Genomic DNA, 142179 nt, shown 5'->3' on the forward strand with positions numbered 1-142179 from the left:
GGTTAGAAGGGAAAGGAGGAGGAGGGGAAAGAAAAGGAAAAAAGAGGAGGAGATGGAACTGGACGGAAGAGGGGAAGGAGGAATTTAGGGAGAAGATAGGGGAAATTTGGGGGAAGCAGAGGGATGAACAAGAAGAGGAGGGTGTAGAGGGAGAGTGGGAGGAGAAGAAAAAGAAGATACAGGAAGTGTTAGATAAGGGGAATGAGAGAGAAGGAAAGGAGAAGAAAGAAAAAAAGAGAGGGTGGTTTGATAGGGAGTGTAGAAGAGAGAAGGGGCGAGGTGGTAAAGGAGTTAAAAAGGTGGAGGAGGATAGGGGGGAAAGGAGAAGAATACAGAAAAAGAAAAAAGAAGTATGAGAGAGTATGTAGAAAGAAGAAGGAGGAGGAGAATGAGGAGTGGACGAAGAAAGCAATGGAAGCGAGGACGGAAGGGCAGGTTTGGGAGGTGGTTAGGAGGGAAAGGGGAAAAGGAAAAGGAGGAATGGGTGAGGGGATTGAGATGGAAGAATGGAACAGATATTTTAGAGATCTATTAGGAGGGGTAGAGTCGAGAGTGATAATGGGAGGAAGAAGAACGGAGAAGGAGAGAGGGGAAGATCAGATAGAAAAGGGAGAAATTAGGAGGGCGATAGGTAGGATAAAGGAAAGAAAGGCGGTGGGGGTGGACGGGATTCCGGGAGAAGTGTGGAAATTTGGAGGAGAGGGAATAGAGAAGTGGGTATGGGAGTTGTGCAATAGGATATGGAAGGGGGAGGGATGGATAAGGGAGTGGAGTAAGGGGCTGGTGGTGCCAATCTTGAAGAGGGGTGAGGGAAAGGAGGTTTCGGAGTACAGGGGAGTAACTCTGACACCGTCTTTATACAAAGTATATGCGACGGTGTTGGCAGAGAGATTGAGGGGAGAGATAGAGGAAAAAGGGATGTTGCCACCAAATCAAACGGGGTTCAGGAAAGGGATGGGAACAGTGGACAATATTTATGTATTAAATTATTTAATTAACAGACAAATAAGTAGGAAAGGAAAGCAAATGGTACTACTGTTTGTGGACCTGAGAGCAGCGTTTGATTCGGTGGACAGAGTGAAGTTGATGGCGGCGTTAAGAGGGAGGGGGGTGAAGGAAGAGACGGTGAGGAGGTGCGAGGAAGTGCTAGGAGAGATAGGGTTCAGGGTTAGAATAGGGGAGGAGGTGAGGGAGAAGTTTTGGACGGGGAGGGGGGTGAGACAGGGATGCCCACTGAGCCCGTTTCTGTTTAACATGTTGATGGCGGACTTGGAGGAGGAAATGGAGAAAGGGAGATGGGGGGGTGTGAGATTAGGAGAGGGCAAGGTCTATACATTAGCGTACGCGGATGACGTGGTGCTGTTGGCAGAAGATGAGGGGGGGATGAGGTGTATGATGGAGAGGTTAGGGAGATATCTGGAGGGGAAGGGACTGGAACTGAATGAGAAGAAGTCGAAGGTGATGAGATGCAGAAGGGGGGGAGGGAGGTTAAGAAAAGCTAGTTGGTTTTGGAAGGGAAAAAAATTAGAGGAGGTAAAGGAGTACAAGTATTTAGGATATGTGATTCAAAGGAATGGGGGGCAAGAGGGACAGGTAAGGGACAGAATAAAGAGAGGGGCAGCAATTATGGGACAGGTATGGAGAATAGGTAAGAGGAGATTTGGGAATAACTAGGGGGAGGAGGTTGTGGCTCTTCGATGCGTTAGTATGGACGGTTTTAGGATACGGGGTGGAGATATGGGGATGGGAAGAGAGAGAGGGATTGGAAAGGATACAAGAAAGGTATCTGAGATGGATGTTAGGAGTGGATTGGGGAACGCCTGGATATATGGTAAGGGAGGAATTGCAAAGGGAAAAGATAAGGACAAGGATGGGAAGAAGAGCATGAGGATATGAGAGAAGGTTAGAGGAGGGTAAGGGAGGGTGGTTGGCGAGAATATGTTTGGGGGAGATTAAAGAAAGGGCAAAAAAAGGAGGGGAATTGTCAGGGTGGGAGAGAGAAAGAAGGGAATTTTTTGAGGGTAAGGGGATGGGATTAAGGGAGATAGAGGAAAGAAGGGAAAAGGGAGAGTTCAGATGGGAAGAAGTTGAGGAATGGGAAGGAAAGGAACAGAGGGAGGAGAGGGTAGGAAAAATGATAAAATCGGAATATAATAAGTGGTACAAACAGATTAAAGGGGAGGGGATTCCGGGCTATTTGAAGAAAGGGTGGGCGGAAGGTAGATGGAGGAGGATGGCAAGGTATAGACTGGGGAATGAAATGAAGGGAAATAGGTATTGGGAAAAGGAGGAGGATAGGAAGTGCAGGATATGTGGGAGAGGGTTAGAGACGTGGGAGCATGTGTGGGAGGAATGTATGGATTGGGGAAGGGAAGAGAGCTGGCAGGAAATGGTAAAGGAGATATTAGGAGAGGAGAGGGAAGGGGAAATATGGTTAAAAAGGTTAGAGGAAGCAAGAGGGAAAGGAGAAGGGGAGAAGGAGAAGGAGGAAAAAGGAGGACAAGGGGATGAGAGAGGGTAGGAGATAAGGGAAGAGAGAGAGGGGGGGAGTGAGTGTGTGAGTGAGTGTGAGAGAGAGAGAGAGAGGGAGGGAGAGGAAAGGAGTGGAAGAATAACGGTAACCGGAAGCGGAGGTCCAACATAGGCTAAGTAGAATGTAAGATTGCGTAGGTTAAGATAATTTAGAATAAGAAAGGTTAGAGAAAGGCGGACGTGTGTGTGTGTGTGTAGGTAGGGCAGAAATGCGAGAAAAGATGAGAAAGGCGGCGAAGAGGAGAGGCGTGGCGAAAAATATGTAATTAGATTAAGTTATAGGTATAAGTTTAGGCTAAGGAAAAAGGGTAAAGGAAGGAATAAAGGTTTGGGAACGCTCCTTTAAAAAAAAAAAAGCGCCTTGTAATCCCCAATTGGGGCGGCAATAAATATATCTAATCTAATCTAGTGCCCTATCCCATTTTTCCGGTGTATCGCACAATTTTTCTAACGTAAGGACACGGTTAAAGCGCTCGACTTGTCCGTTAGCGTGAGGAGTACCGACAGCAATCAAAGTGTGACTGATAGATTCTTCCTTTACAAATTTTCCGAACGCCTGCGACGTAAAACACGTTCCACGATCACTTATCAGGCGCCTAGGCTTACTGTATGCGCGGAAATAGTCTTTTAAGTGTCGAATTACCTCCTCAGTCTTTATTGTCTTACACGGATATAATTTTATAAATCTCGTGAATCCATCTATCAATGAGAAAATATATCGGTAGCCTTTCCCCGTTCTCTCTAGTAGTCCGTAATGATCGGCGTGTAACGTTTGAAACGGCAATTTCCTTTTCGGGATACTATGTAAATATCCTTTTTTTCCCGGAAGCTGGGGAGAATTCAATACATTTCAAGCAATTCGATATAGTATATTCCCGCACTTTTTTTCTTAAGTTTGGAAACCAATAGACTTTCATTATGTTATCGACAACTTTATCAACCCCGAGATGGCCCAAATCGTCATGACACGTTCTAATTACAATTAATTCCATACACTTCGGGACATAAAACAACAATTTTTTATTCTTAACTTTTTGGTAAACCAAACTGTTCCTTAATTCATAAAATTTATCTTCACCGTTCTCTAGTTTATTTCGAATTTCACAAATTTCCTTGTTTTTATCTTGTTGAATCAATAATGTTTGTTCAAAAGCATTGGCCTTCAAGACTAGTATGCTGTTATGTATCGGCTCAATGCATCAACCTGTGACATCCGCTTGCCCGGGCAATGCTCAATCTTATAATTGTAACCCTGCAGGAACATCGCCCATCTCGAAATACGCGGGTTAACAGTCTGCTTGCTCAGTGCGAGGCGGAAACTATCACAGTCCGTAACAATAGTAAACGGAATTCCCGACAAATAAATATGATACCTCTTGATCACGTACACAACTGCTAAACATTCCAGATCGAAGCTGTGATATCGTGCCTCAGTCGCCGTGGTTCTGCGACTAAAATAAGATACGGGTTTCATCGTACCGTCGCCCTGTCTCTGCAATAAAATTGCACCGAATCCGACAGCACTGGCGTCGCAATGCAGCTCTGTTACCAATTTCGGCGAATAAATGGCAAGAATCGGCTGTGACAACAAATTTTTTATCAAATCAAATACACGATTTTCTTCTAGTCCAAACTTAAAAGCTACATCCTTTTTTATTAAGTCATAAAGTGGTTTTGCAATAACCAAAATATTTTTTATAAATCTATGAAAATAACTCCCAAGGTCTACAAAACGATGAAGTTCTTTTGCGTTTACGCGGTACCGGAAAATCGACAACAGATTCTACATTTATAGCGCTGGGTCGAATGTCGCTCTCGTCAATCAAATAACCAAGATAGACAATCTCGCGATATAGAAATGAACACTTGTCCAAGCGAAATTGCAACCCGTGCCGTCGAGCCAAATTAAAGATTTTACAAAGAATCTCCAAATGTTTGCTAACGTTCTCGGTCGCAATTAACATATCGTCAAGATATATCAATATTTTATTCTCTTGAATCAACTCACAGAAAATGCTGTTAATATAGCGCTGAAAGACACGCGGAGCATTCGTCAACCCAAAAGGCATTTTTAAAAATTCAAATTGACCCAAGGGGGTAACAAACGTATATTTTACCGATTCGTCGGCAATCTTAACATGGTGGAATCCGTTTCTCAAATCGAGGCTAGAAAAGTAGGATTTTCCGCGCAATCTGTCCAAATGATCATCGATCAAGGGTGTCGGAAAATTATCCTTCACTGTTATCTTGTTAAGTTTGCGATAGTCAACGCATAATCGCAATTCACCGTCCTTCTTGCATACGAGTACAATTGGAAAAGCGTATGGCGAATTGCTCGGTCTTATTATTTCTTCTTGCAACAATTTATTTATTATTTGTTCTAATTTCCCTTTATCGGCAAACGAGAGTCTTCGCGGCCTAAAACTAATAGGCCGATCATGCGTCAAATTTATGCTCATTTCAATTTCTTTTCGAGGATTCGCGACTCCTGTGTCAACAATATTTTCGTTATTATACAATTCTTCAACGCGTTCTTTTATTTTAAAACCGACCTGCAGATTAATGTTTATCGTTTTGGCAATAGACAGTAGACGGTTGACATAGAAAATGTGGAAAATTTGCCTCGAAAAATCCGAGCTATTCACCGTTCGTGAATTTGCCCTCGAAACACCAAATTTTTCCCCCAAGGTTATTTCTATTAACGGAGACGATGTAAAGTCTCGACCGAGCAAGGCAGCACATGTTATTGCTGTATCCGGCACAACAAAAAAACTTATTTTCAACTCAATATCGTTGACCTTGACAACATTCTCGAAGGTCCCCAATATTTTCAACTTAGTTCCGTTAATGCCAAAAAAAGATTGTTGTTTGACAAACGGTACGCGAACATGAGTCGGTACAAAATCGCCTTTAATTAAGCTAATGGGGGATCCTGAATCAATCATCGCCATCAACGAATATTTACATTTGCTACCGGACGCGTCCGCGACCTGATACGCGAGAGTTACCAAGTATGGAATGCTCGGTAAGATCGCCTGGACCACGCTCGTCGTATTCTCCGCTCTCGGCCGCGACTTCGGACACTCCTTCACGCGATGCTCCAGACTGCCGCATCCGAAGCACGAGCCCTTCGCCCGCTTCTGTTCCTCTTTGCAGTCTCTGGAGAAATGTCCAGTCGCTCCACAATTATAGCAACGAATAGTACCGCCCTTTGTCGTAGCTGTTCCTCTTCCTCCGGACTTCGGCGCTGATCGCTGTCCCTTCACAGCTTGCTCCCTGCCGTCCCCGGCCCCGCCATCCAGCGACAGCTCCCTGAACGCATCCAATACGTCCGCCGCCGATCAGAAGCGATGCATCCGCGCCTGATTCCGCATGTGCGTATCTTGCACCCCGTCGATTAAGCAGTCAACGAGTTCCTGCTCACCAACAGAAGCTCTGTTAGCAAGAACCATCTTCTCGTGATAGTAAAGGTTCCGCAAAGGTTTCGCTGCCCCGCCATTTTCGCTTCTTAAAATCACGCTTTAATGCCTGCGTACTGGAGCGATTATTGAACATGCGAGACATCTCCGACAGCAAGTCTGTCGCGTTTAACTGTAGATGCTCTGGTTTCGAGTGAAACCAGGTTAAAGCCTTGTTTTTCAATCTCAAATTGATCAGTATCCTGGTCGAATTCTCATCTAATCGATATTTCTCACGCAAAAGTTCAACTTGTTTCTTCCAGGTTTCGAAACTGTCGCAATCGCTACGAAACTCACTTAATAAATTGCTAATGATTTGGATGTTGACTCTGGAATCAATACCGTAGTCGCTATCATTGCCCTCAACGTTCGTCGTCATCCTTGCCTCCCGACGGACAAGACCCAATTCTCGCTCCAAAAGAGCTTTCTCGCGTCTCAACATCTCCATCTCTCTCTCTCTCTCTCTCCAATCTGACGGCAACGGTACTCCACCACCAGAACTCGACTGCTGCTCCGACACATCCGCACTCGCGCCCGCCAACGACCTTCGCGCCTCACTGCCCACGAGATGCTCATATGCGCATCGCCACTCGTCCTCACCGTCAGCCAATATTCGCGCCATCAATTTGACCTTTGTGCCACTCGTACATACTCCGATCTGCCGCGCGATATCCTTCAAATTCACGACGGTTAAATCGTTCAATTTGTTTTGAGATACCCGCTCCATCCTCACAGCAACAGTACTTCACTGCTCAAATCTCGAGTCACGCAGCAAAGTTACCGCTCACCCGATATGACAACAACGGGAAGCACACAATATCACTCGTCAACAAGTCAATGTCACAACGGCACCAGGCAAAACAACGTTCAAATTCGGCCGTTAACGATTCGCGTGTTAATTAACAATCGAGTCGCGGGATCACAAAGCCGACTGCCGTCAAACAATTCCGCGGTTCGTAAAAAATTTCCCCTTTTTCAATGCGAGTCTCGCAGTCGAAGTCAGGCACTGTAAAATCACTCCAAGAATGTGATCTCAAATTCGATTCGACACCGCGATCCGAATACTCCGTATCCCACTTCTGAATTTGTGGGAGATTATTATATTCAAATTAATAACTCCCTTGATCACGAACGGTATGTCAGAAAGGCCACGTGAAATAATATAACTCTGTGTCAGGTGCGAAAGGCTTTAATGTGAAATGGTCTATATTATACAGAACAGGTAGAGACTCGCGGTTATGTACAGGTATTATTTCGGCTGATCCAAGCGACTGACTGTATCGAGCCGTCGCGCAAGGAGATCACTCTCTGCGCAATCGATCCGCGCATCGCCAAATCACGCACGTCTCGCATGTTTATCATTCTTATTGTCTACACTATTAATGATGATGAAAAAGCTTTTGCGTCACAATTGGAGAATATAATTAAAGACTCCATTGATTCTGTTTTGACGTTTGAAAATTATACCACTTTATGTTGCAAAGATAATACTGCGCTTTCTGAAGCTCATGCAATTGCAGATTTTTATGATGATTGTCATGAAGATTTTCATGGTAACAATATTAATGATAATAAAAAAGTTAAAACCATGATAGATTTTAAATACAAAGAAAGAGCTGTTCAATATTGGCATTCTGGTCAAAAAGGAAAGTTAAAATTTGAAAATGTACAAAATAAATTTAAAAAAATTCAGAATATTGCGATGTTATATAGATGGGAAATGCAAGTAAAAGAAAGTGGCACAAGAAATACAAAATTATTGGAAATTAGCAAATATGTCATGCAACAGTTTCAAAATGCACATTTGAAGTCAATTCCAATTCATGATATTGATATTAAGAGATGGGCTTTAAATGCAAGAAATGAAGTTAAACTACCATGAGAATTTTTCACGGCTTCATCAAAGTAGATTTACAATTTTAAAATAAAACACGGAATCGTATCCAGAAAAATTAATAAATTCACTACTCAAACGCTCTTATCAAAAAAAGGTGATTTGGTACAAGAAGCAAATCAGTTTGTATCCAAAATTAGGGAGCAAATCTTATTATTAGGAGCTGACAATGTTCATAATTCAGATCAGTCTGGTTTTAATTATGAATCACATGCAGGACGAACATTATCTTTTAAAGGAACAACAAAAGTTGAATGTTTAACACAATCGAAGAATTCATTAACACATAGCTATACGATACAACCGTTTGTATCAGCTAGTGGATTACTCAAATCGCCTTTATTTATTGTTTTACAAGAAACAGGTGGGCGGTTTGGACCTGTTGTTGAAATGAACATGTATAAAGCAGAAAATATTGTTGTAGTACCTTCAAAATCGGGGAAATTATCATCCGATCTGGCAGTTCAATGGTACAAAGATATTTACTTGTCTATGGTTGATGAACAATCAGTTTTATGTTTAGATTCGTGGACAGGACAAACGAAGAAAAATTTTGACAACGTTAATCTAGAAGGTAAAAAGGTCAACATTTTTACAATTCCTGCTAGAACAACTGTTATGATACAACCCCTAGATGATTATGGGTTTAGACCATGGAAAAATTTTAAATTCAGATCTGATAATTTTATATGGCTTTAATGTCAATTTACATGCGAGAAATAATGTATTGAAACTTCAGTCGTTGATTCATAATCAGTTTTCTTCAGCCAGGTTCGTAAACATGTTTAAATATGCATGGTATAAAAGTGGGTATATTCAAGAAAAACCACCTAAATGAAAGACTCCTGTCCAATACTGTTTTGAAAATTGTGATACGTCCTGCAAGTATTGTGAAGATAATGCATTCATTAGGTGTGCTTGGTGTACACATTATGTGTCTTATTCACTTTTTTGATCCAAGCAATGAAAGCGGCCCTCATTATTGTAAAGACTATAAAGAATAGTCATTAATTAACATTATTAAAGTCGGTCATATTGTAATATTTTATTAATTAAAATTTTTTTTAAATTGTTAAAATATAAACAAAAAAACAAATATAAATAAAAAAAATTTTTTAAAACACAAAAATATTTTTAAAAAACAATAAAAAAACACCACAAAAACAAAACAAAAAATTAAAAAAATGGGATCCACGCGGCCACGTCCCCGTCGTGATCCTGAGTAATGCTAAGGACCGCGGTTCTGGTTTATTGCTCTTCTTAAAAATAGGTTTTCCCTTATAGAATTGAAGGGTTGATCAGACTAACTTGTAAATATTAATTAATTTGCCGATAAATGAAACTGTTTACCATTACTTCGGGATAATTTTAAATGTTACGTAAGAAATTTGATGAAAGGGTAGTTTATCCTTTAAAACTAATTTTCTAAAAAAAATCCTCTAACAAGTCAATTTTGTTTTGGATGTAAGTGTAACATATTTTTTTGATAAAATTTGCAATTTTCCGAACATTTTTTACATTTCTGTTTTAAATACAAGGGCGGTTTACCCTTTAAAAATAATCGAATTGAATGGAAAATTTTTATTTTTTTACATCTTTTGGTGATGCAACTATTTCATTTGGTTCGGGCCGAAAATACTAAATTTTTATATACGAAACAATTAATTCGACCCCAGATACCTCTAAATTGAAAGGGGTATTTCACACCCTAAATATGTTTCATTGCCGATAAAAAAAATACGTATGTCTTATTTTTACGTCTACAATAACATATTCAAAAATTTTCAAAATCGGCGATTTACATTTGGGTAGTGTTACTTGTAAGACTTTTGTTATTTATAATATACATATATATAAACGATATAATTAAAGTCTATCCGGAGGAATGTAATATAACAATTAATGATAAATAAATGTATTTTTCTTCGCCAAAAATATTAAAACAGAGTTATAGAATTAATTTGACAATACTGGCTTCAAAATAATAGGTGTTATTATATATTTAACGTTTTGACCATGCGGGATGTGGTCCTTTTTAAAATAAAATTAGAACAACCTAGAAAGACCGATATAAACAAAATTATAACTTTGCAATAATTATAATGAATCTTATGTAGGCCAAACGAGGAGGCAATTACAGACGAGACTAAAAAACAAAAATAATATCAGGTTGGACTCAACGAAATATTCAGTAATTTCTGAACATATAAGAAATGAACATTTGGGATACCGTAAAGATTCTGGACAACGAAACTAATTATTATAAAAGACTCATTTCTGAGATGCTATATATTAAAGAACAAAAAATGGGCTAAATTTAAACAAAGATACTGAATTACTCAGCGAGTCTTATTTTGATATTTTGGATAAATTAGCAAACAATAAATAATAATAAGACAAATAGGACATTAACAGTTTAAACATATGTATCAGATCATATATAAACACGCACTTTCTGCGATTAAGTAGAGTTTGAAATGAGGTGTCTTTTTATATTGTTGGTCTTGTCTTGTGTCATCTTCAATAACTTTTTCAAAAAAACGTGGTTAAAAATTGTTAAGAAGGACGATGTCAAGTAAGCATATTGCTAACTGTTAAGGATATATGTATTAATTTTTGACATACATTAATCGTCAATTTTTTTATTAATCGCAACGCCTACGGAATTTATTAATATCTCGCATATTAACGATGAAACTTTACGAGATTTGATTAAAATCAAAGATCATATCGAGGCGAACATTTGTTTGATATGACAGATTGGAACACACTTTAATTGCTTATAAATTCTCGACTCTTATTAAAGAACTAACATTAATTTTCGATATTATGTTGTAATTTTTGTATGAATTTGTGTTTTTTGAAATAATTACTATATTATAATACTGAGGAAGACCGCGTGTTTGTAATTTTTTTGAATGATTGTAATTTTCGCTTAAGTTTTATTATATAATGTTTGTAGTTTTCACATAATGTTTTATGTTTAGTATATATATGGAATAAATTTTATTTGACAGAAAAATTCTAAGTATTGCTCGATAAGTTGACCTTTTTATTTCTCACTAGTTATCATTTTATATTTAATTATATTAATTTGTATTGCGCTGAAGATGGCCTCAACTCTTGACCAAAACTTTGCATTATCTGAATTGTAAGATTATTTTGTGCATTAAAATCCTGCAAACGGTTCTTGAAGCTTTTGAATTAATTGTTTATATAACATTAGAACCTAATAATTGTTTTTGTAATAATTGGTTTTGTAATATTTCTTATGAAAAAGTAATTAAATTTAAATATTTATATAAATATTTATTAAAAATACCTAAAAGTAACGTTCCCATGAGAAAGTGACTTCCAAGCCTTCGAACTTTATGCAAATATTACAATAAAATGACAACGTATTTTGTACATGTATAAAACAATTCACTTAAAGTTAAAGTTTTAAAACATAATAAATAACAACGACAGCGACCCTCAAAATGACAATTATGTATTAGAAACTTGTACATGGATGTGTTTTCTATTAATTGTGTATACATGTTTTATTTATAATTTTAACTTTTTCACTTTCTGCCAAGTTTTGATAGTTATGGTCCCACTGTACGCCGATTCTCCATGACAAATTTAGAATCATCCTTGCAACATATGCGACAAAAGATTCCGATTCCCGAATTTTTTGTCGCATATGTCGCAAAGGTAATCCTTCTTGGTGTTGTAGATGTTTTATCTTTGTGTCGGCGTATATAAGCACGGTAGCTTTACTGGTTGGAAAATTACAGAGCTTACAAATCTTATCTGTATCTATAATCGATAGGTGCAACTCTTTTGGTTTTGAACCGTTTAATATTCTCTTCAAGACACGCATTAGATTCGTTCACTTTGTGCATATTTTGAAATGTCTTTTGTCCCTTTTGCGCGCGTCTGTCTAGCAAGGGTGGATATTTTGTCCTTCCTATTGTTTTTATTTGTTTGCTTGCCAGTTAATTTATCCGACGAATGCATTTTGGGAAATGTATTTATGCGAGATGATGAACGTTCTATTGATTTATCTTTAGCAATATTTTATGTAATAGAGATACACTTTGAATTTTCGTCGAGCATATTGACTTCTCAGAATCGAAATGATTTTATTACTGCGTTTTCCGTTGAACATCTTGTACCTTTATCTAGAAAATAAGATTATTGTTTAGTTTTCCAAAGGTGCGTTATCTTCTTCTTTAATCTAAAAAAATGTAAGCATATAATAATATTTTTTAATATTTATAACATTATCGGAAAAATTTATATTACGAATCCTCATTACATTAGTGTTGTATCATTGACGGTTCAATTATTCTTAAATAAAAAACGTAACAGAAGAAATTAAATTCTTTTATTCATAAAAGAATTCTTTATTTTCGAGTATTTTAGTTCACTTTTTATTTGTAAATGGGTATTAGGATATTCAATTATAAAAGCAAATAAAATAGAACTAATAAATAAATATATAATAAAAGCAATTATGAAACTTTGTGCGCGCGTATAATATTTATTACATATAAAGATTTAATAAATATAAGTCTTAATTTTATATGCACAAGAAAGTATATCTTAAAAGGAGATATTCTGATAACTAAAAGAAAGTGGACTTATGATGTAGAGAATATAAATTATTTAATTATAAATTTTTATCTGTCAAATAAAAGTAATTTATAATCAAACAAACAAAACATGAAAAGCATCCATTATATTTCTTTCTAACTATTAAATATATTCACTAAATTTCATATTAAGAGAAATTTACTTGTTGCATAGAACATTGCTAAGTATTTTTTTTTGCATGAGAGAAACCTGTGTCAGGTACCAAGTGCCCCACGAGGAAGGAACACTGGTTATATTTCAACCTAATTAATACTTCTAAGATATAAACAGAAATATCTTTGATCTATAAAATATACTACCAAATACTATATTTTTGTCTGATAATTTTAAAATATTTCCTAAAACCTACTTGGTTTTTACGTTTCCTTCAGTCAGTTCAGTCTTGTCTTTCCGATGATATTTAACAAATTTTGCAGCACATTTTGATGTTATTCAAAATTAAAATTTAATACACAGTTTTGTCATTTTACCTAGTTATTCTATATATTTTTTTTTTTAATAGCACATATTTGCTAAAAAATATTACTTCTTTTAATATAATGGTACAATTAAAATATAAATAATTTTTACATAATTTACCTTTTTCTGCAAGAAACTTTTCAATCCATATTTTATTTGTACGTTGACATTAATTTTTTCGGTTGAGTTTCTCGCTTCAGGTTTTTTTTCCACTTTTTGTGTAGGACAAGATTCTAATCGATTGAACGTTTCCCGATTTTGTTCTTTCAAATTATTACTATGTATAATTATATTTTGTGCGGACATATCCACAACAGAGTTGGCAAAATATCAATTAAATTTTTTAAAATTGAACAAATGATATAAAAAGATTTAATTAAAATATTTTGAATTGACGATTAATTTTAGAAAGATTAATTAGAGATCGTTACAATGACGATTGATATAAGCTAGATTAATTGAAGATCGCTTAATTAACGATTAATATGATCGAAATCAATTAAAGGTTATTTAATTGACAATTGATATAAACGAAATTAATCGGAGAACCATCGATTAAACGATTAATACAAGCTAATTTAATTGAAAGTTTTTCAATTAAACGATTAATATGAGTTAATTTTAATTAGAAGTACGTTAATGGACGATTGAAAAAAACAGATTCAATCGAAGACAATTCAATTGACAATTGATTTGAGCAGAAACAATTAAAAAGTATATAATTGACGATTAAATATAGTAAATTTAATGCGAATCTCTTCCATTAATGATTGACTTAAGAAAATCTATATAATTTCTCTATTTCCATTAATTAACTATGTGTAACGATTAATAAAATTTAAATAAATTTAATCGAAGATGTTTGATTGATGATATTATAATTTAAATTCAGTCATGTTATAATATCATCAATCAAACATCTTCGATTAAATTTATTTAAATTTTATTAATCGTTACACATAGTTAATTAATGGAAATAGGAAATTATATCGATTTTCTTAAGTCAATCATTAATGGAAAAGATTCGCATTAAATTTGCTATATTTAATCGTCAATTATATAGGGGAGAGTGGGGAGTTGGGAGACATGGGGAGTTCTGAGACACGTCAATCTCCGCCATACTAAGAGAGTTAGAAATGTTCCAAAAAGTATTAAATGTTTCTCTTGAAGTAACTTCACTTTTCCGTTTGCATTCGTCGCGTCGACACGTATGCTAAGCGTTTCTTGTTATTATGCGAACAACAATAGTCCGAAAAGTTTTTTCGACCATTTGTGTGTGTGTGATATTTTTACGCACGATTTGAAGCTGATTGCAAAAGTAAGTAAGTGCAAATATATCAGTGGGCGATTGTCTTGTCACACACAAAAGGAATTGTAGATGAACATTCGGTGTGTCGATGGCAATGCGGCCAGTCTGAAAATGTCCAAAGTGGGGAGTTGTGAGACACAAACAGTGGGGAGTTGTGAGAGTGTCTCACTTAGTGTCTCACAAATGGCCAGCACATCGGCTGCAGTTCTTCGCAGTGCATTGCAAGATGTTAGACCTCTCAAACACAATACACCGGCCAAAAAATCCAAGTGAGGCCGCAAGTCAATGGAAACTACCATTTTGACTTCGCCTGAAAATATGGCCAGCTTACACAAGAAAGCTGAGGACAAGCGGGCAAAGCAGGCAAAAAAAGACGAGAAACAGAAGAAGCAAACGGATGTGGCACCACCGAAAAAGCGCAGTCGTGCACTTTCCATTCCAGAAAAAGCGATGTCAACTCCATCTGAAGAGGAAGACTTCTGCATTATCTGCAAAGGTGCAATGCCAAAGAAATTGAACCGAAACAACTCAATACATTGCAATGTATGTGATCGGGCTGTGCACTTGAAGTGTGCCTGCATAACAACCGGCTATTATACCTGTGTTCACTGCGAATCGAACTAACCGATTCGCAGTGAACACAAGGATTCAGCGAACTAAGCCGACTTTGTTTGTTGTTCAATATTTTTTTCGTCACAACTGTCTCCATTTCTATTTTTCACAACTTCAATAAAACTTCATCATAAAAATATGCCATTTTCTCCCATATTTTGTCATGTCTCACAACTCCTCACTATTTTTGAAACTTCGAAAATCATTCCTTTTTTACGAGCCATTTAAATACAACCGCTGTGAATTTCAACGAACTGTTACAGCCAATAGTTGTATTGTGAAGTCTACTACATATCCTGCTTTACAGGTTTGCAAACTACCGATTTTTATGGTAGTTATGCTTCAAAAACAAAACCCGTCTCCCAACTCCCCACTCTCCCCTACTTTTTAATTGTTTCTGCTCAAATCAATTGTCAATTGAATTGTCTTTGATTGTTCTGTTTTTTCAATCGTCCATTAAAGTACTTCTAATTAAAATTAACTCATATTAATCGTTTAATTGAAAAACTTTCAATTAAATTAGCTTGTATTAATTGTTTAATCGATCGATTAATTTCGTTTATATCAATTGTCAATTAAATAACCTTCAATTGACTTCGATATTAATTGTTAATTAAGCGATCTTCGATTAATCTAGCTTCTACCAATCGTCATTGTAACGATCTCTAATTAATCTTTCTAAAATTAATCGCCAATTCAATATATTTTAATTACATTTGATTACATCTGTTTGTAATTAAATGTCATAATTAATTAATCAGCATCTCTGATCCACAAATATACATCAAATATTGTTTATATTTAAATGTACGTTTATATGATAAAGATATTTTACGACGGCTAAACAGTTAATATAAATTAATTTGTTTTTGATTTGTAAAGAGACACATTTAGATCATGAAAATATGGTATAAATAAAATGAAAGTTTTTAATAGAAATATGACAGTATTTTGAAAAAAGTTTGGGTACGTATCTTCAATAAAAATTATTTTATGTGCTGTACTTTTTTACCGTTAAAATTGAATGAAAAACAACGCAAAGAGACGAACTACAATTAAAAAAGGCGCTCAGGAATAAAATTACAGTACAATTACAATACAATTTAACAAAATAATAGTCAATGCACTTATAAATTATCTCTAGTTATATATATATATATATATATATATATATATTATATATATTATTTCGCAATAAATTATTTAAACAACGTAAAAATTTCTAATTGATTTTAGTTAAAAAATAGTTAGGTCTCCATCTCTTCGTCGATCCAGGGCCTCCACATCTTTAAAGCTGGGCCTGTACACGCTCCTATGCGTTTGTGAAGTTTGAGATCATATTCACGCTTGTAACTCTTGCCGCATTGACACTTATACGGTTTTACCTCGGAGTGCACAGTTTTCTGATGTCTGATTAACGTATTCTTGCGGATAAAATGCTTGTCGCATTGGTCGCATATGTGATTTTTCGCGCTCTTGTGCACCGATAAATGTTCCACCATACGAGATTTATTCAAACATTTCTTCCCATTATAGACGCGCTTGTGCCGGAGGTCATCTGTATGACGTTTGACGTGACGATACAAGTCATGCTTAGAAATGTGTGCTCTGTTACAAATGTCACACACGTACAGCCATTCACCGGTATGAATACGCCGATGGTCCTCCATGGCGAACTTATCTCTGAATTTTTTGTCACATATGTCGCAAGAATGATCCTTCTTGGCGTAGTGGATGTTCTTTTGATGATGAATCAAACTATCAAGCGTATTGAATTCCTTAGAGGAGGGACGACACTTATACTGTGTCTTGTCTTTGTGTTGGCGTATATGAGCACGGTAGCTTTGCTGAGAGGAAAATGTTTTATTACAGGGCTTGCAAATCCTGTCTGTATTGATGGGCAACCTTTTGTCTTTGGACTGTTTAACATTCTCTTCAAAGCACGCATTAGATTCGTTCACTTTGGCACCTTGGCATTTTGTCGCTATGTCATTAGTCTTTTTCATGCAACTACTTGCGCGCGTCTGTTTAGTAGGAATGTAATCTTTGTTGTTTCTATTTTTGTTTAAATTTTGTGGAATTAAATTCGAATTAGGCCCGACTGGAATTTCTCGCGATTTTCTAATCCCTAAGTTTGAGCATTTGTGATTTTTGAGATCACATTTACGCTTATAACTCTTGCCGTATTTACATATATACGGTCTTTCCTCGGAGTGCACTATTTTTTTGTGCTGCTTTAACACGTCCTCTCGGGCAAAGCGCGCGCCACATACATCGCACATTTGATTCCTCTCTCTCGTGTGTTTTGTCGAATGTAATAGCACATCCCGTTTACTTATAAATCCTTTGTCGCAAAAGACGCACCTGTACGGGAGATCGCCTATATGAATCTGAATGTGTATCCTCAAGTTGGTTTTGCATCTGAACAACTTGCCGCACATGTCACATAAGTAAGGGCGTTCACCAATATGGATACGCCGATGGTCTTCCATGGCGGTTTTACCAGCGAAGCTTTTGTGACATATGTCGCAAAAGTAATCTTTTAGGTCGTAGTGGATGTTCTTTCGATGACGAATTAGACTACTAAGCGTACCGAAATCCTTAAGGCAGAGATGGCAGTTGTATTCTGCCTGATTTTCGTGCCAGCGTATAAGAGCACGTTTAATGTGAAACGCTCCCTTGCGGCGATTGACGCATTCGCGTGAGGGATCGTTTGTATGAGTTTTAACGTGTAATTTTAAGTTCTGTCTAAAACGGAATGACCTGTTACATATGTTACATATGTAAGGGCGTTCACCAGTATGGATACGCCGATGGTTCTTCATGGCGGTCTTGTCCACGAATTTTTTGTCGCATATGTCGCAAAAGTAATCTTTTAGGTCGTAGTGGATGTTCTTTCGATGACGAATCAGATTATGAAACGTCCTGAATTTCTTAGAACAGGAATGACACTTGTACTGTGTCTTATCTGCGTGTTGGCGCATATGAGCATGATAGCTCTGTTGTAAAGAAAATGTTTTATTACAGAGCTTGCATATCCTGTTTATATCATTGATAGGTGCAACTCTTTTGGCTTTGGATTGTTTAACATTTTCTTCCAGACACGCATTAGATTCGTTCACCTTGGTAGTGCACCTCTTCGGGATGTTTAACGTTTTTTTCTTGCAACTTGTTGCGGGCATCTTTCTAATAGTAATACAGTTTTTGTTCTTTCTATTTTTGTTTTTCTGCTTACCACTTGATTCATCCGTGGTGATTTTGCCCGCGAAGCGGTAAAACATTTTCGTTACGACACGCATTATGTTTGTTCGCCTTGATACCTTTTGGTATATCCTTGGGATGTTATTTATCTTTTTCTTGCAACTTTTTGCGGACGTCTGTCTAACAGGAATGTAACTTTTGTCCTCTTTATTTTTTTTTTCTCTTGCCACTTGATTTATCCGATAAACTCATTTTGGGAAATGTATTTATGTGAGACGAGCGTTTCTTTGATTGATCGTTGGCAATATATACTTTTGTTTCTTCGACGAGCGTAATGACATCTCACTTTGGATCGAATTGATATTATTAATGTATTTTCCGTCGAGTATTTTGTACTATTATCAAAAGTAACGATCCGTTGTCCAATTGTTAATAATTTAATTCTGTAATCAATAAAAAGTTACTATATATATATATGTTATCAAACAATCCTTATTACAAATATTTATTAAATTAGCATTTCATTATTGGCGTTCTATTCAATTTTTATCAAATACAAAGTGTATATAAAACTGATCATAAAATTATGTTGACAAAATTTCGTATTATCTAGAGATTTAATTAATTTGTATTTGTAAATATTTGCATATAAAATTATTACTATAATGCAATTTTGTATATAATATTTATATACGGGGTGATTCAAAAATCCGGCAACGGCCAATTATCTCCAAAAGTAATGATCCTATGAAAAAATGTTAAATACAAAAGTTGTAGGGCTCAAAATAATGCACTTAATAGCAACTTTGACTTTGATTAATGGGTTAAATTTAAAAGTCATTTCAGGGTCAACTTTAATTTTTTTAATGAAACCCTCTATTTTTCGTTGCATATTCTTATAGCTTACCTCTTAGCTTATAGTGTTTTGAAAGCTTTTCAACTATATATTTCACTATAAAAACATTTTTTCATTAAGTACTTTTCCAATTATAAAGTTAGAAAATAAAAATTTTTTGTCATGAAATGTAAAATATTTTGCCAAATATTTAGTTTTCAGTAATCATTCCTTAATATTTTTATGCACGGAATAATGAGACTAATCAATTGTGAAGAAAACACGTAGTTGCTTTTAAAAAATATGTTGCAAATTACGTACATTCTTGTTAAATTCCATTTGAAAAAATTAAGTTGAGCTTGAAATGACTTCTAACTTTGACTCCCTAGGTCAATATCAAGGTCACCATCAAGTACCTTAGTTAAACTTTTTTTTAATTTCATGTATTTTGAGCCCAATAACTTTTGCATTTAACATTTTTTTATAGAACCACTATTTTTGTTGATAATTGGCCGTTGCCGGACTTTTGAACTATTTTGTATATAACACATAAATATTCTTTAATAAAAATATTTGTCATTATTATATTACAATAATTTCACTGAAAAAACATATTTTTTTGTAATTAAAAAAATATACATATGATAATGAAGAACATTATTTATCATTTTATATTTACTAATGAACAACCGCATGCATTATAATTACTAAACTCCTCATATCAATGGAAATTCACTTGTACCAAATACACACAACACTGCTAGACATGCTTAAAGATATATAAAACTGCTAAAATGTAAGCAGGAATGTTTTTGATCTACCTGTCTGATATAGTGTTTTTATCGAATATTAAAATATTTTCTAAAATTTACTTACAATTAGACTGGTTTACTTGTTATTTAACAAATTTTACAACAAAATTTGGTGTCAATTTCAAAATTATTGAATATTACCATAAAGTAATGTTATTTTATGTAATTATTCTATATATCTTTATATTTTGTAGCATTTAATCAAAGCTTATTTTTGTTTCATTATTTTTCAATTATAATTGTCTAAAAAATATTTATTTTTTTATTAATGACAAAATTATATTGAATATAAATAATTTCCACACAATTTACTTTTGTTACAGGAATCTCTTCAATCCATATTTTAATTATCCATAAACAATTTCTTTTTCATATTACTAGAACACTACAAAGCGCGCGCACTATTTATTTCCTTTTGTTATGCATATTGGATTAATTACTATATTATGCATTATACTGTACATTATATTTTTTAATACTATATTTATTATATTATTATATTATATATTTTATATACGTATAAATTCAAGTATACATATTAAGTCTCTTTTTTATTCAATAATCTCATTTATATAATCTCACAATTCTATCTACTACCCACTAAACACTAAGCAACAGTAATATAACACCGATGTGATATTAAGCGTCATCTACAATGTCTTGGCATAAGAAGTAAGAGTAGGCGTAAAAGAGCTACTTACCGGTTTAAGAGAGCTGGAGTAAGGCCGTAAGGGCACATAGAATTCCATAAAACATAACCATGTGGTCTACAACCCCGCTTTATGGCTATGTTTTATGAAATTCTATACCAACCAGATAGTCGTTTTAGATTTAATATGCTAAGGAAACGCAAAATTACTAAAAATTTAAGTATAAAAAGAATTTCAATCGATTGAAATTTTTACACACACAAAATCTGTAAATGTGTTGGAATGGTGGCTCAAAAGATTTTCCGTTTCCTTAGCATATTAAATCTAAAACGATTATCTGGTTGGTTTTTGAGCTTATGCTATGTATTATGTCTATATTTTATGGAAATCCGTGTGCTATAGCCTTAAGCGAAGTGAATTATTTTTATTTCTTACGTCTACTCTTACTCTTACGCTTACACTCGACCAATTAAAACACAGGAAGGAAACTCAGGAAGGTTAGAGTACGAAAAGATTGCTTGAAATGTCTATCGTATTGTTGATTAAGTCGGCGTAAACAGCTTATGCCAAAAACATTAATCCTACTCATACTTTTTACGCCAAGCTTACTCCATCTATTGTAGACGACACTTATTTACTATTACCTATTGTTTAGTGGATATTGAAACATTCGATGTAATTAAGATACTTTATATATATATTGAAAAAAAAACACAAGTCATATATACATATATATATATATATATATATATCGATATATCGCATGTACATTCAGGTAAGATTTTCTTTTTAAAGAAGTTACATTTATAAATTGCAACATTAATTAGAGCGGATAAGACGCTGTTTAAAAATATTAATCTAATTAATACTGTAAGTAAATCTATCATTTTTTATATCTAATATTTATTTATTTTGTTATTTATTCCTATCATCTTTCATTTCTTTGATTGTTCTTTCCTTTAGATTTAGCTTCATTAGTTTTTATATCTTTGGACATTTACTTTTCTTTTTATTAATCTTAACAGATTCCTTAACAGCACACATATCCAAAAGACGTTTATAGTATATCTTGAGGACAACATATTATTATAATTTATTATATTATTAGTTTATTATTGTTTATATTATTAATTAAACATTTGCTGTAATTAATTGTATTAATTTTTTTCGAAGTAAAATTATTATAATCATTATACAATATAATATACTAAACATTAATATAATTATTATAATCATTAATATAAAATATTAATAATTATACATATATATCATTTTCCAACAGTTTATTTGTAAACATAATATATACAAAACAAAATATATTAATTATAATATCATACAATAATTAAAATATAATAATTATATAACATAACGATAATAATAACAATAATCAAAATTACAAAATGATTATATAATATATAAATTATATAATAAATTATATAACATAACGATAATAATAACAATAATCAAAATTACAAAATAATATAATATAATAATTAATAACAATAATAAATTAAAATTGAAGTATAATAAATACAACTAAGGAAGGCCTTAAGAGCCATACGCGGATGTTTCTACGTACATTCCAACAAAAATAATTTTTTTCGTTGGAAGTAAACAATTGTGCACAAAGCACGTATTATTCTTGGTGTACTACCAATACTTGATAATAAGAAATAATCTCTTCTCGATTCAGCGACTTTCGGATCTATATTTTTTTCTCGCATTTATTTCTTTATTTATTTTTTGGGAAGGGAGGTTAGAAGGGTTTTAAAAAATTAAATCTCAAGTAAGAGATTATTTCTTATTATCAAGTCTTGGTAGTACACCAAGAATAATATGTGCCTTGTGCACAATTGTTTATTTGCAACGAAAAAATTTATTTTTGTTGGAATGTATGCAGGAACATCCGCGTATGGCTCTTAAGTCCTTCCTTAGTTGTATTTATTGTTAATATTAAAGAGTCTTGATATACATATAATCTTTGTGTTAAAATTTATTAATAATAAATAATAAATTAATAATAATTATTAGTTGAAATTTCTATCTGCAGAATACATATTTCCAAAAAAATATTGAAAAAGATGTCAATGAATAAGATGTAGATCCAATAAGTTTGTTTTCGATAAATATAGCATTAGATATTATTAAAGTTTTTGGTTCCACTGTGTCAGTCTAATACAAATTTTTAAAACTAATTTTTACTTATATATACAAATTTTTATTTTTATTTTTTAAAATTAAATATAATTTTTAATTTTATTTTAAAATTTATTATGTATAAATAAAAATCTTTCCTCAATGGTAAAAGTCGATCAAACTGGCAATCATTTATTATAAATAATTAGTTAAAATACAACGTTTCGGCTGTCATTGCAGCTCTTTTTAAGTAGATCAAACGTAAATGCATAATAAATTAATACAATAAATAAATTCACTGCATACCACCGACAATATTCACAATTGTTTTAATGAACAATGTAGAATTAACGGTAGTAAGAAAGGAATAAATAGATGTTAACAGCTAGCAAGAATCTTAGTCGTGACTAAGATTCTTGCGACTAAGATTCTTGCTAGCTGTTAACATCTATTTATTCCTTTCTTACTACCGTCAATTCTACATTGTTCATTAAAACAATTGTGAATATTGTCGGTGGTATGCAGTGAATTTGATTTATTGTATTAATTTATTATGCATTTACGTTTGATCTACTTGAAAAGGGCTGCAATGACAGCCGAAACGTTGTATTTTAACTAATTATTTATAATAAATGATTGCCAGTTTGGTCGAATTTTACTATTGAGGAAAAATTTTTATTAATTATTACTGGCGAACCTTAAGGATTATTATCTGTTTTATTATGTATGTTCGCATTTTTAATTTTCAAGTCATGATCAATTTAAAAATGTAAATATATGCTGAAATGATCAATTATGTTGATGGGATTGAGTCGTCACGACGTAGGAAATAATAATGAATATAAAATTTAAAAATTTTTTATTAATAACAACCGATCGTGTACAAGTAATTGCACGGAACGACAATATAGATTGTGTAGAATCTTTGGTACAAGCTAATTGTGTGAGTGTCATTATTTATAAAAACATTATTTATTAATTTAAGAGTTTAACAAGGCTCTGTAATATAAATATAAATTTAAAGTATAAGACAGGCAATAAAAGCCGATCGCGGATGACAGTGCGTTATCCCAACGAAACTAAATTTTTTCGTTAGAATTAAATAACTGTGCACAAGGCACCAAATTTTTTACTTGGTCACAACCAAGATTTAAAATATGAAATAATCTCACATATTTGAGATTTAATTTCAATAATCCTTTAACCCCCCTACGGAAATAAATAAATAAATGCAAGAGAAAAATATAGATCCGAAAGTCGCTGAATCGAGAAAAGGATCTAATAGCTCTGATGGAAGAGCAGTCGCCCGGCAAGCGAAAGGTCTCGGGTTCGTTTCCCGATTCAGCGACTTTCGGATCTATATTTTTCTCTTGCATGCATACAACATATGCATGGTATATATATTTGTATAACACAATAAAAAATAACAATATAACAACATGCATAATCTAACATTAAAATAATATAACAAATATAAAAATAAAGATGACATTTTCAAAATTATTATTATTTATAAAAACATTACTTATTAGTATTACTATTAAATATATTATAATTTTAAACAATGTAAATGGCAAGGAGACCTGTTTAATAAGGTGTTAGTGTTTACAAATAATATTTCAATATAAAGAATTTAAAATACAGACGTTTCGATTTAATCTCAGATCATCTTTAATGTAAAATCTTCAGGAAAAGTTCTTCTGAATACAATAAGTGACACTAACGCTCGCAAATTATATTTTGAGTTAATGGCAACTAAAAAAATTAAAACAACTCAAATCAGATAAAGATATAATAAAATACATAAAAATACATTAAAAATTCGCAAATCAACAGTACATACGTGATAGCCAGTGGAGAAAAACGTATGTATTCAACATCTTAAAACAATCGCTAGTTATATAACCTTAGATAAAAATTAAGTAAAACGATTTATAGTAAACGTTTAATTTACGAATATATGTCAGCTACAATTGACAGTCGAAGAACAAATATAAGATAGAACAACAAATAAATTTAGCATAAAGTGGTAATGACAAGGAAAATAATATAAAGAAAGAGAAAAAGGAAATTAGAGGGAATTAAATAATCTCAGAATAGGAAGATAATCTTCTGATAATCCTTCGATATTATTGTGTCGATTTAAAGCAAACTTTTGATTCATGATGTGAATCATTTCTGATATTAATCTTTTTCTGCATGAACGTTCTTTATTAAGGATTTTAACGCGTTCCCAATCAATTTCATGACTGGTGTCTAAACGATGACTGGGAATAACAGAAACTAACTCTGATTTTTTATTAATATTGTTGCGATGCTCTTTTATTCTTGTGTTCAATTGTCGTTTTGTTTGGCCGACGTACGTGGCATCACATTCTTTGCAGGGAATTCTATAAACAGCCTCACTATTAGACCAGAAATTAATGGGGTCTTTTCCAGATTGAATAAACTTATTTAAAGAATGTGAGATTGTGTATGATACGCGGAGTTCAAACTTTTTAATTAAGTTAAAAAAATTATCAGAAATACCTCGAACACATAGAATCGTAATAAATCATCATCATTTTTACGTTTCGTACCATTGCCATTCATAAATGTTTTATGCTTTAAACGATTATTAATGGTTGAAAAAATGAAATCTAAAGGATAACAATTCTCTAAAAGAATTTGAATCACAAACCGCATGTTATCTTCCTCTTCGTTTGAACGCCAACATTTGACGCGTTCACTATTGTTTTTACTAACCGCAACACGACTTGTTCTCTTTTTCCTATTAGCAATTTTAAGATCGACATTAAAAACTTTATTGTACGCTCCTTGTAAATATTCGATTTAATGTATACACTGAAGATGATCTCGAGACAGATTGAAACGTTTGTTATTTTGGAATTGAATATATTGTTTTAACACGTACATACATCCTGTCACAACTCTTTCGTTTACATTCCGTTTAATTTTAACGATTGTCTGACACTAACTATTATTTTAATTTATTTTTAATTATTGTTTTACATTATTATTATTATAATGTTAATTATATTTATATTTATAGTTTTTAGTTTTTAAATATATATTTTACAGTATCACAAGCATTAAATCAAATTTTTATGAAATGTTCAATAACAAATTAAATAAAACTATTACATACGGTTTATTAACTGATGGGACATTTAAAGTGGAAGTTCATATTATTAACACAAATGAAAAATATTTTGAATTACAAATATTTAAAAAAGTGATAAAGATTAAGTTGATACCATGTATTCGGCAGATATAAAAAGAAAAATATTTATATTAATAATAAATAAATAAATAAATAAATACATAAATAATTATATATATATATATATATATATATATATATATATATATACACACAATAGTCAATAAAAAAAATTTTTAACATTCTACTGAAAATTTACAAAGAATCCCGCAAACTTATGGAAAATAGCTCTCATTCGATTTGCCTGAAATTGAAGTATATATTGCTGTTCATGACCTACTGATGAAATGTTCTCACAGGCGCAACTCGAAATAATGAGTCAGTTTCAAGCTATAGAGCTCTGAAGTCGTCAACATACAAAATACATTAAGGATTTGTTTAAATAATATTGTAAATGCGGAGCGAAGTTTGCGATGTATATTTAGAAGTGTTTTTTGATTTACTCTTTGACACACAAAAAGGCTCGGAGATTTTTAAAGCGTATTCTTGTGGATGTTTTTATGCTGATTAAGAATCCGGCCGCGAAAATTGCGTATCACGTTAGGTTTTTAAATATCTTGATCTAAAGATGCGAAAAAGAGTATTTTATACACTTTTCCGTAAAATGTAGCCCTTAATTGGTACGTGATAAAAAGTGGTACAACGGTTCAAAATAAAACTTAAGATTTCGCACTTATGTAAAAAAAATATAAAAAAGGTCGAATCTATAAAGAGTTAATCTATAAATAATTATTTATCAGTGATTGAAGAAATTTTTACATATTAATATTTGTGAAAAAAGTGAACCATTCTAATAATAAATAATAAGAAATAATTATCTATCAGAGATTGAAGAAATTTTTACATATTAATATTTGTAAAAAAAATGAACAATTCTACCGAACCTCTAAAGACTTTGTATTAGTATAAGGAAAAGTACGAAAAATGATATTTTCAATTATTTAATTTAGTTTTTTTAATAAACTCTCTATAGGTTCAACCTTTTTTATATTTTTTACATAAACTACGAGTATTAAGTTTTATTTTGAACCGTTTTAGCATTTTTTATCACGTCCCAATTAAAAGCTATATTTTACGGAAAAGTGTCTAAAATGCACTTTTTAGCATTTTTAGATCAAGATATGTAAAAAATCTGACGTGATACGCAATTGTGGCGGTCGGACTCGTAATGAAACAATCTATAGGAATACGCTTTGGAAATCTTTGAATCTGAAAACAGTCATTTTTTGTCGACCAGTGTTATTAGTACTATTTATATTTATTTTTATTGTAATTATTCTCACTGAACAATATTATTTCTTCAGAATATATAAGTACCACCAAACTGATAGAGTTATATTAATATATATAAATTATTAAATTATTAATAAATTATATTAATATAATTGTTAACTTCAACAAAATCATATAAATAAATATAATTATTGAATATTTGACATTTCAACTATTGATATTCATCTAACATTAACGCCGAATGTGAATATATTATTTGAATAAATTACCTGAATTGTCATCGTTAATTAAGCATAATATATACTCTATACACTAATAGGTTGAGAGGCAAGGAGACTAAACTTATATAATCAAGCACCTCAAAGGTATTATATTCTCAAAACGTCCTTGTCGTTGATCTTGATTAACGCCAATATTGAAAATAAATATTGACAATTTATAACACTACGGTGAAATATAAGAAATAATAATATTCCCAAATGAACAAAGTGTGCTTGAAGCAAGAAAATGGTAAATTTTGACTTTCGGCACTTGAAAACAGGACTAATTGTAACCAATCTAATTGTGCGCGCACATAAACAAGAGGCTTGTTTTCTGTTCCTGCACTAATAAACTAGTGTACACTGGTGTAATAAGTTAGAATGTGACAAATATATTTTGTCTCACTCTAACTTATTGCACCAGTATGCACTAGTTTATTAGTGCAGAAACAAAAAACAAGCCTAAATACAGACACATACACATGCACACACGCGCTTACAATATCATTTGCACAAATCCTTAACATATTTCGTATGTTAACGACTTCAGGGTCCTGTAGCTCGAAATTGACCCATTATTTCGAGTTGCGCCTGTAAGACCATTTCATCAGTAGGTCATGAACAGCAACATACTTAAATTACAGACAAATCGACTGAGTCATTTCCCATTTTGCGAAATCCTTTGTGACTTAATATATTTTACCTTTGAGAGACGCTAATACACACACATGCACACGATATATTTATTTATATAAACTATATTATTATACACGATATCCTCGAATTCGCGGATCAACTCTCGTAGGTAAATAAACCGTGTTAAACTGAAGAGAAAAGTTTTATATCATTTTGCTAAATTCGCAATAATTATTGAGTTATTGATTAAAATATCTGAGCGAATAAGCGGGTAGAAAGCGGTGCCTGGGCCAGATTCGGTGGGCATGTCGGATGACTTATTTGTTTAAGTCGCTTAGTAACAAAAGCATTATCTGATCGAGAGGCGACGCCATGCAGCAAGCGGCAAGCAATGTAGCCACGCCGAAAAGTAAGATGATACTTTTGTTACTAAGCGATATATAACAAATAAGCCATCCGACATGCCCGAGTCCGGCCTACTGCTTTCCACCCGCTCATTCGCTTAGATATTTTAATCAATAACTCAATAATTATTGCAAATTTCGCAAAATGATATAAGACTTCTTCAGTTCTCTCTTCAGTTTTAACACGCTCTAACTACCCACGAGAGTTGATCTGCTAATTCGGGGACGCTCTGTATATATTTATTTTTTTCCAAAGAATAGTTGATCAACCATGCTTAATTGTAAATAATTTGACTGATACGAAAGAAATACAAGGGCATATGTCATTATCGAAATTGTTAAAAGGAATGTGAATGCCGAAAAAGAGAATTCTACAAGAAACTACGCAAGAGGTAAATTTATATATGTAATTATAATGATTCTTACTGACCGTTCGTAATTTCACAACTTTTGTATTCGGTAAACTTTCTCACATGTTCTTATATTTCTTCCTTTCATCAATATTTTTCGGCATTACCTCTTCCTCTTCTATTTCATATCCTCCGTAATCTTCAAAATCTTTTCTCTCGATTCTGCCACGTATTTCTTCTCGATATCAATATTCTTCTTCGTTATCTATATATTCTTCTCAGCGCCGCGATTTTTTTTATTGTTGATCGATTTGTTCTTGAAGAGAAACAATATTTCTTTCTCTGACTTGGCAGAACCTTGTTGTTGCAATCTCGGTACGTCCTTCATCTCTTTTTGTATCTGCTTCTCGAATTAGTGTGCCTTTTCCGTCATCGGATATTCTACATACATAAATATTCTTTTTATTCTTTTTATATTATAAAAATATGAAAATGATTATTTTATTATTTATTTTATATTAAATATTAAATTTTATATTAAATATTAATTTTATATTAAATATTTTATTGTCATATATTTTGACATCAAATTTAAAGTATCGGAAAATATATTTTTTTTTATTATCCTATCTTTAATATTTTTATACACGGAATAATAAAATAAACCTTAATTTATAAATATTACATATACATATAAGTAAAAGAGATATATTATTGTTGTACATGTAATTAGTGTACATATTACATGTAACACACATATAAATTAGTTACAATTAATAGACATGTTCGTATATACTGCTAGTACTGAAAATCTCTAATACATTTAATGTAAACTATGGTTTTCAATACTAGCAGTGTATAACGGAATATGTATAATATGTAGGAAATAAGTACAGTATAAACATCAAACAATTATAAATCTGTTTCTTTTATATAGATGTAATATATATAATATATGTTATACTGTAGTTATATTGTAATTATATTCTAGAATATAGCACAATGATTTATCAATATTAGGTATATTTCCACATACACTGCTAGTACCAAAGATCTATAGTTTACGTTACATATATTATAAACTGTCATTATCAGCAGTATAACATATATATTGATTGCAATTAGTAGACATATTCCGATATACTGTCCATACAGAATATCTCTAATATATCTAACGTAGTTTATAGACTTTCAATACAGGCAGTGTATAGCAGAACATATCTAATATCTGGGATATAATTACAATATAATCACAAAATAACATTATACAACAATTATATATCTGTTTATATATCTGTTTCACTAATAGATATAATATTTATAATATAATATATGCTATAATGTAAAATACACTACCAATATTAAAAATCTATAGTTTACATTAGATATATTAGATTATTTTCAATACTGGTTTCAATACTGGTTGTATATTGAAAATCTATAGTTTACATTAGATATATTAGATTATTTTCAGTACTGGTTATATATCAGAGTATGTGTAATAATTTCAATCTATATATGTTACATGTAACATGCATGTTAGTTACAAATTATAGCTAAACAATTAACCCAGCAAACACAATATATAAATGTTATATACTCAAGCATGTTACATGTAAACGTATATGTTAGTTGTAATTTCCCACTTATAGATGTAACATTTTTAATATTACATATATTACATTGTAGTTATATTGTCATTATATCCCAAGATAGCACTGACTTATCAATACATCAATGTGCTTTTTGGTATATAATTACAATATAACTACAATGTAATATATGTTATATTAAAATGTTACATCTATGAGTGGGAAATTACAACTAACATGGATGTTACATGTAACCTACACGTTATATTACCTGTTATATTCCGTTTTATTATAGCAATGTAACAATTATATATCGGTGTTTGCTGGGTTAGAGATTATCAGTACTAGCAGTATATCAGAACATATATATTAATTACACTAACATATATATGTTATATATAATATTTGCATTTTAATTACCATATATATTGTACAAAAATTATATATCTGTGAGATGATGTAAGTTGGGTGGCCAAAAATCAATATTCACGTGTATAATACCGTTTTACATGCCGATCTACTTCTTTTCTTTATACTACTTATCACCTATACCTCTATCCATACCCATGTACATACCATATAGTTTCCCTGTAAAAATAAAATGTTATATCTGAATATTGTATATTTATTCTTTTTTTTTTCTTCTTATTTGTTACATGATTCAAAACGTGTTTCATTAACTACATTTACACAACAGCTAATATTCTGATTTAGTAACTCCTGTATTTTATTTGATTCAAAATTTGTATTTTTTTAATCAAAATGATTACTTAAATATAAGCTTCTTTTAATACTATTTGGAAAAAACATGTTTTATCTCTCTTCCACATTGTTTTAGTCATTGATCAGTATGGAAATTATTGGATTACTGATGTAGTTATGCATCAGGTATTTACATTTAGTACTCAAAATATAGTAAATCATATAGAAGAATTGAAACATACACAGTTTAATTCAATGATTGGGTTATTTTGCAATAACACTAATGCATTATATCCCAGCAAACACCGATATATATTTGTTACATTGCTACAATAAAACGGAATAACAGATAATATAACGTGTACGTTACATGTAACATCTATGTTAGTTGTAATTTCCCACTCATAGACGTAACATTTTAATATAACATATATTATATTGTAGTTATATTGTAATTATATACCAAATAGCACATTGATGTATTGATAAGTCAGTGCTATCTTGGGATATAATGACAATATAACTACAATGTAATATATGTAATATTAAAAATGTTACATCTATGAGTGGAAAATTACAACTAACATATACGTTACATGTAACATGCTTAAGTATATAACATTTATATACTGTGCTGGGTTTTGTTTCAAATGTTTAGAATATCAAAATAAACTTATCATATTTAAATATTCAATTATTATAATCAAGAAAAGAAAATTTTTGATCAAATAATATATGTATAGTAATTAGTATATGGTAATTCAATCAGAGAGATTATAAACATAGTCATTAAGCTATTAATAAAAAGATAGTAATTACTTAGAATACGAGCCTCATCTAAAAAATCAATAAAATTATGTATATTCGATGCGTTTTTGAACAAAAAGAAGAATCTAGCGGAAAAAAGTGATATGCTTCGCGAAGCGAAATATATTATTAATTGTTAAAGTTGACAGGTTTCTAGGTTAAGAAACCTGTCATATCGACACGATATGCATATTGTCTATACTCGTATGCACATGCTCTGTAGTCACATGCGTTTTTGTTACTTTTCACAATTTCAATGCTTTTCACTTCCAAAAATAATGATTTGAGGATGTGTACACACATACGGTGAGATACAAGGGATCCTACGGCTTCGGCCCTTTCTTCCGTACCCAACCACGGCACAGTATAAGTATATACAGTAGCGGCACTTCGCAATTTTATGCGTCTCCAATTTGTATGCGTCAGTTTATCCTACAGAGAATATGGCTGCCCCCGTGTATTGGAGCCTAACTCTACGCGATCTCGGTGACTCGGTACTTGGATTAGTACCCCCGTACGAAAAAAAGACTACAAGAATATGAAAGAATTCGAAATTTAAATTTTGTTTTACTAATTTTATTAAAAATATTTTCGTTACAGTCTATTTTTATTTCATCTTTTCTAAATAAATATAAATAAATTTATATACATGTATTTTACACAGTATCAATTTCCTCGCAATTTTTTATTTCAGATAACAATTGGTTAGTAATAATACATTTTGTGATCAATCAATTGTGTTAAAAATGTATTATTAAATGTTATAATAAGATATTTCTAGTGCAATAAATTACAATAAAATAAATATATTTTCTCTCATTCTAACTTATTGCACTAGTTTAGAAATGCAGCGAAAACGAACGAGCCTAATTATTTTCGTAGCTTATCTAACATTTAAACTCTAGCGCGCATATACTCTTTTCAAAATAGCAACAGATCATATGTAACTTGAAACATTTACATCAAAGGTGCCGACGCTAAAAGTGCAATTTCACGTCCGCTAAAATAAGTGATTGAAGCAACAGATTTGTCGCTCATAATTCAGCAACAATTTTGTAGTTTGAATTAGTTCAACTACAAAGCATTTACTGCTCAAACGCTCAACTTTCAATTCTGTCGTGCTGCTATCTTTTTCATCTACAAAAATTATGGTTATTTAGTTCAGCGACAAAAGTTACGTGATCATTTTTGTTACTCAAACAATCGGTTTCAGCGGCTCGTGAAAAGGCACCTTAAAGCGGGGAGCACACACTCTTGCATAAGCGTATAAGCATATGTATAAGAAATTCGATTGGTTGAATTTCTTATACATACGTTTACAGACCAATCAAGATTCTCATGTTTACGCTTATGCGCCTATGCAAAAGTGTGCTCTCCGCTTAAGTGCCGCTACTGTATATACTTATACTATGATTCAAGTCTTTGGCTATCTGTCTATTAGAAGCACGGTTCTCGGTACCCCGCGAATCGCACGAGCTGGGATACTTTGTTATAGTTTACGTCACGTATACTGTACTATCTATAGCATTTCAGAACAGTTACGTGACGTAAACTATAGCAAAGTAACCCAGCTCGTGCGACTCGCGGGGTACCGAGAACTGTGCTTTACTCGTCTATGTTCTTTGGTGTGATTAATCGTGTCGAGTAAGGCAGTGAGACCTTAGCAAAGTTTAGTCAATAAAATGAACGCATTATCGTGATAAAAAGTTTTAAGTTATCGTGATAAATAGTTTAAGAGAAGAGACAAAAAGTCAGCATATACAGCACGTGAGTACTTGCCTGTGACCATTTAATCTAACTTTTCGTGTATTATTGCATATTTTTTTCATACTGTGAAAAGAAATAGATTCAGTAATTAGCAAAAAATCAAGATTATTAATAAAATAAATATATCAAAATCATATCATTTACATTGCTAATCAATGCAAATAATATCTTTGGTAATTATTATTTAGAATACCGGCCTCACCTCAAAAATCAATAAAATTTGCTTATGCGACACGTTTTTGCCGGTAGGGGTGCTTAGTGTCCCTATTTCTAGAGACTCTAGGAGTTCCCTACCGTGGGTAGGTGCGGACACAGATTAATAGACAGATCGCCAAAGGTCTGGATGAAGGAGAGACCAGCATTTCTCACTGATTTCAGCGCCATATCGTAGTAGTGGTCAATACAGTAACTATTAATACATTCCCAAGATAAGAGCGTCTCATGCTCATGAACTCGTCCGGCGGCATGTACGAGATTTATCTTTTCGTAGCGTTCGCGTATTTCGGAAAGGACAGAATTTTATGATGTTATAAATAAATAAATAAATAAAATATTAACCTGACCTATTATAATTATTTTTTAATAAATGTTTCATTATTATTATCATCTAAGTCTAAGTCGTTTAATTAATTTTTAGTTTTTTAATAATTAATTTAATTTATTCTAATCATTTTAATATGTGAAAAATACTAATACGTATACGTTTTATAATGAATTAATATATTTCGAGAGTCGAATTATATATTTTTAATAATATAAAAGTGTTCAAAAATTATATTTGACTTTTAATTTTAATTATTTTAGCAAAGAGTTCCGAAATCTCTTACACACATAATAGGGATTTTGTTCATCCATATAATTCGCAATTAAGTATATATGTTAATTATTAATTTTAATAAAATACAAAATTAAAATTAAAGGTCAAATATAATTTTTGAACATAAATATATTTAATTCGTTATAAAACGTATACCCGTGATAGTATTTTTCTCGTACAAAAATAACTAGAATAAATTAAATTACTCATAAAAAAATAAAAAAATAATTAAATAATTTATATTATATATGATAATAATAAAACATTTTATAAAAAAAACAGATTCAATAAATATAAGTATATATATAACATGTACTTATATTTATTGAATCTGTTTTTTAATAAAATGTTTTATAAGCTTAGAAAACTTGACTTTGACGTAACTAGCAAATTTTATTTAATTATTTCACGACGGTTTGACGTAATAAAATGTTTTATTATTATTATATAAAATATAAGTTTAAATTCTTTAATTAATTTTTAATCTTTTATGATTAATTTAATTTACTCTAATTATTTTTGTACGAGAAAAATACTATCATGGGTATACGTTTTATAATTAATTTAATATATTTGTGTTTAAAAATTATATTTGACCTTTAATTTTAATTTTTATTTTATTAAAATTAATAATTAACATATATACTTAATTGCGAATTATATGGATGAAAAAAATCCCCATTATGTGTGTAAGAGATTTCGGAACTCTTTGCTAAAAAATAATTAAAATTAAAAGTCAAATATAATTTTTGAACACTTTTATATTATTAAGAATATATAATTCGGTTCCCGAAATATATTAATTCATTATAAAACGTATACGTGATATTATTTTTCTCATATAAAAATGACTAGAATAAATTAAATTAATTATTAAAAAACTAAAAAGTAATTAAACGACTTAGACTTAGATGATAATAATAATGAAACATTTTATTAAAAAAAGATTCAATAACTAGTAGGTCAGGTTATAATTTTTTATTTATTTATTTATAACATTATGAGCTATTAAGCTCATCATCTCGTTCGCTCTCTGTCTTGCTTTCATTCGGCAAGTCACAAACGATATATGATACTCGTATGTTCCTACTTCAACTCTCGAGAATTTGAAACAAACGAAACTCTTGTCCAATATACAGGGTGTCCGGTAACTAACAGACCAATGATTACAAATGGATTCTTTGGTCAATTTGGGAACGATTTTTCCTCAGCGAAAATGTCGAAAAAGGTCATCATTTTTTACAACTTTCCAATCTTTGTCATTATGTATCTTTATAACTAAGCCTTAAATTAAAATTTTATTATAGTAAATTCTACCTGAAATTAACTGAAGAATGTAATTATGTTAGACTTTTAACTCCAAAACGTTTAGTTTTCAAAAAACCTATTTTTTTCAATCGCTTATAACTCGAAAATTATTGACTTCTCAACATTTTTGCTAAGGAAAAATCGTCTCCAAATTGGCCAGAGAATCCGCCCTTAATCATTGGTCCGTTAGTTACCGGACACCCTGTATATATTATATAAAAGTGTATAGCACGTCAGAAGCTTGTGAGCTTACAGCGATAAGTAAAAACAATTGCGTATCTATTTCATTGCGTTTATCTGTTTAAACGCGCGCTTTAATTTTTCCAACGTTTTTGCCTGTTTATATTTTAAAGGTCCTCTCTTCTAAAAATCTTGTTTTAAAGATTCTCTCCGCGAGCAAAATTCGAAAACATAAATTATTTAATATTTTTACTTTATTATTTGTAAATCCTTGGTAATTTCAACATTTTTCTATTTGAAAATTATTAATTTTCTATTGCCAATTAATTTTATCACAGACTTTACTCTTACTCCCATTGCACTTTCGTTTGCGGTTTTCAGTATACGATTTTTTATCGTAGTTACTGAAAATTATTATTGTGAATTATACTTGTGCAGTGATTTGAAGAATTTACAATTTCGTTGAAATTGTTGATTTTTCAAAAAAATTACGAGATTCGCGGAAATTGCGTGCTTTCTTGGCATTTTCCGTTCGCGGCAGGCGGTTTATTTTTGATTGTTGCAAGTGTTTTTGTTTTTTTTTTATTAAAATAGATAATAATAATGTGAAATAAATCACGATATTTGACAGATGTGCATATATATAGAAATTGTAATAATAATAATATTATATCATAAAATTGTAAATTGTTTCAATTTTTTATAGACTGCGATAAAAGATTTTACATTTGGATAAGAAACTGCGGTAAGTAAAAATATAAAATTCTTGAAAACGTACCAAAAATATTTGATAACGTAAAAAGGTGAACTTTGAAAAATAAGGAACTTAAAAATTGCACTAATAAATGGGCTATATGTGAGCCGTGCGCGGATGTAAGGTGTGTTATATCGAAATTTAATTAATAGAATTGAGAATTAATCCCAATTTTAAGTCTTACAAATGTCCAAGCTAATTTTTTGTACCTCGTGTACATTTTTGAAAGTTATATCGAAAAATTAAATTTCAATATGCGTTTTACATCTCACATTTCGCATACGGCTCACATATAGCCTATTTATCTCTTATACTTTATTTCAACCCTTATAGAAATTTATTACTAGTAACGCCAATTTATCACTTATTTCGAGTAATTAATCACTTTTATTTCGAATACTTAAATTACTGTATATTATAGTATTTTAAATACTCGAAATATATATATAAGTGATTAATTGGCGTAGTGATAAATTTCTACAAGAGAATAAGGAGCCTTTAAATTCTTAATGTAAAAAATTTCAAGTAATTTTCTTTAATAAAATTTAATTAAAAAATTTTTAAACACTGTGTTAAATCACATTTAAAATTGTGATTATTTCAAGAAAAAAACATTTTATGTGTAAAAAATATATTTTTTATATTTAATAAATTTTATATATATGTATATATGCATATGTAAAATATTCTCTCTCTCTCTCTCTCTCTCTCTCTCTCTCTCTCACACACACACACATACACACACAACGGGGGCCAAATCTCTCAAATTGGTCTCATGATCAATTAGCCTGGATTCGCACCAGGGGCAAAGTCTGTTGGTAATGTCAAACGAATTTAGCCTGGACTTGCACCAGGGGCAAAGTCTTTTGGTCGAGTCTACGAAATTTAGCACGGACTCGAACCAGGGGCAAAGTCTTTTGGTTCAAGTCTACGAAATTTAGCACGGACTCGAACCAGGGGCAAAGTGTGTCGGTAAGGGGCAAAGTCTATCGCACGAAGATGGCGGTCTCTTCTTTAGGCAGGCCTTTGGCGATCTGTCTATTAATCTGTGGTGCGGAAGAGAGGACCGAAGGTCCTTTTGTGTGTGTATGTGTACACATCCGCAAATCATTATTTTTGGAGGTGAAAAGCATTAAAACTGTGAAAAATAATAAAAACGCATGTGCATGTGACTACAGAGCATGTGCATATGACTATAGATAATATGCATATTGTGTCGATATGACAGGTTTCTTAACCTAGAAACCTGTCAACTTTAACGATTCTTTTTGAACCTTGTCTTGTATCATTGATTTCTTATAAGTGTTAGGTTTCTTGACACCAGTATTGTTAAACTATTTATTACTTTATATTATTTTTCCATTATTTTTCAAGAAAGTCCATACAGCTTTTAATGGCTCTATATTAATGTTCTTTAGCCACTTATCAATAATTATGGATATTTAACATCTAATTTTTCTAATGTTTTATATAGTACATTTCTTGCCTCCTCCAGCCTATTTATCTAAAATATTTTATTATTAAAATATTTTATTTATTTATTTTGATATACATCTAACTTGTTATTTTGTAGTGCCCTACATATATATATATATATATATATATATATTTATTTATTCTGATATACATCTAACTTGTTATTTTGTAGTGCCCTACATGCGCTATCATAGAATTATTAATATTAACACATCTTTTTTAATATTATTGTCTAGTATATATCCTATTGCTTTTTCGATGTTATAATTTTTAATTAATCGGTGTTCAAACTATAAGTAGATGAATTCGCGAAACTCTGATTGACTGTGGAATAGACAGTGTTTTCGCAGCTCACAGTACTCATCATGTGTCCACATCTTTTGCAGCCAAAAAAGGCATCTCTGTAAATTTAATTAAGAGAGCAGCGGGCTGATCCGCTGATTCTCAAACTTTTGCTAAATTTTATAATCGCCTTATTGTTAATTCTGACGCGTTTGCGAATGCTGTATTATCTAATTAATTTTGTCATTTTTCCTTTTTTTATGTTTTCATAATAAATGCTTTCCTTTACTCTACATATTTTAATATCTCTTTTCTTTTTGTCTCTTTTTTACTTTTTAATATCATAACATCAGTTTTTTCAAATTCTTTTGCGGGTTAAAGATCGGCAAATCATTCTCTAAACACCTACACTATGATTCATTCGGACGAGATCCCTGGCATAATTTAATGATTAAACGAACTTATCAAATAAGGTTCGATCATAATTATGCTAGGTCTCGTCCGGATGAAGCTTCCACCCATTTTTTAAATCAAGCCTGCGGCCAGGTTGCACATTTCGGCCGATTTTGCTTACTGCTATCCCCACTTTTTTATTTTATTGCATCTAGATTGCGCGCGGAGACATAAGACATTCGAGCTCAGAGACGATATTTGAATCATACACAGAGCGTTGGCGCGTATCACCCCGTGCGCTGTTTTTTTATTATTATGTTATTACAATTATATATTACATTAAAAATAACATTAAAATTAATTACGTATGTTAATTGCACATATGTATGTGTGTATGATTAGGGTCTGTATATAAATTTATTATATGATAAGACATATTCCCAGATATAATATTAATATATTTATTTAATATAAAATATTAAAACCGTGTATTCGCTCGTCAATTAATTAAAACAAAATTTAGTATATAAAAAGGCCAACTAATCGAGCATTATTAGATGATATAAACCAAGTATTTATTCTATATAAGATAATACAGTACAAACGTTTCGACCGCACGCGGTCTTCTTCAGTATAGGAATTAAAAGTAGATGATCATAAGTGATTGTAAGTCGCAATTTTATCGCCGAATTAGTGCATGTCGTGTTGAGTCAAATTACAAAACGTCAGTATATTTCTTACGGATTGATCGCTCTATTGAGATGTTTGGCCGATTCCATAGATTTCATCGTTAGTATGCGAAAAATTATTGTTGTCATAACGCACTATGAGTAGTGAGATATAATAAATTAATAATGTGTCAAAATATATAAAAATTGGTCTTACATGATCTGTGCGCTTATTTGTAATGTTTGTCGCTTTCCAACTAGACCGTACCAACGTATCATGACCTCTCATTTCCAAATGTATTCATTTTGTAATTATGTGTGTTTATATAGTTTAAGTGTGTTTAGGATTTTAACGATCTATTTTTCTTGTGTTTTTTATTATTATTACATGTTTGCTAGTTTTTCCAATATATCAAAATAAGATTCGCTAAGCAACTCGGTATCTCTATTTAGGTTTAACCCATTTTTTTGTTCCTTAATGTGTAACATCTCGGAAATCAGTCTTTTGTGATAATTAGTTTCACTGTCTAAAATTTTAACGTTGTCCCAATCAAAGGAATGATGTTTATTTGATATGTGATCAGAGATTGCCGAATATCTTGTCGAATCTAACTTTATGTTGTTAACGTGTTCTTTCATTCTAGTCTGCAATTGCCTCTTTGTTTGGCCCACATAAGAAGCGTTGCAATCTTTACAATTGATCTTATAGACTACATTTGACATACATGGGTGTTCATTTTTATCTTTTTGCGTCTTAATAATTTTATCGAATTTATTAATACATCTGTATCCTGTTATGAGTTCAAAATCATACCATAACAATCACTAACAAAACGGATATCAACATACATATAGAAGCGAAAATATTTTCTAACAATAATATTCACCTCATAGACACACAAATAATAAATGGTTTATCAACCTTTCCAACATAGATATTCCTCCTAATGTTTCGAACCTTTTACAAATGGGTGGTAATTTTGGCTTACCTAATATTAACACAAAATCAGCTATACACGAATTTATTAAGGATATAGAAAGCAACTCGAAACGTAATAATATTAACAACCTCACAACCATCCGAAGTATTGCTATTCCAAAATTTGCACATCTCTTAAATTCCAAAACTAAAAAAGATTTCACACAACAAAAATTACTCAGTTCATACAAAGATTCCGTAAGATTTTGCAAAGAAAATCCTAACATTATATTCACACGCGCGGATAAAGGCAATGTTACTGTTGCAATGGACAAAACATATTATATTAATAAAATGGACGATCTACTAAATGATGTCAACACTTATTCCATCATTAAAAAAACCCATGCAAAATAATAGAAAAGGATCTAAACAATTTGTTGAAAAAATGGCATAAGAATGATTACATCTCTAAAATTGATTATTATAAATTATGGTCTAGTGATTCTTTCTTGCCAAAAGCTTACGGATTACCTAAGATTCACAAAGAAAACACTTCTTTTAGAATCATTGTCTCATCAGTTGATACTGCGTTGTATGCGTTTGCCTCGTTTATGCATAAAATTTTATTAACTAGCATTCCTAGAGCTAAGAGTTATATTAACAGTAGCTTTGATTTGTACAGCTTGCTTTTTGGCAAAAGGATTAATAACAACGAGTTATTGTTCTCGTTAGATGTGGTCTCACTCTTTACTAACGTGCTTCTTAATCTCGCAATTAATGGTATTAATGATAGATGGGAACACATCACAAAGATCACAAAAATACCTAAAAAAGAATCCATAGAAAGGATTAATTTTATTTTAACATCCACCTATTTTACCTTCAAAGATAAGATTTATAAACAAACTTATGGGACTCCCATGGGCTCTCTATTGTCTCCGATTATTGCTGACATGGTGATGCAGGATTTAGAAGACACAGTTTTGAATTCGTTAAACACGAAATGCACGTTATATTTCCGATACGTGGATGACATTTTGTTAACCACTTCTAGTGAGAACATGACTCGGATTGTCGATGGTTTTAATAAATACCACGACAGATTAAAATTCACCGTAAAACAAGAGGTTGGCCGCTGCTTAAACTTTTTAGATTTGTCTATTATAATGACGATCAACATGATACATATAGATTGGTATCAAAAAGATACCTTTTCAGGAAGAACCTTATCTTTCTTTTTACACCACGCACTTTGCCATAAGATCGGCATAATTTATAACTTAGTTGATAGATGTCTACTATTATCACATTCACAATTTTTTAATAAAAACTTGATATTAATTCGGACCAATATTTTTCTCGCCTATTTCTTTACAGGGGATGTTAAGAGAAGGAACAGGGGGAATTTTTGAGATCCCAACCATAGGATTCAAATTCCTTTCCAAAATGTTCTTTCCTTCATAATTGTCGCAATAACATCGCGTTTGGCTCTATTGGTCGAGAGGAATCAAGTGGAGATTGTGGCTTTAAAAATTAAAAGAGCTGACTAAATAAGTATTCGCATTATTGATATTAATTATTGATTTATTAAAAAGCAACGGTTACCCCCTAGATCTCATTTTTAATAAAATCAACCATCGGATAGGGCATCTTATTTCCAAAAAAAGTATCTTAAATAGACACAGTAAAAGACAAATAGGCAACTCAGAAAAAGAACCAGTACCAAAAAAATTCTTTGTTATCCTATATATTAATAAAATTTCAAAAATGATTGTTTCTTCGCTAAAAAATACGGAACTTATAACAGGATACAAATGTATCAATAAATTCGATAAAATTATTAAGAAGCAAAAAGATAAAAATGAACACCTATGTACGTCAAATGTAGTCTATAAGATCAATTGTAAAGATTGCAACGCTTCTTATGTGGGGCAAACGAAGAGACAATTGCAGACTAGAATGAAAGAACACAGTTAACAACATAAAGTTAGATTCGACAAGATACTCGGTAATCTCTGATCACATATCAAATAAACATCATTCCTTTGATTGGGACAACGTTAAAATTTTAGACAGTGAAACTAATTATCACAAAAGACTGATTTCCGAGATGTTACACATTAAGGAACAAAAAAATGGGTTAAACCTAAATAGAGATACCGAGTTGCTTAGCGAATCTTATTTTGATATATTGGAAAAACTAGCAAACATGTAATAATAATAAAAAACACAAGAAAAATAGATCGTTAAAATCCTAAACACACTTAAACTATATAAACACACATAATTACAAAATGAATACATTTGGAAATGAAAGTGTTACGTTGGTACGGTCTAGTTGGAAAGCGACAAACATTACAAATAAGCGCACAGATCATGTAAGACCAATTTTTATATATTTTGACACATTATTAATTTATTATATCTCACTACTCATAGTGCGTTATGACAACAATAATTTTTCGCATACTAACGATGAAATCTATGGAATCGGCCAAACATCTCAATAGAGCGATCAATCCGTAAGAAATATACTGACGTTTTGTAATTTGACTCAACACGACATGCACTAATTCGGCGATAAAATTGCGACTTACAATCACTTATGATCATCTACTTTTAATTCCTATACTGAAAAAGACCGCGTGCGGTCGAAACGTTTGTACTGTATTATCTTATATAGAATAAATACTTAGTTTATATCATCTAATAATGCTCGATTAGTTGGCCTTTTTATATAAATTTTATTTAATATAATTATTATATATATATATATTTCAATGAAGTCAATAAATGGTATATATTTAAATTTAATATCAATAGATTTCCACATCACCTTTTTGAGGTACTATTGTTAATGCGTTTTTTTGAGTGGTTTCCCCAATAGGCCTATTCCACTATAAAGTTTAAAATTATTTACATTTTGTTGCTTTAAGTTCCGAAACATCAATGTTAATTTTGGATAAATTTATTCTCATCAACAAGGATAACGATGTATCGTTTAATGACGAATGTGCTCTAGTTTATGTGCTTTATTTTAGAAAATGAGGATTCACATAGATACGTAGTCCAAACATTGAAAAAATTTTTTTTGTAAAATTTTGTAATTTTGGATATTTTACTTTGTCCATAATTTTGAAAAAGTTCACACTAGTTTTTGTTCGATATTTCAGTGAAATATCATTTTGTAGATCACACAGTTCTAATTGAAAATCTACACTCTGTTCAATTATCGGAACTGTTCGAGGATTTTCGTATAGTAAAAGATCTTTTTTTAACTCTTGAAAATCACGAAATCGCTTATCACAAATTGTGCAATTAATTCATTAAGTAAATGTATGTATTTTTTAAAATCGCATTTCGTACCATATTCTTCAATGATAATGTTGCAAGAAGGGAAGAAAAGAAAAGTATTTTCTTCCAAATGATTTAAAAATATTTTTAATTTTGCGCGGAAAGACTCAACATGATTACTAATTCGGATATCGTTTGATTATTCTGTTGAAACTTTAAATTTAAACTATTTAAATGGCAAGTTAAATCTGTGATGAAAGCTAATTCCAATGAAAGCTGATTCTACATCTTCGAAAAATGATTTAAATGTTTCCAATTTTGGGGTACACTTTTCTTGTATGAAAATATATATTTCTTTTTTTTTATAGTAAAAAATGTTTGCAAAGTTTTTCCGGCACTTAACCATCGAACTTCACAGTAAAGTGGTACGTCTTTATAAGCTGCATTGTACTCTTCAAGGAAATTTTAAAATTTGTGATGAAGCAGGGATTTGTTGCCACCTTTAATTGCATTTACAATTTCTATTACGATCTGCATAGCGGTAGATAATTTCATAGCTTTTCCGCATAAAGCTTCTTGGTGTATAATACAATGAAGCAAAGGAAATTTTAAATTTCTTTGCCTTAATTGTCCTAAAAAATCAATTTTGGATTCTACCATTGATTTAACACCATCTGTCACTATACACGAGCATTTTGAAAAATCACAATCAAATTTATTTAAAGTATTTTCCAATGCTCTGTAAATTCAATACCGGTCGTTGTAGCATGTAATGGCACGAAATCTAACATTTCTTCGGTACATGATAAATTTTCTTGCACAATCCGCACAAAAATACTTAATTGGTTTATATGTCGAACATTCGTGCTTTCATCGAGGCACAACGAAAAATAAGTAAATGTATCTAATAACAATTTTAATTTTTGTTCTATAGAACTGTTATAATAATTCTATAGTGCTATCATAATAATTCTTAATCTTACCGTGTCGCGAGAAAGTGGAATGTTATTAATGTCAAGATAAATTGTTGTCAGTCTAAATTAAAAACAAGGTTGTGGAATAATTGACCACACTGACTATAGATGAATATCTTTATTATAGCGATGTTTCGACCCTAAATTGGGTCCTTTTGTTTGAAAATTAATACAAAGAAAATAATGCCGTATCAATAAGGAAATCTAACCCATTTTAATTTTAATATACAAAAAATAATTTGTTAAACACGTTTGCGATTAGAAACATAACCCTATGTAAAGGTATTTTAAATTAAAAACTCTTAAACGTTAAATGACAAATTCAAGTGAAAATTCGATTGTCATTAACAATGTTTGCAAAATCAAGGTCTACCATAATATAAATTGATGCTAATCAAAATAGTAAAGAAGCGCAGAGATAAAACAGTAAACATAATACACTAACAATTCGACATAGTCAAGGATATTAAAGTATATTAAGAATATTGTCATAAATAATATTTAAATTTTCTGTGTTTTTCTGTAGATTAATCGCGTTCTTATGTTTTTTAATATATGTATATCATTTCACATTTAAAATACCTTTACGTAGGGTTATGTCTCTAATCGCAAACGTGTTTAACAAATTATTTTTTGTATATTAAAATTAAAGTGGGTTAGATTTCCTTATTGATACGGTATTATTTTCTTTGTATTAATTTTCAAACAAATTTCTTATATTCCTTTGTATTTTTGTAGCTGGAAAAGGACCCAATTTAGTCGAAACGTCATTATAATAAAGATATTCATCTACACGGAGAAAATTTTATATTAAATGTTACTATAATGTCACAGTAGCTGCGGACTATCAAGACTTTATAAGTTAAATGTTATATTCATTATTTTAAAAACAATGACGCAAAGCAATTTTTACTCTTCCTTATAATAAAATTTGTATATTATAAAGTAAAAATTTTCTGAATGAATGTTAGTATTGCAAAGAAAGATAAAAAATAATACTAAAATAAATTGTAACTATACAACATAGCAAAAATTTACTCTTCTCACTTTATAATATAGTTTTAGCGGCGATTTCACTAAAATTACTTTATTGATGTGATAAAAAGTGATATTGCTATAGTAAAAGTTATATCGAAATCATTTTAATAGTATCAAACTGTGTATAATAGCGGTGTTGCCAAGCGGACCTGGTAACACAAGAGCAAACGCGTTTACAAGTTCGCAATACGTTTTAACAGTTCGAAGCTCGAGGAAGTTGACGTCGTTTATTGAATTTCGGTTTTTGTTTAGAAGTGCGTGAAAAGTGACATACAAAAAGAACACGTAAGTCAAAATCAGTTCTATTATAATATAGATGATATAGATGCATTAAATAAAAATGTCATCTGATATGTGGAAATTCTAATCAAAGGTAACTAAATTTATATTATTAGAATTATTAAAACTAAAATATTGTTTAATTTTTTTTCGTAAAATGCATTATTTTTTTCTGTAATTCTTATAACGTTTGGTCTAGTAAATCAAGTAATGTTTCATAAATTAGGATTAATTATTTTTTATTTATTAATTTTTAATGCGGGATTAAAACAGGTAGAAACGACTTTGATTCTGAGAAGGTGTTATTAGTAATTTATACCATTATTAATTTTGTCACAATCAATATATGATTTAGTTGATTCACTCCATTTCCAGTCATTAATCTATAATTTTTAAATAATATAGAATTTTAACTTTAGTTATTTAATTTTTTTGTCATCACAAAAAAAATTATCTTTATAAATAAAATTAATATATAAATTTTTATATGAAAAACTAATATTTAAAATCAATAAACAAAAAATAATTAATAATTAATAATTAATAATTTATGAAACATTACTTGATTTACCAGACCAAACATTATAAGAATTACAGAAAAGAAATAATGCATTTTACGAAAAGAAATTAAACAATATTTTAATAATTTTAATAAGTTTTAATAATTCTGATAATATAAATTTAGTTATCTTTGTTTGATTAGAATCTCCACATTTAGATGACATTTTTATTTAATGCATCTATATCATCTATATTATAATAGAACTGATTTTGACTTACGTGTTCTTTTTGTATGTCACTTTTCACGCACTTCTAAACAAAAACCGAAATTCAGTAAACGACGTCAACGACGATAGCTATAATAAGTATAAGTATAGATACGTTTAAGTAGTGAAAAAAAGGTTTAACATATTATAATACTTTAAATGATACATAATAAAGGTAACTTTTTATATCTACGAATTTTTACTATGGCAAATGATAAAATCTATTAGGTAAATGTTGGTTTTAAGTTTTGCTATGTTATACTTTAATTTATTCTATAAAATCATGATGGTCCACTAATAATGCAAAAAATAGTAAAATATAATTTAAAATTATATTACAAATTAATATAAAATTTTCTCCGTGTATAGTCAGTGTGGTCAATTACTTAACAATCTTGTTATTAATGTCCTCAAGGGTCACAGTATATCCAAATGTTGTAACTTCTGCAAGAATACTCTTTAATGAAAACACCATCGGTAAACGGTTTTGAATGTTTTGCAATAAGATATGAAATGGCATACGACGCACGAACTTTTTGTCTTGAATATCTTCATCTTCATTATCACAAATATCCGAAATTGCATCAAAACGTTGCTGATAGGAGGAGTTCTCTTAACGCCGGACGGCACCTAATACCGGACATACAGGGTTTGTCCGGAAAGTAATGCGTCGCATTTTTTTAAAAAAGAATTTATTGATCGCATAGGTAAAACAACTTAAAATTGTTCGAAGTATGACCCTTCTGCGTCAATACATTTTTGCCAACGCGATTTCCATGCGTCATAAGATTTCTGGAACTCCTTGACTGGGATGCTGTTCAGGGAGGCCGTCGAAGTAGCTTGTACGTTGTCAACCGACTCGAGCTGTTGTCCTTTGAGCTCCCTTTTCAGCCGAGGAAATAAAAAAAAGTCCGCCGGGGCCAAACTTTCTTGAGCATTTCAAAAGTTTCCAGCGGCGTCTTGTCCAGCTTCACGCAAAACTTTATCGCATAGCGTTGCTCTATCGTTCTCTCCATCACAAGTTCGACGCGACCACTAAGCAGAGGTTCACAGAATAAGCCGTCCTAACCCTCCAAGCGCATGGAAACAATTGAGCGACCTACCGTTGGAAAGCTAAGGGTACCCCCCTTCCTCCCCAACCGGTCCCATCGCTCTGCGATGTATAGTCGCGTCACAAAAAAATGCGACGCATTACTTTCCGGACAAACCCTGTATATCATGTCTATGTAAGTAAAAACGCGATCGAATAGTTATATCGGTGATAGGGCAGTGGAGAGGATAGTGATCCCTATCATCGATATAACTATTCGATCGCGTTTTTACTTACATAGACATGATATATGTCCGGTATTAGATGCCGTCCGGCGTTAAGGAAACTCTCCCTACACTAATTTTAATGCTGCAATCAATGCAGACTTTTCGTGTCCCGCATATGCTGAATATTCGTTTAAATGTTTGTGTTTATAATGTCTATGAATCACATATTTTGTCACAAAAGTAGGTTCAAAACCACACAAAAGACAAATTCTTCGCTTTGCAATACATGCGAAGAAACAGTCTTCCCATGTTGGATTAAAATAATGCTTATAATTCTTTTTAGTAGCCATTTCTCAAAATTGGCACAACACAATATGTTTTACATATCAATTGCATAATGTACAGATACGTTTACACGAATTGACGTACAATAAATTAATTGTGTTTTGTTATAGCGTTTTTTAAAAATTATCAATACCTATTACATACATAGCAAAATTTTTAACAAAAAGCCAAATGTCCAGAATAAAAATAAAAGTGGCTACTAAAAATATTTAAGTATTATTGTAATTCAAGATGAAAAGATAATTTCTTTATGTATATATATATATATATATATATATATTGTAAAAATATATAAAATCATACAACATACAATTATTTTTTTACAGTATATATATATATATATATATATAAGAGGAGGAGCTGAAAAGGGAAAAGGGGGGGAGGGAAAAGGAATAAGAAAAAGAGGGAGATGGACAAAGAGGGGAGGAGAAAGAATAAGAGAGGAAATAGAGTGGGGAGAGGGGTGGAAGGAGGGGATTGAAGAGGAGCTAGAGGAAAAAATAGGAAGAATAGAAGAGGAATTGAGAGAAGAAGAAAAAGAGAGTGGAGAAGGGAAAAGGAAAGAGTGGTGGGACGAAGGATGTGAGAAGAAGAGGAAAGAAGTGAGGAAAAAGTTAAGAGAATGGAGGAAAAAAGGAGGAGGAGGAGAAGGATATAGAAAAGTAAGGGCGGAATATAAGCTAATGTGTAAAGGAAAAAGGGAGGAGAGGCTAAGATGGTACAAGGAGGCGATAGAGGCAAGAACGGAAGGAGAGGTATGGAAGATTATTAACAGGGAAAGGAAAAAGAGAGAAGGGGTGAATGAGGAGATAAAGGCGGAGGAATGGAAGGAATACTTTATGGATTTATTGGGAGGGATAGAGGTAAAAGTGGTAAGAGGAGGAAAAGAAAAAAGGGAGAGGGATGAGGAGCAGGAGATAAGCAGGGAGGAAGTGAAGAGGATGCTGGGAAAACTGAAGAAAGGAAAAGCAGCGGGGGAGGATGGGATACCAAGTGAGGTATGGAAATATGGAGGGGAGAGGGTAGAAGAGTGGGTATGGGAAATGTGCAACAGAGTATGGAGAGGAGAAGGATGGCCGGAGAGGTGGAAAGAAGGGATAATAGTGCCACTGTTGAAAAAGGGAACAGGGAATAAAGTGGAAAACTATAGAGGAGTGACATTGATGCCAACGCTATACAAGGTATACGTGGGGATTTTAACTGAAAGGTTAAAGGAAGAAATGGAGGGGAAGAATATGATACCGGAGAGTCAGACAGGTTTTAGGAAGGGAATGGGGGTGATGGATAGTATCTATGTGTTGAATTATCTGGTGAATAAGAGGGTAAATAAGAAGGGAGGAAAGGTAGTCGCGGCATTTATGGATCTGAAGGCGGCGTTTGATTCGGTAGATAGGGAGGTGTTAATGGAGGCAATGAAGAGGAGGGGAGTGAGGGAGGGTTTAAGGAGTAGGATAGAAGAGGTGTACAGGGAAACGAGGAGTAAGGTAAGAGTGGGGAAGGAGGAGGGAGAAAATTTTTGGACGGCAAGGGGGGTGAGGCAAGGTTGCCCAATGAGTCCGCACTTATTCAGTTTGCTGATAGCGGATATAGAGGAAGTGCTAAGAAAAGGAGGTTGGGGGGGGGTGAAACTGGGAGGGGAAAAGGTGCATTGTTTGGCGTACGCAGATGACATGGTACTGTTGGCGGAGGATGAGGAAGGGATGATACATATGTTGGGGAAAATGGAGAGTTATATGGACAAGAAAACGTTAGAGGTGAATGTGGATAAGACAAAGGTAATGAGGTTTAAAAAGGGAGGCGGAAGAATGAAGAGAGTGGAATGGAGATGGAAAGGAAAAAGGTTAGAGGAAGTGAAAGAATTTACATATTTAGGGTATAAGCTACAGAGGAACGGGGGGCAGGAGGCGCAGGTAAAGAACAGAGTTAGGAAAGCAGGAGCGGTGATAAGACAGGTGTGGGGAATGGGAAAGAGAAAGTTGGCAGGAGACTGGATGAAAAGAGTATGGCTAATGGAAAGGTTGGTGGGGACGGTGTTGGAATATGGGGCGGAAATATGGGGATGGAAGGAGAGGAGAGAGGTGGAGGCAATGCAGGAACGATGGATTAGGTGGACGTTAGGAGTAGACTGGTGCACGCCGGGGTATATGGTAAGAGAGGAGATAGGAAAAGACAAATTTAGGATAAGGGCAGGAAGGAGGGCGGTAGGGTATGAGAGGAAGTTGGAGGAAGGAAGGGGAGGAAGTTTAGCGAGGAAATGTTTTGAGGATATGAAAGAGAAGGATAAGAGGAGGAAAGGAAAGAACGATGTGGGAGGAAAAGAGGGAGAAATTCTGGGAAGAAAGAGGAATAGAAGGGAAAGAGATGGAGGAAAAAAGGGGAAGGGGAGAGGAAGTATATGAGGGGTGGGAGCAGAAAGACAGGGAAAGGCAAAAGGAGGAAAGATGGGAGAGGATAAGAGAGTCGAGATATAATAGATGGTATGGGGAATGGAAGGAGGAGGGTTTACCGGAATACCTGAGAAAGGGATGGGGGGAAAGTAGATGGAGAAGGATAGTTAGGTTCAGAATGAACAATGAGATGAGAGGGGCAAGATACTGGGAAGAAGAGGAGAAAAGAAGATGTAGGTTATGTGGGATAGAAGAAGAAACATGGGAGCATGTGATAGGAGAATGTGGTGGAGAAGGAGAGAAGGGAAACTGGTGGGAAAGAATGAAGGAAATATTGCAGGAAGGAGGAGAAGGGGAAGGATGGATGAGAGAAATAGAGAAAAAGAGGGAAGAGGGAAGAACGGAAGAAAAGGGGGAGGGAGGGGAAAAGGAGGAAGGAAGTATGAGGAGGAGAATGAGTGAGGTATGAATGAGGTGGTGGAGAATATATGGGGAATCGGAAGCCGAAGCGAAGCAAAGCGATAGGTAGGGACGGCTCTTTCTCTCTCAAAAGTAGTAGATAAGTAGGTTAAGGTAGAATTAAGTTATTTGTAAATTAGATGTAAGAGTAGAGATAAGAATAGATATAAGTAAAGATTGTAAGAGTTGTGTAAGGTTGGGGAACGCTCCTTCAAAAGCGCCTTCAATCCCTCAGGGGAAGAATAAAGAATTGAATTGAATTGAAATATATATATATATATATATATATATATATATATATATATATTGTAAAAATATATAAAATCATACAACATACAATTATTTTTTTACTGTATATATATGTATATATATATATATATATATATATATATATATATATATTGTAAAAAAATAATTGTATGTTGTATGATTTTGAATCTGCTTGTGAGAAAATGTTCATAAACATTATAATTACAAACATTTTAAAAAGTATTTTTATAAAAAATTTTTGCAACATTTGGAAATACAATGATACTTAAAAAAACATTAACATTTCATTTATTCGTAACACGGTGAGATAAAAAATTATAGCCTGTTCTATAGAAGACAAATTGAAATCATTATTAAATATATGTATACACTTACTTTTCATTGTGCCTTAATAAGAGCATTGATGTTTGATATATAAGTCAATTAAGCATTTTTGCGCGAATTAAACAAAATGACTTTTTATATATTGAAGAAATGTCAGATTTAGCGCTAGTACACAGAATAATAACTGCCATTGATATTTACAGAACACTTAAAATGACCTTAAAAAAATTTATTTGCGATTTTTTTAAATGTTCGTGCATAGTGACAGATAGTGCGAAGTCTATGGCACGATTAGATTTTTAGGATAATTAAAGAAATTTAAAATTTTCTTTGCTTCATTGCACATATACCAGGAAGCTTATGCAGAAAAGATATAAAATAATCTATTGCCATGCAGACAGGAACAGCAATCGTAAATACGATAACAACAAATCTTTGCTTCATTACAAGTTTCAAAGCTTTCTCGAAGAAAAAAACTTTGCAAAAAACATTGCAAAATTTTTTTGCTATAATAAAAGAATAATTTTTCCATACAAAAAAAATGTATTGTAAAACTTGACACATTTAAATTATTTTTTAAAAACGTGGAATTATTTTGAAACAAGCTTTTATCGCAGACTTGACTTGTGACCTAAATACTTTGAATTTGAAACTCCAACAGATTGACCAAACAATATCTGAGTAATGAGTTATGTTAATTCGTCTCGCAAAAAATAAAAGACTTTGTTCTTTACAAAAATCTTTGACCTGTTCCAATAGTTTAATAGAGTATTGACTTTTAATTAGAACTATGCGATTTCTAAAGCGCTATTCACTGAAATCGTGACCAGAAACAGGTATGGAACTTTTTAAATTTTGAAAAATATAATATGTATATATACCTAAACCAACCCAGTAAGCAAAAAATCATTGCTACAACGTTATTATTGCTGTCAAGTAGTTTTTAACATTGTATGCAACATCATTATGAACAAACTTTGACATTGATTTAGAGGTTTCAGTAATGTTGAAATTAACGTTTTTAAAATATTTTATTAATATTTTGAGAGCCTTATGTTATTAAATAATATTTTTGAAACATTTATAAAAAAAACATCAGTTAAAATATTTTTTAGAATATTTATTAATAATATTTTGTGCAACCGGCGCGCGAAAAGTCGCCCTTTACGCACATAATGGGATTTTAGAAAGGGCTCCCTTTCGACGCACCGATCACACAAAATATCGTAGCCAACATGTGCGGGTTATAAATCGGCCGAGAGTGCAGATTGTCACACTCGGCTTCGCCTCGTGCACCAAACTTCCGCACTCTCGGCTGATTTACAATCCCCCGCACTTGTTAGCTAATATACTATTAAACATGTTTATACAACATTATATCATAACGTTTGGAAAATTTATATAAAATCAACATTATAAAATGTTGATTAAATATTTCTTGCTTACTAGGAAATATCCAGAATTATAAAATTTCGAAATAAAAATATTTTCAAAATTTTTGGATCTCTGTATTTAAATCCTTTTTTCCCATGTATTTTCGAATCCTCATTTTCAAAAATGAAGCACATAAAATCGAGCACACGTTCGTCATTAAACTATAACATCGTTATCTTCGTTGATGAGAATAAATTTATTCAAAATTAACATTGATATTTCGGAACTTAAAGCAACAAAATGTAAATATAAAGTGTAAGACAGGCAACAAGAGCCAATCGTGGATGACAGTGCGTTATTCCAACGAAACTAAATTTTTTCGTTAGAATTAAATATGTACCTGTGCACAAGGCACCAAATTTTACTTGGTCACGACCAAGATTTTAAAATATAAAATAATCTCATATTTGAGATTTAATTTCAATAATCCTTTAACCCCCTGCGGAAATAAATAAATAAATGCAAGAGAAAAATATAGATCCGAAAGTCGCTGAATCGGGAATCGAATTTATTTCCGCAAGGGGGTTAAAGGATTATTGAAATTAAATCTCAAATATGAGATTATTTCATATTTTAAAATCTTGGTCGTGACCAAGTAATATTTGGTGCCTTGTGCACAGGTATTTAATTCTAACGAAAAAATTTAGTTTCGTTGGAATAACGCACTGTCATCTGCGATTGGTTCTTGTTGCATGTCTTACACTTTAAATTCATATTTATATTACGGAGCCGTGTTAAACTCTTAAAATGTAAATAGTTTTTAACTTTATAGTGGAATAAACCTATTGGAGAAACCACTAAAAAAAAAAACGCATTAACAAGTAGTACCTCGAAAAGGTGATATGGAAATTTATTGATGTTTTTAAATATATACCATCTATTGACTTTATTGCAATATATAATAATTATATTAAATAAAAATATTAATACGTTAAATAACACGTTAAATAACGAAGTCGCCAGTGATGACTAAAAATATAATAATTCTTAACTTTATTAAAAATATTAATATTATATCTGGGAATATGTCTTATTATATATAATAAGTTTATATACAGACCTTAATGATACACACACAACGCGCGCGCGCGCACACACATACGCACGCACACACACATGCAATTAACATACGTAATTAATTTTAATGTTATTTTTAATGTCATATGTAATTGTAATAACATAATAATAGAAAAACAGCGCACTGGGCGATACGCGCCAACGCCCTGTGTATGATTCAAATATCGTTCCTGAGCTCGAATGTCTTATGTCTCCGCGCGCAATCTAGATGCAATGAATTAAAAAAGTGGCAGTAGCAAAATCGGCCGAAATGTGCATCCCGGCCGCATAGCATGCTTTAGATTACCCTCCCCATGATGTTTTTTCTTTGTGATTTGCCTCCTTTTTTTTGAACTATGAAACAATATAGGGACCCGCGCCTCCTATGATGAAAATTTTTTATAATCTGAAATTTGTTGCAAAAGCGTGCGCAAAGGCACGACTAATTAATTTTTAATTAATTAATTAATATAATTGCAGACTGTCCCGGTTAACGACACGTTAAACTCCAAAAAAAACTTTAACGATTAATATTTCGCTTCGCGTGGCATACCACCATTTTTTTCTGCTAGATTTTTTGTGCAAAGACGCGTCAAATTAACATAATTTTATTGATTTTTGAGGTGAGGTCTGTATTCTAAATAATTATTATCTTTTTATTAATAGCTTATTACATAAATATGTTTATAATCTAATTTAATTACCATATACCAATTATCATATATTATTCGATCTAAAAAATTTTCTTTTTTTGATTATAATGAATATTTAAATATGAATCAGCCCATTCCCGATTCAGCCGACTTTTTTGGACCGATATATTTTTCTCGTCTATATTAATTTTAGGAAATTTTAAAAGGTTTGTTAGGAAGAAAGAGTAACTTATAAATCTCGATTTGAGATAGTTCCTCATCTTGGCAAATTTGCTAAGCATTATATATTGGCTCTCACAGCAATAGATTCTCTATCTTTGTTATTTACAATAAGAGCGATCTAGCCATATCATTCATTTAAATATGAGTTTATTTTGATACTAAACATTTGAAACAAAAGCCTTTCCCAGTATTATAGGTTTTAATATGCTATTTGCAAATAATGCATTATATAGTGTTATTGCCAGATATACCAATTGAATTAAACTGTGTGTGTTTCAATTCTTTTATATGCTTCTCTATATTTTGAGTACTAAATGTAAATACCTGATGCATAACTACATCAGTAATCCAATAATTTCCATACTCAGTAATCCAATAATTTCCATGATCAATGATTAAACTACATGGAAGAGAGATAAAACATGATTTTTCCAAATAGTATTAACAGAAGGTTATATTAAAGTAATCATTTTGATTAAAAAAATACAAATTTTGAATCGAATAAAATGTAGGAGTTACTAAATTAGATTAGCTGTCGTGTAATTGTAGTCAATGAAACACGTTTTAAATCCTGTAGACAAATAAGAAGAAAAAAAAGGAATAAATATACAGTATTCAGATTAACACTTTATTTTTTACAGGGAAACTATATGGTATGTACATGAGTATGAATGGAGGTATAAGTGATAAATAGTATAAAGAAAAGAAGTAGATCGACGTGTAATACAGTATTACACACGTGAGTATTGATTTTTTTGCTATCCAACTTACATTATATAATTGTTGTACAATATATAACTAATATGCAAATATTATATATTACATATATATATGTTAGTTGTAATTAATATATATGTCCTGATGTACTGCTAGTACAGAAAATCTCTAATATATATAATGCAAACTATAGATTTTTAGTACTGACAGTGTATATTGGATATAATTTGTAACTAATGTGCATGTTACATGTAACATATATATATATTAGGTGCGCAACTAAGTTCTCGCTGTTTTTTTTATGAAAATGCAACTTTATTGTGAAAAAATGGTTACAAATGAATCATTCAAAGTATTGCCCATCGTTAGCCACAACTTTTTCCCATCTTTCTGGCAGAGCTCAAATACTGTTACGGTAAAAGTATTCGTCTTTTGAGGCTATCCACGAATCAAGCCATTTTTTGATGTCTTCATATGAGCGGAACTGCTGATCAGCCAGACCATGTGCCATCGAACGGAACAAGTAATAATCGGACGGCGCAATATCTGGGGAATATGGCGGGTGGGGTAGGACTTCCCATTTGAGCGTTTCCACGTAAGTTTTAACGGGTTTGGCAACATGAGGCCGAGCGTTGTCATGCAGTAGAATCACTTTTTCGTGCCTCTGCTCGTATTGCTCGCTTGGAAATGGCTTGGCGGGTAACTCCTAATGCTGAAGCAAGCTGTTCTTGCGTTTGGCATGGATCCTCATCGAGCAATGCCTCCAATTCAGCGTCTTCGAAGGTTTTTGGCCTTCTTTCACGCGGACGGTCGTCAACATCGAAATCACCGTCTTTGAAGCGACGGAACCAATCACGGCACGTTGTTTCACTTAGAGCAGCATCTCCGTAAACTTTTTGGAGCTCTCGATGCGCTTCAGCCGCCGTTTTCTTCGAATGAAATAAGAAAATCAACACTTCCCGCAAATGACGATTATTTGGTACAAAATCAGACATTTTCACACAACTAAAAGTATATGATGCCAAAACAAAATCATTAACATGTCAAAGCGGTTTGTTTACCATATGTCTAAGCTTGGCTCGTGACGTTTTGGATATGTCAAAATCGACCAGCACTTACTGCTGGAGCCATCTATAGACAAACAGCGGGAACTTAGTTGCGCACCTAATAGATTGAAATTATTATACATATTCCGATATACTGCCAGTACTGAAAATAATCCAATATATCTAATGTAAACTGTAGATTTTTAATATTGGTAGTGTATTTTACATTATAGCATATTATATATTATAAATATTACATCTATTAGTGAAACAGATATATAAACAGATATATAATTGTTGTATAATGTTATTTTGTAATTATATTGTAATTATATCCCAGATATTAGATATGTTTTGCTATACACTGCCTGTATTGAAAGTCTATAAACTACGTTAGATATATTAGAGATTTTCAGTATTGACAGTATATCGGAATATATCTACTAATTGCAATCAATATATATGTTATACTGCTGATAATGACAGTTTATAATATATGTAACGTAAACTATAGATCTTTGGTACTAGCAGTGTATGTGGAAATATACCTAATATTGATAAATCATTGTGCTATATTCTAGAATATAATTACAATATAACTACAGTATAACATATATTATATATATTACATCTATATAAAAGAAACAGATTTATAATTGTTTGATGTTTATACTGTACTTATTTCCTACATATTATACATATTCCGTTATACAGTGTCAGTATTAAAAATTATAGTTTATATTAGATATATTAGAGATTTTCTATACTGGCAATATATAGGAACATGTCTATTAATTGCAACTAATATATATATGTTACATCCCAGCAAACACCAAGTAACTATTATATAACTCATAATTATATAACTGTTATATAATTTCCCACGCGTGTGTTATATTGCGTTTACATTGTTGAGTGGAAAATTATAACTAACAGTTATATAATTATTATTTGGTGTTTGCTGGGATGTAATATGTACGCTAATTACATATACAATAATAATATATCTCTTTTACTTAAATGTATATGTAATATTTATATAAATTAAGGTTTATTTTATTATTCTGTGCATAAAAATATTAAAGATGGGATAATAAAAAAAATATATTTTCCGATACTTTAAATTTGATGTCAAAATATATGACAATAAAATATTTAATATAAAGTAAATAATAAAAAAAATTATTTTCATGTTTTCATAATATAAAAAGAATAAAAAGAATATTATATATATGTAGGATATCATCGAAATGTTCGATGACGGAAAAGGCACACTACTCCGAGAAGCAGATACAGAAAGAGATGAAGGATGTACCAAGATTGCAACAACAAGGTTCTGCCAAGTCAGAGAAAGAAATATTGTTTCTCTTCAAGAACAAGTCGATCAGCAATAAAAAAAAGTCGCGGCGCGGAGAAGAATATATAGATAACGAAGAAGAACATTGATATCGAGAAGAAGTACGTGGCAGAATCGAGAGAAAAGATTTTGAAGATTACGGAGGATATGAAATAGAAAAAAAGAGGTAATGCCGAAAAATATTGATGAAAGGAAGAAATATAAGAACATGTGAGAAAGTTTACCGAATACAGAAATTGTGAAATTACGAACGGTCAGTAAGAATCATTATAATTACATATATAAATTTACCTCTTGCGTAATTTCTTGTAGAATTCTCTTTTTTGGCATACACATTTCTTTTAACAATTTCGATAATGACATATGCCCTTGTATTTCTGTCATATCAGTCAAATTATTTACAATTAAGCATGGTTGATCAACCCCAGCAAACACAATATATAAATGTTATATACTCAAGCATGTTACATGTAACGTATATGTTAGTTGTAATTTCCCACTCATAGATGTAACATTTTTAATATTACATATGTTACATTGTAGTTATATTGTCATTATATCCCAAGATAGCACTGGCTTATCAATACATCAATGTGCTATTTGGTATATAATTACAATATAACTACAATGTAATATATGTTATATTAAAATGTTACATCTATGAGTGGGAAATTACACCTAACATGGATGTTACATGTAACGTACACGTTATATTACCTGTTATATTCCGTTTTATTATAGCAATGTAACAATTTTATGTCGGTATTTGCTGGGAGTATTCTTTGGAAAAAAATAAATATGTACAGACTCAGCAAACACGGTATATAAATGTTATATAGATGTAAGTATTCAAGCATGTTACATGTAACGTATATGTTAGTTGTAATTTTCTACTCATAGATGTAACATTTTTAATATAACATATATTACATTGTAGTTATATTGTCATTATATCCCAAGATAGCACTGACTTATCAATACATCAATGTGCTATTTGGTATAACTACAATGTAATATATGTTATATTAAAAATGTTACATCTCTGAGTGGGAAATTACAACTAACATGGATGTTACATGTAACATACACGTTATATTACCTGTTACATTCCGTTTTATTATAGCAATGTAACAGTTATATATCGGTGTTTGCTGGGGAGCGTACTTGAATTAGCGGATCAACTCTCGTGGGTAGTTAGAGCGTGTTAAACTGAAGAGAGAAGTCTTATATCATTTTGCGATATTCGCAATAATTATTGAGTTATTGATTAAAATATCTAAGCAAATGAGCGGGTGGAAAGCGGTAGGCCGGACTCGGTAGATATGTCAGATGGCTTATTTGCAGGGTTGGGAAGTAACGAGTTACTTGTAACGAAGTTATAGTTATTTTTTTCGGTAACTATAACTTAACTTTGTTACTTTCCTCCATCTGTAACTGTAACTGTAACTTAGTTACATTTTTTAAATAACTAGTAATTATTTTAACAGTTACTTTATTAGTTACTTTTTTTGAAAAATGCGCTAAAAGTATCGTTCAAATTAATATGGTAGCCGAGCCGTTATATTGTTATTAAATTCTGATAACAGTAGCATATGGATCTTCATATGATTTAACTTTTACCTAAAATTCTCATTTAGTGTACATAAAATAATATAACACATAATTAAGATCGACCAATCACAATCAAGTATTTAAAAAAATTCTTAAATGTAATAATTGGTTGATTTGCTTGCGACTTTGCGATTATCATTTAGTATGTTACTAAGTATTGTTACTGTTGTATATAAAGGTCATTCATACATGTATGGTAATCGCAAAGTCGCAAGCAAATCGATCAATTATTACATTCAAGAATTTTTTTAACTACTTGACTGTGACTGTGCATAAAATGTATAAGCTCCTTATATTTAAAATAATGTATAATTATATTTAAAAAGTAACTAAAAAGTAACGACTCGTTTCTTTTTAAGTAACTGTAACTGTAACGAGTTTATGCTTATTTGTTATATATCGCTTAGTAACAAAAGTATCATCTTACTTTTCGGCGTGGCTACGTTGCTCGCCGCTCGTTGCATGACGTCGCCTCTCAATCAGATAATGCTTTCGTTACTAAACGGCTTAAACAAATAAGTCATCCGACATGCCCACTGAGTCTGGTCTAGGACCGCTTTCTACCCGCTTATTTGCTCAGATATTTTAATCAATAACTCAATAATTATTACGAATTTAACAAAATGATATAAGACTTTTCTCTTCAGTTAACACGTTTTATTTATCCACGAGAGTTGATCCGCGAATTCGGGGACATCCTGTATAATTATAGTATATATAAATAAATATATTGTGTGCGTGTGTGTGTATTAGCGTCTCTCAAAGGTAAAATATATTAAGTCACAAAGGATCTCGCAAAATGGGAAATGACTCTCACAAGGAAAGGGTCGGAAGTGTCCCCCTCCGATTTTAATAAGCTTTGAATATGTTGTAGCTTAGATCAAAATAGGAGACACGTATTTTTTTATAAGTGCTGAGTCGGCCGTTAAGGGGGTGAAACATCTTCTTGAAAAAAATCGATTTTTTTATTTCTCAGCGAATACCGTCGAAGCGATAAGAGATATAAACAAAAGTTTCAAATAAAAGTTTTATGGTCTTTAATGTACTTCAAAATCATGTAATCAGATTTGTCGAAAATGTCATTCGACATTTCGGGATTTCGAAAGATATGACATTTTCGACAAATCTGATTACATGATTTTGAAGTACATTAAAGACCATAAAACTTTTATTTGAAACTTTTGTTTATATCTCTTATCGCTTCGACGGTATTCGCTGAGAAATGAAAAAATCGATTTTCTTCAAGAAGGTGTTTCACCCCCTTAACGGCCGACTCAGCACTTATAAAAAAATACGTGTCTCCTATTAATAGGAGACACGTATTTTTTTATAAGTGCTGAGTCGGCCGTTCAAAATTTTGATCTAGACTACAACATATTCAAAGCTCATTAAAATCGGAGGGGGACACTTCCGACCCTTTCCTTGTCAGTCGATTTGCCTGTAATTTAAATATGTTGCTGTTCATGACCTACTGATGAAATGTTTTCACAGGCGCAACTCGAAATAATGAGTCAGTTTCAAACTGCAGAATCCTGAAGTCGTTAACATTTGAAATATATTAAGGATTTATATAAATGATATTCTAAGCGCGTGAGTGCATTTTTATGTGTCTATTTATGCGTATGTTTATGTGCGTGCACATTTAGATTTGTTATAATTAGTCATATTTTCAAATGCTGAATGATCAAAATTTACCATTTTCTTGCTTCAAGAATACTTCGTTCATTTGGGAATATTATTATTTCTTATATTCTCTATCGTAGTGTTATAAATTATCAATATTTATTTTCAATATTAGCGTTAATCAAGATTAACGACAAGAACGTTTTGAGAATATAATACCTTTGGGGTGCTTGATTATGTAAGGCGAGTCTCCTTGCCTCTCACCCCATTAGTGTATAGAGTACATATTATTTTTAATTAACGATTTCGGATAATTTATTCAAATAATATATTCAAATTCGGCGTTAATGTTAGATAAATACCAATAGTTGAAATGTCAAATATTCAATAATTACATTTATTTATATAATTTTGTTGAAGTTAGCTGTTATTAATATAATTTATTAATATAACTCTATCAATTTGGTGGTACTTAAGTACTTATATTCTGAAGAAATAATATTGTGCAATGAGAATGATTATAATAAAAAAAATATCAATAGTAGGTAATAATAAATATATATAATACAATATAAACTTCGGCTCGTATAAAATTAAAAGGCCAACTTAACGAGCTAATAAGATGTTAATTAAATTTTTTATTATATGTCATAAAATAATATTACAAATGATAAACGTTTCGGCTGTACGACAGTCTTTTTCAATATCATTATCTCTATGTTAATAAGTCAAGAATTAAATCGTTTGGTAAGACCGAACATATTATAAATATAAAATCTATCGGCTTATAATGTGAAAAACGCAGTATCAAATTTCATTCTTGTTGACTTGAGATAAATCGCCTACTCTCGAACATCAGATTTCTGTAGTTCATGATGTTATAATATGTAATATGCTGTGAAACAATTGATGTGTCAGCCCGAATATTAAATGTTGAATTTTTAAAAAATAGTGATTACTTACGTCTGTGTCGAGACGATAAAATATTTCTTTTTAAATAACATTGTCACAATGTGTACTTTTTGCAAAGCTAATCAATATCTGTAAATCGCAATGTCAGAGCGCTGTATATATACCTCTATGCTATGATGACATAGACAATTTTTCTAAAATATCAAAATAAGAACCGTCAAGACGCTCGGTGTCCTTTTTTAAGTTGATACTGTTTTTTTCTTCTTTAATGTGTATCATTTCCGATATCAACCTTTTATAATAATTCTTTTCGTTGTCTAAGATTTTTGTTTCGCTCCAATTAAAAGTATGTGTAAACTTTACGATATGGTCAGAAACCACCGAATGTCTTGCAGAATCTAATCTGATATTATTTTTATGTTCATTTACTCTTGTGCCTAATTGTCTTTTCGTTTGTCCCACATATATAGCATCACAATCATTACACGATATTTTATATATGACACCGGAATTATTATGACGATCATCTCTGTCTTTTTGTGTTTTTATGACTCTATTTAATTTTTTCAAACTTCTGTATCCTACTGTTATATTAGATTTCCTTAACTCTGATGCTACTAATTCCGAGATTCTTTCGATGTATGGTATCGCTATAAATTTTTTCTTCTTATTATCATTATTTATGTCATCGTTATTCATATTATGAATCATTTCTGTGTTTAATTTATTAACAATGAGGGACTTCAGTCTTTTATTAATTTCTGAGAAAATGAGGTAATAATAATACTGGTCGACAAAGGAATGTTTTTCAGGTTCGGAAATTTCCAAAGCGTATTCTTGTTAATTTTTTCATGTTTATTACGAATCCGGCTGCGAACATTGCGTACCACATCAGGTTTTTTATGTGTTTTGATCTAAAGATGCGAAAAAAGGCATTTTAGACATTTTTCCGTAAAATATAGCTTTTAATTCGGACGTGATAAAAAATGCTACGATGACTCAAAATAAAACTTAAGACTTGTAGATTATGTAAAAAATATAAAAAAGGTCGAACCTATAGAGAGTTTATTGAAAAAACTAAATTAAAAAACTGGAAATATCATTTTTCGCACTTTTCCTTATACTAATATAGTCTTTGTGCAAACGGCGCGCGAAAAGTCGCCCTTTCCGCACATAATGGGATTTTAGAAAAGGCTCTCTTTTCACGCACCGTCACACAAAATATCGTAGCCAACATGTGCGGGTCATAAATCGGCCGATCGTGCGGATTGTCACACTCGGCTCGCCTCGTGCGCCAAACTTCCGCACTCTCGGCCGATTTACGATCCCCCGCACTTGTTAGCTAATATACTTACTATTCGATAGAATGGTTCACTTTTGTTTACAAATATTAATATGTAAAAATTTTCTCAATCACTGATAAATACTTATTTATTATTATTTATTATTAGAATGGTTCACTTTTTTACAAATATTAATATGTAAAAATTTCTTTAATCATTGATAAATAATTATATATAGATTAATTTTTTATAGACTCGATCTTTTTTATATTTTTTACATAAATTACAAGTCTTAAGCTTTATTTTGAGTCGTCGTACTACTTCCTATCACATATCAATTAAGCTACATTTTACGGAAAAGTGTAAAAAATGCCCTTTTTTGCATCTTTAGATCAAAATATCTAAAAATCTGACGTGATACGCAATTTTTGCAGCCTAATTTGTAATCAGCATAAAAAAATCTATAAGAATACGCTTTAAAAATCTCCGAACCTTTTTGTGTGTCAAACAGTGAATTAAGAGACACTTCTAAATATATATCGCAAACTTTGCTCTCATAATAGAAATTCAATATATGGGGAGGCATTTCTGGCATAGAACACGCACAGACACATACGCGCGTACGCACTTATGTACTTACAATATTATTTAAACAAATCTTTAATGTATTTTTTTAATGTATATTGACAATTTCAGAGCTCTGTAGCTCGAAACTGACTCATTATTTCGAGTTGCGCCTGTGAGAACATTTCATCAGTAGGTCTTAAATAGCAACATACTTCAATTTCAGGGAAATCGACTGAGAGCCATAAGAAATTCCCATAAGAAATTTCGTGATCCTTTACGAATTTTTAATAGGATTTTTAAAATTTTTGTTGACTATTATATATATATATATATATAATTATTTATTTATTTATTATTAATATAAATATTTTTATTTTTATACTTGCAGAATACATGGTTCCAACTTCATCTTTATCGCTTTTTTTAATATTTGTGATTCAAAATATTTTTCATTTATGAAATTAATAATATGAACTTCTACTGTAAATATCCCATCAATTAATGAACTGTATTCAATAGTTTTGTTTAATTTATTATTGAACATTTCATAAAAATTTGTTTTAATGTGTGTTTGTGATACTGTAAAATATATGTTTAAGAACTAAAAACTATAAATATAAATGTAATTAACATTATTATAATAATAATGTATAATAATAATTTAAAAAATTAAATAATAATTTAATAATAAAATGAATAATATATGAATGTATAATAAATTTAACAAACTAAAATAAATTAAAACATTATTTAATTAAAAAATGGTAATGATTTAATCGACCAACTCTGGCAAATAAGTAATTTAATTGAATTTTACAACGTTTTGGCCGTGGGTTTTGGCCCTTATCAAGTGCTGTGATATAACATTAACAATTATGGGTAAAGAAAAATAAAAATAATAAAATATATCGAAACAAAGTAATGACGATTGCAATGTGGATAACGATAATTCAATTAGTACAAAATTTGACCATATTATACCATTACCGTATGTCAAAGAACTTAGTGAGGATGTTTCGAGATTGTTAAAATTTACTGGCATGCAAAGCGTTTACTGCATATCGAAAAAATTAAATACATTAATTAGACGCGTCAAAGATCCTTTACCTTTAGAAGAAAAAACAGGAGTAGTATATAAAATTAATTGCGCAAATTGTTCCTCATCATATATTGGTCAAACTAAACGACAATTAGGCACACGTATAAAAGAACATTTTAATAATATTAAAGTACACAATAGTAATTACTCAGTCATAAGTAATTATAAATTGGATAATGGTCATGATTTTGATTGGTCTGCTCCAGAAATTTTACATCTTGAGAAATACGTTAGTGAACGAGAAATCGCGGAGATATTTTTTATCAAAAAATTTGACAACACAATTAATTTACAAAAAGACACGGATAATCTAAATAATGTTTATGAGAAATTAATAAAGGTCGTTTAGTTTGATCTAAATATTGAGTATACAAGGAGCTTAAAATCGATACGATAACATAGTTATTTCGTTTTCATACTATCATGTTATTATATCATATCATATTCTAAGATCGAATTTTTGTTTTTTAAAAAAGTTGTGATTTACTTTGTTTTAAGAACATAGGTATGTTTGCGTATTAACGTGTGAAAGTTTCTATATATTTTATTATTTTTATTTTTCTTTGCCCGTAATTGTTAATGTTATACAGCACTTGATAAGGCCAAAAGCCACGGCCAAAACGTTGTGAAATTCAATTAAATTACTTATTTGCCAGAGTTGGTCGATTAAATCATTACCATTTTTTAATTATCGTCTGGTGACTTTATAGTTTTATATCGTTATTATTTAATTAAAGTATGAAAAATATAAATAGAAATAATAGCTACAATAATAATGTGATTATTAATATTATGTCACTATTACTATGTAATTTTGTGTTATAATTATATTATTATATTATCATTATTATTTTATGATTATATTCTTGTTACATGCTTATATTATTATTATTATTATTGTTATTTTATAATTATTATAACAAATAAATTAATCGTTAAATTGTAAAACAAATAATTTTATACATTATTAGAATTATATTTTATACATGAAATTATTTATAAATTTTATACGTTGCAAAATATTTAAAATATCCTTTAATTTTACATACTCAGGTTTCAAAGGAAGAGGTTAAAAAAGATCGATTTCCCGACTATCGTTGGAACCTAAAATTCGAATTGTATGAGTATCTATGAACCATATAAGATGTAAAAATGATGGCCTTTTTTCGTAGAGACCTGGGGAAAGTATTGAAAAGCTATCAAAACTATTGAAAATAGTGTCATCATTCGATCGATCTGAAGACGACATGAATGAATTTTCAATTAAACTAATTTCTGATTAAATACTTATTAAATATAGTTTCTGAGATCAATGTTTTAATATCAGGATCGCAAAATTCAAGGTTGCGAATCCAATATGGTGAATCAGTATTGAAAGAAACTAGATGCCAGGATGTAGTTACTTTCGAATAAAAGATCTGATTCCATATTCAAATACATTAAATTGTTTTTTAGTTTTTTTTTATTTAAATATTTTTTATTGTTGAATAGAATTCTTCAGTTTTAACGTGAAAAATATGAGAACTATTAATATTTTCTATGTTAGAACTAAAGAATTTTATTCAACAATGAAACAAAAATATTTTAATAAAAAAACCAAAAAACATAATGTATTTGAATGTACAATCAGATCTTTTATTCGGAAGTAATTACATTCTAGAATCTAGTTTCTCTCAATACTGATTCACCATATTGGATCCGCAATCTTGAATTTTGCGATCCCAATATTAAAACATTATTATTGATCTCAAAAATTATTTGATAAGTGTTTAACCAAAACTTGGTTTGATTGAAAATTCATCCATGTCGTCCATTTTAGTTGTCTTCAGATCGATCGAATGACACTATTTTTAATAGTTTTGATAGATTTTCAATATTTTCCCCAGATCTCTAGGAAAAAAGACCATTATTTTTACATCTTATATGATTCATAGATACCCATAGAAGAATTTTAGGTTCTATCGATAGTCGGGAAATCGACTTTTTTTAACATCCTTCTTTGTTGTATTTGTGGGTTTATATCTACCAAAGTTGACAAAATAGTATTGTTTTAAGGATCCTGCATACTCACTGCGGCCATCTTGGATTGATGAAGTCAGAAGCGAGAAAACCTATTATGAAAATTCTTGCGATTTACGTTAAAATAAATTAGTTAAGCGAGGAGCACACACTCTTGCATAAGCGCATAAGCATATGCATAAGAAATTCGATTGATTGAATTTTTCATGCATACGTTTATAGACCAATCAAGATTCTTATGCTTACGCTTATGCGTTTATGCAAGAGTGTGTGCTCCCCGCTTTATTTAATAAAATAGCGCTTGAAATCGATGAACAGACATGTGAAATATACTGAAAACTCCTTTTGTTTGGATATTTAATAAATAATATGGTATACATATATCGAATTGAATTGAGCTTAACCGCGGACGAAAACCAGCTGTTTGACAGGTATCGAAATAAATATTTGCTTTTACATATGAAATTATGCTAAAATTGTTTTTCGTTATATTTTAACACCACGATAATTATTTTAAACATAAAAATACTGCAGTAAAACGAAAAATAACGCTGTAAATCGCAAGAATAATTTAGCTTGCTAAAATGTCATTTACATTTATAAAAATGAAAATTGTATTATTTATTAATTATATTATTTTTAGATAATAATCCTTAAGGTTCGCCAGTAATAATTAATAAAAATCTTTCCTCAATGGTAAAAGTCGACCAAACTGGCAATCATTTATTATAAATAATTAGTTAAAATACAACGTTTCGGCTGTCATTGCGGCCATTTTCAAGTAAATCTATAAAAAGTTACATAAAAATAATTATGATTTTAATACATTTTATTACAACAAATAATTATAAATTCATATACAAAAATATGTTACATACCAAACGTAAATGCATAATAAATTAATACAGTAAATTAAATTCATTGCATACCACCGACAAATTCACTATTGTTTTAATGAACAATGTAGAATTGACAGAAGTAAGCAAGAAATAAATAGATGTTAACAGTTAGCAAGAATCTTAGTCACTACGCGTTAAGAAAATCGAGACAAAACTAATGTGTCTTTTGCAATCTAAAACCTCATAACAAAGTCAAATAAATAAATAAATAGGTAAAAATAAAAATAATTTAAATAGCATCAAGAACACGATTATAAATCCCACTAAAATTCTCCGTATCTTTCTGTATATTATTTTTGTTTATTATTATATATCTTTTATTTTCTAAAAACAATATAGAGATTCTTATTTCTACTGTTTTTAATTAAGTCGTCACCGTCAACACGGACTTGGCAATAGAGTATGCAGGAGCCTTAATATGTAATTCTAATGTCACATTACCATTATTAAATTTACTAACTTTTGATGTTCATGCTTGCACATCGTCTAGATGAAGTATCTATTAAATTTATATACATATTTTATAATATAATAATTTTATTATATATATATATATATATACATATATATATATATATGTATATTGTTTTGTATATATTACATAAACATTGTATATATTACAATGTTTACAAATAAACTGTTGTAAAATTACATATATTTATATCAATATTTGTATTTAAACGATATATTATAATAATTTTATTTAGAAAAAAATAAGTACTATTAATTACAGTAGATATTTAATTAAAAATAAAACCAATAATAAACAAATAATATAATAAATTATAATATATTATCTTGAAGATATATTATGAACATCTTTCAGATGTGTGTACTGTTAAGAAATAGATTAATAGAAAGAAAAGTAAAATGTCAAAAGATATAAGAACTGATGAAGCTAAATCTAAAGGAAAAGAGTGTTCAAAGAAATGAAAAAATAATAGCAAAAAATAACAAAATAAATAAATATCAGATATAAAAAATGATAAGATTTACTTACAATATTAATCAGATTAATATTTTTAAACAGCGTCTTATCCACTCCAATTGATATTGCAATTAACAAATGTAGCTTGTTTAAAAGAATCTTACCTGCATATATGTGTATGCGATATATCGAAATATATTTGACTTGTGTTTTTCAATGTATATAGGATATCTTAATCATATATCGAATGTTTTAATATCCATTAAAAACAGTAATATAACATCAATTTTATCATTTTCCACTTAACAATGTAACCGCAATATAACATGCCTTGTAACGTAACAGTTACATTGTTGAAAGGGAAATTATAACATCGATGATATATTAAGTGTTTAGTGGGACTACAGTAGATAGATTTGTAAGATTATATTGAATAAAAAAAGATATTTAATATACATATGTATATTTGAATTTATACGTATATATAGAATATATAATATAATAAATATAGTATTAAAAAATATAATGCATAATATAATAATATAATTAATCTAATATATTGTATAGCAAAAGAAATAAAATGCGCATGAAGCACGTGCAGTGTAGTATTCTAGTAATATAAAAAAAATAAATAAAATAATAATATATAAAAAAGCAATTGTTTATGGACAATTAAATTATGGATTGAAAAGATTCCTGTAACAAAAAGCAAATTATGTGGAGATTATTTATATTGCATATATTTTTGTCATTATTTTTCAAAAATTAATATTTTTTCAGACAATTATAATTGAGAAATAATCAAACAAAAATAAACTTTGATTAAATGCTATCAAGAAAATAAAGACATAGAATAATTACGTAACATAATAATACCCTATGTAATATTCAATAATTTTGAAATTGACACCAAATTTTGCTGTAAAATTTGTTAAAAAACAAGAAAATCAGTTTAATTGTGTGTATGTTCGTGTGCGTGTGTGCGTGCGCGTGTGTGCATGTGCATGTACGTGTGTGTGTGTGTGTGTGTGTGTGTGTGTGTGTGTGTGTGTGTAAGTAAATTTTAGGAAATATTTTAATATTATTCCATAAAAATTCTATATCAAACAGGTCAATAACTTTTCTGCTTATATTTTAGCAGTTTTATTTATTTTTAAGTATGTTTAGCAATGTTGTATGTATTTATATATATATATAATATATACAATATATATATATAGTACATGTGAAATTCTATTGATATGAGGAGCTTAGTAATTATAATGAATGTGGCTGTTCAAGAAAGAAAAATTTTATTATATATTTTGTTTGCATTACACATTACTTACAATTAGCAAATATAAAATGATAAATAATGTTCTTTATTATCATATGTATATTTTTTAATTACAAAAAAATCTGCTTTTGTGGTATAATTGTTTTTGTATTATAATAATGATAAATAGTTATTAAAGAATATTTATATGTTATATATATAAATATTATAGACAAAATTGTAATATAGTAATCATTTTATATGCAAATATTTACAAATACAAATTAATTAAATCTCTAGATAATACGAATGTCACATAATTTTACGATTGGTTTTAAATATGTTTCGTGTTTGATGAAAATTGATGAAACACCAAAAATGAAACGCTAATTTAATGAATATTTATAATGAAATTTGTTCACATATAGTTACTTTTTTTTTAGATTAAAAAAATTATGCAAGATTGGACAACTGATCGTAGTTACTTTCGATAATGGTACAAAATATTCGACGGAAAATACAGTAATAAAATCAATTCGATCCAAAGTGAGAAGCGATTACGCTCGTCAAAGAAACAAAAGTATATCTGATCTCTACGTATAATATTGCCAACGATCGATCAAAGAAACGCTCGTCTGACATAAATACATTTCCCAAAATGAGTTCGTCGGATGAATCAAGTTGCGAGAAGGAAAAGAAATAAAAAGGACAGAAGGTGCTTTTTTATTAGACAGGCCCGCAAGAAGTTGCAAGAAAAAATAAATAACATCCCGAGGACAGGCCAAGGTGCCAAGGTAAACGAATATAATGCGTGTCTTGACGAAAATGTTTTGCCCCTTCGCGGGCAAAACTACCATGAAAGACCATCGGCGTACCGGTATAGATATCGGTGAACGCTCTTACTTGTGTGACGTCTGCAACAAGTCATACCGCTCTAAAAAGGAATTGAAATTACACATCATGAAACATACAGGCGATTTTCCGCACAAATGCGTTTATTGCGACAAGGGATTTACACGTAAACGGGATATGCTGTATCACTTGACGAAGCATACGAATGAAAGAAATCAAATATGCGATGTATGTGGTAAGTGCTTCGCCCGAAAGGACATGTTATACAACCACAAAAAAATTGTACACTCCATGGAAAAACCGTATACATGTAAATGTGGCAAGAGTTACAAGCGTAAAAATGATCTCAAAAAGCACAAACGCTTAAAATTAGGGATGTGTGAAAAATCGCGAGAATTAAGTTCAGTCGGACCAGATCCGAATTTAATTCCAGAAAATTTAAACAAAAATAGAAACAACAGAGATTACATTTCTGCTGAACAAGTGGGCACAAGTAATGTCACGAAAAAGACTAATGACATAGCGAGAAAGTGCCAAGGTGCCAAGATGAACGAATCTAATGTGTGTCTTGAAGAGAATGTTAAACAATCTAAAGCGAAAAGGGTTGCACTCATCGATGATACAGATATGATTTGCCAGTTCTGTAATAAAACATTTACTTATCAGAAAAGCTACCTTACTCACCTTGTACGCCAACACGAAGATAAGACAGAGTACAAGTGCTATCCCTGCTTTAAGGTATTCCGTACACTTGATAGTCTGATTCGTCATCAAAAGAACATCCACTATGTTAAGAAAGATCACCCTTGCGACATATATGACAAAAACTTCAAGAGCAAAACCACCATAGAAGACCATCGGCGTATCCATACCAGTGAACTTCCTTACTTGTGTAAAATATGCGACAAGTCGTTCAGCTGCACAAAGAACTTGAAGGAACATATCAAAAGTCATACAGACGATTTCCCGCACAAGTGCGACTATTGCGGCAAGGGATTTAAAAGTAAACAGGATATGCTGCATCACTCGACGAAACACACAAGCGAGAGGAAGCAGATAGATGATACAGATAGAATTTGCAAGCTCTGTAATAAAAAATTTTTTTCGCGAAAAAGTTATCGTGATCATGAACGCTATCACGAAAATGAGACAACGTACAAGTGCCGTCTCTGTTCTAAGAAATTCAGTACGCTTTGTAATCTGGTTCGTCATCGAAGGAACATCCACAACCCTAAGAAGCATCCTTGCAACATATGTGACAAAAGTTTTGCGGAAAAGTCCGCTATGGAAGATCATCGGCGTATCCATATCGGTGAACGGCCGTACATGTGTGATACTTGTAACAAAGCATTCACATCCAAAACGAGATTATATAATCACATTAAGATTCATATAGGCAATTTCCCGCATAAATGCGCTTATTGCGGCAAGAATTTTTTGTATAAATCTAGTATGATAGACCATTTGACGTTGCACACGGGCGTGAAGAATCACGCATGCGATATATGTGGCAAATATTTTGGCATGAAAAGAACCTTGATTAGACACAAAAGGGAGACGCACTCCGAGATAAAACCCGCCTATACATGTCAATGTGGCAAGAGTTACACACTTAAAGGTAATCTCAGACGTCACGAAAGTTTAGGGACATGTAAAATTTCGCGAAAGTCAAGTCGAGTCGCGTCCGATAAATCTCATATAATGGACCATTTGACGGTGTACACGGGCGTGTCGAGTAACACGTGCGATATATGCGGCAAACGTTTTGGCATGAACAAAACATTGATCAAACACAAAAAGGAAATTCACTCTGCAAAAGACCCGCCTTTATATTATGTGGTAAGAGCTACACGCTCAAAAGGTAATCTCAAACGTCACAAAAGCTTAAGGACATGTAAAATTTCGCAAAAATCAAATCGAGTCGTGCCCAAAACGAAATAAATTTTAGATAATTTGTGAATACTTTTTATGTCTAAAACTCAAAATGTAATTTTCTACAATTAATTTTAAGTAGACTTATAAGCAAACTGCATGCATGTAATATGAATATATTTCAGAAAATTAAAAAAATAAGATATGTAGTGTATGATGTGACACTGAAAAATCCTCATAACACGGATGTAAAATATAATTTTGTTATTGAATACAAGTACAGTACAATTGTTTATACATATTATATTATTAATAATAATTACAAATTATTAATAATAATTGCAAACTATTAATTATAATTATAAATTATTAATTATAATTATAATGTATTAATTATAATTATAAATAACATATTATTGATTGCAGGATTGTGTGTTGTGCATAGGTGTAGACATACACATACAAATGTAATTAATATTTATAATTTAATTTATATTATAATTTTATAATACTATTAATATAATTAATATTTATAATTTAATTTCAATTCAATTCAATTCTTTATTTGTCCCCTTAGGGATTAAAGGCGCTTTTAAGGAGCGTACCCAAACCTTATAAACTCTTACAATATTAACTTACAACTATTCTTAACTCTACTCTTACATCTAATTTACAATTAACTTAATTCTAACTTAATCTACCTTATCTATCTAATTGAGAGAGAGAAAGAGTCGTCCCTATCTATTTTCCTTGCTTTGCCTCGGCTTCCAGTTCTCCATTCATTCTCCAAGATCTCATTCATACCTCCACTCATTCTCCTTTTTATACCCCTTTCCTTTTCTTTTTCTGCTCTCCCCTTTTCCCTCTTTTTCTCCAATTTCCTCATCCATCCTTCCCCTTCTCCCCCTTTTTGCATTATTTCCTTCATTCTTTCCTATCAATTTTCCTTACCCTCTTCTCCACCACATTCTCCTGTTACATGTTCCCATGTTTTATCTTCCATCCCACATAGCCTACATCTTCTTTTCTCCTCTTTTTTCCAGCATCTCGCCCCTCTCATTTTATTGTTTATTCTAAACCTCACTATCCTTCTCCATCTACTCTTCCCCCATCCTTTTCTCAGATATTCCGGTAATCCCTCCTCCTTCCATTCTCCATACCATCTATTATATCTTGATTCCCTTATTCTCTCTCATCTTTTCTCCTTCTGCATTTCTCTATCTTTCTGCTCCCATCCCTTGTATACTTCCTCTCCCCTCCCTCTCTTCTCCTCCATCTCCTTCCCTTTTTTTCCTCTTTCTTCAAAAAATTTTGCCCTCTCTTCTTCCCAAACTGATCTCTCCTTTCCTTCTCTTATCCTCTTTTTTATATCCTCATAGCATTTTCTTGCTAAACTTTCTCCTCTTTCTTTCTCCAACTTCTTCTCGTACCCTACTACTCTTCTTTCTGCCCTTGTCCTAAATTTATCCTTCCCTATCTCCTCTTTTACCATTGTACGGGATGTACGTAAGTTGAATTATCGGGCGTGTGCCCGTCGTATGTTGTCGTGGAATGAGTGCTTCACGAATATACGACCGAGAATGTTTCTCTCTCACTTGCTTATATTTATTGAAAAAACTCAGAAGGTAGTGACCGCACTCGAGATACAAGGTATAAATGCTTAATTGAAATACAGCGTATAATGGTATACAATAGCCGGCTATGTCGGCCGCACGTGTGTCTCTCGTTGTCTCTGAGACTGATTCTGATTCGTATTAGCGGGGACCGCGCACGATGGGTCGCGATCGGCAACGGAAGCCCCCGAAGGCAACGGCGAAGGACCCGACATATATATATGCGGGTACCCGAATTCGAGCGGGTAGATTGACCGGGCGATACGCGTAAATAGTTTATTGAATACCAAACAAACGCCGCCCGCCTTGAAAGAATGCGCTTTCAAAATGAATAGAAGAAAGAATGAGCCGCAAGGCAAACATATAAGACTTATCAGTACAATAAAATAAAGATAATAACGCAACAGAATATAAACCATGACTGATAGCACTTCGTGAGTTTAGTACTCTTATAAATAGTGATTACAGTATCCTATAAACTATAATAATATATATTTGTTTGCAAATTAAACTAAATTACTAGAGAAAGGAAGACATGAATATAAATTTTCCTATGATATATCTTAATAGCTAAATATTCGCGTCGTGACTATTACGTGAGATTTCATCTTAGTTGCGTTTATTAGTTATCCGTCGTTTGGATTTCTGAGGGTAATATCGCGAGCTTCGACAATGGTCTAACATAAGTACCCTTGGTGGTTTTTATAGTTGCAGTTCGTTTTACATTGTCGGATCCGGGATGAATCTCTAAGACGCGACCTATAGCCCATTGTAGAGGGGGTAGATTTTGTTGTTTTACAAGTACGAGCTGATTGACGCGTAGTTGAATGCCCGAATTTTGTTTCCATTTCGACCTTTCCTGCAACGAGCCTAAGTACTCGCTACTCCATCTGCGCCAAAAGTGCTGTCGAAGTTGCTCCACGCGTTGCCATCGTAGGAGCCTATTCTCATTGATCTCGCAGAAATCTCTGCAAGGAAAACTATTTAGTGCTGTACCAACCAGAAAGTGACCCGGACCATGATAACACAAGTCGTTGGGATCCACGCTTAGTGGCGTGATAGGGCGCGAATTTAATATAGCTTCTATCTCAGATAATACAGTCTGCAGTTCTTCAAAATTTAAATGGGCTTGGCCCACAATTCTAGTCAAGTGATGTTTGGCGGATTTTACCGCCGCTTCCCATAAACCGCCAAAATGGGGAGCGTTGGGCGGAATGAATCCCCAGCAAATGCCCTCGTTGGCACAGAATTGATTGAGATCGGACTGCGTTTCTTGTTTGTTATAAAATTCGTATAGTTCCTTGATTTGCTTTTTTGCCCCGACAAAGGTGGTCCCATTATCCGAGTACATGTGGGTCGGTTTCCCTCTTCGCGCAATGAAACGTTTGAATGCACCAAGAAAACAGTCTGTCGTCAAATTGCTTACGACTTCGATGTGCGCGGCTTTAGTGGCAAAGCATACGAAAATGGCTATGTAGGCCTTATGATTGCGAGAGTTGCGCCTGTTTCCTTCGCGTATTGTGACTGGACCGGCATAGTCTATCCCACAATGCGCGAACGGTCTAGATGGGGTGACTCGACCGGCGGGTAATGATCCCATTAAAGCTTCCGAGAATCGCGGTTTTGCTTTAAAACAAGTTACGCATTCTTGTATGATCTTTCGCGCTGCGGATCTTAGCGAAAGTGGCCAGAAACGTTGCCGGACGGCGGCCATAGTACCTTGTGTTCCGGCGTGCATATTCCGAATATGCTCTTGTCTAATTATTTTTTGTGTTAAATCGTGTTTGCGCGGCAGCAAAATGGGATGGCATGCGTCAAAATCTAGGTTTGAGTTTTTAAGCCTACCGCCCACCCGGATTAGGCCATCTTTATCCATGAAAGGAGTTAACGGCAATAGACGGCTGCCTGTATTAATGGTCGTTCCTAATTTTAATGCTTCGTATTCTTTAGAGAAGACTTGTTTTTGTACCTCCCTGCACACGATTTCCGTTACAAGTAAAAGTTCAGACGAAGATATTGTTCTATTTGGCGCGAGATTCCGTTTCGTAGAAAATCTCATGCAATACGCAATGATCCGAAGGATTTTGTTTAGACTTGAATGCTTGGTTAATAGCTGGGTGACCATGCATTGGTCATGCTTGACGACAATCGCGGCTATTCTTCTTTGTTCGGGCATATCCTCCCTCGGATATGTAAAACTTCCCGATGGCCACTGATTTTCATGCAACTGTAGAAAGCTGGGCCCGTGCCACCACATGGATGATGCGATTAAATCATACGGATATATGCCCCTGGATAGTATGTCTGCAGGATTGTCGGAAGAGGAGACGTGACGCCACTGACTGATCTGAGTCAACCTTTGAATTTCTCCGACTCTATTTGCCACGAATACTGACCAGTTGCGCGAGGATGAAGCTATCCAATTCAATGCTATGGTGGAGTCCGACCAAAGAAATGCTTGCATGGGCGAGCCCAATGAGTCTTTCACCTTAGTTATGAGTTGAGCTAACAGAACCGCTGCCGATAGTTCAAGCCTTGGCAGTGACACGGCCTTGAGTGGTGCCACACGGGATTTTGAACACAGCAACTGTGAACGATATTCACTAGATTCGATGGTTGTGCGTACATATATACATGCGCCATATGCATTTTGACTTGCATCACAAAACCCGTGTAATTGCACGAGCTGTGAGTCTGGGTTGTATTTGACACCCCTAGGGATTTGTAGCTGATTTACAGCATGTAATTGAGACTTGAATTTTAGCCAGCTTGTATGTAATTCCTGCGGCACAGATTCATCCCAATGGATGCCGGCCTTCCACAGGTCTTGAAGAATGAGTTTGGCAATTACAATGACGGGTCCGAGGAGACCCAGAGGATCAAACAACCTGGAAACTTCAGAAAGAATAACGCGCTTAGATACTGCGCTGTTAGTGGAGTCTGAATTGTATGCAAAGTGAAAAACATCCTTGACTTGATTCCATTGAATCCCTAGTATGCTAGAATCTGTCTCGTTATGAATGGTAATTACTTCCTCATCACGATCCTTTATATTTTTTAGGAGTTCTGGGCAATTCGACGCCCACTTACTGAGTTCGAAAGATCCTATTCTCAGCAATTCTATTAGTTCATCTCGGAGTACCTTAGCCTCGTGCAGAGTATCTGCTCCCGACAAAAAGTCATCTACGTAAAAACTGCGTTTCACCTCTCTAGAGCCTACCGGGTACTTAGCTGCGTATTGATCGGCATGATAAGTAAGGCACCTGGTGGCCAAGTATGAAGCTGATGATGTTCCATACGTAACTATCAATAGTTCGTATGTGTCGACGTTGTTAGCAGGGTCGTCCCGCCATAGTATCCTTTGTAGACGTGTTTGAGAAGGATCCACCAATACTTGTCTATACATTTTTATTACGTCGGCGCTAAAAACATAAATGAAGAAACGAAATCGGATGAGTATGGATGTTAGCTCTTGCTGCACTACTGGCCCTATCATAAGTGCATCATTTAAAGATAAGCCCTCGGTAGATTTGCATGAAGCGTCAAATACTACGCGGATCTTTGACGTTTGATTGTTAGATTTGAATACGCAATGATGCGGTAAATAAAAACATGGGGAACTCTCATCGAGCTGCAATTCTATTTTTTGCATGTGCCCTAACGATATGTACTCATTGATAAATTGTTTGTATTGCTCTTCTAGATCGGGCTGTCGTTTAAAACGTTTTTCGATGCCCTTCAAACGAGACATGGCAATGCTTCGAGAGTCTCCTAACTTGTCGATTAATTGATCTCTAATGGGAAGTTTGACCACGTATCTGTCTTGTGGATTTTGATGAATATTGCTGTTAAAATGCTGCTCACAATAACTTTCCTCAGGAGTCAAATTATCGGAGTCATTTGTCGCGTCGTCTAATTGCCAGAACCAACTTAATTGATCATGTAACTGCTCGTTAGTTATAGATGCGTGTAGAGAATGTACCTTTGCGTGAATTGATTTTGAATCAAACATTCGTCCTGCTAGGATCCATCCAAACCTCGTTTTTTGTAATTTAGGATGCCTGTCCGATGATTGTATCTGTCCTACAGAGAGAAGATCCCAAAATATTTCGGCTCCAATTAGAATGTCGATATCGGAGGATACGTGAAATTGTGTATCAGCTAGCTTTATATTTCGTGGCAGTTCGAAATCCTTTCGCCTTAACGGTATGCCAGGGAGTTTTTCTGTAACTTGATCTGAAACAATACAATCGATTGTAGCACTGTATGAATCTATTCGCGATTGCAATTCGATTTTTACTGCTTGCGTGGCCGTCGTAACCGTTCCGTTCACGCCGGATATGGCTACGCTTAGTGATTTGGGAGTGAGGCCAAGCCTCGTCATGAATTTCCTTGATATGACATTCGCCTGAGAACCACAATCCAACAGAATGCGACAAGGTCAAAGCACGCCCTGATGATCGCGCGCGTGCACCATGGCTGTTGACAATATGACGTTAACACTTCCCCCTGCGACGTGTGTCGCTACTACGGCAGAGGATTCTGCGGAGTTGGAGTTGTCGCTGCCCTTTCCTGAAGAGCTAGAGGAATTAGGCGCTTGCTGCGAGACGGTTGTCATATGAAGAAGCGTGTTATGCTTGGCTTGGCAGACCTTGCAACCTCCTGAAGTGCATTTGCTAGCGATGTGCGTGTTGGAACGCAGACAATTAAGGCAAATTATGCGAGAACGAATTTCCGCGATCCTTTGAGGAACCTGAAGTGCCAAAAAATTCTTGCAGTAATAAATGGAATGCTCCCCTCGACAGTAGTTGCATTTTAACTTGACGGTAGCTGCGCATGCTGTTTGACGCTTGGCGCGTGCCTTGGCAGTGCCGTCCTTGACGTTCGCGACGTTGCTAGATTTGTTTGTGACTTCGAGCATCTGACACTGTCGTGTGATAAAATCGAAGAATTGTTTGGACGATGGTAATTCGTTACCCGTAAGCGAAGATTGCCACTCGCGTAGTGTGAGGGGATCGAATTTCGAGCATAGCACGTGTATTAAAATATCGTCCCAATACGCGGTGGGTCGCTTAAGAGCTTGCAACGCGTGTATGTGCTTTGTCGCGCCATCCGCGATTTGCCTTAACTCGGTATAATTTTCCCTTGTCATGGAAAGTAATTCTATAATGGTCTTGATATGATTTTGCACGATTACCCGTTTGTTATCGTACCGCTCTTTAAGAAGATTTCACGCTGCATTGTAATTCGCGTCCGAAATCTCTAGAGAATTAATTACGCTGCTCGCATCGTCTGTGAGAGAGGCCTTTAAATATTGAAACTTTTGTATGCAACTGAGAGACGCGTTCGTATGTATGACCGACGTGAATGTATCGAAGAACGGGAACCACTCGTCATATTTCCCCGAAAATGTCGGTAAATTTAATTTAGGTAAGCGCACGCGGGAAGTTGCGTCCGAGATTTCCGAAAGCGTTGCCGGCGAAACAGCGGCAGTGCGCGAGTGCGTGGGAGGGCTTAATAACTCCCTGATTTTAGCGGATACGGCATAAAATGCGTCCTCGAACGTAGCCCGATCGTTACCTTCGGCTTCTTCTAAAATTTCTATTTGCGTCTGTACAGTGTGATATTCGGCCCAATAATGTTCTAGTTTTAATTTGCGCTCTTCAAGTTGAGCCGTTGTCGAGGTATTGATAGCAGTAATTGTCTCGACGTAATGTTTTATTCGAGTGCAGGATCCCTTGATCATAGCGCGTTGTCTTTTAAGTACCGCGAGATTTTCTGTATTAGACATTTTAAACTAATTGAATTGAGACACACGTTTTATTCGAATCTGGTTGGTACTCGTCACTAGATAGCTACCCTTACCTTACATTTATTTCTTATTAAAGAAAGAAAACGCGTGAACGCTCGGTAATCCTTTGTCGGTCGTCCTGCGGGGAGGAAGGGGGTGTCGTCGTCTCAATGCGCTGTTTGGCCCTCGATGCGTCGTTCGTCTTGTCGAATATGGCCGACAAGGATTGCCGTGACTGCCGGTTCGATTGCCCGTCCGTTGGAATTATGCCGTTGTCGCCAATGCGGGGCAATCGTTTGTACTCGCCGACGAGTAAAATAGCCGCTCTTGACCTCTCCTTTGTTAGGACGTCTGCCGATGTATGGGAAATTCCGTAGGCCGATACCGTACGTGATAACTCGATACGTTGGCCTTTTTTAATTTGGCTTGCGCCCTTCGTGTTATATCCTCTAGAAGTTTGTTGGACAGTACCTTGACCGAGCTTGCGGAATTCCTTGGATGAATCCGGCTCGAAGGACCAAATGTACGGGATGTACGTAAGTTGAATTATCGGGCGTGTGCCCGTCGTATGTTGTCGTGGAATGAGTGCTTCACGAATATACGACCGAGAATGTTTCTCTCTCACTTGCTTATATTTATTGAAAAAACTCAGAAGGTAGTGACCTGCACTCGAGATACAAGGTATAAATGCTTAATTGAAATACAGCGTATAATGGTATACAATAGCCGGCTATGTCGGCCGCACGTGTGTCTCTCGTTGTCTCTGAGACGATTCTGATTCGTATTAGCGGGGACCGCGCACGATGGGTCGCGATCGGCAACGGAAGCCCCCGAAGGCAACGGCGAAGGACCCGACATATATATATGCGGGTACCCGAATTCGAGCGGGTAGATTGACCGGGCGATACGCGTAAATAGTTTATTGAATACCAAACAACCATGTATCTCGGCGTACATCAGTCCACTCCTAACGTCCACCTAATCCATTTTTCCTGCATTGCCTCTACTTCTCTCCTTTCCTTCCACCCCCATATTTCCGTCCCATATTCCAACACCGTTCGCACTAACCTTTCCATTAGTCATATCTTTTTTATCCAATGCAAATCCTCCTCCTGCAAATCTTCTTTTCCCCATTTCTCACACCTGTCTTATCACCGCTCCTGTCTTCCTTACTCTGTCCTTTACCTGTGCCTCCTGTCTCCCATTCCTTTGCAATTTGTATCCTAGAGAAATGAACTCCTTCACTTCCTCTAGTCTTTTCTTTTCATCTTCACTCAGCTTTTTTCATTCTTCCTCTTCCCTTTTTAAACCTCATTATCTTCGTCTTATCCACATTCACTTCTAATTTTTTTCTATACAATTTTTCATTTTCCCTGATATGTGTACCATCCTTTCTTCATTCTCTGCCCACAGTACCATGTCATCCGCATATGCTAAACAGTGTACTTTTTCCCCTCCCAGCTTCATTCCTCCTCATTCTCCTTTCCTCAGCACCTCCTCTATATCCGCTATTAACAGGTTAAACAAATGTGGGCTCATTGGGCAACCCTGCCTCACTTTCTTCGCCGTTCAGAAGCTTTTCTCTTCCTCCTTCCCCACTCTTACTTTGCTTCTCGTTTTTCTATATACCTCCTCTATCCTACTCCTTAGTTCTTCCCTTACCCCCTTATTCCTCATTGCTTCTGTTAACACCTCCTTGTCCACCGAATTAAACGCCATCTCTAAATCTATGAATGCCGCCACTACCTTACCTCCTTTCTTATTCACTTTTCTATTCACCAAATAGTATAGTACATAAATGCTGTCCATCACCCCCATTCCCTTCCTGAAACCTGTTTGACTCTCCGGTATCACATTCTCCTCCTCTATTTCCTTCTTTAGCCTTTCTGTTAGTATTTTCACGTATATCTTATATAACGTTGACATCAACATTACCCCTCTAATTTTCCACCCTATCTCCCGTTCCCTTTTTTACCAGTGGTACAATTATCCTATCTTTCCACCTCTCCGGCCATCCTTCCCCTCTCCAGATTCTGTTGCACATTTCCCATATCCACTCCTCTATCCTTTCCCCTTCATATTTCCATCCCTCACTCGGTCCATCCATCCTCTCCCGCTACCTTTCCTTTCTTTATTTTTTTCCATATCCTCTGTACTCCCCCCCTGTTTATCTCTTGTTCCTCATCCCTTTCCCTTTTTTTTCCTCTTCTTACAACTTTATTCTCTACCTCCCCCCTCCAATAAGTCCATGAAGTACTCCTTTCATTCCTCCGCTCTTATCTCTTCATTCATCTCTTTCCTCTTTTTTCTTTCCCTGTTTATGATTTTCCATTCCTCTCCTTCCCTTCTTGCCTCTATCGTCTCTTTGTACCATCTTATCCTCTCCTCTTCCCTTTTTCCTTTACACATTAGCTTGTATTCCGCTTTTGCTTTTTTTCCTTTTCCTCCTCCTCGCCTTTTCCTCCATTCTCTTAACTTTTTCCTCACCTCTTTCCTCTTTCCTTCACATTTTTTGTCCCACCACTTTTTCTTTTTTCCTTCTTCACTCTCTTTTTCTCCTTCTCTCAATTTCTTTTCTATCCTTCCTATTTTTTCTCTAACTCCTCTTCTATTCCCTCTTTCCATTCTCCTTCCTATTTTATTCCCTCCCTTATTCTTTCTCCTCCCCTCTTCGTCTATCTCCCCCCTTTTCTTTTTCTTTCTCTTTCCCTCTTTTTCTTTTTTTCATTATCTTCTCTTCTTTCTAATGTCACGATCATTGGGATGGTCCAATTCTACATTATCTCTCACCTTCATCCTCTTTATCTTTTCTTGTACTCTTTCCTCTCCTACCACGTAGTCAATCACCGATTCCCCTCTTCCTCCTGTGTATGTATACTCCCCTTTCTTATTCCCTCTTATCCTTCCGTTGAAAATACCCCACCCCACTTCTTCCAGTTACTTTATCAGTTTTTTCCCTCCTCATTAACTTTCTTTTTCTTTGATGATCTTTCCTCTGCCTCTTCTCCTCCTATCACTCCTCCTCTCCTCCCTGTTCTTGCGTTAAAATTTCCTTCTAATATTGTCCATTTGTTTCCTTCTTTCTCTTTCATCTACTCCTTTATTTCCTTGATTTTCTTCTTCATGTCCCCGTTAATGTATACATCTATTACCCTTCAACTCTCTCTTTCCACTTCTATATCCGCCATCATTATTCCATCCCCCTTTTCTTCCATTTCTATTACCTTAATCTTTCCCCTCTTCTTCTTTACTCCCATAATCATTTCCCCCATCAGTCTTCCTTTCTTCTTTTTATTCTTTGCTACTTGCTTCTCCCATCTATATCCTTTCGATAACTTCTTTTTAATCACTTCTTAATCTCTTTCCTCTATCCACGTTTTCATCATTACTATCACCTCTCAATCTCCTATTTTCTTCCAAAATTTTTCTTCTTTACTTTTTAGCCCTATCACATTCCAGAATCCTATTTTCCACTCTTTTCTTATTTTTTTCTCTTTTTTCCCTTTTTTCTTCTTCCTTTTCTCTTTTCTTCTCTCCCCTCCTTTTCTAACTTTGTTTCTCTTTCATTCCTATCTCCACTCCCCCTTTTTCCACTTCCATTTTTTCTATTTTTTCTCTAGTTTCTCCTTTCCAGTTTCTAAGCACACCTTCTTTCTTCTTCCATCTCCACCAACAATCGTTGATTTTAATCGTCCCATAGCTTGTCCATACCTTGTTCCCTTTCTTCCTTTTTCCCTCCGCAATCTCCATTAATTTCCATTTCATTTTTCTTTCCTCCCATGTTAAGTCGTCTTCTAAGATATTTTATAGTTTATATAAAATTGAGTATTTATATTAAGTCTCATAACTTGGAAAGTACTTAAGAAAGAAATATTTTATTATAGTGTTTTGGAAAGCTCTCGAGGTAAGCTACAAGAATAAATAATAAAAAGGATGTTTTATTTGAAAAATTCAAGGTGATCTTGATTTTGTTATGAAAACAAAACTATTTTCAAAATTTTTTATTGCATGTGGTAGCTTGCATGGAACAGATAAATTTTCATTGTAAATTTTTTTCCTAAATTGTCGGAAAGTGTCTCAAAAATCGTGTGGACCGTTACGCTGAACACCCTGTATATCTCTAATTATATTTAAAAAATAATTGTAATTATTTTGAGGTATATCTAGCAGTGTTGTACGTATTTGGTACAAATAAATTTCTATTGATATAAAAATTCAGTAATTATAATATACATTTGATGGTACAAGAAAGAAAAATAATTTTATTATATATTTTGTTTGCTTGGATTACTCATTATTTATTTATATTTATTTAGCAAATGTGTAAAGTCTTAAATAAATAAATAGTTTTTTAATTATTGGAAAATCAGCTTTTATAGTACAATTTTTTGTATTATATTAATATATTATATTTTTATTAATCAATTTTTATATAAAAAATATAAACATTATACATAAACGTTATAATTATAATTATAATTTTTATATACTTACATTTACAAATAAAAACTGAATTAAATCTCTTAAAAATACATTTTGTTATAGACATCATCTCACTAAACAATTGGTTTTAAATATGTTTAATATTTAATAAAAATTGATGGATTGCTAATTTAACGAATAATATAAAGATTGTCCGATAACATACTAGATCTGTTTTCTGTTCCTGCACTAATAAACTAGTGCACACTGGTGCAATAAGTTAAAGTGAGACAAAATATACTTGTCTCATTCTAGCTTATTGCACCAGTGTGCACTAGTTTATTAGTGCAGGAACAGAAAACAAGCCTACTGTTACGTTTACCGGCAATCAAGCACTCACTCGCACTCGGAATAAACTATCTCGCAATATAAAAAGGAACTTTAATAACACAATGCAATACAATATAATACAATATGCTGCGGCAGTCAAATACAATATAATGTGCATTAATCTACGATACAATATAATGTTGTAATGTAAGCTATCGGAGGAAACGTCCTCACGGCACGACAGCTCGGGTCGTTCCGAACGAATCTAATATGGCGCCGAAAAACAAAGACAGGATAGTTGTCAATCAACAACCCCCTTAACGATGGAACTCAAGAGATGAAAGACCAGGGACGTAACGTAATAATACATATGATTACGTTTTATTTTTTAGATTAAGGAATTGAATTATGAATGTTTAGACTAATTATTGATACTCCTGATAAAGGTACAAGACATACTTGACAGAAAACAGCAATGATATCAATTCGACTCTAACTGAAAAATTAACACGCTCGACGAAAATTCCATCTTCAATATTGGTAACGATAAATCAATGGAACGTTTGTTATTTTGCATAAATGCATTTCCCAAAATGCGTTTGTCGAATGAATCAAGAGGCAAGTAAGAAAACTAAAACAGAAAATGTTGAATTATTAGCAGGAATGGCCGGTTGTTAGGAGTTTCGCGAAAAGAAGTAAACGCGAGTTAAAGTATTAATGATGCTGATATATATTTGATAACATACAAAATATAGATGACTTATTTTACTGAACGATACGCATGACAAAAGAAAGAGAAAAAAACGTGCTCGTGCACTCGTGCGACTGATCGATGCGAAAGAGTCTCGCGAGAGAAAGAAAAGAGAGTGCGCATGCGCTGTTGCTACTTTCTTTCAAGTCGCATGCTGTGTGAAGCGCGCCAAGCTTAATAGTATATTGTGTATCAAGTGCGGAAAGTTGACAATTGGTCACGAGTGTGGGGGATGGACGCACCAGCCAAAGGCAAGTGCGACTACCCTACACGAGTGAACAATTGTCAATCCGCACGCGATACACATACTATTTTGTATTACAAGTGCAGGCAAAGTAGCTTTGTGCGCGTTTTCTGTGTGTGAGATGGCCGATCGCACGCCGCCATCTTGTGGCGGCACGGTGCGGCTCAGCCGTAGGCAATGGCTTTGAACGCGGCTTATTCACTCACCGCGTCGCCGCTAGATGGTGGCGTGGGAAATCGGTCGCTTTCCGCACAAAAAACACGAACACAAAGTGCCACTTTGCCTGCACGTGTAATACAAAAGCTATTATTAGGTTTTAATCCAATATTCCTACCGCTTAAGTGCTTCACGCATTTGTTTGTTAAATTTAACATTGCACATAAATTCTTAAAACGCTCTTTCGGAACGGCTTTTGTATAAACATCTTCTCGTTGCAGATTACTTGAAATATAGCATATTCTCAATTCTTTTCTCTTTACTTTTTCACGGAGAAAATGATAACGGATATCTATGCGCTTTATTCTTTTATGATAAATTGGATTCTTTACTAATTGAATCGCGGACTGATTGTCTATATAGATAACCGTAAGTTCCTTGCATTGACATCTAATATCATTCATACGCTTCCGGCAACCATATAGCTTCTTTTGCTGCCGCTGCAGCCACTACATACTTCGCTTCAGTTGTACTTAATGTTATAGATTTTTGTAGTTGTGAGATCCAAGTCACTGAACCGTTTGCGAGCATAATTACGTAACTGATTGTTGAGCGCCGCGTCTCTATATCGCCTGCAAAATCCTAACACAAAGTCATTCCCACTACTTTTATACATTATCTTGAGCTTCCTATCAAATATTTCAAGACGCATTTTGTTGCGTTTCAATGACTTAATCAAATTGATTTAAAAATCGGCTAAGTACATTCATGGCAAAGGCTATGTCAGGTCTTGATTTCATGCTATACATCAATGACTAGGAACATTAACGAGCTTACTGCCTCTCTGTAGGGGATATTCAAGACCTTTGATTCGTTTTCCTCCACTGGACTAACAATTAGTGTTTTAATATGTAAATTTACTTCAATAATTAGGTATTGTATTTTATTGGTAGTTTTTATGTAGAATGATTTAGTTATAACTTATTAGAATGATTTAGTTGTACTTTATAATTTTTATATTATCATTTTTCTAGTTACGCTTGATAAGGGCCAGTAATTGATGGCCGAAACGTTATGAGACATATTTTGTACTTTTGTCATGTGTCAGTTTAGTCGAATTAAATAAAAAGAAAATTTATTTTTATTATTTATTATTGTTTAATCATTACTGGCGACTTTAAGTATTTTAAAGTGTTAATTAAATTAACGTTTGAGAAAATTTAAAAATGATACAATAATTTAACATACATATAATTATACATACATACATTTTTTGGTTGATGCAGTAATGTTGAGGTTAATGATGAAAGTTCAAGGCTTTAAGTTGATGCTTAAAAGCATATCTGAAGTTGATGCTTGAAAGCATATCTCTGATTCAACATCTGACGAATCTGAGAATTCATTAATTCTTTTTCCCTTATTTTGTTCCAAAAATGTTTCTTCAGTCGTCTTCGATAATGTGTTTATTATTTTGTAAAAAAATGAATTGTTATATATAGGGCATGTTCCGATATACGCTACTGGTATTAAAAATCTATATTTATATTATGTATATTCTACATTTTCCATATTAGCAGTGTATATCGGAACATACTTTTATAATATATAAACATGTAAATAATTTTGTATAATACATACGGTGTAGTCTGAAATGTATCATCCAAAGATTTCATTATTTCAAAAAATTGATAACTCGATTTTAAATTTACTGAAGATGCACTAGATCCACTCGGCACATACTGTTTTACTTTTTTTGGCCCTTATATAACAATCACGATGATATTTCCACTTTTTTGTAATTTTTTTATACTGATATTAGCTATAATTAATAAACAGTTATTTCTAAATCTTGTCACAATTTTAAATAAAATAATAATAATCTTATTAATAAGTAATTATTAATAATAAATTCTTTACACGTAAAAATTTTCAATATAAATTTTTAATATATGCATACCTGAAGCGAAGTATGTCTAATTATCATTTATAACTAGGCACTTATAATAGGGTAACGTACGCTTAGGATGTGGAATGTGTATTTAGGCTCTCGTAAATAAATATGAGAAGTATTTACATTTTAATAGCGCATCCTGACGAATGCTTTATTTGGATTAAAGTTCTCTTTGTACATTAGGTTATTAAACTTGTCATTATTATTATGGTAATTATTGTGTAGCTTTTTCCATTGGTATCGCTTACTTTTCCCTCCTTTTCGTTTCGTCTGTGTAGAGGCGTCGCGTTTTCTTTGAAGGAGATACCGGAGGCGATATTAACGGCGGGACTCTCCACAATACTGCGTTCAATGTAGATCTTTCCTTCAGCGGAGATCTAGGTGGACTGTAGAGAATGTCGAAGTCGATGTCGTTGTCGGGGGCTGGTATTATTGGTAAACCTAGAAACAGAAGATTAGTCGTTTCCGGCAATGTTACGCCCGATGAAATGATAGATGATTTCGGCGTCGAAGCGCCAGATAGAGAAACAACGTTTGGTTTGGGCTGAGATGCCAGATAGTCTTGACTTTTTAGATGATGTTTCACTAGGAGTCTCTGGCCCTTTTAGTAGATTTTTACTTGTAGATTCCTGCCTAGTGAGGGGTCTTTAAGAGCTCCGGCAGCGTAGCGCCAGGAGTAAAGGGCCTCTCTGGCGGGCAAGCGCCAAGTGAAGGTGGCCGTTCCGGCGACGTAGCGCCAGGAGCTGGTAATTGTGCCGGTAGCGTAGCGCCAGGAATTGGTAATTTTTCCGGCGGTATAACGTCGGGGACAGCTACCTTCTCCGGCGGGCGTGCACCAGGAGTTTCGGGCTGTCTTAAGCTAAGTCTACTTTGGTCGTATCGTAGAATCGTAGCATCGTAGAATCGTTGCAATAGCTAGTCTATAAAGATCGTATCTCGTATCGTAGCATCGCAAGTGTCGTTAAGCGTCGTGCGATTTGTCGTAATTGGTCGTCACTGACTGTGTATAAGTTTAACCAAATCCAAACTTCTACGTTCTTGCGACAGACTGTGCGCTCATTGGCTGAATCCTCTTTTTATAAACTTGGGTTGACTTAACTATCTATGTACATAAAGTTTTATTTAATGACTTATCGATCAATCAGCGATAAGAATGATGGTAGCAGTAAAAACAGTATATTTCTCTGTTTCTTTGAAAATTGAAATAATTACAGTGCGAAAATGGATGAAATCACAGTGCGAAAATATATGCTTTTAATGATGAGCATGATTATTATTTCTGTTTATTTTAAAACATCGACATCATGCGACTTGTCGGAGATGGTGGATCAGACCACTAAACAAGTGTTGTAATGTAAAGGGATTCCATTTGTCATTATTTCATGAATTAAAGACTACAGACCACGAAGAATTTTTTTCGTATACAAGGATGTTACCTCATCAATTTAATGATTTACTTAGACAAATTAAGCCATTTCTTCTTCTTGGTGGTTTGCGACATCCTTTACCTTCAGAATTGAAACTTGCATTGACTATTGGGTGATTATGCAATACATTATATATTTTAAAAAAAGATATGAATTTTTAATGATAATTGTATTTCTTTTGATAAATTTCTTTAGTGTTAAATTTTTTATGATTGCAGCTTTTTAGCACATGGTGACAGTGCACATTCTAAATATTGGGAATATAGAATTGATCGATCCATTGTGTACAAAGTTATTCGAGAAGTGTGTGAAACAATATGGAAAGCTTTTCAACCTGCAGTACTTCCACAATCAGATCGATTTATTTGGAAACAAACAGTTGAAGGTTTTTTCAATAAATGGCAGTTTCCAAATTGCATCGGTGCACTTGATGGGAAGCACATTTGCATAAAAGCACCATCAAATTCTGGATCAAAATATTGTTAAAAAAAATTCTTCAGCATTGTTCTAATGGCAATATGTGACTACAAATATCGTTTCCTTTGAGTGGATATTGGTCAATTTGGTATGTACATAAGTGATTGCAATGTGCATATATATTCTTCAAAGCTCCCCTTAGACAACAAGAAGAATTTTTAAGAATATTGATGCGCATGATTGATAGATAAGTCAGTTAATATTGTTAAACATTTTTCTGTCTTTTACAGGATCTATTAGTAATGGTGGAGTGTGGAGTGAGAGTGAGCTTGGGAGATGTATGGGACAAGGAACTTTTGATGCACCACTGCCATGTGAATTGCCTGGTACAAATATCAAAACTATGTCCTGGTTGCTGATGAAGCCTTTCCATTAAATATGAACATTTTAAAACCATATTCTAAAAAATTTCTTGCTGGTAAAAATGTTGATAATGCTCCAGTATTTAATTATCGTCTGTCAAGAGCACGAAGGATCATTGAAAATACATTTGGTATATTGGCAGCTAGATGGCAAATTCTTCAGAAAGACTGTAATTCATCCTGAAAATGTGGATCACATAATTAATGCTTTAGTTTGCTTACATAATTTTATTATGAATGACGAAGAACAGAGACCTGATGCTACAAAATGGTATTGTCCCTCTAACTTTGTAGATAAAGATAATGAAAACCATGAAATTATGGAAGGCGCCTGGCGAGAGCTGATTGACAACTTAGCACTATATGAAGATCTTGTTAATATGAAAGGAAACAGTGGCACAAATGCTGCAAAAGCTTAGAGAAATGTATTTCGCGAATATTTAGTATCAAAAGTTGGATGCAACCAAACTTCATGGCAATTTTAATTGGCATTAAGAGAATGTTATATTAATGAATAAATAATATGTAATATTATTAAATAAATTTTTTCTTCATTTTAATTTATTATTTTTTTAATATAAACTGTACAATGCATGTATATATACTTGTTTAATAGAAAAGAAAATAAATTTGTATATTGATATATGTATTTATTGATATATAAATAAAATTATTCTCCATTGATATATAAATTTTACTATTTTCTCTTAAATAGTGTGTATTTGTCTAGTTCCATTAGTTCATATCAACTATACATATATTTAGTATACTAGGTCGAAGGCACTAAGAGTTTCATATCACAAATCAACTTCATATCACAAAAAAACGCATTATTTTTACCTTAAATATATATATATAATAATAAATATGATATTTTTAAATCGGCCAATAGAGCTTAAGCGCGAAAAATTAATTCTTCGGAATTGTATCTCTTGGTTTGAAATTACTAAGTTCCATATATAAATTAATCTCGAACTTACATATGGAGAAATAGGCGAGAAAAATATAAGTCCGAAAAGTCGCTGAAGCGGGAATCAAACCCGCATCTTTCACTTTCCGGGCGACTGCTCTTACCAACTAACAATAAGCTATTCAGATCCTTTCGATCCTATATTTTTCATTTGCCTTTTAGTAGATGTTAGTAAATAACGCCGTCATAAGGCCCAGGCGTGAATAAAATCAGAAAAGAGGCAAATGAAAAATATAGGATCGAAAGGGTCTGTGTAGCTTAGTTGGTAAGAGCAGTCGCCCGGAAAGTGAAAAACGCGGGTTCGATTTCCCCTTCAGCGGCTTTTCGGACCTATATTTTTCTTGCCTATTTCTCCATATGTAAGTTCGAGATTAATTTATATGTGGAACTTAGTAATCTCAAACCTAAGTTCCATAATCTCAAACCAAGAGATACAGTTCCGAAGAATTAATTTTTCGCGCTTGGGCACTATTGGCCGATTTAAAAATATCATATTTATTAATATTAAGAGCCCATAAAAATATTTCTTTTCTGATAATATATAATATATTAGACTTTTTTTGGTATTCTTATATATCTTATATATATTAAAGCTCTTTTTATAAAAATATAAATTTTTTAACATTATAAATATTCTAGTTTTGAGACTTTTGCGGCCATTGGAATCATCAATGCAAAAGATTTCCGTATGGATGCCGCGTGGTTTAACAGCGTAATGTCGACGTTTTGCAAACGTTGCAGTTTGCATCTTCAGGGCTGACAGCTCCGATATTGAGCTTTCTTGGGTTGTGATCCTTATATGTATTATAGGAGGTTTTTCATCTACGGAAAAGTATTCCGTCATGACGCCGCTTAGTGGTGTGAGTGTATATTAAGGACAGTGTGTCAAATAGGGTTTGTTTCATAACCTTTGTCGCGGTTGAGGTTGTCGGGATGTTTCAGAATTTCTAGGGCTTTACGATATTTCCTGGCGAAATAGCTTTGCGAGGAGGCTAGTCTGGTTGCTTTGTCGTATTGTACCGAGTGTCCCGTTTCCATCCAATGTTCTGCCAAGGCTGATTGACTAAAATGGCAGTACCTGGTACTCTGTTGTTCCTTAATTTGTGTACTGATCTTTCTCTCAGGTTCTCTTATTGTACACTTTTCCGCAGGAGCAAGAAATCTTGTATACACCTGGTGTTTCTAAGTGTGGTCTCCGATCCTTGGGATTAGGAAGTAGTTGCGCAATCTTATTTTGAGGTTTGAAAATTACTTTGATATTATGTTTACCCAGGATCCTGCTAATGCGTTCTGTTGTACCTTGAAGATACGGAAGGGTCGTCCATTTTTTATCTTCTTTTTCTTCTTCTTTTTCACTTGATGTACTCATATTTGTAGAACTGGAGATTTTATTTTTCAGTCTTTCAGTTGTTCGATGGATGTCTTTGGTGTTGTACCCATTCTTGGTCAAGACTTGGTTGAGATGTTCTAATTCTTCATTCAGGGAAGTTGGTTTAAAAATTGTTAAGGCTCTGTATATTAATGAACTGATGATAGAATTCTTCTGAGCCGGGTGATGATGAGAGGTAACGATCCGTATGTGTTGGTTTTCGATAAACCCCATGGCCTAAGGTGCCGTCTTTGTTCTTTTTAACTAACACGTCTAGAAAAAGGAGCTGATTATTCTGTTTTATTTCCATTGTGAACTGAATACTGTAGTGCTGGCAATTTAGAAAGTCGAAAAATTGAGGGAGTGTTTCTCTGCCATGACTCCAGATGACAAAGGTGTCATCAACCTATCGAAACCATGTAGAGGGTTTAAGAGATGCATTTTTCAGGATTTTATTTTTAAAATGTTCCATGAAAATGTTTGCAATGATAGGTAAAATGGGGGATCCCATTGCTGCTCCAGAGGTTTGTTCATAGAACTCTTTGAAATTGGAAATAGGTTAAGGTTAGGCAATGTTCTATTAATGGGAAAAAATTTAAGTCAATATTTTCAGATTTTTTAATAATATCTAAAGTGTCTTGTACAAAAAGAAAGCTCAATATCGGAGCTCTCAACCTTGAAGATGCAAACTGCAACATTTGCGAAACGTCGGCATTACGCTGTTAAACCACGCGGCATCCATCCGGAAATCTTTTGCATTGATGATTATAAATATTATATATAATATTTCTCATTTGATTTTATTCACGCTCGGGCCTAATCATGGCGTTATTTACTAACATCTATTAAAAAGGCAAATGAAAAATATAGGATCAAAAGGGTTTGAATAGCTTAGTTGGTAAGAGCAGTCGCCCGGAAAGTGAAAGACGCGGGTTCGATTCCCACTTCATCGACTTTTCGAACCTATATTTTTCTCGCCTACTTTTCTCCATATATAAGTTCGAGATTAATTTATATATGGAACTTAGTAATCTCAAACCAAGAGATACAGTTCCGAAGAATTAATTTTTCGCGCTTGGCTCCATTGGCCGATTTAAAATATCATATATTATTGTTAATTTTAATGTTCAATATTTTAGTTAAATATATTTAAATAAAGATGTGAAATTTAATGTATTCACTTTTAGTTCAAATGATGTTAACTTTTAATATTTATTAGTTGTATTTTACTTTTAAGACATTATATATATATACTTCTGATATATTCTGTATATACACATTTTGTTACTGATCATTATTTTTATGGACGTTTCGTAGTCAAAGGGCTACAATACAAAAACAGCGCTAAGTATTTTTTGTACATCACATTTTTATTACTTTTATTTTTTAATTTAAATTTAAAATTTTTATTTAACTTTAAATTTTTTAATTTTCTAAATTTAATTTTTTGTGCCTTATATTACCTTTTTTGAATATACGTTTAAATATATTTGAATTAAATAATTATTTATAGATAAATAATTTATTTTATTATATATATTTATTTATTTAAATATTTTATAAAAATATATAATAGTTTTACAATGTGTTGTGTGCCTCGGGTGAGACACAAGGGGTCGCGCCAAATTAGGATGAAGATCTGGGGCGTCAGGACTTATTTCGGGTTAATGAAATAAATGCACTTCACTTTTATTATTAAAACTTTTATTCAAGTAAACCGCTTGATTTTTATTTATTTTACCACTGTTACACTTGTGAGTATATCGGTTTAACGGCACTGTTTAACTATAACTTCGCGTATCGTGCGCGACTGCGAAGGGATGTTATATATCGCACGCGGCTAGTGAGGTCGTTTAACTAACGACGCGAGAGCGTCTTGAGAGCGACTTGAGAGCGACTTGAGAGTGACTTTTCGACTGAGCGGCGCGTCTCCTGCTCCGTTTTTATAGTATCACTTTTTGGGATTTCCTTGATCGGAAGGAGTGCCTGGCCCCCTCGGTCAAGGACCTAAGTGCAAGCGAAGCAGATTCAAAGTCCTTCTGCTTTGCTTGCGCGTTGAGCAATTTCGGTTCCGCGTATATCTCGCATCGTATGCGTTTTTACGCGGTCAGTGTCCGTCGTCAAACGGATGTAATACGAGTAATTATTTTTTAATAGTTATATCTCTTAGGGATATAACAAATGTATATACATTCCAGTTTTAATTAATTACATAATTATTCATGTTATTTAAATTTAAAGATAAATAAATATATATATATATTTTACTGAATTTATTTTGTTATTATATATATTATAAACGTTTTAAAATAAAGCAATAATTATACATTTGTATCATTATAGGAAATTTATCTAAATATTATATGTTATGTTGTTACTTACTTAGTGCAACTTTTTGATTTCACTACTTTTTGATGCTAATATTTTAACCTTTTTTCTCGTATTATTAATATAATTATTTAGCGCAATTTTTTGATTTTACTACTTTTTGATGCTAATATTTTAATTTTTTTCTAGTATTATTAACAAAAAAAAAATATAATTTATAAATATTATATAATTTTTGAGAAAATATTTTTGATGGTAATTAGTTTTTGCAAAGAATTATTTTTCCTATAAACATAATTTTTGAGAAGATTGTAACGAAGCACCTTTCCCGACGCCACGGATCGGCTCGTCGGTGCCAGGATTCGGGAAGAGGGGAGACTCAGATTTACAATGACACACGGTTGCTCTGGTAAAAGTAGAGTTTATTCGGGGCCACCTTCCTGTGGTTCTCCCGTGATTCAAACCATTATACACAGCACAGTATAATCGGACGAAACGCGACCAGATGATACAGACGCGTACACGACTTATTGCTAGGATTGACAGATAGAAATATTACGGACGAGACGCGACCAGATTATACGGACGCGGACACGACTTATTGCTAGGATTGACGGATAGAAATATTACGGACGAGACGCGACCAGATTATACGGACGCGGACACGACTTATTGCTAGAGTTTCCAACGCGGACACGCGTACGGGCGCCCTGAGAAGGGCGAGCTCCGTCGGGCGCCGGTGACTTTCAGGTAGGACCCGGTGACCGAGGACGCTCGGCCTGCACGACGAGAACGCTCGTCGGCCGGGGTGATTTACGGACAGGACCCGGTGACCGAGGACGCTCGGCCTGCACGACGAGAACGCTCGTCGGCCGGGGTGATTTACGGACAGGACCCGGTGACCGAGGACGCTCGGCCTGCACGACGAGAACGCTCGTCGGCCGGGGTGATTTTACGGACAGGACCCGGTGACCGAGAACGCTCGGCCTGCACGACGAGAACGCTCGTCGGCCGGGGTGATTTACGGACAGGACCCGGTGACCGAGGACGCTCGGCCTGCACGACGAGAACGCTCGTCGGCCGGGGTGAGTTACGGACAGGACCCGGTGACCGAGAACGCTCGGCCTGCACGACGAGAACGCTCGTCGGCCGGGGTGAGTTACGGACAGGACCCGGTGACCGAGAACGCTCGGCCTGCACAACGAGAACGCTCGTCGGCCGGGGTGATTTACGGACAGGACCCGGTGACCGAGGACGCTCGGCCTGCACGACGAGAACGCTCGTCGGCCGGGGTGAGTTACGGACAGGACCCGGTGACCGAGAACGCTCGGCCTGCACGACGAGAACGCTCGTCGGCCGGGGTGAGTTACGGACAGGACCCGGTGACCGAGAACGCTCGGCCTGCACAACGAGAACGCTCGTCGGCCGGGGTGATTTACGGACAGGACCCGGTGACCGAGGACGCCCGGCCTGCACGACGAGAACGCTCGTCGGCCGGGGCGAGTCACGGACAGGACCCGGTGACCGAGAACGCTCGGCCCGCACGACGAGAACGCTCGTCGGCCGGGGTGATTTGGAGTGTGGGAGCTGAGGAGCGATCCCTGAGTACGCTCGAGGGACCAGGACGGGACTGGAGTCGAAGTCTCGGCTGCGCCGCTCTTTATACCCGTCGGCCACCCCACTCTAAGACTAGCTTGGAGGGGGTCGAGTGACGGGTGGGGGCGAAAAGGCGGATTCCCAACGTATTCGTGTGGTGGCCCCGAAAGGGGCCGTTTACACGAGCGCGGGCGACTAGTGACGGCTAATCGGGTCGTCACAAGATAATATTTTTTATTATTATAAAGAATTATTTTTGCTGGCGAAAGATATAACTTAGCGCTTTCTTTTTACATCTGTGATGTCTTTTTTAGTGGGATTTCACATATTTTTGCAAAGATTATTAAATAAAATGCATTAAATAAATGTATATTTTTTAATATTTATAATATTAATGTAAATATATAAAAAGTAATATTAATAATAATAGTAGTATTAGTAGTAATAGTAATAGTAGTAATAGTAATAATAATAGTAATAATAATAATAGTAATAATAATAGTAATAATAACAATATAATAATTATAATAATATTAATTCAAATAATAATTTTTAATTATTACATGGCGGCCACCGCGACCACTGCGGCCACCGTGACTACCGCGTCCGTTTTGTCCGCGACCACGGCCATAAAAATATCCTCCTCTTTGTCTATACCATCGGGCTCTCGCTCGCCCGGCTCCTCGTCTATATCTGAATAAATCTGAAATAGTAAAATTGTATATATTACATGTATACGTGTGTGTGTGTGTGTGTAGAAAAAAATTATAGACAACACGTACTTTCATTGTACAGCTGCGGCTGCGACTGCGGCTGCGATTGCGGCTGCGACTACGACTGCGGCTGTTGCTGCGGTTGCTGTTGCGATTGCTGCTGCGGTTGCTGTTGCGGTTGCTGCTGCGGTTGTTGTTGCGGTTGCTGTTGCGGTTGCTGCTGCGGTTGCTGTTGCGGTTGCTGCTGCGGTTGTTGTTGCGGTTGCTGTTGCGATTGCTGCTGCGGTTGCTGTTGCTGTGGTTGCTGCCGCTGTGGAGCAATGCTCTTTTGTTGGCGCTGGATCGCCTGCAGCTCTTGCCGCGCTTGTCGCTGCTCCTACAGCATTTGTCGGAGAATGAGCAGCATCAGCTCTTCGTCCGTCTCCATTAATAAATCATCTGATTTTTCTAAAAAAAATATAATAATTTTATATAATTCTATTTAAAAAAGATGTACGGCAAGATAAAAAATGTGATTAATTATAATTATTATACAAAATTAATAATAAATTATACTTAGATTTAGATTTAGATATATTTATTGCCGCCCCAATTGGGGATTACAAGGCGCTTTTTTTTTTAAAGGAGCGTTCCCAAACCTTTATTCCTTTCTTTACCCTTTTTCCTTAACCTAAACTTATACCTATAACTTAACCTAATTACATATCCAATTTTCGCCACGCCTCTCCTCTTTGCCGCCTTTTTCAACTTTTCTCGCATTTCTGCCCTACCTACACACACACACGTCCGCCTTTCCCTAACCTTTCTTATCCTAACTTAACTTAACCTACGCAATCTTACATTCTACTTAGCCTATGTTGGACCTCCGCTTCCGGTTACCATTATTCTTCCACTCCTTTCCTCTCCCTCTCTCTCTCTCTCTCACACACACTCACTCTCACACTCACTCTTCCCCTCTCTCTCTCCCCTCATCTCCTACCCTCTCTCATCCCCCTGTCCTTTTTCCTCCTTCTCCTTCTCCCCCTCCCCTTTCCCTCTTGCTTTCTCTAACCTTTTTAACCATATTTCCCCTTCTCCCTCCTCCTAATATCTCCTTTACCATTTCCTGCCAGCTCTCTTCCCTTCCCCAATTCATACATTCCTCCCATACATGCTCCCACGTCTCTAACCCTCTCCCACATATCCTGCACTTCCTATCCTCCTCCTTTTCCCAATACCTATTTCCCTTCATTTCATTCCCCAGTCTATACCTTGCCATCCTCCTCCATCTACCTTCCGCCCACCCTTTCTTCAGATAGCCCGGAATCCCCTCCCCTTTAATCTGTTTGTACCACTTATTATATTCCGATTTTATCATTTTTCCTACTCTCTCTTCCCTCTGTTCCTTTTCTTCCCATTCCTCAACTTCTTCCCATCTGAACTCCCCCTTTTCTCTTCTTTCCTCTATCTCCCTTAATACCATCCCCTTACCCTCAAAAAATTCCCTCCTTTTTTTCTCCCACTCTGACAATTCCCCTCCTTTCTTTGCCCTTTCTTTAATCTCCCCCAAACATATTCTCGCCAACCATCCTCCCTTACCCTCCTCTAGCCTTCTCTCATAACCCCATGCTCTTCTTCCCATCCTTGTCTTTATCTTTTCCCTTTGCAATTCCTCCCTTATCATATATCCAGGCGTTCCCCAATCCACTCCTAACATCCATCTCAGATACCTTTCTTGTATCCTTTCCAATCCCTCTCTCTCTTCCCATCCCCATATCTCCACCCCGTATCCTAAAACCGTCCATACTAACGCATCGAAGAGCCACAACCTCCTCCCCCAATTATTCCCAAATCTCCTCTTACCTATTCCCCATACCTGTCCCATAATTGCTGCCCCTCTCTTTATTCTGTCCCTTACCTGTCCCTCTTGCCCCCCATTCCTTTGAATCACATATCCTAAATACTTGTACTCCTTTACCTCCTCTAATTTTTTTCCCTTCCAATACCAACTAGCCTTTTTTAACCTCCCTCCTTCTTTCCTGCATCTCATCACCTTCGACTTCTTCTCATTCAATTCCAGTCCCTTCCCCTCCAGATATCTCCTTAACCTCTCCATTATACCCCTCATCCCCCCCTCATCTTCTGCCAACAGCACCACGTCATCCGCGTACGCTAGCGTATAAACCTTGCCCTCTCCTAGCCTCACACCCCCCCATCTCCCTTTCTTCATTTCCTCCTCCAAGTCCGCCATCAACATGTTAAACAGAAGTGGGCTCAGTGGGCATCCCTGTCTCACCCCCCTCCCCGTCCAAAACTTCTCCCCCACCTCCTCCCCTATTCTAACCCTGAACCCTATCTCTCCTAGCACTTCCTCGCACCTCCTCATTACCTATTATATAATCTATTACCGATTTCCCATTCGGCCCCATATACGTCCATCCCCCTTCCTCATCCCCTGCTATTCCTCCATTCATTATCGCCCACCCCTTTTCCTCCAACTTCTTCACCAACCTTCTCCCTTCCCCATTTACTTTTTTATCTCTTGATTTTCTTCCCTTCCCTTCCCCTCCTTCCTCCTCTCCTATCTCCACTCTTTCTCCTAAATTTCCCGTTCTTGCATTAAAACCCCCCCCCTATTATCGTTCTTACTCTGTCTCCCTTCTCCTCCATCCACTCATTCATCTCCCCTAGCTTCTTCTCCATCTCCCCATTTATGTACACTCCCACCAACCTCCATCTCTCCCCTCCTTTTCCTATCATCACCTCCACCATTCCCTCTTTATCCGCCTTACACTTTCCTTCTATTCCTACCCCTTTTCTCACCCCCACTATAATTTCACCCATAGCCCTTCCTTTTTTACTCTTCCTCCTCGCATATTGCACCTCCCATTTATACCCTCCCGGCATCCTCCCTTTCATCTTTTCCCACCCTTTTTCATCTACCCATGTCTCTAGGAAAAACATTACATCCCATTCTTCTACCGCTTCCCAGAAGTCCGCGTCCTTTTTTCTTAATCCCGCCACATTCCAGAATGCCACCTTCCATCCTTCCTCCCCTTCTCCTTCCTCCTTTCCTTCTTCCCCTCCTCTCCCTTGCCCTTTACCTCCTACTTCCCTCCTCTCTCTCTTTCTCTTTTTCACCCTTCTTTCCCTACTCTTTCCCTCCCCTCCTTTCCCGTCTCCTGTATTGTTTCCATCCCCTTTCCTTCTATTCCCTCCTCTCTCCTCTCTTCCCTCCTCTCATCCCCTGCTCCTTCTTCCTTTAGTTCCTCTTTCACCTCGTCCCATCTCCACCATTTACCTCTCATCCAGATTCTCCCATACCTTACCCATGCCCTCCTTCCCTCTCTTTCCTCCCCTCTCGCCAACTCTCCTAATCTCCACATCATCCTTCTTTCTTTCCACGTTAGATCCTCTTCAATCCTCTCCTCCCTTCCTCTCAACCTCCTTTTCTTTTCCATTATCTCCCTTTTAACCTCCATCTCTCCCACCCTTACTAATGCTATACTTGTCCCGTTCCTTCTCCCTTCCCCTATTCTCCTCACTTCCTCTACTTGCCCCCCTACCCCTATCTCTTTTAATAATTTCTCCACCTCCCCTTTCACCCCCCCTTCTCCTCCCTTAATTCCTTTTATTATCACATTCTTTCTCTTTTCTTCTCTTTCCTTTCTCTCCCATTTCCATTCCATCCTCTTAATCCTATCTTCCATCTCCTCACTCTCCTTTCCCTTCTCCCCTTTCTCTCTCTCCCCCCTTTTTTCCTATCTCTAATTCTTCCATTTTCATCCCCATCTCCTTAATCCTTCCCATAAATTCCTCTCTCTTTCTCTCCCACCTTTTCTCCCTCTCCTCCATTTCCTTTTTTAGCCCCCTTACCTCCTCCCTTAATTCCTCCTGCCCTCTTACTCCCTCCTTAATCTCCTCTCTAATCTCTCTTCTTATCTCTCTCATCTCCTGAATTATCTCCTCCTTCCATTCCCTCCCCATCTCTTTTAATATCTCCTCTATCCCTCCTGCCTCCTCCCTCCTTTCAACCTCTGGCGACCTTATCACCTTTTTACTTCTCCTGAACGCCCACTCCAAATCCCCTTTTTCCTCTCTCTCCTTTCTCAACCCTACTTCCTTTAATTCCTCCCTTTTCCTTTTCAAAACCTCCTCTGCCGTCCTTGTGCTCCCTCTTCTCTCCCATTTCTCCGTCTTCTTTAATCTTTCTATCTCCTCTATTTCTTTCCTTTCCATCAATATATCTCCTTTACTCTATGTCTAGTGACTTTCCCTATACCCTATTTCACTTACTTTCTCCTCTGCTAGTGACTTTCCCTATATCCTCGACTGGTTCCTCTGTCACTAGAGACTTTCCCCACATCTACACCTATCCCCTATCTCTCCTCTCCTTTTACACCTGCACTTCTCTTTCCTAGTACCTTCCTCTCCCCTCGTGCCCCTGATCTATCTTCCAAACTGCCAACTCACTCTACCTGCATCACTTCTCTTCCTTCTCACCGCTCTATTCTCTTCTCACCTCACTTGCCTGCACTCCCCTTGCATTCGCCAACTCCAGCTTCTCACTCTCTCACTCTCTCTCTCCCTTTCTCTTCCTCACACCTCTAATACTCTACTCAAATACACACACTAACAGCACCTCAACCTTCTCACACGCAACCGGAAACGGAAGTCTAATAAATTATACTTACGAGACATACTTATGCGTTGCTACCTTAATCATAGTAAACAAAGTGAATTTGAATCAAAATATAATGCCCGCCACCTTTTAAAAGTGAAATAGTACGACATACGTATGACTATGTCTAGTGTGAATCAAACTCAACAATTGGCTCACCTGTTCTAACCTACTTACTGTTTAAAGAATATACGACAAAATTTACGTTTTCGATTGGGGCTGTATGGCGGATTGGATAAGTGCAGGACTAGTAACCATGAGAACCCAGGTTCGAAACCCCATGCTGTTAAAATTGTTTTTTCTAATTTTTTAATCATTTTATATGAGAGGTACATGTAATATTATTATCGCAAATATTCTGAATCATATTTTTTTTATACTTTTTTATTTAATTTCAGAATCTTAATGAAATGAAAATATTTATGTAAATGAAATATATTCACGTGTTCATTATATAAAACAAAACAAATTACATTAGAAGATAAATTGTATCATATGAAATAGAAGATTTATTATGCAGTATGTCCACATTATATATATAAGAGAAAATTATTAAAATTAAATTAGAGAAAAGAAGGAATGAAAAAGCAGAATTTTCTTCAGATAAGTTTTATAAAACAATCCTATTCCAACTTTGAATATTAATTTGAATAAGGATACTTTGTGTTGTATTTCTTTATTATTTTCAGTTAAGTTAACACATCATATACACCCATTTAATTTAAATTGATGCATACAAAAAATACACATGCAAAGGATAAATGCAAAGGAAATTAAACATACAATATAAAAAAGTCAAAAAAGGATAAAGAATAAATAAAGAAAAAAAGAAAGAAATAATGCAATTATGAACAATAAAATAGGTATGTTTATAATATTGACATTATTTTTCTTTTTATTATTAGTATATACAATATATATATATATATATATATATATATATCATATTTAGTAATATAACATCACACTCACATTCAATTCAAATTGATACATACTCACATACAAAGAATAATTTTTAATATAATGAGTAATATATGTTTATATCTCTGTTTTTTGTAAAGCGATAAGAGATTATTAATAATAATACATATTAAAGTTATATTTATTAATACTTATTAAAGTTAATTTATTCAAATTATATTTTAATAATAATCTGTTATGAAATATAATATTTTTAATACTATATATTATATAATTTTTGTATATATGTAATAATTTTAATTCTTTTTTGACACAAACATATACTGATTACACATGTATACATTTGTATTTAGAAACAACGAAATTAATGATGATTTTCCACACCACCTACATGAGGTACCATCAATGGCGCGTTAGGTTTTTTTTAAATGGACCTTCGCCTGGAGCCGTATTATACCACATTATATTACATAATATTGTACTGTATTTCTTATTTATAAATGTAATGTCTTTCACAAAATATTTTTTACACACTTGTCTTTGACAAGTGTGATGTCTTTTATAAACAAGATATTTTTTACACTCTTTTAAAGATGATATTTTTACATACTAATTTTCTACAAGTACGACATCTATTACAGACAAAATTTATTTCACATACATATATATAATTAAGTGAGCAAAACTATTATTATATTATAAAAATAATAATGTCCATTTATATAATTTATTTTATTTTGAAAAATATCATTTTACATCATTAGCTAATGAAATACTAGGATTATTATCGGTAACATATAACGTTGAACTATGCTTTCTTTTTTAGGACAAATAGAATATAATTTGTACCCTTTATAACAAATGCTTTACATTTATTAAGCTTCATGTCCAGAAGAAATTTTTTTCTTGCTTTTATCATTGATTTTAACACACAACTAACATTTATATATTTGCACAAAAGTTTATTTCAATTTTTTTTTGTTTTTATATCTGATAGCATAGAAAACATTTTTTCTGAATTGCAATTGAAAAGTTATCTAAAAGCATTCAAAAAAAACTTTATATTGGGTTACTTGTGTTTTGAAATTTATTTTCACATCTCATCAAAATTTATTTATTTTTTATTTTTGATAAATGTTCTTTTTCTGCTACTTGTAAAATCTAGATGTAATATTATATAATTCCTTATATAATTTTTAAAGCATTGTTATTAATGCCACCGAAGATTTAAATGAAAAAGAAAATATCATTAAATAATGTTTCTTTATCAATATTATATATAGAATACTATATTTTAGGCTTCCGGTTCCGGTAAGAGAGTGAGTGACAGGTGTGTGAAAGCGTGGCAGATATTTGTGAGAAAAGAGTGAGAAAAGGGGTGAGGTGAATAGGAGATAGGAGGTGAGAGGGTGTAGAAAAAAGAGGAGGAGAGATTGAAGGATAGGAGAAGATAAAGGGGTAAGGAGTTAGAAAATAGAAAGTAGGAAAAGGTGAGACACGTGGACACGTAGACACGTGGAAGAAAGAGAGTAGGTGTAGGGAGTAGGTGTAGTAGAGGATAAAGATAGGGAATTCACTAGGGAATTCACTAGCGAGTTGGAGCGAGTTGGAGCATAGAGTAAGTGAATCAAAGAAAGAAAGCGATAAGGGAAAAATGATAAATGAAGAGATTATTAGAGATAGGAGGATAGAGACCAATAGAGATAGGATGTTAGAGGAAGGGGGAAAAAGGGGAGATGAGGAAGAAATAAAAAAGAAGGCAGGGAGGCCGAGAAGAGTAGATGAGTTAGGGAAGGAAAGGAGGAGCAGTATGGGATGTATAGATGATTTTTTGAAAAGGAAAAGAGAAGAAGGGGGAGAGGAGGATAAGGAAGAAGAGGAAAGAAGCCTAAAAAGGAGCAAAAAGACAGAAAGGCTGAATAGAGAGATAGGGGGGATAGAAAAGGAGGAGTTAAGAAGGATGATGGAGAAGATAGGGGAGAAGATAACAGAGAAGTTAGGCGAGGAAATGAGAAAGTTGAAGATAGAAATTTGGAAAAAGGAGGGGGAATGGAGAGAAGAAAGAAGAGAACTGAGAAAAGAGATAGAGAGCCTGGAGAAGAGAGTGATAGATTTGGAGGCAAGAGTAGAGGAAAGAGGAAGAAAGGAGGAAAAAGAAAGAGAGGGGGGCGAAGGAGGGAGTAAGGGGATAAACGAGACAATAATAGGAAAAGTGAAGGACATAGGAAAGAAATTAGAATGGAAGGAAAGAGAAGAGAGAAGAAATAAATAGGAATAAAAAGAAAGGAGGAAGGGAAGGAAGGTGGAAAGGAAAGAGTAGAGAAATTAATGAAAGAGATAGGAGCGAAAGCAGAAATAGAATGGATAAGGATGTTGAAAGGAAAGGAGGGAAAGGAAGGTGAAATGGTGGTAGTGAAACTAGGAAGTAGAGAACAAAAAAGACAGGTAATGGAGAGGAAGAGGATATTAAGAGGAAAGAAGGTGAGAATAGAAGATGATATAACATGGGAAGAGAGAAAGATAAAATGGAGACTAATGGAGATCGCGGAGATAGAAAGGAGGAAAGGAAACAATGTATGGACGAGCTATGGAAGGATAAAAATCAATGATGTATGGTGGAGATGGGAAGAGGAGGAAGGTGTGCTTAAAAACTGGAAAGGAAGAAATTAGAGAAGGTATAGAGAAAAGGAGGGGGGAAGAAGAGGGTATAAAGACAGGAATGGAGGGAAAAAAGGGATAGAAGAAGGGAGAAGAGAAGAAAGGAGGAAAGGAGGAGGGGAGAACAATTGTAAGAAGAGAAAGGAGGAAGGAGAAAGGGAGACGGAGGCAGAAAGGAGAAAGGAACAGGAGAGAAAGGAAAAAGGAGAAGTAAGAGAGGAATGGAAAATAGGTTTTTGGAATGTGGCAGGGCTGAAGAATAAGGAAGAAAAGTTCTGGAAGGAAATAGAAGATTGGGAGGTGGTGGTGATGATGGAAACATGGATAGAGGAAAGGGGGTGGGAGGCGATTAAAAAGAGGTTACCGAAAGGATATAGATGGGAGAAGCAAGCAGCAAAGAAGAGAAAGAAGAAAGGAAGACCGATGGGGGGAATGATCATGGGGGTAAGGGAGGAGAGGGGGAAGATAAAAGTATCAGGAATGGGAGAAAAGGCGGAGGGAATAATGATGGCGGATTTAGAAGTAGGAAGAGAGAAGTGGAGGGTAATAGGCGTATACATCAACGGGGACATGGAAAGGAAATTGGAGGAAATGAAGGAATGGATGGAAGAGAAAGAAGAAAATAAATAGACGATTTTGGGAGGAGATTTCAACGCAAGGACAGGTAGAAGGGGGGGGGGTGATAGGAGGGGAGGAGGAAGAAGAAAGAAGATCGAAGGACAAGAAAGTTAATGAGGAAGGGAAGAAGTTGATAAAAGAGTTGGAAGAGGTAGGATGGGGAATTTTTAATGGAGGGATAAGAGGGGATAGGAAGGGGGAGTACACATACACAGGAAGAAGAGGGGAATCGGTGATAGATTACGTGGTGGGAGAGGATAGAGTAAAAGAAAGGATAAAGAGAATGGAGGTGGGAGATAACATAGAATCGGACCATCACACATTGATTGTAACGCTAGAAAGAAGAGGAGGAGCTGAAAAGGAAAAGGGGAGGAGGGAAAAGGAATAAGAAAAAGAGGGAGATGGACAAAGAGGGGAGGAGAAAGAATAAGAGAGGAAATAGAGTGGGGAGAGGGGTGGAAGGAGGGGATTGAAGAGGAGCTAGAGGAAAAAATAGGAAGAATAGAAGAGGAATTGAGAGAAGGAGAAAAAGAGAGTGGAGAAGGGAAAAGGAAAGGGTGGTGGGACGAGGAATGTGAGAAGAAGAGGAAAGAAGTGAGGAAAAAGTTAAGGGAATGGAGGAAAAAAGGAGGAGGAGGAGAAGGATATAGAAAAGTAAGGGCGGAATATAAGCTAATGTGTAAAGGAAAAAGGGAGGAGGAGAGGCTAAGATGGTACAAGGAGGCGATAGAGGCAAGAACGGAAGGAGAGGTATGGAAGATTATTAACAGGGAAAGGAAAAAGAGAGAAGGGGTGAATGAGAAGATAAAGGCGGAGGAATGGAAGGAATACTTTATGGATTTATTGGGAGGGATAGAGGTAAAAGTGGTAAGAGGAGGAAAAGAAAAAAGGGAGAGGGATGAGGAGCAGGAGATAAGCAGGGAGGAAGTGAAGAGAATGCTGGGAAAACTGAAGAAAGGAAAAGCAGCGGGGGAGGATGGGATACCAAGTGAGGTATAGAAATATGGAGGGGAGAGGGTAGAAGAGTGGGTATGGGAAATGTGCAACAGAGTATGGAGAGGAGAAGGATGGCCGGAGAGGTGGAAAGAAGGGATAATAGTGCCACTGTTGAAAAAGGGAACGGGGAATAAAGTGGAAAACTATAGAGGAGTGACATTGATGCCAACGCTATACAAGGTATACGTGGGGATTTTAACTGAAAGGTTAAAGGAAGAAATAGAAGGGAAGAATATGATACCGGAGAGTCAGACAGGTTTTAGGAAGGGAATGGGGGTGATGGATAGTATCTATGTGTTGAATTATCTGGTGAATAAGAGGGTAAATAAGAAGGGAGGAAAGGTAGTCGCGGCATTTATGGACCTGAAGGCGGCGTTTGATTCGGTAGATAGGGAGGTGTTAATGGAGGCAATGAAGAGGAGGGGAGTGAGGGAGGGTTTAAGGAGTAGGATAGAAGAGGTGTACAGGGAAACGAGGAGTAAGGTAAGAGTGGGGAAGGAGGAGGGAGAAAATTTTTGGACGGCAAGGGGGGTGAGGCAAGGTTGCCCAATGAGTCCGCACTTATTCAGTTTGCTGATAGCGGATATAGAGGAAGTGCTAAGAAAAGGAGGTTGGGGGGGGGGGGTGAAACTGGGAGGGGAAAAGGTGCATTGTTTGGCGTACGCAGATGACATGGTACTGTTGGCGGAGGATGAGGAAGGGATGATACATATGTTGGGGAAAATGGAGAGTTATATGGACAAGAAAAGGTTAGAGGTGAATGTGGATAAGACAAAGGTAATGAGGTTTAAAAAGGGAGGAGGAAGAATGAAGAGAGTGGAGTGGAGATGGAAAGGAAAAAGGTTAGAGGAAGTGAAAGAATTTACATATTTAGGGTATAAGCTACAGAGGAATGGGGGCATGGAGGCGCAGGTAAAGAACAGAGTTAGGAAAGCAGGAGCGGTGATAAGACAGGTGTGGGGAATGGGAAAGAGAAAGTTTGCAGGAGACTGGATGAAAAGAGTATGGCTAATGGAAAGGTTGGTGGGGACGGTGTTGGAATATGGGGCGGAAATATGGGAATGGAAGGAGAGGAGAGAGGTGGAGGCAATGCAGGAGCGATGGATTAGGTGGACGTTAGGAGTAGACTGGTGCACGCCGGGGTATATGGTAAGAGAGGAGATAGGAAAAGACAAATTTAGGATAAGGGCAGGAAGGAGGGCGGTAGGGTATGAGAGGAAGTTGGAGGAAGGAAGGGGAGGAAGTTTAGCGAGGAAATGTTTTGAGGATATGAAAGAGAGGATAAGAGGAGGAAAGGAAAGAACGATGTGAGAGGAAGAGAGGAAGAAATTCTGGGAAGAAAGAGGAATAGAAGGAAAGAGATAGAGGAAAAAAGGGGAAGGGGAGAGGAAGTATATGAGGGGTGGGAGCAGAAAGACAGGGAAAGGCAAAAGGAGGAAAGATGGGAGAAGATAAGAGAGTCGAGATATAATAGATGGTATGGGGAATGGAAGGAGGAGGGTTTACCGGAATACCTGAGAAAGGGATGGGGGGAAAGTAGATGGAGAAGGATAGTTAGGTTCAGAATGAACAATGAGATGAGAGGGGCAAGATACTGGGAAGAAGAGGAGAAAAGAAGATGTAGGTTATGTGGGATAGAAGAAGAAACATGGGAGCATGTGATAGGAGAATGTGGGGGTGAAGGGGAGAAGGGAAACTGGTGGGAAAGAATGAAGGGAATATTGTAGGAAGGAGGAGAAGGGGAAGGATGGATGAGAGAAATAGAGAAAAAAAGGGAAGAGGGGAGAACGGAAGAAAAGGGGGAGGGAGGGGAAAAGGAGGAGGGAAGTAGGAGGAGGAGAATGAGTGAGGTATGAATGAGGTGGTGGAGAATATATGGGGAATCGGAAGCCGAAGCGAAGCGATAGGTAGGGACGGGTCTTTCTCTCTCTAAAGTAGTAGATAAGTAGGTTAAGGTAGAATTAAGTTATTTGTAAATTAGATGTAAGAGTAGAGATAAGAGTAGATATAAGTAAAGATTGTAAGAGTTTGTGTAAGGTTGGGGAATGCTCCTTCAAAAGCGCTTTCAATCCCTCAGGGGAAGAATAAAGAATTTAATTGAATTGAATACTATATTTTGTTGGAAAACTTTTAATTTATTTTTAATGAATAATTTTTTACTAATTTCCTCGGTAGCAGGGGTGGGGTTCCGAACAGGTGAAACCCCAGATCCTCCCGAAACCATGCTGATATGTAATATAGGATAGTTGGCGTGTTTAATACATGAAAGTTTTTAAGGTTAACAATATATTTGCTATAGGCATGCTTATTTTTATCCTAGGTTTAATTGGTTGGTAATGTTAGTCTCCATATTCGTCGTTAGTTGGTAAAGTAGTTTTCTACCTTATCATTAGTGGGCAAGTTTTATCTGTAGTTGGTAGGTTAAGTTTTTGTTTTATCATTGGTCGGTAGTGTCGATTTCCATATTGTCGTGTGTTGGTCAGTGAAGTGACGTCTAAAGAAAAGTCTTACATATTCGTGGCTGTATGAAGTGTGTAAGACACTCAAGGGTTAGAGCGTACGACGGATATAGTATTTTTAGGGGTTCTGGTCATGCAATGTGTACGGCGCTTAGGGGTTCGCAAGTATAAATGGTGTAAGATGTACAGGGGCATTAGTCGCACACAATTTGTAAGGTGTTTCAGGGGTTAGAACATACATTCGTTGTCTTACTTAGGCGCACTTATTCTCTAACTTTTATTTATGTTTCCTAACGAATGATCAAGAGCAGAACATCTTTATTAATTATGCCTTTTCAATATTATTTAAAAGTGAGTCGCTATTCTCATTGTCATTCGTAAGAAGACATGTCTTAACCTATGAGTAATTATATGTGTGATTAAATATTCGTTGATACCGGTCTTTCTTGCAGGTTAGAGATTGTCATGACTAATATGTTGAAGAATAAAGATTTGAAAAAAGTTCAGATTTTAGAATTTGTCTGGACGTTACAAGTACAATATCGTCGAGATAAACGAAGAGTTCGATTCCTTGTAGTCCGCATAGAACCTGATCCATGAGTCGTTGAAACGTCGCTGGGGCGTTTTTCAGGCCGAACGGCATTTGCTTGAACTCGTAATGTCCATGCGGTGTCGAGAATGCAGTTTTTTGCGCGTGCGACTCGTGCATCGGTATTTGGTGAAATCCGGACGCGAGGTCAAATACACTAAAGTATTTTGCGCTGCCTAACTGGTCGAGGATTTCTGTTATATTTGGCAAGGGATACGCGTCACCTATCGTTTTTTCATTTAGTGCTCGATAGTCGATGACCATTCTCCAACGCTTGTTTTCTTTCGAATCGGGTTTCTTAGGTACTATCCACAAGGTGAATTATAAGACGATTCTGAATGTTTAATTACGTCATTGTTTAATAATTCTTTTATTTGTTTGTCAATTTCCTCTTTGTGGATTGGAGGGAAACGATATTGTTTGGTATGTATGGGTTGATTGTCGACTGTCGTAATTTTGTGAGATAGCAACCCTGTATATCCTAGCTTCTCGCTTGGCAAGTGAAACAAATCGTTGTATGTTTTTATTAGATTAGTTACATGGTCTGTTTTTTCCTTGTTCAAATGATCAAGGCGAAGGAGGTCCCGGATAGTTGGTTTCTGTTCCACAGAGGATAACTCTGTGGCTGAAGAAATAGAAAGGATTTGGTTTGATGGCCCTAAGGTTGCATCGGATTCGCTTCCGCTAGAGATTTGTTCTATTTCTTGGAGGTCGACCGCAAGGACGCGATCTATATCGCTAGCGTTGATTGCGTGGAGGTATGCCCTCCCGCTGTGATTAGTGACTATCGCTTCTCCGAGGAATACGTTCTCGCAGAGAACCATACGCCATAACTTTCGTTGCTTTACAACGCCAATTAGCTGCCTTTGTAGAAAGCAATTCTTGCTCAACTTTCTGTCTTTCTAATCCTTTAAGCATACGTTTCTTAACATGAGGAATTCCTCGAGTATCTATCGTTTTTACAGAAATTTTAATACTGTGACCAGGAAGAGGCTTTTTTAAACAATGTCCTTTAAAAGTTGCGCCACATTCATTGCATTTGCCAACTATTTCTAGGTATACGCGATTTTTATGGTCGAAAATCTTTGCTCTCTTAAAAGAATATGCGCAAGGTAATTTACTCTTTTCCCAGCATGCTTTCTGTAAAACATCCGTCCAACCATGTTTTAACACGGTATAACGACGCTTATTACCATATCGGTTTTTCTCTTTGTAAATGACAGAAACAGGTGCAATATTATTCCATGAAACATCATCTATATTTAAATCAAATAATAAATCTGGACAATTATAAATATCTTTACAGATTCCACTAATATTGTTACTTGCGGTGCTTTCAATAGATTGATCGACTGAATCGACTGAATCGTCTTTCGATTTATTTACACGTACTTCATTCATATCTGCTATATTCATTTGTCTTTTGATTTCAGTTAAGACACCATTTCTGTCTTTTTGTACATGTAGAAATAAAGTATCACGTTTAATTTTATTTTCTAATAATGCACAAACATTATTCCAAACTTCGTTGGAGCGTGGTTTAAGTGTTCCTTTTGAGTCTTGAAAAATCTCGACTTTTGAGAGAGCATCAGTAATCTCGTTTGAGGAAACAATAGCTGTTCGTGGCATGTTTAAGAATAATGAAATGTAATTCGCTAAACCTGAACAAATAAATCGCAAGAATAACAAAAATACGCAAAGTAAATTTGCTTTTACTTTGCGATAATAAAATAGTGTCAAAGAAACTATTTTATTATCGCAAGGTGTGGCGAAAAGCAAGACAAAAATCAGAAGTGTGAGTCAATTCCAGCTGTACTCATAGATCTCCGTTAGCCGACGAAAGCTGCTTAAAACGTAAGCTATGTAAAGACGACGCGCTGCGCTGCATAAAACAACGACACATCTGGTAGATTGAAGGAGAGATTCGAGATTCCCTCCGCTATATAGGTACTAAGTACCCCTACTCAAGTAGGCGTGACTCCGCACATAAACGAAAATCGCGGTAACTTCAGATAGTAGAAGAGGACAGATATATTATTTTCTGTCTCTTTTCTATCAAGTCGGTCACGAAGGAGACGGGCGACACGGGCAGTGACATGCGCCTCTTGCGTTTTTCGATATACGCGACAGAATTTCTTACAGCCTTTTGATATACAGGGTGTTTCAGAAATAGTTGGCCAACTTTAAAAACATATTTTACTTATTGTAAGGATAAAAAAAGTCAGAAACATGGGTTCGAAAATGCTTCCTTTCTATAAAATTAATAGCAGCATATTCTATCGATAGCTTCTAAAATTTAGGTACCATTGCTAAATATTATTTATTGCATAATATGTATGAGTTATATAGTTATATAGATAACTGCTTTGAAGAAACTTTCTTTCTAAAGTTCACAAACAGAGAGTACAGATATATATTATATTGTCTCTGTTATTTAAACCAATTAAGTAAATTACATATGCAATATTACAATACTTGCTAATCACTTTATGTGTGTCAATTAATTCGTTACACCTAGAAACCTTTTTGCTGTGATTGCAAGATAATTTTTTTGAGTGTAAACTTTGATAATTCATGACTCGAAATTTTTTTTGTAAATGAGCTTATTGTAAATCGGAGTGAAGATAATGGCTCTCCCACATTGATTGGCCTGTAATTTTTAAACTAGAGGGGGTCAAACAAAAATTCCAACGGGGCATTCGTGGACAAACGATGGGCAAACGATGGGCAAACGTTTGCAAGACAAAAGTGCTAGTGTGAAGTTGGCCCCCCAAAATTGATTTGCCTGTAACTTTTAAACTAGAGGGGGGCAAACAAAAATTCCAACGGGGCATTCATGGGCAAACGATAGGCAAACATTTGCAACAAAAAATTGCCAGTGTGAAGTTGGCCCCCCCAAAATTGATTTGACTGTCACTTTTGAACTGGAGGGGGGCAAACAAAAATTCCAATGGGGCATTCATGGGCAAACGATGGGCAAACGTTTCCATAAAAAAAAATTTTTATTTTTTTAATATTGGGGGGCCAGTGTGAAGTTGGCCCCCCATAAATTGATTTGACTGTCACTTTTGAACTAGAGGGGGGCAAATAAAAATTCCAACGGGGCATTCGTGGGCAAACAATGGGCAAACGTTTGTAAGAAAAAAATTTTGACTTTTTTAATATTGGGGGGCTAACTTCACACAGGGGGGGGGGTGTCTTACCGTGGTGGGAGATCCCTCGGCGTTACGGAGCGCCACGCTTAGACTCTAGACGGAGTTAGGAGTCATGACCGGCTTTGGCGCGCTTTTCAAACGATGTTTGGTAGATTTAAAGTTTATTTCTTATAAACGGAAAAAAATTTATATACCCGGACGTAGTAATATAGCCGGACGTGACACAGAGTTCTGCCGTTAGTTTTATTTCGAAGTCATTATGCCAAACGCTGCGCACGAAACGTTACCGCGCGAGATTACTGGTACATTGCTTTGGTGAACAATACAGTGGCGTAGCGAAAACGCAAGTACCGCTCAAGCTCGAGCCGTGTCAAACGCAAAGACTTTCTTTACCTCTAAATACTTTCGTATATCAAAAAATAACGTCGTACGCGGGTTCTCGAATAAAACCTCTCGATTCTTGCCCTCACTTAAGTAAATTAAATCTCGCGGATCCCGATCCGTTTAGCAATCACCCGATTCATCTGCTCCTCGGAGTAGACATATACGGCGCTTTGTTACTGCATGACGTAAAGCAAGGCCCAATCGGAACTCCAACAACTCACCTCACTAAGCTAGGCTGGGTCTTATCCGGTCTCACCGGAACTTCTACTCAAAGAACAGAATTGGTTCAAACGCTAAATTGCGTTCTGGACCGTCCGATAGATTCTTTGCTCCGTAAGTTTTGGGAGATCGAGGAGATTTCCCCCGACACTTTGCTGTCGGAAGAAGATAAAAAATGTGAGTTGCATTTTAAGGAAAATCATACGCGTGCCGACGACGGCCGTTATATCGTCCGGTTACCGTTCAAAACCGATCCTCCGCTCGAGATCGGTTCTTCATACGAAATTACCGAGCTTCTATATTTTAAATTAGAAAAACGTCTAGATCGAAATTACGATCTTGCCAAACAATATAACAAATTCTTGTCGGAATATGAAACGATGAGTCACATAGAGGCCGTTCCGGATGACGATAAGCCACGCTTTTCTCCTCGTTTATATTCCGCATCATCCGGTGCTCCGCGAGTCTAGCAGTACAACAAAACTTCGCGTCGTATTTAACGCGTTGTATAAAACTAGTAACGGCTCTACGTTAAATGATTATTTGATGATCGGGCCTAAGTTACAACGCAAGTTAGCATCTATTATCCTGCGATGGCGACAATTCCGCTACGTGTATACCGTGGATATTGAAAAAATGTTCCGACAGATTCGCGTTCATCCGAATGACGCGGATTTCGTACGGATTCTCTGGCGATCCGCAAATAATAAATCTATTAAAGCCTATCGATTATTAACGGTTACGTACGGCACTGCTCCTGCTCCTTATTTAGCCATGCGAGTTCTTAATCAATTGGCTCTTGATGAAGGACATGCATTTCCGAAAGCTCAATCCATCGTTCAGGAATTTATATACGTCGACGACGTTCCGGAGCTCAAAGAAAGCCGCGATGAACTCCAGTCACTAATGTCGCGTGGTGGTTTTCACTTACGCAAATGGGCTAAGAACGCGACCGAATTATTAGACGATATTCCGGCTAGCGAGCATGAATTAGCTGTCGAACGAAAACTCGGTGAAGACGATATGTTAAAGGTACTTGGTCTCACATGGAGATCGCAAGAAGATTCGTTTTGCTTCCAAATAGATATACCTACTGCCGACTTTAATACTAAACGAACCATTCTATCATTTATCGCGAAATTCTTTGACCCATTAGGATGGGCATCTCCGATAGTAATTATCTCTAAAATAATGATACAAGAGCTGTGGATTAGAAAATATGACTGGGATTCTCCAATAGCTACCGAGTTATTAGAGCCGTGGAGAAAGTGGAGTTGAGCGCAATTGTATTATTGACGAAATTACTCGAATGGGTGCAAAATTCGTTGAATTTGCAAGAAGCGCCGGTATACGGATGGACCGACTCGTCTGTCGCCCTAGCCTGGTTACAAGACCATCCATCGCAATGGAAAACCTTTGTCGCAAATCGCGTATCTGAAGTCCAGACTCGACTCCCTTCGGTTCAATGGAATCACATCTCATCGAGCGATAACCCCGCGGACTGTGCGTCACAAGGTTTATCGCCGGCTGCATTCGGGAACTTTACGCTCTGGTGGTACGGCCCTGCTTGGCTGAGTTCTCCGGAATCCGCGTGGCCAATTCATAAGCATGATCAAAATTGACCCGACGCTAATCGAGAGATCGTCGAATCTGAAATAAAATTCTCTTCCGTATGTCATACTCAAGTCTCCTCGGAATGGGAGCTACCGCATATTGTTTCTAGCTGGACGAAATTAATTCGAGTTACCGCGCTCGTAAAACGATTTATTCAAAAATTAAAACGCGAACTTACTACGCCAAAAACGACGGAGTTGTCAGCTGTCGAGCTCAAGAAAGCTTCCCTTTTTTGGCTTTGGTACGTACAGCTCCTGTCACGTCCGGCATATTACTACGTCCGAATATATAAATTTTTTTCCGTTTATAAGGATTAAATTCTAAAGTTATCAAACATTAAGAGTTTAACTAGGCTCTGTAATATAAATATAAATTTAACATATATAAGACAGGCAATAAGAGCCAAATCGCGGATGACAGTGCGTTATCCTAAACGAAACTAAATTTTTTCGTTAGAATTAAATACCTGTGCACAAGGCACCAAATTTTACTTGGAGACGACCAAGATATAAAATTGGAATAATCTCTACAAGAGATTTTTAATTCCATGTATCCCCTATTCCCCCTAAAGAAATAAATGCGAGATTACAGAGCCTAGTTAAACTCTTAATTTATACACGCTGGCTTAAAGGCGTTTGTTTACCAACATTAATATATATAACAGAGAAAAATATAGAATCGAAAGGATCTGAATAGCTCAGTTGGAAGAGCAGTCGCCCGGCAAGCGAAAGGTCTCGGGTTCGATTCCCGATTCTGCGACTTTCGGATCTATATTTTTCTCTCGCATTTATTTCTTTAGGGGGAATAGGGGATACATGGAATTAAAAATTTCTTGTAGAGATTATTCCAATTTTATATCTTGGCCGTGTCCAAGTAAAATTTAGTGCCTTGTGCACAGGTATTTAATTCTAACGAAAAAATTTAGTTTCGTTTAGGATAACGCACTGTCATCCGCGATTTGGCTCTTATTGCCTGTCTTACATATGTTAAATTTATATTTATCAAACATTGTTTGAAAAGCGCGCCAAAGCCGGCCATGACTCCTAACTCCGTCTAGAGTCTAAGCGTGGCGCTCCGTAACGCCTAGGGATCTCCCACCACGGTGAGACCCCTACACCGGAGAGTTCCTTCTCTCTCGGCCGCCGCAGGCCCGAGCCGCCGAAACGAAGGACCTCAGAGCAGTCCCGAATTTCGTCAGTTCATTGCACGACTCCAAGCAATACACTTGCTTTTCCAAATCTAACTCTAATCCTAAATCTTAAGTCTAACTCTAACATTTCTTCAATCATGTATCATGTATTAACTTGATATTTTTTTCTCTCTTTCTTCTTTCTCTTCTTTTCTCTCTTAAGTCTTTTGCTGCAATGTTGTCTTAAAAACTCTCTAGATCGCTCAACCCTGAAGGACTAAACTTTAGTCTGTTTGAGAAGTAATTATTTCGTTACCTATCCGGTATACGAGGCGAGCGGGATGTTCGAGAAAGAGACGATTACAATATAGATAAATTCTCGTTTGATTTATAACTCTTGATTCGAAGGTCGATTCCTCGGGCAAGTAACATTTGCTTCGTATTCTAAGGAATTATTTTCCTCTAGTTTTTTTGACTTTACCGTTGCTGCCGAAATATGACAAACATCTCGGTGGTCGATTGTTATTGGTTGAAGAAATCATACGACCGACACCAAGTATGTTATTGTACCCGACTCGGTAGAGACTATTATCGAGGATTGAGCAGAATCGTGTGTGAGACGAACCTTCATAGCGTACGAATCGTCCGGTTTTTACTCGAGATCAGTTCGGAAGCTCGGAGTTTGTACAACCATTCTGGTCGGCCTTTGATCGGATTAGAGAGCCTCGTCTTGTTAAATCAATGGTGTTATTCTGGTGTTAAATATATACATTTAACGTATAAGACAGGCAATAAGAGCCAAATCGCGGATGACAGTGCGTTATCCTAACGAAACTAAATTTTTTTGTTAGAAAATTTACTTAATTTTATTGATTTGGCTCTTATTGCCTGTCTTATATGTTAAATTTATATTTATATTACAGAGTCTTGTTAAACTTTTAATTAAATATATACGTTTGTTAAATAAAACCCATTGCCTCATTATTATCCCACCCGCGACAAGTGACGAACCAGTAATAATAAAGAAAAAAAAATTATTGTTTGTTTTTAAATTATCGTGTTTCACGCGTAAATTGAAGGCGCGTGAACACCTACCCGGCAGGACTGGCCTGCTCGACTTTTGTGAGTTTGCACGTGCCGCATTTCTTAACGTAGCTAACTACATCCCGAAACATTCGCGGTCAATAATATTAGACCGCGAGACGCTGATATGTTTTATCGATATTGAGGTGTCCGGATTGAGGAACGTCATGTGCTTTGTGTAACGCTTTCCTTCGCAACTCATTCGGTAACACTAACTTCAATCTGTTCAAGTCTTCCACTATGTCCGAAACGATCGGCTTAGGTCTTAAAAAATACAGTCGAGCGTCTATTATTCGCCACTAATTGTAGCGATTTGGATCGCGCGCGACCTGCTCAAATCGACGTTTGTACTAGGTATCCGTGCTCTCGGGATCGGGATCTTCTCCTACTGCATCCGCCGTCGCGACTACCGCCTCGTCGCTCTCGACTTCCACCTCGTAACTTTTCGATAAAGCGTCGCCATCAAACGTTGGCGTCGCGATAATTATGTCGTCTAAATAGGCCAATGCGAAAGGCTTCATTTCCGGTCCTATTAATTTATTTAACAGTCACTGGAAAGTGACCGGGTTTCCTGTAAGCCCGTACGGCATCCGCGTAAAATGATAGAGCCCCTTGCCGGCTACGCTGAAAGCGGTTATTTCGCGACTATCTTTAGCCAGAGGTATTTGAAAATACGCCTGACTGAGGTCTAGAGTGGAAATGTATTTCGCGGCTCTCAGTTTGTCGAGGATTGCGTTTATGTTTGGGAGGGGATACGCGTCCTTCTTCGAAATCTCATTAACCTTCAGGAAATCTAAACAGAACCTATATTTCCCGGAAGGTTTCCTCACCATCACTATCGGATTGGACCATTCACTAAACGAGGGCTCGATTATTTTACTCGCTAACATCTTGTCAACTTCCTCGCGCACGGCATCTTGTATTTTCGGGGATACAACGTAGCATCGTTGTTTGATAGGTTTTTGCGTCCCGACGTCAATGCGGTGCTCCGTCAGGGTAGTCACCCCCGGGTTATCGTTCGGAACTGTCACTACGTCTTTCAATACGTTTTCTATTTGTGCGCGTTGGGAGGAGTCAAGCTCGGGCAGTTCGCTACACGCGCGTCCGGACGGCTCGGTAGCATCAAATCGATATCTAAATGAGGGATTTTGCGAGAAGAACCACTCGGATTTGGCTAAGTCCAACCCTATTCCAAATCTGCACAAAAAATCTATCCTTAGGATGCACGAAACCGCTAAATTGGGTAATAATCCCACAAAAAGGATATGTTCTACATCACCTAATTTTAATGGTACTTTGCTAACCTCCTTTATCCTCGCAACTTAGCCATTTGCCGTCCGTATCGCGATATCGGTAATTTTAGAGATCGCACGAGCTTAATCCCTTCTTTTCCTATCAGCGTTCTACTCGAGCCCGAGTCGACAATAGCCCTTAACGGCCGTCCCTTAATGTAAATTTCGAAATATTGCAACGGGGGAAACTCGGTATTGTCTAGTGTTATGTACGATTGTATGCCCCCGGTGTCTGTAAACAGACTCGCAAAAATACAGACTTTCCGAGCCGATCTACCGACTCTCTTCCTCGTTTCCCGCGCAATTCGGACACGTTCGCGTCGTGTGCTGCTTTTTTCCGCACCGAATGCAGGTTTCGCGCCTGAGTGCATTCTCGTAATCGGTGGCCCTTCTGTCCGCAATTCTAACATTTCATGTCGGCTAATCGGCTATTATTTGCGGTGGACGGAGAGGGCGGCGGGTCTGTACTCGCGTTATTTATGGCGGTCACGGTAGACTTTTTCGACTCGGTAGCTTTCCCCCTCTTTTGGGTTTGGGCGCGGGGACACCGGCCGCGGCGATCGTTTTCGGGTGTCTCGGTGATCGCGACGCACCCCTATATGCGAGCTCTGGAAAAATGGACCGCGGCGATATCGGCTGTCTATCTAAATCGTAACACTCCTCGATCTGTGATGCGAGGGTCTCTAAAGATCGGGAATCGTAAATCTCGTTACGCCGCACGGCTACGCGCAACCTCGGTATCATATTTCTATGCGCGTAATTTAGTTGTTCGTTCAACTGTCAGGAGGGGTCTAATCTCTTGAACAAGGCCTGCATACACGTGATATACTCTACCACCGGTTCGTCCTCTCCCTGCTTGCGTCGCATTATCTTGTCCCGTAAGGTAAATTAAAAATTCGGGCATCCGAATCGCGCACGCCAAGCGGCCTCGAAGTGCCCCCAGGTACGCCACAGATGTTGATTCAAACGGAACCAATGTGCCGCATTGCCCGATAAAAAGAACGGCAGGCATTTGAAAATTTCGTCGTCGTCCAAAGGGATCAATTGTCGACCCTGCTTTATCCGTATTAGGAAGGCCTCCGTCTCCCCGTCGCGCACACCGGAAAAATTCAAATTCCATTTTTGCATAACGTTATACGCGTCAATGGCGAAATTCGGTCTCACGCGAGGACGATACGGCTCGAGATTCCTCCGCATCTCGGGGTGCATTTTCGATTGCTCCGGGGGGTGTATTCTTATCAGCGGTTTCGAGGGTCCCGCTAACGGTTCGCTCCCAACGGCCTCTTCCTTGGTATCCGACTCTTCGTCCGACACGTCCGATATCTCGGGGGTCGGGATGTGTTCTTGCCCTATCAATAGCGCCGCCTCATACCTCAATAATCGAGCTCTAAGGGTGGGGAAAATCCCTTTTGCAGACAGTTTCCTCTCCGCGAGGGCACTCCTCGCCTCCTCCTGCGATAGCTTACGAATCCACCTAAACTGTTCTTTTGTCGACATTTTGACGTAGCGTTAGTAACGGCGTGAGGGAAGCGAGATCTCGAAGGGGAAAGTAGAACGTCAGCGGATCGCGGTCGTGTTAACTAAACGTACGCTCCTCCTTGACGGTTTCGTCGGTCAACTTTCTCTCGGTATCTTTACGAGCGTTGCCTAATGGTTAATTAGGCACTGTCAATTCTCGATTACGCCGCTCGGTCACGATAACCCCTCCTCCTCGGGCCTGAGTCCTATGGTTTCCTAATTCCCCTGATACACGAAAGGTCTTAAATCAAGCCGAAAGTATGCCGCGAACGATACCCTATTAATTCCTATGCGGTATGTAAGTAACTAACCGACTCGGATAATCGGTGCGAATATTAGCCTATCTCGGAAAAAAAAATTCTCAACTCTTATTTAGAACTCGACCAAAACAAAAAACATAACAAGTTCGCGAAAGGTGACAGAAAGAAGAAAAAAAAATTCCTTCGTATACACGGAAGGCTATTATTAAGTCAAGTCTCGCTAAGGAATTTCGATAATTCGCGTAAACATCCATTCACTAATATTCATTCTTATCTCTTAATACCTTGACGGTAATATTTGAGGACACGATAATCCTTCGTGAACAATACGTGTTTATTCGCGTTTTACGGTTCGGCTCGACGAGTTGTAAATATTTCCGCGAAGAAAAAAAGAAATCTTTGTTCCTCAATAATACTATTCGCTAAACAGGGACAAGAATATTTGCGGACTTCGTACAAGACAATTACTCGGTATCAATTATGTGCGTAGAAATCACCCGATATATCGAAAAAAAACGCGTATAAGACGTATGAGCGCGCGATCTTTGTAATACGAGAATACGCGGCTTTGTTTACGCCGCCGCGCGCGACAAAGAAATGCGCCGGCGGTCGCTCGCCGCTGCGCGCTTCAATGAAAGGCGCCGGCGGTCGTTCGCCGCCGTGTGCGCGGTACTTTTCTGTACGCGTATATCAAACGTGATGGCACCTCAAATTCGGGTCCCCTCCGTTGTAACGGGAATCCTCAAGATACCGAGACAAACACAATGGGGAAATCTCCCTCGATAATGCGGGAACAATAATCACAATCAATTGGAGACAAAATAACGAAAGTATGTGCAATAAATAAAAGTCATCGACGGTACGGAATAATAGAATTCTCGGAGAGTCTCCTGCGAAGACCTCCGGCTCGGGCGAGACTAAGGTCAACGCTCGTAAGACAAAGAAAAAGAAATTATTTTTCTCACTCTACTCTCTCTCCGCTACTCGAAACGACATATATTCTCCTTATTTCATTAAATAATTGTTCTCTCTTTCGAGAGGCCCCACGTTGAGCGTCAAATTTGCGACCGTCTTTCCGTCCTCTCTCGTCAAGAGAGAGAGTGAGAGAGAGACTGTTGCGCAACTTCATTGTGCCGCTCTCCGTTCTCTTGATCGCTACTCGGTATCGTATATTGGGCGCCAGGTACGGTCAAGCCGCACCACTCATTAACATCGCGACAACTAATTAGCGGGCACGACGGCTTAGCCTCGGAAGCTCGGTATCAACAGGGGGTAGTGTCGGGGTTCTTTCCGCAAGGAGAGTCGGAATTGCAGTCTCGGAGAGAGAGAGAAAATATCAACAGTAACTACAATCGAATATAAGATAAAAGAACAATGATATATTTCCAGTTAGTGATGTGTAGAACAAAGCGTTTATATAATATAATCATTGAGCTTGGAGGAGGTCGCTGGGTTCTCTCTAAGTATCTAATTATCGCTACTCTTATCCTTTTATGGTCCGCTCGAAATCGTGAACGCCATACATTAATCCAGCGAAAGTTATTCTCAAAACTCGATAATAAATGCCTCGATACAGATTTACAATAACGATACGATAACAAAATGACTGTCGACTCGTTTTCGGTGCCCCTCGGAGAGGCGAAGAAGGCAAAGAGATGCTTAAATACGTAATTACGCGGAAATCGACGCGAGTCCCGTGCGTCTTCTAACAAATTCTCGATATTCTCTTCAATGAATTACTACGAGCACCAATGCTCGGTATCGCAAAAAGATTCTAATAACACACGGGTCTCGGCCGAATTCGCGCTTACCGGAAGATCGAGGAGGTGGCCTTACAATACTGCTGCGTAGTCGTCGCGTGATGCGGGTCGTTGTCTCCTCGTACGCTCAGGACACCGGCTCGCCGAACAGTGAACTCGCCTCGGGCCGGCAGGACCTCGGGAGGTACGCTGGGGGAGGGGGAGACACTGCGTGCCACCCCGGCCCGGTTGCCAGATTTCGCGGCAGCGTTGCGCCCCGCGCCAGGCCCGGAATCGATCCTTGTATCGATCTCCGTCTGTCGCGGCTGGTCGCGGACTTCCTGCCGCCAAGTTCAAATATCAGCCCTCGGGAGTGACGACGTCACAGGTCCGTTCTTGGCGGCCCCGTCCACACCTCGTACGGCTGCATGCGGGTGTTCTTGACAGCCTTACTCCGCTGGGGGAGATCGTCCCGGAGTGATCAGTCTCGGATGATGTCCGCGTTCCCTTCGACGTATGTCGGCGGGCCCCTCAGGGGTGATCATCCTCGTGGAGGGATGCAGGCCTTTTCCGTCCCTGTTCCGGACTGCTTATGTTCGTCTTCTCCGGGGCTGTAAGGATTTCACTTGCAGTATCTCGTTCTTATACTCTCGGTACCGCGTATACTTGATTTTTCTTTACTACTTACCGGGCCGGTCGCTCAGTCTCCGCTCCTCTCTTTCCGGAGTCGTCCCTCCTCAATTCGCCTGGGTCCTTTTCTCTCTAAAACAATGTAAATTCTCCTGGCTCACCATCTCGACTCCCGCTACCGAGTAAGGGCGAGCCATCAAAAAGGTCACTGCTCACCCGCACGATACGCAAAATTCAAAACGCTCTCCGACGCTTCCCGGCCGGGCGCGTCCGCCCTTGTGACGGGCTCCAAAAGACCACGTCACAATATATAAAACATATATAAGACATTTGAAATACATATATAAAAAAATAATTAAAATTTAAAATATTTTAAATAAAATTATCGTTTACCTTATAAATAAATAATTTACCTTTAAATAACAAGAAGAATGGAAGGTGATCAGGAACAAGGAAAGAGTCAGCAGCAAAGTAAAACAAATTTGAATAATATTAGATGAAATATCTATGAAGGAAAGATATTTATTAGAAATATAAAAAAATATATAAAAAAATTTATCCTAAAAAAATCATAAAAATGAAAAGGTCAGGCCATGTTCAAAAGAAGGTACTCAAAAATTTAAACCTTTCAAAATTTAAACGATCTAATAATAAATTATCACGAAAAGTAACTGATATGTTATTCAAGGTGCCAGTTCAAAGTGAACATACGTAAAGTGTATATTATCTAAATTTAGTAATAATATATTACCATGAAAAGTAACTGATATTTTATTCAAGGTGCAAGTTCACATTGAACATACATACATATAAGTAAAACTGATTACAATTTGATTCTAGAAAATAAGTGCGATATGTTATTCTTAGTGCACAAAATATAATAGTCGTTTATAGAGATTTGATTTGAAATTCATACTAGCCCGTACAATGAAAAATAATTGCTCGTAATTCCAGAGTACCAATTTGTTAATGACTCAGAAAAATAACATGGCGGCCTGCTCTCAAAAAACTTTCGATGGATAGAATAAATAATTGAAATAAGAATTGTGAAAATTGTATAAATTAAAAATCTCCAATCTTTCTTTAGTAAAATTTCCCGTTAATGACCATCATTAACCTAGGCAAGGTGGCATATGTGATTGGGATTTAACATTATCAGTAATTTATTGAACAGACAGAGAAAAGTTTTGTTGTATGCATCGGTATAGTGTTTGAAATAACCATGTACTATCCATATACTGTAAAGCACAAATTCTTCATTTCTATCATAAATAATATCTATTTATTAAAATTTTAACAAACGTCTTTTAAATAAAAATTGTGTCTTGCGATCATGAAGAATAGGTTTTGAATAGCAAAGTTTCATTTGACTTACAATTTTTTTCAGAAACACAGAAGAAAAAGGTATTTGTATATAGTTTTGTATATTCACTTCGTTGTGTGTAGAGCTTTTAAAAATACGTTGAATCCTTATTCGAATTATTTTTCGTTGTACGGGCTAGTATGAATTTCAAATCAAATCTCTATAAACGACTATTATATTTTGTGTACTAAGAATAACATATCGCACTTATTTTCTAGAATCAAATTGTAATCAGTTTTACTTATATGTATGTATGTTCAATGTGAACTTGCACCTTGAATAAAATATCAGTTACTTTTCATGGTAATATATTATTACTAAATTTAGATAATATACACTTTACGTATGTTCACTTTGAACTGGCACCTTGAATAACATATCAGTTACTTTTCGTGATAATTTATTATTAGATCGTTTAAATTTTGAAAGGTTTAAATTTTTGAGTACCTTCTTTTGAACATGGCCTTTTCATTTTTATGATTTTTTTAGGATATCAGTTACTTTTTAAAGTACAGATATATAGAGCAGCTTTCTAGTAATTCAAGTATCACAAATATATGTATTTTCGATTCTTATCACATAACTTTGTATAAGTAACAATTTATGCAATACAGTTCAAAATAATTGAAATATATGGTATATATGTACATATATAAAATATATAATTATATTATAGTATACATATATATTTTATTTAATCATATATGTAAATGTTTGTATAATTGTAATAACTTTTAACGATACATTGCACATTTATTTCAATTGCAACAGAATGAATTTATATTCTTGTATGAATATTGAAAATAAAGAATGGGCTCCTCCATCGCCCATTCTCGTGAGAACGCAACCATATATTTTTCTTCGTCTCTCCGATTTTAACACGACATACATATTTCTGTCTGATAATTTTTTTCTTGATAATACTTTTTGAAATGTCATGAAGCCTAGGTCAAATTAGAAACTTATTGCACTCGTTTTAATGCAGCGCTTACAGCTGCTTTTATAAAGCGCCAGAGCAGCCGATATTTTATTTTGGCGCTTACGGCAACTTTTATACAGCGCTAGAACAGTTGATGTTTTAATGTAGCGTTTACGGCAGCCTTTATACAGTGCCATTATTTAATCTGTTCTAAGAACAATATGTATGCCCCTTGTGCTCCTTTGGGCCATTTTTTCTTGAACACTTCCATATCATTAGAGTACTATCATTCCAATTTTGTGTCAGCTCTCAACATACACGTGTAGTGACCACGATTCATTTCTTCACCTTCGTGAAATATAGCGCTTATTACCTTGTACTTTTTTTTATTAATCGTGATATTACTCGTCGGCACGGCGGTAATCCGATTGTTGATAATTTTTTTAGAAGCACCGTTTACAAAAGTATATAAATTGAGCTGTATTACTACGACGGATAAAGTTGATTCGATTACGGTTTTCTTTTTCAACACGGTGCCCTTACATTCGTTACAATTGCCGTTTATCGTTTCCCATTTAGAAAATTCTACATTAATCAAACTTTGTAGAGTGACACCTTTTTTCCTTTTTAATGTCAAATGTATAGGTAATATTAACAAACTACTGCTTTCCAGCTTAGTTACATTGTAATTACATTTGACATTCGAGCAACATGTTACGTGCTTTAATTCGAGTTTTAATACATCATTGATGTCGGAATACGTCGACATTAGAGCCGTAAAAAATTCCGAAACATCTTGTTGTGTTCGTTCTTCGAAGCGTTTTCCGACAGATCTTCTAACCGCTTGAATGTTGCAATATTTACGTTCACCATACGCGCAGATAGCATCAATCAATGCATTCGATGCTTTATTTTTCAGTATTTGTTGCCTAATACGTACGCAATGAAACGCACATTGTAATATTACATTAGCGTAACACGAAACAGCATCGTTATTGCAAAGGAGATATATTTTCCACGTAACTATACTTTCTGGTTCCTCACAATCATAATTCTGCATATCATCAATGATATTAGGGATATCCCATCGACGATTGTACATTTTCACAACCTTTTTCTCGGACGGATTGATTTGTGGCAGTTCAGATTTGAATATAGATCTCAGTCGATTATATTCTACAATGCCTCTCGAGTTTGCTTTAACTGATGCTGGATTGAAATTTATCAAATGTAGGCCTTCCAATTTACTTACTCGTGACAAACCTACATAGGCTTGACCATCACTGAATACAGTCGTTCCTAAATCCATCATTGCATTGTTACATGTAATTCCTTCAATTATAAATAATTCGACATTCTTTAATTTGTCTCTCAAAGTTTTCAAGACCATGTCTGACAATTGCGTATATTTTGGTGTAGATTCATGACTAACCGGTAGTTGAAACATTCTATGGATTGTCAAGCCATCGATATTGAATGCTGCGATACCCGTGGGAGCAGATATGGCTGTCGTTTTTTCCAAATTTATTCTGATCCAATGTTTAATCGTTTCAATTAGAAAACTTTTCCCTGTACCATCCTCGCCACTTACGTACAGTCGCAGAATCTGATTCTTATCTTGTAAAACTTGGCATACTCCATCAAAGACTCTTTTCTGGTCTTTGTTCAATTGCGACATCATTTGCGATAAATCAATCGGGTCGTCAATCTTACCAAAATCTTCCACATCTTTCATCGCGTCGTCAGCTTCTATCGGATTACAATCCAGTTCATCGTCATCGGATTTGTCTCTGTCTGCTGTTTTCAGATCATTTTCGCGCTTCTCGATTAATTCAGCAACGTTCTCAAAAGCTTTCTGTATTTCTTCGAGCCTTTCGTGATATTTCATTGCCTTCGTTAAAACAGACTCTGAATTCTTAAAGGCACCCGTAAGTCTCGAATGTACCTTTGAGTTCACTCAAATCTCTCCATGGTTTGAACAGAAGAAGCAGCGAGTAAAAGTATTTTTTGGGCTCAGTTTTTATATTAAATCGATAATGGTTAATTAAATAACCCTTTTTTCGTTTTTTTAAAAATAAACTCGATGCCAGTTTGTAACACTTGACTTCGTCATTATTTGACATCTGTTTCGTAATTTCCCAGAATCTGGCAAAATCGTACAAATTCAATGATTCTAATTCCTGAGGTCTATTTGGATAATAATCATCGATGAGTGACGAACAGTAAATATTCGTAGAATTTTTATCAAGAGCTTAAATTTCATTAAATTTTTTACCTTTTCTATTTCTCACCTCATTAACATCGATCCATTTGACCATGGTATCATTATCCGTACCGTACAAGGGATTCCCTAATAGTGTATCCGCAGTTTCTAAAGCACCGCATTCTCTGTTATTTAATGAACGCATTGCAAAATTCCACAGTTTTGATGCCAAGGACTTATTCGAATCTATCACTTCAAAGTCTGTATTGCATTTTTCCGACTTTGTCGTGTATTTTGTTAAATATGAGTTTAAAAACTCTGATTTTTCTCTAATAAATTGTATGTCCATATTTCCCTCCTAGGCTAATTTGATAGACGGATTATAATCATTTATAAACCTTTCCGACTCCTTGCGAGGAAGATCGTACAATCTGCTCTTACTGCGTAAATTTTTTCTACCGACTATCGAAGTGATAACGTCTCTTAAAACGAAATTCTCAGTAACTGGCCGAGGAAAATCGAACCGACACTTTCTGTATATATTAGTTTCCGTTTGTTTCGTACGCATGCAATACGAGTTATGTTTATGATTCTGATCACTTATTACCGTATCGTACAACGTTGGCGAAACATTTTCATCTGGAATTTCACACGTTACGTATTTTTGAATAAACGTAGCAACTTCTTCATCCGGCGATTTTCCTAATACTGGAGCATCTTTTATCCAAATCATACAATGCATGTGCTGGATACTTCTACGTTGATATTCCAGTCGCCAGAAGTAATGAATAACCTTTCCTATTGGATTATCGGACGAACAAATAAATCAATCATGGCTTTGAATTTTATGCACATAAATCTAGAAGTACTTACAGGATCGTATGCGACTAGTTCGCTGATGCCTAACTTCTCTTTATCGGGATTCATATCTCGTAAATATTCACCCAAATTGAACCATTTCCATTCACTAGGACTTAAAGTCAAAAACCACGTCGCTGGACCGTAATGCAAAGTCATGCATTTTACATTATTGGACGGTTGTCGCCAAAATTGATCCGTATTTCTCGATTTTTCGAAAATACTCATTAAATTCGATTCTAATTGGTAACCTTTCAATTCGTTCAAGTATGTACCAGCAGTGTATCTCCATCGTGGGTTAGTAACCATCATCGTATAATAGATACCACTTTTCAACTGTCGGTAGTTAGCATCATTGAGAAGGAAGAACAGATACTGCAGATTCAACCTGAATCTACTATGTTTCGACATCAATCGTGTTCTAATAAATAAATATTCCGGCAATGCAAAGTTTCTATCTTCTCGTTGTCCATTGACACCATCAGGATATAAATCAGGGAAACACATGACATCCAGATATTTATAACGATTATCCATTGGAAAATCTTCAATTTTAATTATTTGATAAAGCTTCAATGCAGATTCGTTATCGATTCTTTTCGCGTGTATTGGGTATATTGTATACTGATCGTTAATATCCGAATCTTCAGTGATTTGTGTGAGGAAAGCCGTACGTTTTAAAACGGTTTGATCATTATTATTTTTGTTTTCCTGTACATTGTACAAATTCAATGCTGGTAATTCCTCAACCACCTCATTTATTTCGTCATTGTCGCTTTCCTCATCGACAATCCTATATTCTGTTTCCTGCAACTTATCCTTTAATAGATCATCAGATGACGCTGGAAGACGAATTTTTGAGTAATGAGGATTATTTTCTTTCAACCATTGTAAAGCCTTATACATTTTATTAATATCTACCAAATTTTCCCAAACCACTTTAGATTTCTTGGGTATACCTCGAACGAGAATGTGCAACTCGTTATTCAAATTTATAGGATCTTCCGGAGGACATACCTTATCCAATGTTTCTTGTAAAGGCAGAGGCAAATGAAATGTTCTACCTTTCCCTAAACAGAGTTCGATTATATAAGTTTCTTGATTTAAAATGTGCTATATTTAAATCATTTAATTATTTTTTCGTTCAAGTACAATTAACAGCAAAAACTGCATATACGTAGGTATGTATTTGACTCTACTGCCATTACTTGAAACAAATACATTATTCGATATTAACAAATTGGAACTCTGGAATTACGAGTAATTATTTTTCATTGTACAGACTAGGTTTAAATTTTTGAGGATTTTCTTTTGAACATGGCTTGACCTTTTCATTTTTATGATTTTTTGGAGATAGGGTGAGAGAGGACGAATGAGGGTAAGAGAAGACGAGATAGGCGAAAGAGGGTGAAAGAGAACGAAAGAGGGTGAGAAAGGACGTACGAGGGTGAAAGAGGTGAGAGAGGGTGAGAGAGGACGAAAGAGGGTGAAAGAGGACGAAAGAGGTCGAAAGAGGGTGAGAGAGAACGAAAGAGGGTGAAAGAGGACGAAAGAGGGTGAGAGAGGGCGAAAGAGAGTGAGAAAGAATGAAAGAGGGTGAGAGAGGACGAAAGAGAGTGAAAGAAGGTGAAAGAGAACGAAAGAGGGTAAAAGAGAGTGAGAAAGAATGAAAGAGGGTGAGAGAGGACAAAAGAGAGTGAAAGAGGACAAAAGAGGGTGAAAGAGGACGAAAGAGGGTGAGAGGGAATGAAAGAGGGTGAAAGAAGACGAAACAGGGTGAAAGAGGGTGAGAGAGAATGAAAGAGGGTGAGGAAAGGACGAAAGAGGGTGAAAGAGGCGAAAGAGGGGAGGGAGTGGGGGTGGGGTGGGGTGGGGATGGGGGTGAGGGTGGGGCGGGATGTGGGAGGGAAAGGGGTGGGTGGAAGTTAAGGGAGGTGTGAGTGAAAGGTGAGAAAAGATTTATACGCGGACAGAGAAGAAGAAGAAGAAGAAGAAGAAGAAGAAGAAGAAGACGACGACGACGTTACTTCATTTTTCATGAAAAACGTCACTTTTTGACCGCTTGTATCTCCAGAACGGCTTGACCGATTTTATTTTTTCTTGGCTCAAATTACTCGTGGCAATGCCGCCTTTCAGGTTATATTACGTGCAATTCAAAATTTTTTATATTGTAGTAGTTCTACACCCTCAAAAAATGGACTTTGATGGTGCAGGATAAGGAGACTTGTAGTGTCTTTTAAGGTCTTTTAGGGTTTGAACATGGCCGGAGACACTACCGCGTCTCCTGATATATAAATCTCTTCTCACCTTTCACTCACACCTCCCTCAACTTCCACCCACCCCTTTCTCTCCCACATCTTGCCCCCGCCCCCACCCCCACTCCCAATCCCCACTCCCACCCCTCTTTCGCCTCTTTCACTCTCTTTCGTCCTCTCTCACCCTCTTTCGTCCTCTCTCACCCTCTTTCACCCTCTTTCGTCCTCTTTCACCCCCTTTCGTCCTCTTTCACCCTCTTTCGTCCTCTTTCACCCTCTTTCGCCCTCTTTCATCATCCTTTTCGTCCTCTTTCACCCTCTTTCGCCCTCTTTCACCCTCTTTCGTCCTCTTTCACCATCTTTCGCCTCTTTCACCCTCTTTCGTCCTCTCTCACCCTCTTTTATTCCCTCTCACCCTCTTTCACCCTCTTTCATTCCCTCTCACCCCCTTTCGTCCTCTTTCACTCTCTTTCGTCCTCTTTCACCCTCTTTCGTCCTCTTTCACCCTCTTTCGTCCTCTCACCCTCTTTCGTCTTCTTTCACCCTCTTTCGTCCTACCTCACCCTCTTTCGTCCTCTCTCACTCTCTTTCACCCTCTTTCGTCCTCTTTCACCCTCTTTTGTCCTCTTTCACCTTCTTTCGCCCTCTTTCACTCTCTTTCGTCCTCTTTCACCCTCTTTCATTCTCTCTCACCCTCTTTCATTCCCTCTTACCCTCTTTCACCCTGATTGGGAGTGAACTTCCATGAAAAAGGATCCTGAAACAAAGCGTCAAAAAATGCGTGATATATATAAAAAAGATCTTGAGGGAATACGTAAAAGAAAGCGGGGCAAATACCAAAAAGATGTAGAAAATAAAAGGTACGTCAAAAGAAAAAATTATTTTAAAAATGCTGCTCGTGAAAGAGACCGCCAACAAAAATTCAGACAAAAATATCCCGACTCAAAAAAATTGTACAACAAGAGGTGCAATGCAAAACGTAGCGAGAAGTCTATCGTACAAAGATGGAAAATGTTCAAGAGAATGAAGGAAAAATTTAATACCGTTCGATCTTGGCAAAAGTGTTTTAAGTTTCCAAAATATTCAGAGTTTTATATTCAACAGATGTCGAGAAAAATTAATAAATCAACAGTATGTGCTCGGTTGAAAGCCGAACAGATATTTAAGTGGTGTGTAAAAGCAAAAAAATCGTACATCAATGCAGCAAGAAAAGTGTTTTCATATTTGAAAAACGTTGCTGAAGCTGCGTTATTGCGATTCAATGAATGTAAGACTTTGAAATATCCAAAAAGCGATCAACTTAGAGCTCTTTGTGGCTTATCCAAACATACTTCGTCTTCCGAAGCGTACTTTTATAAAACTGCTTACGAGCAAAGGAAAAAGTTTGAGCAACCACTTATAATGAGACAATCCTCTCCTCACGGAGTAATAAATGTTTTGCCGTTAATAGATAACAATGGTGAAAAGTTAAAAATGTGGCATTGTGATGAGAACAAATGCCACATAAATGATACTTTCATGGAAAAGTTTGTAAAATTTTTGGAACTGTTTGAAGAAGGTACTTTGAAAAAGATAATGAATGTTAAATTCATGGCGCAGCTAAAAAATTGTTCCGTTTCACGTACGAGTAGCAGATTAGGACATCCTCCGGAATGCTATACAAATCCGAATCTTTGCAAGTCATACATTGCAATGATAAACACTTTATCACCTCATTTTCCTTTCGTGAGGAATATTCGAAGAAATGTTTACAAATTGATCGACAATTATAATAAGTTTTGTTCTGTTTTCATCTTTGAGATTCATCAATATGGATAAATTAGTTGAAATTTTCAATGATTTTAAGAATAAAGCAAGATTTTATCCAAAAAATGTAACTAATGTTTGTTTGGACGAGGAAAAGATTTTCTCGCAAAATTACGAAGCATTTAAAATCATGAAAAAGCGATTGTTAGATTTACCACGTATCCCTTGTATCTCTTGCGAAAAATTATGCTTGAGAAGAGACGTTTCTAAGCTCGAGAAGCTGAGGAAAACAATAGACGGACCTTTTTGGAAAGATCTGATAGCAAACGTAACAGAACACAGTAATAATACTGAATTCGTTTGTAAGCTTTGTTTGGGTAAATTTCAAAAAGGCGTGTTGCCTTCTACTTGCATTTTGAATAATCTTGCGGTAAAACCATTACCAGATGTTTTGTCAGATTTCAATGATTACGAAAAAATGTTAATCAAGAGAATGAGCAGCTTTCAAGTAGTGCAATTGATGGGCAATGTTTCGAACAAACATATACCGCATAGACAAATGATCCGCAAAGTAAAAGGTAGAACATTTCATTTGCCTCTACCTTTACAAGAAACATTGGATAAGGTATGTCCTCCGGAAGATCCTATAAATTTGAATCACGAGTTGCACATTCTCGTTCGAGGTATACCCAAGAAATCTAAAGTGGTTTGGGAAAATTTGGTAGATATTAATAAAGTGTATAAGGCTTTACAATGGTTGAAAGAAAATAATCCTCATTACTCGAAAATTCGTCTTCCGGCGTCATCTGATGATCTATTAAATGATAAGTTGCAGGAAACAGAATATCGGATTGTCGATGACGAAAGCGACAATGACGAAATAAATGAGGTGGTTGAGAAATTACCAGCATTGAATTTGTACAATGTACAGGAAAACAAAAATAATAATGATCAAATCGTTTTAAAACGTAGGGCTTTCCTCACACAAATCACTGAAGATTCGGATATTAACGATCAGTATACAATATACCCAATACACGCGAAAAGAATCGATAACGAATCTGCATTGAAGCTTTATCAAATGATGAAAATTGAAGATTTTCCAATGGATAATCGTTATAAATATCTGGATGTCATGTGTTTCCCTGATTTATATCCTGATGGTGTCAATGGACAACGAGAAGATAGAAACTTTGCATTGCCGGAATATTTATTTATTAGAACACGATTGATGTCGAAACATAGTAGATTCAGGTTGAATCTGCAGTATCTGTTCTTCCTTCTCAATGATGCTAACTACCGACAGTTGAAAAGTGGTATCTATTATACGATGATGGTTACTAACCCACGAGAGAGATACACTGCTGGTAAATACTTGAACGAATTGAAAGGTTACGAATTAGAATCGAATTTAATGAGTATTTTCGCAAAATTGAGAAATACGGATCAATTTTGGCGACAACCGTCCAATAATGTAAAATGCATGACTTTGCATTACGGTCCAGCGACGTGGTTTTTGACTTTGAGTCCTAGTGAATGGAAATGGTCCGATTTGGGTGAATATTTACGAGATATGAATCCCGATAAAGAGAAGTTAGGCATCAGCGAACTAGTCGCATACGATCCTGTAAGTACTTCTAGATTCATGTGCATAAAATTCAAAGCCATGATTGATTTTATTTGTTCGTCCGATAATCCAATAGGAAAGGTTATTCATTACTTCTGGCGACTGGAATATCAAAGTAGAGGTATTCAGCACATGCATTGTATGATTTGGATAAAAGATGCTCCAGTAATAGGAAAATCGCTGGATGAAGAAGTTGCTACGTTTATTCGAAAATACGTAACGTGTGAAATTCCAGATGAAAATGTTTCGCCAACGTTGTACGATACGGTAATAAGTGATCAGAATCATAAACATAACTCGTATTGCATGCGTACGAAAAAAACGGAAACTAATATATACAGAAAGTGTCGGTTCGATTTTCCTCGGCCAGTTACTGAGAATTTCGTTTTAAGAGACGTTATCACTTCGATAGTCGGTAGAAAAAATTTACGCAGTAAGAGCAGATTGTACGATCTTCCTCGCAAGGAGTCGGAAAGGTTTATAAACGATTATAATCCGGCTATCAAATTAGCCTGGGAGGGAAATATGGACATACAATTTATTGGAGAAAAATCAGAGTTTTTAAACTCATATTTAACAAAATACACGACAAAGTCGGAAAAATGCAATACAGACTTTGAAGTGATAGATTCGAATAAGTCCTTGGCATCGAAACTGTGGAATTTTGCAATGCGTTCATTAAATAACAGAGAATGCGGTGCTTTAGAAGCTGCGGATACACTATTAGGCAATCCCTTGTACGGTATAGATAATGATACCAGTGGTCAAATGGATCGATGTTAATGAGGTGAGAAATAGAAAAGTTAAAACATTTAATGAAATTAAAGCTCTCGATGAAAATTCTACGAATATTTACTGTTCGTCACTCATCGATGATTACTATCCAAATAGACCTCAGGAATTAGAATCATTAATTAAGAGTTTAACTAGGCTCTGTAATATATAAATATAAATTTAACATATATAAGATAGGCAATAAGAGCCAAATCGCGGATGACAGTGCGTTATTCTAAACGAAACTAAATTTTTTCGTTAGAATTAAATACCTGTGCACAAGGCACCAAATTTTTACTTGGACACGGCCAAGATATAAAATTGGAATAATCTCTACAAGAGATTTTTAATTCCATGTATCCCCTATTCCCCCTAAAGAAATAAAGTGCGAGAGAAGAATATAGATCCGAAAGTCGCAGAATCGGGAATCGAACCCGAGACCTTTCGCTTGCCGGGCGACTGCTCTTCCAACTGAGCTATTCAGATCCTTTCGATTCTATACTTTTCTCTGTTGTATATATTAATGTTGGTAAATAAACGCCTTTAAGCCAGCGTGTATAAATTAAGAGTTTAACTAGGCTCTGTAATATATAAATATAAATTTAACATATATAAGATAGGCAATAAGAGCCAAATCGCGGATGACAGTGCGTTATTCTAAACGAAACTAAATTTTTTCGTTAGAATTAAATACCTGTGCACAAGGCACCAAATTTTTACTTGGACACGGCCAAGATATAAAATTGGAATAATCTCTACAAGAGATTTTTAATTCCATGTATCCCCTATTCCCCCTAAAGAAATAAAGTGCGAGAGAAAAATATAGATCCGAAAGTCGCAGAATCGGGAATCGAACCCGAGACCTTTCGCTTGCCGGGCGACTGCTCTTCCAACTGAGCTATTCAGATCCTTTCGATTCTATACTTTTCTCTGTTGTATATATTAATGTTGGTAAATAAACGCCTTTAAGCCAGCGTGTATAAATTAAGAGTTTAACTAGGCTCTGTAATATATAAATATAAATTTAACATATATAAGATAGGCAATAAGAGCCAAATCGCGGATGACAGTGCGTTATTCTGAACGAAACTAAATTTTTTCGTTAGAATTAAATACCTGTGCACAAGGCACCAAATTTTTACTTGGACACGGCCAAGATATAAAATTGGAATAATCTCTACAAGAGATTTTTAATTCCATGTATCCCCTATTCCCCCTAAAGAAATAAAGTGCGAGAGAAAAATATAGATCCGAAAGTTGCAGAATCCAATTTTATATCTTGGCCGTGTCCAAGTAAAAATTTGGTGCCTTGTGCACAGGTATTTAATTCTAACGAAAAAATTTAGTTTCGTTTAGAATAACGCACTGTCATCCGCGATTTGGCTCTTATTGCCTATCTTATATATGTTAAATTTATATTTAGAATCATTAAATTTGTACGATTTTGCCAAATTCTGGGAAATTACGAAACAGATGTCAAATAATGACGAAGTCAAGTGTTACAAACTGGCATTGGGTTTATTTTTAAAAAAACGAAAAAAGGGTTATTTAATTAACCATTATCGATTTAATATAAAAACTGAGCCCGAAAAATACTTTTACTCGCTGCTTCTTCTGTTCAAACCATGGAGAGATTTGAGTGAACTCAAAGGTACATTCGAGACTTACACGGATGCCTTTAAGAATTCAGAGTCTGTTTTAACGAAGGCAATGAAATATTACGAAAGGCTCGAAGAAATACAGAAAGCTTTTGAGAACGTTGCTGAATTAATCGAGAAGCGCGAAAATGATCTGAAAACAGCAGACAGAGACAAATCCGATGACGATGAACTGGATTGTAATCCGATAGAAGCTGACGACGCGATGAAAGATCTGGAAGATTTTGGTAAGATTGACGACCCGATTGATTTATCGCAAATGATGTCGCAATTGAACAAAGACCAGAAAAGAGTCTTTGATGGAGTATGCCAAGTTTTACAAGATAAGAATCAGATTCTGCGACTGTACGTAAGTGGCGAGGGTGGTACAGGGAAAAGTTTTCTAATTGAAACGATTAAACATTGGATCAGAATAAATTTGGAAAAAACGACTGCCATATCTGCTCCCACGGGTATCGCAGCATTCAATATCGATGGCTTGACAATCCATAGAATGTTTCAACTACCCGTTAGTCATGAATCTACACCAAAATATACGCAATTGTCAGACATGGTCTTGAAAACTTTGAGAGACAAGTTAAAGAATGTCGAATTATTTATAATCGATGAAGTATCCATGATTTCAAATGTGACACTTATGTTTATCAATCTACGATTATGTGAAATCTTTGATACGACAGATACAGATGATGGTTTCTTTGGCAGAAAACACATTCTCCTGTTTGGGGACTTGTTGCAGCTTCCTCCTGTAAAAGGACAATTTTCGTTTGTTAAAATGTCTCGATCAGAGATTCAGAAGTATTTAGGTACCATGGGTGGATGTGATTTGTGGAGATTGTTCGAGTACGACGAACTTTTGATTAATATGCGACAAAGATGCGATAATACATATCGTGATATACTTTCTAGAATACGAATAGGTTTAGTAACGGATTCTGACATCAATGTTCTTCAGTCTAGAAGAATCAATTTTAAAGAAAGTAGTTGCGACGAAAGATTGAATGAACTTTGCACTTATATGAATCAATTACCGATTGATACAATTTGTTTATTGCCCACGTGTTATTTGTGCAAGGTTTTGAACACAGCAATGCTCGATAAAATCGACAGCGATGAAATTCTACTGATAGCAGAAGATGATGTCGACTGTGCTCCAGCAATGAAAAAAAAGGTGCATAAAATTTTAGAAGACAAAGATGATAAAGTGTCTGAAACAGCTGGCATTGAAAGAGTAATAGCGATTAAAATTGGCGCTAAAGTGATGATTCGACGAAACATTGACGTAACTTTGGGACTTGTCAATGGAACGATAGGCAATGTAGTTGCAGTTAATCGCTCTGCTGACGGCAATCGTATTGATTCCATCAAAATAGTTATTTCGGGTAACAAAGAAATCGCAATAACGAAAGTAGATATTAAATTTGAAGTATTCCACAAATTAGTGGTACATCGGAAACAATTTCCATTGTCTCTCAGTTATGGAATAACTATACACAAAAGTCAAGGAATTACATGTAACAATGCAATGATGGATTTAGGAACGACTGTATTCAGTGATGGTCAAGCCTATGTAGGTTTGTCACGAGTAAGTAAATTGGAAGGCCTACATTTGATAAATTTCAATCCAGCATCAGTTAAAGCAAACTCGAGAGCCATTGTGGAATATAATCGACTGAGATCTATATTCAAATCTGAACTGCCACAAATCAATCGGTCCGAGAAAAAGGTTGTGAAAATGTACGATCGTCGATGGGCTATCCCTAATATCATTGATGATGTGCAGAATTATGATTGTGAGGAACCAGAAAGTATAGTTACGTGGAAAATATATGGCCTTTGCAATAACGATGCTGTTTCGTGTTACGCTAATGTAATATTACAATGTGCGTTTCATTGCGTACGTATTAGGCAACAAATACTGAAAAATAAAGCATCAAATGCATTGACTGATGCTATCTGCGCGTATGGTGAACGTAAATATTGCAACATTCAAGCGGTTAGAAGATCTGTCGGAAAACGCTTCGAAGAACGAACACAACAAGATGTTTCGGAATTTTTTACGGCTCTAATGTCGACGTATTCCGACATCAATGATGTATTAGAGTTCGAATTAAAGCACGTAACATGTTGCTCGAATGTCAAATGTAATTACAATGTAACTAAGCTGGAAAGCAGTAGTTTGCTAATATTACCTATACATTCGACATTAAAAAGGAAAAAAGGTGTCACTCTACAAAGTTTGATTAATGTAGAATTTTCTAAATGGGAAACGATAAACGGCAATTGTAACGAATGTAAGGGTACCGTGTTGAAAAGGAAAACCGTAATCGAATCAACTTTATCCGTCGTAGTAATACAGCTCAATTTATATACTTTTGTAAACGGTGCTTCTAAAAAAATTATCAACAATCGGATTAACGCCGTGCCGACGAGTAATATCACGATTAATGAAAAAAAGTACAAGGTAATAAGCGCTATATTTCACGAAGGTGAAGAAATGAATCGTGGTCACTACACGTGTATGTTGAGAGCTGACACAAAATCGGAATGGTATTATTCTAATGATATGGAAGTGTTCAAGAAAAAATGGCCCAAAGGAGCACAAGGGGCATACATATTGTTCTTAGAACAGATTAAATAATGGCGCTGTATAAAAGCTGCCGTAAGCGCCGAAATGAAACATCGGCTGCTCTGGCGCTGTATAAAGGCTGCCGTAAGCGCCGAAATAAAACATCGGCTGCTCTGGCGCTGTATAAAGGCTGCCGTAAACGCTACATTAAAACATCAACTGTTCTAGCGCTGTATAAAAGTTGCCGTAAGCGCCAAAATAAAATATCGGCTGCTCTGGCGCTTTATAAAAGCTGCTGTAAGCGCTGCGTTAAAACGAGTGCAATAAGTTTCTAATTTGACCTAGGCTTCATGACATTTCAAAAAGTATCATCAAGAAAAAAATTATCAGACATAAATATGTATGTCGTGTTAAAATCGGAGAGACGAAGAAAAATATATGGTTGCGTTCTCACGAGAATGGGCGATGGAGGGGCCCATTCTTTATTTTCAATATTCATACAAGAATATAAATTCATTCTGTTGCAATTGAAATAAATGTGCAATGTATCGTTAAAAGTTATTACAATTATACAAACATTTACATATATGATTAAATAAAATATATATGTATACTATAATATAATTATATATTTTATATATGTACATATATACCATATATTTCAATTATTTTGAACTGTATTGCATAAATTGTTACTTATACAAAGTTATGTGATAAGAATCGAAAATACATATATTTGTGATACTTGAATTACTATTAATTTATACATGAATTACTATTATAGAAAGCTGCTCTATATATCTGTACTTTAAAAAGTAAGTGATATCCTAAAAAAATCATAAAAATGAAAAGGTCAGGCCATGTTCAAAAGAAGGCACTCAAAAATTTAAACGATCTAATAATAAATTATCACGAAAAGTAACTGATATGTTATTCAAGGTGCCAGTTCAAAGTGAACATACGTAAAGTGTATATTATCTAAATTTAGTAATAATATATTACCATGAAAAATAACTGTGATATTTTATTCAAGGTGCAAGTTCACATTGAACATACATACATATAAGTAAAACTGATTACAATTTGATTCTAGAAAATAAGTGCGATATGTTATTCTTAGTGCACAAAATATAATAGTCGTTTATAGAGATTTGATTTGAAATTCATACTAGCCTGTACAATGAAAAATAATTGCTTGTAATTCCAGAGTACCAATTTGTTAATTACTCAGAAAAATAACATGGCGGCCTGCTCTCAAAAAACTTTCGATGGGTAGAATAAATAATTGAAATAAGAGTTGTGAAAATTGTATAAATTAAAAACCTCCAATCTTTCTTTAGTAAAATTTCGAATTTTCGTATCAACTTCCGATTTGTGTTATACCGTATTTTCAGGGAGTAAGTTATTGATCAGAAAACTTTGCCTTGTTGCTCGAAACGGGTGTATATTAAGTAAAATTTATAAATGTACAGTTCTCAGGTCAAGTACAATAAAGCTATACGCTTAAAAAGTTTACTGATTATTTGTCGTAATATACAATAAAAAATTACATATTAATTAAGTGAATAATATCGAAAATTATAAGTCAAATGAAACCTTGCTATTTAAAACCTATTCTTCATGATCGCAAGACACTATTTTCTATTTAAAAGATTTTCTTCAGAAACACAGAAGAAAAAGGTATTTGTATATAGTTTTGTATATTCACTTCGTTGTGTGTAGAGCTTTTGAAAATACGTTGAATCCTTATTCTAATCTAATCTTCTTCTAATGTAATACTTTTCGTACTTCAAATGTTGTAGTAATTATTCTGTAAGAGCTTCGACATTATTTCTAAATGGACATCGAGAAACATCATAGTTTTTTGAGAGCAGGCCGCCATGTTATTTTTCTGAGTAATTAACAAATTGGTACTCTGGAATTACGAGCAATTATTTTTCATTGTACGGGCTAGTATGAATTTCAAATCAAATCTCTATAAACGACTATTATATTTTGTGCACTAAGAATAACATATCGCACTTATTTTCTAGAATCAAATTGTAATCAGTTTTACTTATATGTATGTATGTTCAATGTGAACTTGCACCTTGAATAAAATATCACAGTTATTTTTCATGGTAATATATTATTACTAAATTTAGATAATATACACTTTACGTATGTTCACTTTGAACTGGCACCTTGAATAACATATCAGTTACTTTTCGTGATAATTTATTATTAGATCGTTTAAATTTTTGAGTGCCTTCTTTTGAACATGGCCTGACCTTTTCATTTTTATGATTTTTTTAGGATATAATATACATATATAATAAAAATTTAAATTTTTAACGAACAACTGTACATATATGTATCGTGTTTGTGTCATGCAATTTAATTTCTGAGCCTGTACATCGTGATTGCCATATGTTCTTATCCACAACATACACAATGGCAATAAACTTTAGATGATATAATGACTGCTTGACAAGTAATAAACACAACCTATTGATGATTTTGCCAGTATTTATTAAAACATCATTTTAGATAAGTTTGAAGAATGTATTAATAATTATAAAAAGTGAACAGTACCAGCTCGTGAGAAACAATACATACAATCTAAATAAAAACGGCAATTACGAGCAAGCGCTACGATGTTTAAACGTGTACTTTTAACATGGATGGATAC

General features: G+C 34.9%; 6 protein-coding genes and 1 pseudogene across 21 annotated transcripts; 3 read left to right on the plus strand and 4 right to left on the minus strand.

The window, feature by feature from the left end:
• Window positions 1-10510: 10510 nt before the first annotated feature.
• Window positions 10511-32210, minus strand: LOC114938086 (uncharacterized). 8 transcript variants are annotated; one of them, XR_014926011.1, is made up of 4 exons: window positions 32052-32206; window positions 30658-30825; window positions 28813-29086; window positions 10511-12050 (listed from the first exon to the last, which is right to left on the minus strand). XR_014926011.1 is itself a non-coding variant. In XM_029311831.2 (4 exons), exon 4 carries the CDS (start codon window positions 18202-18204, stop codon window positions 16153-16155), a length of 2052 nt encoding a protein of 683 aa, XP_029167664.1. In that variant the 5' UTR covers window positions 18205-18549; window positions 28813-29086; window positions 30658-30825; window positions 32052-32210; the 3' UTR covers window positions 13885-16152. The 8 variants fall into 8 exon arrangements, 7 of the variants coding, with proteins under 7 accessions (XP_029167664.1, XP_029167660.1, XP_029167661.1 ...); XM_029311831.2 differs by lacking the exon at window positions 10511-12050 and adding an exon at window positions 13885-18549 and having other exon boundaries at window positions 32052-32210; XM_029311827.2 differs by lacking the exon at window positions 10511-12050 and adding an exon at window positions 13885-18549 and having other exon boundaries at window positions 28726-29086; window positions 32052-32210.
• A 1073-nt stretch (window positions 32211-33283) lies between these two features.
• Window positions 33284-73653, plus strand: LOC114942550 (uncharacterized). Of its 8 annotated transcripts, none has more exons than XM_085488243.1 (5): window positions 33284-33513; window positions 36525-36563; window positions 55714-55811; window positions 58074-58445; window positions 70832-73653. In XM_085488243.1, exon 5 carries the CDS (start codon window positions 71196-71198, stop codon window positions 73179-73181), a length of 1986 nt encoding a protein of 661 aa, XP_085344369.1. In that variant the 5' UTR covers window positions 33284-33513; window positions 36525-36563; window positions 55714-55811; window positions 58074-58445; window positions 70832-71195; the 3' UTR covers window positions 73182-73653. The 8 variants fall into 8 exon arrangements, 6 of the variants coding, with proteins under 6 accessions (XP_085344369.1, XP_085344362.1, XP_085344364.1 ...); XM_085488249.1 differs by lacking the exon at window positions 33284-33513 and adding an exon at window positions 33643-33918; XM_085488245.1 differs by lacking the exon at window positions 33284-33513 and adding an exon at window positions 33643-33909.
• Window positions 73654-75347: 1694 nt separating this feature from the next.
• LOC114945619 (uncharacterized) lies at window positions 75348-79109 on the minus strand. Its single transcript, XM_029321886.2, has one exon. It carries the CDS (start codon window positions 79107-79109, stop codon window positions 75348-75350), a length of 3762 nt encoding a protein of 1253 aa, XP_029177719.2.
• Window positions 79110-79166: 57 nt separating this feature from the next.
• LOC114944920 (uncharacterized) lies at window positions 79167-79877 on the minus strand. Its single transcript, XM_029320977.2, has one exon. The coding sequence runs from the start codon at window positions 79875-79877 to the stop codon at window positions 79167-79169; it is 711 nt and encodes a 236-aa protein (XP_029176810.2).
• Window positions 79878-85263: 5386 nt separating this feature from the next.
• Window positions 85264-90654, plus strand: LOC114927998 (uncharacterized; annotated as a pseudogene). The gene is made up of 3 exons (XR_003818994.2): window positions 85264-89909; window positions 90016-90362; window positions 90505-90654. The product of XR_003818994.2 is annotated as an uncharacterized LOC114927998 (transcript).
• A 1837-nt stretch (window positions 90655-92491) lies between these two features.
• On the minus strand, window positions 92492-93209 carry LOC114944919 (uncharacterized). The gene is made up of 2 exons (XM_029320976.1): window positions 92859-93209; window positions 92492-92746 (listed from the first exon to the last, which is right to left on the minus strand). The coding sequence occupies exons 1-2, from the start codon at window positions 93207-93209 to the stop codon at window positions 92492-92494; spliced, it is 606 nt and encodes a 201-aa protein (XP_029176809.1).
• A 21467-nt stretch (window positions 93210-114676) lies between these two features.
• Window positions 114677-115549, plus strand: LOC114927999 (uncharacterized). The gene has a single exon (XM_029299079.1). The coding sequence runs from the start codon at window positions 114677-114679 to the stop codon at window positions 115547-115549; it is 873 nt and encodes a 290-aa protein (XP_029154912.1).
• Window positions 115550-142179: the final 26630 nt, after the last annotated feature.

The sequence above is a fragment of the Nylanderia fulva genome, unplaced genomic scaffold (genome assembly GCF_048542155.1).
Source record: "Nylanderia fulva isolate GAGA-0341 unplaced genomic scaffold, ASM4854215v1 Scaffold111, whole genome shotgun sequence".
Taxonomy (NCBI): Eukaryota; Metazoa; Arthropoda; class Insecta; order Hymenoptera; family Formicidae; genus Nylanderia; species Nylanderia fulva.

Coding starts and splice junctions, on each gene's coding strand:
- LOC114938086 (XM_029311830.2), bottom strand. CDS start 18,204: ATGCGTGTCGTAACGAAAATGTTTTACCGCTTCGCGGGCAAAATCACC.
- LOC114942550 (XM_085488243.1), top strand. CDS start 71,196: ATGCGTGTCTTGACGAAAATGTTTTGCCCCTTCGCGGGCAAAACTACC.
- LOC114945619 (XM_029321886.2), bottom strand. CDS start 79,109: ATGACGAGGCTTGGCCTCACTCCCAAATCACTAAGCGTAGCCATATCC.
- LOC114944920 (XM_029320977.2), bottom strand. CDS start 79,877: ATGACAAGGGAAAATTATACCGAGTTAAGGCAAATCGCGGATGGCGCG.
- LOC114944919 (XM_029320976.1), bottom strand. CDS start 93,209: ATGGGGTTTATCGAAAACCAACACATACGGATCGTTACCTCTCATCAT. Junction 92,747..92,858: donor TGGGTAAACATAATATCAAA/GTAATTTTCAAA, acceptor CCTGCGGAAAAG/TGTACAATAAGAGAACCTGA.
- LOC114927999 (XM_029299079.1), top strand. CDS start 114,677: ATGACGATAAGCCACGCTTTTCTCCTCGTTTATATTCCGCATCATCCG.